At 44.7% G+C, this 123878-nt stretch overlaps 13 protein-coding genes, 2 non-coding genes and 1 pseudogene across 27 annotated transcripts in view; 10 read left to right on the plus strand and 6 right to left on the minus strand.

The window, feature by feature from the left end:
• Positions 1 to 910, plus strand: part of LOC100827098 — a 1549-nt gene extending 639 nt beyond the window's left edge. Inside the window, exons 2-4 of the transcript XR_002960027.1 lie at positions 1 to 61; positions 151 to 376; positions 459 to 910. The exon at positions 1 to 61 is cut by the window's left edge and continues 439 nt beyond it. This is a non-coding gene — a transcript (protein ALP1-like). The remainder of the gene's footprint in view (positions 62 to 150; positions 377 to 458) is intronic.
• Positions 911 to 4693: 3783 nt separating this feature from the next.
• On the plus strand, positions 4694 to 6816 carry LOC100840569 (putative CBL-interacting protein kinase 27). The gene has a single exon (XM_003578080.4). It carries the CDS (start codon positions 5215 to 5217, stop codon positions 6568 to 6570), a length of 1356 nt encoding a protein of 451 aa, XP_003578128.1. The 5' UTR covers positions 4694 to 5214; the 3' UTR covers positions 6571 to 6816.
• A 4999-nt stretch (positions 6817 to 11815) lies between these two features.
• Positions 11816 to 11969, plus strand: MIR156I (microRNA MIR156i). The gene has a single exon (NR_126963.1). It is a non-coding gene; the product is annotated as a microRNA MIR156i (primary transcript).
• Positions 11970 to 12158: 189 nt separating this feature from the next.
• Positions 12159 to 24122, plus strand: LOC112268729 (annotated as a pseudogene).
• Positions 24123 to 24700: 578 nt separating this feature from the next.
• Positions 24701 to 28360, plus strand: LOC100840867 (potential E3 ubiquitin-protein ligase ariadne-1). The gene is made up of 3 exons (XM_024454769.1): positions 24701 to 26751; positions 27033 to 27711; positions 27821 to 28360. Exons 1-3 carry the CDS (start codon positions 26184 to 26186, stop codon positions 27903 to 27905), a joined length of 1332 nt encoding a protein of 443 aa, XP_024310537.1. The 5' UTR covers positions 24701 to 26183; the 3' UTR covers positions 27906 to 28360.
• Positions 28361 to 29263: 903 nt separating this feature from the next.
• LOC100827708 (uncharacterized protein DDB_G0292642) lies at positions 29264 to 32934 on the plus strand. Its single transcript, XM_010239870.3, has 2 exons — positions 29264 to 30807; positions 32563 to 32934. Exons 1-2 carry the CDS (start codon positions 29645 to 29647, stop codon positions 32645 to 32647), a joined length of 1248 nt encoding a protein of 415 aa, XP_010238172.1. The 5' UTR covers positions 29264 to 29644; the 3' UTR covers positions 32648 to 32934.
• A 3534-nt stretch (positions 32935 to 36468) lies between these two features.
• LOC100841173 (E3 ubiquitin-protein ligase RNF144A) lies at positions 36469 to 39844 on the plus strand. 2 transcript variants are annotated; one of them, XM_003578082.4, is made up of 3 exons: positions 36469 to 36921; positions 37020 to 37611; positions 39488 to 39844. In XM_003578082.4, the coding sequence occupies exons 1-3, from the start codon at positions 36651 to 36653 to the stop codon at positions 39564 to 39566; spliced, it is 942 nt and encodes a 313-aa protein (XP_003578130.1). In that variant the 5' UTR covers positions 36469 to 36650; the 3' UTR covers positions 39567 to 39844. The 2 variants fall into 2 exon arrangements, with proteins under 2 accessions (XP_003578130.1, XP_010238173.1); XM_010239871.3 differs by having other exon boundaries at positions 36472 to 36921; positions 37017 to 37611.
• Positions 39845 to 40154: 310 nt separating this feature from the next.
• Positions 40155 to 44268, minus strand: LOC100828020 (probable GMP synthase [glutamine-hydrolyzing]). Its single transcript, XM_003576484.4, has 5 exons — positions 43521 to 44268; positions 41451 to 41508; positions 41269 to 41352; positions 41036 to 41177; positions 40155 to 40880 (listed from the first exon to the last, which is right to left on the minus strand). The coding sequence occupies exons 1-5, from the start codon at positions 44065 to 44067 to the stop codon at positions 40491 to 40493; spliced, it is 1221 nt and encodes a 406-aa protein (XP_003576532.1). The 5' UTR covers positions 44068 to 44268; the 3' UTR covers positions 40155 to 40490.
• Positions 44269 to 47081: 2813 nt separating this feature from the next.
• Positions 47082 to 50757, minus strand: LOC100841478 (26S proteasome non-ATPase regulatory subunit 9). The gene is made up of 5 exons (XM_003578083.4): positions 50557 to 50757; positions 50341 to 50401; positions 49815 to 49922; positions 48499 to 48808; positions 47082 to 47430 (listed from the first exon to the last, which is right to left on the minus strand). The coding sequence occupies exons 1-5, from the start codon at positions 50695 to 50697 to the stop codon at positions 47409 to 47411; spliced, it is 642 nt and encodes a 213-aa protein (XP_003578131.1). The 5' UTR covers positions 50698 to 50757; the 3' UTR covers positions 47082 to 47408.
• Positions 50758 to 55982: 5225 nt separating this feature from the next.
• LOC100842080 (ubiquitin-NEDD8-like protein RUB1) lies at positions 55983 to 58804 on the plus strand. Its single transcript, XM_003578085.2, has 3 exons — positions 55983 to 56266; positions 58017 to 58276; positions 58459 to 58804. Exons 1-3 carry the CDS (start codon positions 56174 to 56176, stop codon positions 58565 to 58567), a joined length of 462 nt encoding a protein of 153 aa, XP_003578133.1. The 5' UTR covers positions 55983 to 56173; the 3' UTR covers positions 58568 to 58804.
• Positions 58805 to 59122: 318 nt separating this feature from the next.
• Positions 59123 to 64983, minus strand: LOC100842389 (BTB/POZ domain-containing protein NPY1). Of its 3 annotated transcripts, none has more exons than XM_003578086.4 (4): positions 64538 to 64983; positions 62446 to 62515; positions 60366 to 61532; positions 59123 to 60080 (listed from the first exon to the last, which is right to left on the minus strand). In XM_003578086.4, the coding sequence occupies exons 1-4, from the start codon at positions 64597 to 64599 to the stop codon at positions 59526 to 59528; spliced, it is 1854 nt and encodes a 617-aa protein (XP_003578134.1). In that variant the 5' UTR covers positions 64600 to 64983; the 3' UTR covers positions 59123 to 59525. The 3 variants fall into 3 exon arrangements, with proteins under 3 accessions (XP_003578134.1, XP_024319333.1, XP_010238175.1); XM_024463565.1 differs by lacking the exon at positions 64538 to 64983 and adding an exon at positions 62888 to 64501; XM_010239873.3 differs by lacking the exon at positions 64538 to 64983 and adding an exon at positions 62608 to 62868.
• A 7960-nt stretch (positions 64984 to 72943) lies between these two features.
• On the plus strand, positions 72944 to 74110 carry LOC100828322 (putative F-box protein At3g25750). The gene is given in 2 exon segments (XM_010241068.2): positions 72944 to 73081; positions 73084 to 74110. Coding segments are annotated over 2 exon segments (1125 nt in total). The 3' UTR covers positions 74071 to 74110.
• A 926-nt stretch (positions 74111 to 75036) lies between these two features.
• LOC100828626 (kinesin-like protein KIN-7I) lies at positions 75037 to 88425 on the minus strand. 10 transcript variants are annotated; one of them, XM_024455115.1, is made up of 31 exons: positions 88145 to 88421; positions 87971 to 88060; positions 87517 to 87635; positions 86877 to 86990; positions 86698 to 86779; positions 86556 to 86623; positions 86404 to 86478; positions 85849 to 85994; positions 85663 to 85765; positions 85006 to 85086; positions 84837 to 84905; positions 84708 to 84767; positions 84462 to 84623; positions 84174 to 84230; positions 82151 to 82375; positions 81875 to 82027; positions 81695 to 81802; positions 81225 to 81314; positions 80904 to 81053; positions 80574 to 80687; positions 80407 to 80493; positions 80126 to 80329; positions 79850 to 80017; positions 79039 to 79245; positions 78843 to 78932; positions 78634 to 78771; positions 77879 to 77976; positions 77362 to 77440; positions 76795 to 76917; positions 76648 to 76710; positions 75037 to 75629 (listed from the first exon to the last, which is right to left on the minus strand). In XM_024455115.1, the coding sequence occupies exons 1-31, from the start codon at positions 88269 to 88271 to the stop codon at positions 75396 to 75398; spliced, it is 3684 nt and encodes a 1227-aa protein (XP_024310883.1). In that variant the 5' UTR covers positions 88272 to 88421; the 3' UTR covers positions 75037 to 75395. The 10 variants fall into 10 exon arrangements, 9 of the variants coding, with proteins under 9 accessions (XP_024310883.1, XP_024310881.1, XP_024310882.1 ...); XM_024455113.1 differs by having other exon boundaries at positions 76648 to 76719; positions 81875 to 82024; positions 88145 to 88420; XM_024455114.1 differs by having other exon boundaries at positions 76648 to 76719; positions 77362 to 77437; positions 88145 to 88420.
• A 2307-nt stretch (positions 88426 to 90732) lies between these two features.
• Positions 90733 to 94309, minus strand: LOC100828927 (phospholipase D alpha 1). Its single transcript, XM_003576485.4, has 4 exons — positions 94110 to 94309; positions 92516 to 93522; positions 91532 to 92427; positions 90733 to 91464 (listed from the first exon to the last, which is right to left on the minus strand). Exons 1-4 carry the CDS (start codon positions 94242 to 94244, stop codon positions 91019 to 91021), a joined length of 2484 nt encoding a protein of 827 aa, XP_003576533.1. The 5' UTR covers positions 94245 to 94309; the 3' UTR covers positions 90733 to 91018.
• Positions 94310 to 97515: 3206 nt separating this feature from the next.
• Positions 97516 to 99395, plus strand: LOC100842695. Its single transcript, XM_010239875.3, has 4 exons — positions 97516 to 98141; positions 98515 to 98585; positions 98700 to 98901; positions 98994 to 99395. Exons 1-4 carry the CDS (start codon positions 97989 to 97991, stop codon positions 99147 to 99149), a joined length of 582 nt encoding a protein of 193 aa, XP_010238177.2. The 5' UTR covers positions 97516 to 97988; the 3' UTR covers positions 99150 to 99395.
• Positions 99396 to 99670: 275 nt separating this feature from the next.
• LOC100829225 lies at positions 99671 to 109672 on the minus strand. Its single transcript, XM_024454639.1, has 6 exons — positions 109489 to 109672; positions 107508 to 108694; positions 106486 to 106967; positions 102890 to 103170; positions 101776 to 102152; positions 99671 to 101308 (listed from the first exon to the last, which is right to left on the minus strand). Exons 1-6 carry the CDS (start codon positions 109574 to 109576, stop codon positions 99755 to 99757), a joined length of 3969 nt encoding a protein of 1322 aa, XP_024310407.1. The 5' UTR covers positions 109577 to 109672; the 3' UTR covers positions 99671 to 99754.
• Positions 109673 to 123878: the final 14206 nt, after the last annotated feature.

A 123878-nucleotide genomic window follows, 5' to 3' on the forward strand; every position in this document is an offset into this window, starting at 1 on the left:
GCCTTCGATGGAGACACCAACGAAAATACAAGGAAATTACAGGTGGGATCCATACTTTCAGGTATGAGAATGAGTGGCAATTGTATTAAAAAAATGTAGACATGAAACTGTAAGGTTCTAATGAATTTTGGCTTTTATTTTACCAAATAGGATTGTGTTGGAGCTATCGATGGTACACATATTCGAGCTTCTGTTACTAAGGCCATGGAGCCAGCCTTTTGTGGTAGAAAGTCCCATGCTAGTCAAAATGTAATGGCCACTGTCGATTTTGATCTACGCTTCACATATGTGCTGGCTGGTTGGGAGGGGACAGCCCATGATGATCTAGTTTTAAGAGATGCTTTAGAACGCTCAAATGGATTACGTGTCCCACAAGGTAATAAATCAATTATGTAGCTTCATTTCTTAGTATAATTAATTCAAATGTACCAAAGTAACCAACTTGTCCCTCATGTTAGGAAAATATTACCTAGTTGATGCTGGGTATGGAGCCAAGCCGGGATTTTTGCCTCCTTTTCGTGGTGTGAGATACCATTTGAATGAGTGGGGGAACAATCCTGTGCAAAATGAGAAGGAGTTGTTCAACCTTAGGCATTCTTCTCTTCGAGTGACCGTAGAGCGCGCATTTGGGTCACTCAAGAGGAGATTCAAAATACTTGATGATGCCACTCCATTCTTTCGCTTCCCAACTCAAGTGGACATTGTTGTAGCCTACTGCATTATTCATAATTGGTTACTAGGTGATGAGATTGATGATTGTATCATACCCGAAGATGAATGGCCACCTAATATTAATTATGCTTCATCTTCAAGTGGCCAAGCTCAAGAGCATGCTTATATGGTTAATTTTAGGCAGGGAGGCAAGCCCGAGAGAACTACATTGCCAATAATGTGTAATTGTTCATTGTGAACCTATTTGAATTGTGAACCTATTTGTATTTGTGAACCCAATGTACAATGGTACTATTGTAATGTTATTTGTTGGAGTTTATTGTGAGATCGAGATAGGCAATCAGAGGGGGGGTGAATGATTGCGCGGAAGCAAATTAAACTTTTTCCCGAAAGTTCAAACCCTAAATCACCTTTCTGTCCGTGATAGTAAAACAGCCGTAACTTTTGATTGGATGAACCAAAGAATACGTATGAGTATGGAAACGAAAGGTATTAAAATTATCTAACCAACCCAACAAGAATCAGCTCAATCGGACTTACCAATCAAAAGATATGATCAAAATAGTAACAGCTGACAGAAAGTTACAAGGATTAATCTAAAACCAATTTCGAGGAATAACAAGAAAGATGAATTAATCGCAATCTTCTCTTGATCTCGTGATAAACCTGCAGCAAAGTATTATGAACTTGTGATAAACCTGCACCAAAGTATTAGAAAGATCTAGCACGAAGATTTCACGAAGATCCGAGAAGAACAGAGATGACACCGCCAACGAATCTCTTTATTGCAACGATATCGATCGATTACAAAAGATGCAACCATGCATCCAAAAACTCTCCAAGAATTAATCTAGATCCAAAGCTTTGAGTTCCCTCACGTCCTTGCTAAAACCCTAGCTAGGATGCCCTCTATTTATAAGGGAAAATTCGCAACCCTAAACCGAATCCGAATCCAACACGGACTCCTCTGTCCCGGTCAGTATTTTGCCCGTGGGGCCCGCATACGACCTCGGATTGAGATGACTCCAAAATCAAAGTTGTTCGTATCGACGACGCGCACAACTTTCATGTGGATCACTTTTCCATCCGACGTCATCTTAATGACGCTACTGTTTAATCTTTAAACAGCTCTCATCCAACCACGGCTGGACCTACATATCTTCACCTCGATGTCACTTCATGCCATCAACTCTTCTTGTGATGTCTTCAAAACTCGACCATCACGTATCGAATATCTCCAATACCGTACATCTCCGGTATAAACAACATACGACAAACCGGTGCCCTCCCGGATCATCGTAGCCTTCACTTCCATTGTTCCTTCGCACGAACGTCCCGCATGACCTTGATCCTCGACCTCAGCTTCCCAAGCTTCGTCTCTCGATCCCGTCATCGACCACGTTCTTCTAGCTCCGGCAACACCTGAAAGCGAACACACAAATAACCAGTACGAGCACAAGTCCACGACTTGACTCAGGGTAAGTTTCACACAACTCACGCCATGTTTTCACATAAGAAACTAATGGATCAGCACACCACTAGCAAAGCACTAAGTCCAAACAAGATACATGTCATCACTTAAATATCCATATTATCCAAAGTATCCACATCAATGTTTCATCTAAAACACTTGCCAATGTTACACATCACATATGATTTCACATTTATGGACTGAATTGAGTTTGCAAGTGTATGTGTTTGACCTGTCTAACTTTGTAGGAAATGAATGTTTGAAGGATCCAAAGGGGGTGGTCAAGTGTGCTGGACACCTCCAATGTCTTCATTCATGCTTAATCACTTATTTAATTTGGTGGCTGGTGGTGTGAGAACATCTCATGGTTTCAAGACCGTGCACCTCAATGCTTGTGCTAAAGCTTTGAATGATCATTTCAAGACCGCTGTGACTGGAGCTCAGGTGTATAATCACAATAGGACATGGAAGAGGAAGTGGCAGCGAATAGCAAAACTCAAGAAACTGAGTGCCGCATTGTGGGATGAAGACAAGTGTATGATTGTTCTTGATCATGAGCATTACACGGGTCATATTAAGGAATGTACATGCTGGAATTACTTTGCTATTGTCCAACTAGTTGCTGGAATCAGTTTTGAATGTCACAAACTTGCAGGAATTTACTTTGCTATTGTCCAAATAGTTGCTGGAATCAGTTTTAAATGTCACAAACTTGCTGGAATTACATTGCTATTGTCCAAATAGTTGCTGGAATCAGTTTTAAATGCCACAAACTTGCTGGAATTAATATGCTATTGTCTACTAGGATAACAAAGAAGATGAGCCGTACCTAAACAAAACTCTTGAGCATTATAATGAGATGGTTACAATCTATGGCAATGGTATGGCTGCTGGAGATTATGCAAAGGGCTCAAGTGAACCACTAGCCACTGATTTCGTGGATGTTGAAGATGATGAACCTGCCAATGTTAATGCTACACCACCTCCTAATGAAGAAGTTACTCATTCATACAATGTTGGTGAGTCATCTGCCTCTAGGCCCTCAAAAAGGACAAAGACAACACAATATGAGGAACAAGGCTTAGGACCCACACTTGTAGCTGTGGGTGAAAGGCTAGTTGTGGCCATAGAGAAGAATGTTAGCAACGACAACACCCCCGAGGGTCTTTGGGATAACATGAAGACACTTCCAACATTTGGTAGGGATTTTCTTGCTCATTATTACGCCTATTTGGTTGAAAATCCACGAATTGCTAGGGCATTCCACACCTTGGATCATGATGAGAAGATGGTTTGGGTTGCTAGGTATGTTAGAAATAACATTCCTTCTCACCCCGAGGCTAACCCTCATGAATGAAGGCATATGGATCGGTTGCATGCCATATTTTGTTGTTGACCCAAAACAATGAACTTGGGGTATTATGACTTATGCTTTTGTTGTGAACCAATGGATGTATGATTTAAAACTTGTTGGTATGTAATGATGATGGTGGTATCTTGTTGGTATGTAATGTTCACGGTGATACCTTGTATATGTTTGTGCGTGTGCTTGATGGTATCTTGCCGAAAATATCTTGTGTGTACAAAGTCAGTATTGTTGAATCCAAGTTAGTATTTTATAACTTATTCATATCTAGTGTGTTCATACCTTGTTCATATCCACAACCTCATATCCACTCTATCCACTCAACCAAATAGAAACTGGACTCGTCCTATCCATATGTCATCCATCTCACCAAACAAGAATCCGGCTCATCCAACTTAGACAACCAAACACTGAAACTGGATATCCCTAACCAGCCCTTCCATGGCTATCCCTGTCCAGCTTACCTCGCCCGTGAAACAAACGCACCCCTGAAGGCTGAAGGCATCGTGCATTCATGCACGTTCGCACGCCATCATCGACACACGACACTACTTCAGGCCCCTCGAAAGATCGGAAATTTGAAGACTAGTAAGTTAGTCCATACTCGGTCAATCAATCGGTCATGCAATTGAACAATTGTTTGATTGTTTGCGTAACCGCCCATGTAGTTCATCGAGCTATTATCGACAATGTTGAGTAGACCAGTTGCAGAAAGTCTAATGTTTTAGTTGTGTTAGCCATATGGATTTTACAGATTTTAAGACTTCATTTACATTTCATCCCAGGAACCCAAATTCCTAGAGATGGCCCCTATCGATGAGGATGTGGCTTGTTTTTTCTTTTTAGGGGAATATGAGGATGTGGCTTGTTAGCTGAGCTGCGTTAAGGGTTGTGCTTAGTTGGACCATTAGTTGATTATGGTTGAACTATTGGTTGTTGTACTTGGTTCTGCTTCTAGACACCATCAGATTTTTTAATTTTTTTTGAGTCAAATGCCCCATATAAATCTCTCGTAGCGACGAGGTCGACCCCCGCTAATAATGGACCGGGACATGATGGCCCAGCAATAATTCCGGCCCGCGCCCATGCCGGACCACCGTCATGATATCACCGGTAACGCACTGACAAGCGGGCCCATTATGTAGTCGTCATGCCAATGCTACCCGACAAATCCCGTCCACTGAAGAAAAACGAAACAAATCCCGTCCCACGTTTCCTTCCCACCGCATACGGACGGTTTCCACACCCATGACGCTGACGCTCGGGTCGTGCTCCTGCGTCACAGCCATCCAGGCCCCATCCCCAGGATATCTGGGCCTTCCTCCGTCCGATCCAACCAGCCCAACGGCCGGATGCGCTTCCCAGATCCGCAAGCGCGCCGCGGTATTTTATCCCCCCTCGTGGGAGAGCTAGCTCCAGAGAAAACTGGTCCTGGACTCCTGTCGGATACCGCCGTGGAAGAGAAACCACGCCGTCGACGTGAGAGGTTCTCGTCTCCCTTCTCCTCAGCACTTGCCGGCCGTTGCGAATGCGGAGCAATGTGGAGGAGCACGCGCACTGACCTCGCCGGCAAGCATAGCCTGCGCGGCGGCCGCAATTGCCACCGCAAGCACGTCGAGGACGGGTAGACGACCGCTCCGTCGAATTTCGCCGGCCGGTTTCAGCGGAGGACCCGAGATTCGGGTGCCCAAGAATTGAGTCAGCAATGGAGGATTCGGCTTCGGCGGCGGCGGCGGAGGAGAAGAAGAAGAATTACGTGCTGCAGGGGAGGTACGAGCTGGGCCGCGTGCTTGGCTACGGCAACTTCGGGCGGGTGCACGCGGCGCGCGACCTGCGCACGGGCCGCGGCGTGGCGGTCAAAGTGGTGGCCAAGGACAAGGTGGAGCGCGCCGGCATGTCGGAGCAGATGAAGCGTGAGATCGCGGTGATGAAGATGGTGTCCCACCCCAACATCGTGGAGCTCCACGAGGTGATGGCCACGCGGTCCAAGATCTACCTGGCCCTGGAGCTGGTCCGCGGCGGCGAGCTCTTCGCCAGGGTCTCCCGCGCGGGCCGGCTCCGGGAGGACGTCGCCCGGCGCTACTTCCGCCAGCTCGTCTCCGCCGTCGACTTCTGCCACGGCCGCGGGGTGTACCACCGCGACCTCAAGCCCGAGAACCTGCTCCTCGACGAGGCCGGGAACCTCAAGGTGGCTGATTTTGGGCTCAGCGCGCTCGCCGGCCACGCCCGCCCCGACGGGCTCCTCCACACCGCGTGCGGCACGCCGGCGTACGTGGCGCCCGAGGTCCTCGGCGGGGGCGGCTACGACGGCGCCAAGGCCGACCTCTGGTCCTGCGGCGTCATCCTCTACGTGCTCCTCGTCGGCGCCCTGCCGTTCCAGGACGAGAACCTCATGTCCATGTACCGCAAGATGCAGCGCGGCGACTTCCTCTGCCCGTCGTGGATATCCAGGGACGCCCGGAAGCTGATCGGCAGATTGCTCGACCCGAAGCCCAGCAGCCGCATCACAGTGGCGGGCCTGATCGAGTCGCCGTGGTTCAAGAAGACGTCCATTCCGAGCCCCCCCTTGGAGCCCGCGCCACCAGCGGCCGCGCGCGGGAACGGCAACGGCAACGGAGACGACAAGGACGAGCCGCCCGAGGCGCTGAACGCGTTCCACCTGATATCCCTTTCCGCGGGCTTCGACCTGTCGCCGCTGTTCGAGCAGGAGCCGTCGTCGGGGCGGGAGGCGCGCGGGGGCGCCATGCGGTTCGCGACGCGGGAGCCCGCCAGCGGCGTGATCTCGCGGCTGGAAGGGCTGGCGACCGGCGGGGCCATGCGCGTGACCAAGAGCGGCGCGCGCGGGGTGAGGCTGGAGGGCGCCGAGCGCGGGCGCAAGGGGCGGCTCGCGGTGGCGGCGGAGATCTTCAGCGTGGCGCCGTCCGTGCTCGTGGTCGACGTCAAGAAGGACGGCGGCGACACCATGGAGTACCGCTCCTTCTGCAGCGAGGAGCTCCGCCCGGCTCTCAAGGACATCGTCTGGGCCGCCGCCGCCGCCGCCGACCCCCCTGGCGCCACCTGATGTCGCTGTCGCTCGCGCCACCATTATTGCCCGTCGCTGTTGCTATCCGATTGTAGGGGCGCATTATTGTTTGGTGTCGAAGTTGATGGTTTGCTGCTGGTATGGTTGTAGCGAGTAGTTGGCTGGTATTTGCGCGCGGGAGCCAAGACCGAATTGGCTGTATCTGCCAATATTGTTTTGACTTGTTTATGTAAGAACAGTTATCTTGTTTTACCATCTGCGTCCATGTCTGATGGCTCCATGGCACTTGATGCTCTTCACCTGTCTTTAGAGCTGCAAAATGACAGGCAATCAAATGAATTAAAATTTTAAAATAACACAACTTTTTAGAAAATTAGTTTATTTGTTTGAACTAAGAAGTGTCAAAGGGTGTTAGACTTCTGCCTGCCTTCTCTTCTCCTGCGCAGTGGTTTATGTACGATGCAAGTCTGCAACTAGATGAGCTCTGGCTGGTAACCACAGCTATCCATTCGCCCGGATCTGAGCGGCAAATTAAGGACTAACCACGGCTAATCCAACTAAGTATATACTGCCATCCTATACTGAACAGCAGTACTGTATCGTTCAAATGGAAAACTGTATGTTCTTCAACACTGAACGAAGCAACCCGCCGAGTGCAGCCGCAGCTGCAGTGGTGCTTTCTTGTCAAGGTATTACTCCGAGGGAGAAGCTTCACGGGCAGCATTACTGCATTATTTGTCTCCCCTCCTCAATCATCCAGCTAATCTAGCGAGGAAAAAAGAAGTCAATTATTGTACCCAAGCCGGGGTCCATGCATGAATGCATTTGGATTTGGTGGTGTGCTCCTTGAACAGTCTCGCGCGATCGATAGGTTGCAAAATTGCGGTACTCGCCACCTACCATATGAAGATGCCTGCTCCAAAATCTCATTCGATGCCTGACACGTCGTGTCCATCGAACACCCCCTTCGGTTTGGATAAACAGTGGGTATAAGGACGGTAGGTGCTGCTTCGATTGGCCTGCGACGCGAGGGATTCCAGGTAGCTGGAAGAATCGGAATCGACTCAATCGAGGGAGGCGCAGAGCACGGGACAACGACGCCACGGCAATGGCCGGATGGATGGAGTCTGCAAATGTGACAACCGCGCCGTGGGCATGTTTGCACCTATCTCTACATACACCCACTTGACCGAAGCCAGCCCCTCTATTTATCAACTTTGAGTGAGAGAGCTAGTTAAGCCGTGACAGCAGCCATCGAAGAAATAGACATAGGCCCCGTTTGGAAGGCAGTACAGGAAAAACACAGGAATAGAAAATAGGTCCTGTTTGGAACGCAGTACAGAAAAAACATAGGAATAAAAAAAGTATAGAAATTGACATGACATGCATGTGAAATTCTACAGGGATTGAAAACACAGGTTTGAAGTAGAAGAGCCGTTTGGAACGCAGAAACAAAAACTATAAGAATTGACAACATCGTCTGGAGTAAAAACTAGTAATAGACAAATACTAGCCAAATGACCCGCGCATTTGCGTGGCTATACAGACTATAGAATTTATTCCAAGGATTAATCCATCAAGATCAATATGTATGAACATTCTCTTGTTTTAGTAATTGTGTGTATACTTGGTTCGTCGCTGGCGACAACATGTACTCGCATCATGGTGGCATGTGCGACGCGGCAAATTGTACAAAGGTGCTGTTTTGCTAAGAAAGATCACGTGAATTGTTTTAATTGGGCTTAGTGTTTTTAGCCTGATTGATTAGTTGAGTAACCATATTATCAGCTGGCCACACCCACAAATACATCGAGCCAAAAAAAAAGTCCCGATCCGAATCCAAGTCAGCGCTGGAGCAGCCAAAGAGGCTTTGCTTTGCCTGTGCAAAAAAATGAGGTCCAGACGGATGTTTCTTTTCCTGTGAAATCAAGTTGTAGTAACAGTGTTACATAGGAATGCATACTTTTCTATCCTGTGTTCCAAATGGTTTCCTAGGAAATTCCTTTCCTACAAAAATCCTATACAAATTCTTGGTTCCAAACGACCCCTAGAGGGCGAGAATTTCTACTGGTAGCATGGTCCAAAAATAGCAGGACTGCAGGAGTAGCAGGGTATAGCGCCTCGTCGGCCGGAGTATCATCTCGATAGTTACGGGGAGATGCGATCCTGGCGTGCATAAGCTACCGCGCAGATTAAACAAAACGGTGGACCTCCGTAGATTCCGTTTTGCTCTCCACCGATCGCATGACAATATGACACTATGTTTGCTTTCCAGTATAGGAGTATAGTATAGCTAGCTCTTCTGATTTGTTTATTGATTGATACGTCGCGCACGCAGATGTGTCCCAATCTTGTGGGCGGCAGTGTGCTTAATACGGAAAGGCGATGTTCTTTTCATTTTGGATGCACGGGCATCGTCATCCTCGCAATTTGTTTCCTTCAGAAATGAAACATCTCCGTGCATCAATCGGTGCACATGCTCATTTTTTTATTGCAATAATTGTATGATACAATAACCGTATGATATGCAGCAAAATACAATATTTAGATACACATTTTTTTAGTGGAGTAGGTATCATAGTTTTTGAAAGGATATGTTTGTTTAGGAGAACCAAGTGAAATGGAATAGAGCAAATTAAATACCAATGTTTGGTTAGTGGAATATAGTAAAGTAGAATGGACATAGTGGTTCGAACTATATAAGAAATGTTCCACAAAATTTGTGGAATCGACTCATATACTTCCAAAATTATGGTATGACTTGGTTTTACACTTATTCTTCAAGCAGTTCCCTCAACCAAACGAAATTTCGCACAGTTCCGTTCTCTAGCCAGACACCATAGGCCTAGAACCATTCCGCTATATTCCACTTAGTCCTCCCAACCAAACACACTAAGAAAATGATTCAACTTTATTCATCAAGTAAGCAAATTTCATTAGATGAAATGAACTGAAATATGTATGAACAACAGAGGTCTGACACGGCTAAAAGTGAAGTCAAAACGTTCTTCAAACTTGTTGCCTTTAGCTCCATCCTAATCTGACGTTAATAACAAAGATATCTCTTACTGATGATGAGAGTTTTTATTTCGTCCAATGCCCCTTTGCCGAGGGTCTTTGTGTTCCACAGAAGACCTCGGCAAACCAACTGCCTTGTCGAGTGTTCCCCAAAAGTCACTCGTCAAATAATATTTTTCTTTTGTTTCGTCATGTATGCATGTATTTACTTGGAAAGGTAGTGTCCTGTTTTAAATTTGTTATTGAATTTTAGTTTTTACTCCAAGATTATATACCATAATATGGCACCATGCCAAATTATTTTTTACATGTTAAATATCATTTCAATTTGCTCATATTAAACAGCTATAGGGAACGGTAAATAATTACTTTTACATATATCTTGGTGGTTTTAAATAACATTACACATCGCTAACGCTAATGAAGGTCCTCAACTGAAAAATTGGCCAAACTATTACAAAATTTGCTTCATGTTGAAAATTTGGAGGTTTACTTATGAGCTTATTGTGCATTTTTTGAAGCATGTGCCATTTTATTTTTTCTATTGAATTGTATCTTTTACCGAAGCTTATGAACCAATAATATGGCACCAAGAAAAATATTAATGTTTGACAATTTTTAGGTATTATTTATTTTTCCGGTTACACACTTCTAGAAAATGGTATAAAGTTACTTTTACATAAATATGGTTTACATAAAATGGTCAGTCTAATTCACATTACTCAACACTAATGCTAAACGAAATCCTAGTAAAAGTTTCAACTCAAAAAGTCCAAATTATGAAGTAGAAAACATGGTCTAGACTTCAAAATTGGATGTTCGTATAGTATGTCCAGAAATTTCTTCTGAGATTGTGCATTTTTGAAGCATGTATCATTTTAATTTTTTATCGACTTTTGCTTTTCATCCCAATTTTATATAATTTTAAAATACAGTTTCATTTTTCCTATTTGAACAACTGAGGGAAATGGTCAGATATTATTTATATATAAAAAAAGTTGTGATCTGAATTCACATTACTCATCGTTAATGTGACCCTAGTAAATATTTGAAATAAAAAAATGCGTGGTTTACTTCATGATTTGAACCAAGAGGGGAAAAAAAGATAACACGTACATTGGCTTTGTCTCTTACTATCAATTTTCGGCATAGAAAGTTAATCTGTCACATGGCCATTAACCATGATGGGTTGTGACACATGGTCACCTATGTTTGTCGAGTGTCAAAGTGTATTTTTATTTTATATTTATCGAGTGCTTTTTTTTTTGCCAAGGACCTTCGGCCAAGTTTACAGCGTGGCTTTGCCGAGTGTTTTCTCCCCAGGCACGCAGCAAAATACGACTTGACCTGCCGATGAAAAACATTCAGCAAAGTATCCATAGTACTCACTTGTAACTTTGTACTTAATCCAAAACACTTATTTTGGATCGAATATTGGAGTAATATAGATACAAAGCTGTGCCCATATATAGGAGTAGAGACAGAAGAAGTTGAGTAACGTCAGCACATAATCAATAATGAATAGGAGGGATCGATGCATGGGCAAAATCAGTTCGAGGAATAATCTGTGTCGATCAGGGATTGGATTGTGGTAGTATAACGAATACTAGCACCAATGCACGATCACGTTAATTGATACTTTCTTCCACACACAAAACCCGTCAATAGATAACGGACGGAAACCTCATGTGTCGAGCGCCTACTGGTACAAGAATTTTTGTTTACGGTAAACAATGTTGTGAACTGAAGAATAAAACGTGGATCAGTGATCCCAACGAATTCGCTTTAAACTGAAAATGGTGCCGGCCCAAGAACACCGAAGATCGCCATGTTAATTAATTACACAGCGGCAGCCTGCATCCATCGGGCCCATTTGTCACGGAGGAAACCCTCCGCGGAGTATCATCAGTGGAGTATTTTATTCTAGCGGCAGAAAAATTCCAAAAATACAGAAATCTCCAACCCTAATTAACAACCATGGCTGCGGCCTACGGCACGACCGATCGAGCAGCAACAAGGACGACGGACCGGGCCCCGGGGGCCATCAGGTCTATATAAGATCGGCGGTGCATGCCTCCCTGATGGGGCAATACCACCAGCAGAGCCAATAGGATAGCTAGCCCTCCCGGCCAGATCTGGCCGACCTGCCGCCAAGGCTTCTTCCCCGACGAAGGCAACATGCACATGGGTTTGATCTTCCTATCTTTCTCCGCGTCGATGGGATGCGTCCGTCGTGGGGTACGTTTACGGTGGCGTCGATGGCGGTGTCAGAACGGCTGACAGAAGAGAGTGAGCACACAGCGGCAGCCTGCATCTGGAGCTAAAGACGATGATGTGTCGATGCATGTGAAGAAGGGGAAAAGAGATAGGCGCAGCTGCTGTTGCGTGCTCACCCTCTCTCTGTCAGCTCTCCTCTCCCCCCTCGGGACTTGTTCCGCCATCAATCCATCAATCGATCCATGCGTCGCTCGCTGCTAGCTTTCGCATCTCGACTGCCGAGACCCGACGCCTTTGTTCGCAACTTGGGTGGGTAGCTAGCTAGTGTCCCCACCCGAACCCTATCTTGTTGGGATTCCGCCGGGTGGCCTGCGCTTTGGAATAAGGTACTCTTTCATGGCTGCTGCGCGCGCGCATGCACGCCATGGATTCTTGCGCCGCCTGCCAGCGCGGTTGTTAATTTCTTTTCTGGGAAACTTTGTCTCTCCTTCTCCCAAGGATTGAGGATTAGCAGATGTCGCTTCGGGGCAAGCGGGGCAAGGGACGCGTGTTGATTTGATTTACGCAGGTGTTAGTTGTTGTTTTGCTCCACTCCCCATGCGTGCTTAACGGAAAGCACTGTTTGACTAGTCCTTGCTATGCTTTCTTTCTTCTCGATCCTTCATCTTCTGCCCCCTATAGCGCTTGACTAGTCCTTGCTATGTCTTCTCCCTCCTCCATCTTCTGCCTCCCATAGCTCTCTCGCTCGCTTTTACTAGCTCTTTTCAGGATTTTATTCACCATAATCACCATTTGTTGATGATTTTTCTGCGCCTTTAATTTGCATCCCTCATCTCATGTGGTGCTGTGAGATAGGTGGGAAGGAGGTAGGCAACCATGGTGGCTGGGGAAGGCAGATCTATGATGCTTGGCTGCGATTGGAAAGAGGGCGCACCTAGCGGCCGCTTTCCAGATCTGTCGGAACGTTCGAATCTCCGGTAAGTACGTGCTTTCTCTACTGCTTAATTTGGTTTTCAATAAAGTGGGCATGCCTCCTTGTACATGGTCTGTTAGTGGTATATACGGTGGTGTTCATTGTTTTCTTTTGAATATTTCTGATGGTCTTGCCTCTAGCATGGGGATTATACATCTCATACTTTTTGATATGAACTAGGAACGTACTTAATTGTCATAGTAGGCCGCTGTTTTCTTTATGCAATCGGTTTAAGCTTGGTGCTGCTATTAAGGCTTTGCATGTATATATTTTTTGTTTTTGTTTTTAAAATGAGTGAAATCACTGTATGGGTCGGCGATATCTTTAGGGTTTAATTAACTGGCCTTCGGTTCAGCCATGTACATCTAGTTGTTTTCCCTAACTGGACGGCCCGATTTCTAATGTCCTAACTATATAATCTCCATGTAAGAAACTATGAGACTGATCAACAGAAGGTCGTTTCATTGTATGTATAGAGCTTGGTTAACAGGTTGTTCGTTTCCTTTCTTGGAGATTCATAGGTGTTTGATTTCTGATAGTCTTCCCGTTCTCTTTAACTCCACATAAAATTGCTATTTCCCTGGACATCATGTCTGTTAACGTTGTTCGGTTTGTTATACCAAATAAAAAAAGTTTACAAATCCTGCCCAAGAACACAGGCCATATGTAATTGCTTCTCACAAGCACGCATTTTTGTTTTTGTTGTCATTATATCATCAGTTTAAATTCCCCAAGTGCAGAACTGCAGTGGTGATACTTCATATGCATGTTCTTGCTGCATGGCACATCAAGTTGTTTTCTTGCTAGCAACAGGATTGGATCTTTATTTAGTTATACTAGATCACGTTATTGCTATATAAACTCCAGCTTACATACTATATGGATCTCGCCAGCCTCTTCTTTATTTTAATTGTGTGTGAATTTTGCATACCATACACTCATACAGGCAGAGAGCTTAAAATTTTCAATCTACAACTGATGGACTAAAAGATCAAGATCATAGTACTCCACATCCCAAAGCTCACACAGAACCAAAGAATGCTTCGCATTCAATCAAAAAGGAGGGTTGAATAAAATATGCAATAATTTAAAAGGGAAGAATACATGTTGGATAAATTATTTGAAAGCTGGATTTTAACATGTTGTCATCGTTAACTAACCATTTGAAGGACGTTGTAGTGGCACAAGATATTAGCCATCTGGTTAATTCCTTGGTAGGGAGTGCTGCTATCTAATACCAAATGCTGTCATAGAATCATGAAAGCTAGGTTGATCTCACGAGCATCCACTGAGGAAAGTATTTTGACCACATTCTTGAGAAAGTTGCGCACGCACATGTAAATTTCTTCCCAACAAATTGCCTAGTTGCATCCAAAGAGCGATACACTTAAGATGCAAATGCTAGCTTAGACCTCTCCCAATGCTCCTATGTGGCATCTTTTCTTAATCATCCATGTCATCGTTTTGTCTACATTACTGAGTAAAGAGGAGAATGCATTGGGAGAGGACTTATATATGTACTTGGTATTTTATACTTGTAGATCATACTTAGTTTGGGAAGACGACATAATATTTATTGCATTTGTTACTAGAAGTGCTGACAAATCCATATAACCTGCCGATTTTTTTACGATGGGTGATATTCTAGATTGAACTTTTGCTAATCATGTCATGAAATAAGAAACAATAGTTTTTTTACTTCATTATTCAAGTACTTTTTGCCTTGGACATTGAATCGAAGATCGGAGGAGAATATTTCTATGGAAATCTTTATAAAAGAGTGATAAGAGGTTTGGAGGGATGCTATGATACATTTATCTATTCTACGTAACCTCTTTTGGACTCTTAAGACAACCAGTGTGTTAATGGGTAAAAATTGCCGTAATAAATTGAGTTTGTTTTACATTTGTATTACTGTATAGTAGTATTAGATCTTTCTTGTGTAAACCTAAGGCTTTCTCTAACATTTGGCTTCCACTATGGAGTATAGAATCTATAGATCCAACTAGTTAAGAAATCGCATAGCCTCTACCCTTTTTTTTTTAGAGGTCGCATAGCCTCTACCTTGTCAATGGATATGAAGTGAATAAAATCTAGATAAACATTAATGCCAATTTTACTCGGCGTATTTTTTTTTCCAAACTTACTCTAAAAAGTCTCATGATACACAATTTGCAAAATGAGTTTCTACTTTTATGCTTAAAGTGCATAAAATAAATAAATAAATGTATTAAGTTAGCTAATGTGTCTATCGCTCCACACATTTCGTAGTTAATTTCTTTCATTTACTTGTGGTTCAGTTCAAACATGTTTTATATACAATTACTCATATACTCCGCCATTTCACAAAAGTTGGCGTATTTGGTTTCGTTAAGACAAGACTGACCAATCGTAACTTATGAATACGTAATTCATATGATAGTAAATCACTATTATCAGTAAGAACTTTTGAAGAAAAATCTGTTGTTATAAATTTCATAAATTAAAAAACACATTAAATAAATAATTTTTGGTCAGAAGACTTTTGTTAACAAAACCAAATACACCAACCTTTCTGAAAAAGAGAAAGCATGTTTTAGCTGCATAACTCAATTTCTATCATATACTTGTGGTTCAAACATGTTTCATATATGATTACTAATATACTCCCTCCATTTCACCAAAGTTTGCGTATTTGGTTTCGCTAAGACAAGACTTTGACCAATAATAACTTTATGAATATGTAGCTATTGAACCACAATTATCAGCAAGAACTTTTGACAAAGAATCTATCGATATAAATTCCATGTCTTAAAAAACACTTCTTTCTTATGATGTTTTCACTTGGTGGTCGTCAATTCAACTCCAAAGCATCTCCTCCCTGAGCACTGGCACACGACAAATGGGCCCGTCCGAATCACAGTGAGGTCACGTTCTTCTCTCGCTTCAAACTCCAATCTCCTCCAGTATCTTCCTTTTGCGACGACCTCCCCCAATCAACCCGCAGCTGTCGCCTCCATGCTCCAATCCCCAATTCCCCATCAATTGGACTATTAAAGCAAAATAAATAGTAGTGACAAAAATCAAACAACACACAGTGTTATCTGTCGCAATGTAAGGTATTCCGTAGCAGCGCACGAGCACCTTGCTAGTTAATAAAATAATTCTTGGTCAAAGTCTTCTTAACTCCCGGCAAAAAAAAGAATCTCTTAACAAACCAAATACACCAACCTTTGTGAAAAGGAGGAAGCATGGTTTAGCTAGATCAACTTCATGTTGTGTTGCATATGACTCTTTTTCTTAGCGTGTATATTGAATGTGTTTGGTAATTGTGCACTGACTTCTAATAATATTTAGATCACCTCAAAAGTGAACTCCATTTAGTGTAAATCACCCTAACCCCAATTTCTCATGATCTCAGTAGTGAACGTTGTTTGGTAGAAACCACCTCAATGCCACTTGCTGACACCCATTAATTTCAAAGAGTAAAGGGAAGTTTGAGTCGATAACAATATGTTAATGAATGTTCGATCACCTTAGTAGTGAATTCTTTTTGACACAAATCACGTTGATGCCACTTTCTTACACCCAAAGCCTAAGCGAACGTTTGTGTTTTTATTTGGTCCTCTATAACAATATTTCTAGCATTATTCAAACTTTTGCGCACTGTTGTAGTAAAATAAAACCCTTATATGTGCCGGGCCGTAAATCCTACGTGGCGACGACTAAGTCAACATTTCTCAGCACGAGTCAAGGCGCCAATGTGGCGTGGTCAATCCTACATGGCAAAGGAAGACAAGTCAACGAGTCAAGCCTCTCATGCCATGGTCAAAGGGAAAATTGTTCTTTAGTAGTGGGCAAGAAAGGTGTGAGGAGGGGACCATTCGTCCATGGTGGATCATGGACCAACCCCCACTTTTCCCACTTGGTGCACAAAAGCTATGGACCAAGAAGCTGCTTTTACCATTTTGCCCCACTTTTCTCTCTCCCTCAAGAGTAGCCATGGTCTTTTGTCATGGACCCCTAGGCTATAAATACCCCCCATGGGGGCATGTATCATTCACTCTGAACTTGAATAAACTCAAGGGGAGAGAGCTAGAGAGCCTCTTTGAGAGCTCTAGTTTCGAGATCTCCGGAAGCCTCGTTCGGCCCGAGCCCGAAGGAGAGGGAATCGGGTTAGAGTCCTAAGGGGATCTCAACCTCGCTACTTGGGAAGCCTCGCTTGGCCCAAGTACGAGGCGGCCCTTTTGACCTCTCGCTAAGCGATTTGGGGAGCCGCGTTCGACCTGAAGCACTTTGGCTAACGATTTCCTCGAAGCCTCCTACATAGGACTAGGTAGCACCCGCAGGGTCGGCCGAACCTATTCAAAAAATATCGACGTGTCAACTTGTCCAAGTGTAAGGCAACCTTCTCTATAAGGCCGGCGTACACGTCCTACTTTCATGCACTTGTGCCATGGAGCATTGGCACTCCTTACTCTAATTGTTGTCGAGAACAACAACACGCACAAATCAAACTATATAGAATTTGGAATTCAGATCTATTATGTGAATTTTAGTTGATATAAATAACCTTAATTAATGCCACTTTGTTACTCCTAGTTTGTTACCTATATTCAAACTTTTGCGCACAACTCAACGCACGCCAAATTATTTGGGTTTCTATTAATTTAGATCTATTAAACCTAGTGCGTTAAGTTCACTTAGTTGACTTAAGCACTCGAAATGGGCTGCCAATGGTAGCCCGTGACTAGTCCTCGTGGTAGCAACAAAGTCCGCGACGCGGCCACCTCATATACTCAGTGGCAGAGGAGAATTGGAGGGGGGGGGGGGGGGGGACGGCGAAAGCCAAAAATTGTGTCTTCCTTGGATGAAAATGGGTCTAATATTGGCTCTTCTTGTGCCAGGTACTAAACCGCCTTTTTTTTGGCGTTTGCCTGTCATGAGTTGGGGTTCTAGGAGGGTTGTTGACCTCCAAGTAGCTTTGCCAATGCAGGTACTAAACTGCCTTTTCTCTGGCGTGTGGCCGTCTTGACCAACGAATTACGGCTTGGGATTCTAGGACTTATATAGAGGATCACGAGGTGGTTCCTTTGGTGTTGCTCAAATATGAAAAGCTTCGATGTATTGCGGTAGTTAAGGAGTCACAATGGCAGTGTCATACTTTTCAAGCTAGTGGTGTGATAGGGAAGATTAATGTGGCCAACTGGATGCAGCTCGGACAGTTGTAGTGATGCGGATTGGGAGAGCGAGGGAAATATGTGGCTACAAGGGGAGTGGTCTAGCGTGAAAGATTGAAGGCATACTAGGTTGAGAGACTTGGCACATTGGTCATGGAATGATTGTCAAGTTAAATCAGATGGAAGAAATAAGAACAAAATTAGATTTGAATAATTTTAATTCTTAAATTGTGAGAAAAAAAATCAACTAAACAATTTTAATATGATGAATCCATATAAAAATATGTGTAGGTATAAATTACCAAGAGAAAATGCTATTCAAATCATTATAGTCCTGTCATGTGCTAATTCAATTCAGATAGTTTTAGATTAACGTTGGAAAAACCCAAATATGTTGCATTGTGTAATATCGTGATAAAAGTATTAGAAGCATTAATATGTTAGACTAGCCTCCTGCGGAATGATGTGTAATTTATATCCTTGAGGTATTTATAGCCATAACTAGTAAATTTAACCTCTTTACTATGGGCTAAATGTTACTCCCTCCGATTCATAGTAAGACTTTGTACTAAATCAGCGACACTTATTATCGATAGGAGGGAGTACAACGTAGATTAAGACATGCAAAGTGCTGTAATCAGAGAGTGGGAACAGGGAGAAACACATCAATGCTTATCACAGCCCATTAGAAAACCACCATCTAATCAACGCATCTTAGTGTTATTTCGTAACAACAACACACACGCACCCTTGCTAGTACGTGTATATTTTGAATAGGATTACAGCTGGATACTGTGAGCTGAGTTGGATATTCTAGGGTCTTAGAAAAGATATGGTCTTTCTGCACCTCTCAGAGTAATGGAAAGAGAGAGGGGTACTCGTAGAAAATGCATGTGGATGAATTTGGAACGTAAATATTATCAATTTGTATCAACGATGATACAAATGCATGTGCAATATGCCTATATGTATGTAAATGATGTTGAATATATACGACTGTATTGTTTATGAAATGAAATATGTGATGATATAGTGTGTTTCCTCGGCAGCTAGGGCTGCTGAGAGGCTGAGCTAGCTGGGGGTTTATGTCACAACATTTGGCTAGGATAACATGCTACCAGTGATAGGCATAGGCTAACCAACATTCACTGGCAGCGTATTGAAGTTTTGTAATGCAAGTCAACCATTGACGGGCAAGATCACTGTCCCTGTGGTGACTTTTCTCATTTATCGGTAACAAGCCACCACTGACGGGTGACTGTTCTAGCCTGTGAAGGGTGACTATCACGGGTGGCTATCTAGTTTGTTCTGGACGGGTCTTCACTAATGGTTTGCCACTGCCCGTCATTGCTATTCTATCTCCGCTGACGGGCTAGCTTGCCGTCGTCAATGGTGATGGATGCACGACTAATGGTAAATTGCCATTTCTGATGCACATGCTATCTGTAAGTGGAGGGCTTAGGCCTTAGGCACCTATCAGTCTTGGGATTGGTCTATTTGTTAGCATGAGTGAGTCTTTGAAACTTTTATTTTTGTAACTGGTGATATGTCAAATATGAGAATGTTAAATTGGATATTTAAACTTCTTTAAATATCAAGTGTATATTGTACAATAATGTCAAATATGCCTATATGAGACCAGAGTCTTTATTTATCAAGTGTATAATGTACAATATTATACATCATGTCCAACTGGGGTCAACTCTTCTAGAAGAGAAAATTATGCAGATCTGCTTTGTTCTAGGTGTTGCGCCTTCCGCTTGATTTTGAATTTTGATGGGTCTATCGACAAACATAGACATATTGCTATGTTATGTTGTATTGTACTCCGGTACCTTTCCAGATTGACCGCTACAAATTCTTGCTCTTATTTACTTTATTTTTTTCTGATGTTTGGGACTCAGTAGACCAGGTTCCTTTCTCTGTACTCTTCTGCTTTACTGAACAGCTAGCTCCTATCCGAAAGAATTCCTAACTTACCAAGTGCACTTTGTACTACCCTTTCCTTTTAAAGTGCTATATCATCTGAATATTTTCTCCCTAATGAATGGCTAACGCCATCATCTGTCAATATGCCCAGTAATAAGAGATCTTGTATCATGACAAATTTCAGTTAAAGTTGGTGGGATGACAGTGGCGACCACAAGGATGCTGTACATTGTGAATCGAGTAAAGTTTTCAACTCTACTTTCATCTTTTGCTTCCTCTTTGATGATGTATTGAATATTTGATGTCACAGAATTGACCAGATTTGATTGTTGTAATCTAGGACCCTTGGCCTTGCAAACAAGCATGGACAGCTGGAATATAAATACATAACACCATATGGATATCAAAACTTTGTCTTAAGATCATCACTTTCCTATTTTTCTAGCTTGAGCATCTGCAAACCTTAAATATAGGTAGACCATTCCTTAAGAATTCTCTACTCTACATAAAATGCTTATGGGAAAGGAAATGTAGCCAGTGTACAAAGTTGAAACGTGAAAGTTACACTAAAACACGTTTTCTGTTAGTATTGTTGTCATTTCCCTCCTCTGCCCTTGCCTGAGATAGCTTTCAGATGTCTTCCAGGAAGATGATCACCGACGAAGCCATTGATGCACAGCTGCATGAAGCTCACACACCAAGCCCACACAGCCTGTGTCAAACAGCCGATCAACATGTCGAGAACACATTGGTTTTGATAACAAGCTTCGATGGGGCAAGAGGCAAGCTTTGCACTGGAGATCTCCTACACCGAAGCTACCTTTTGGGATGCATTGTAGCTGCCATGGCTATTTATTTTTAAAATAATACGATTTTTTTAATCATTTTTAAAAATAATACGTGTTTTTCAAAAATTTCAAAAATAATACGGCCTCGGCCTCGGCCTTGCCCAGGCCGAATGGGACCAGTTGGCTTGGCCGAAGCCGATTAGGCCCAGTCGGCCTGGCCAGGCCCACTGGAGGCAGGTTGTGCATAGCGTGGGTCCCGCAAGAGGCAGTCGGCCTGGCCCAGGCTGACTGAAGCCCAGTTGGTTTCGGTCAGGCCGACTGGAGCAGTCGGTTTCGGTTAGGCCGACTGGATGCAGTTCGTTTCGCCGAAGCTGATTGGAACTAATTAGGCTAATCAGATTCGTCAAAGCTAGTTGGTTGCTCAATGCATACACGGCCGAGGCCCAATTTTCGTCTTGAATCCTTGCGGTTTTTTGAACTAAAAGACTTGACAATTTGGATAAAGTAACATACATCGATAATGTGCTGGACAATTTTTGTGTCGATTCCTTGTGGGTTTTTTGAACTAAAAGACTTAGACAACTTGGATAAATTAACATACATCGATAATGTCCTAATTACGGAACAATTAACATACTTCGATAATACCGTAATTGGATAGAATTAAAGATAGCAAATATAATTGAAACACAGTACAAGCAGTACTGAGTCCGCTTAGGCTATTTTCCAGACGTATCGCCACGTTCTTCTGCAGCTTTTGCCACGTCGACCCTTTCTCTTTTCCTCTCCCTTTCTGCCTCACGAGCATCCTTGCGTCTTCGTTAATTCTCTTGCTTGTGAAGCGCTTTCTCCCTGTTTTTCCTCAATTGAAGGCAATGGAAAAAGGGGAGATTATTATTGGAAGCAAGTAGCGGAGGAGTACAACAAGAATAGTCCTGCAAATGAAATAAGATCTCTTGCCCAATGCAAGGGCCACTGGAGCAAGACTACCCCTTTGGTTTCTCTCTTCCATGCATGCTACATCAAGACCAAAAATGTGTATGCTAGTGGTCAATCAGAGGAGGGACTAATGGAGAAAACACGTGCCATGTATTTAAATGCAGCAAAAGGGAAGAGATCCTTTGCTTTGGAGTATTGGTGGAGGGTAGTGAAGGAAGAGCCCAAATGGCGTAATCTCTACTTGGAAGAGGATTTGGGAGGGAAGAGACACAAATTGGAAGCAAGTGGTGCTTACACGTCATCCTCAGCGGCCGACAGCGAAGGAACAGACAGAGTTCGTGAACCACGTCCTCAAGGAACAAAAGCTGCAAATGAGGCGAGAAAATTGAAAAGAAAAGTTAAAGCAAAAGCAAAAGACATTCCAGATTTTGTGCCATTTCATATATCAGAAGAGAGCTCTGAGTTATTGCATGAAGGGCATGGTCGTAAAGCAGCTGCACTAGTAAAATGGGTTGAAGCAACAACAGCGAAGGCAGGGGCAAACAAAGAAATGGCTGAAGCAAAAAAGAAATGGCTAAAGCAAGAAAGAAAGAACAAAGGTTGATATATTCAACACATATATGGAGCTGCTGAAAGTTGACACTTTAGGATTCAACGATGCGCAAATGCAGCGACATGGAAAGATGGTGGAGAATTTGTGCAACAAGTTAGATTGATTTCCAAGGATAGATTCAGATTTAGCAATATTGTGTTATTTTAGCTCAATATGTAATCCTTCATCATGTAGCAACTAGTTGAGTTCTTACCTACTGATGTAATCCTTCATCATGTATCTTCAATCCGTCAATGAATCCTTATGTCATCTTTCCTGTTATTCCGAGTCTCAGAACTCAGAAGATAGCACCATTGCAGCATATGTCGATGAGATTGTTTGGGACTTCATCAATGACCCAGTTGAGGCTGAGATAGAGGCTCAGATTTTAGCTCAGGCCGAGGCACAACAAAATGAAGCTGCAGCCCAATCTCGACGGCACATAGAAAGAAACCGTGAAGCTGGACACTTCCGCTTGATGGCTGACTACTTCGACGACAACCCAATTAATTTACACGGACAAGCAATTCCACCGAAGGTATCGTATGAGGAAGCATGTATTTCTTCGCATTTTACAAACACTTAGTGAGTGGTCCCCTTATTTTTGCCAAAGGTTTGATGCCTTTGGAAAGCCTGGTCATTCGCCACACCAAAAATGCACTGCAGCCATGCGCCTGCTAGCCTATGGCTGCCCTGCTGTAGTCTAGATGAAAATCTGAGAATTGCTGCAAGCACAGCCATTGAAGTCTTGACCAAGTTTGCGAGAGGTGTGAGGAAGAATTTTGGTGAAGAATATCTAAGAAGGCCCACTAGTGAAGACACCAGACACTTACTTCATGTTGGTGAGAATCGAGGTTTCCCTGGCATGTTAGGAAGTATAGATTGTATGCATTGGGAGTGGGAAAGGTGCCCAACTGCTTGGAAGGGACAATTTACTCGTGGTGATATTGGAGCATCCACCATTATGCTAGAAGCTGTTGCCTCACATGATCTTTGGATTTGGCATGCATATTTTGGTGTGGCAGGGTCTAACACTGACATAAATGTGTTAAATCAGTCAACTTTGTTCACACAATTACTGCAAGGGAGAGCTCTTGAAGTAGAGTTTACGGTCAATGCAAATGTGTACAAGAAGGGCTACTATCTTGCAGATGGTATTTATCCAGAGTGGGCTACATTAATGAAAACAATGCCCCTGCCGCAGTGTGAGAAAGATAAGAGATTTTCACAACATCAAGAATCAGTAAGAAAAGATGTGGAAAGAGCATTTGGAGTTTTGCAGCGAAGATTTGCCATTATACGTAACCCAGCACGATTGTGGGATAGAAGTGCACTAGCAGATATCATGTATGCATGTGTGATATTGCACAACATGATAGTTGAGGATGAGAGAGATGACTATCAAGTTCGGTATGACTTGGATTACGACGAGGGCATCGACCCAGTGCCATTAACAGGATACGGTCATGGTCCAATTCAAGAATTTGCTAGGGTACTTCAAACAGACACTGAAATACGTGATCGGACGATGCATCGTCGACTAAAAGATGACTTGGTGGAGCACATATGGCAAAAGTTGGAGCCGATGATGCCTAGAATTTATGTTTTATTAGTGAAAATTGTTGTACGGTATTAATTTCTCGTGAAATCTGATGTACCCTTTATTAACCCATAATGTTTTCATCTGGCATGAAATCCAACATTGTGTTAACATGTTCAGGCTCAAAGACTATTACATGTTCATGCTCGTACATGTTTATAACCAACGATTTCATGGCACAGAAAATAAATCACCATCCAACAACATCTAGATGCAACATATTAAGGAGTTCAATCGTATAACTGCAGTACCTCGCCGCATTTCCGGCCGCCGCGCGCCTTGCCTCGTCCTCGTCTGGCCACCACACGCCTTGCCTCCTCCTCGTTCGGCCCGTGAGTCCGTCCAGTGAGCACCTCGCCGCATGTCCGGCCGCCGCTCGCCTTGCCTCCTCCTCGTCCGGCGGCTGAGTCCGTCCAATGAGCACCTCGCCGCGCGCCTTGCCTCCTCTTCATCCGTGCGCGCGACTTCAGCCGCCTACCGGAGCATCTTCTCCCCATCCCTCATCTCCGTCGGCCGTCGGGAGCATCAAATCGAGCTGGCCCGGCAAGCCGCCCACGAATTTGTTGAAGGGGAGATCGGAGCTGGCATTTTGGAAGAGATTCGGGGCTGTGAATTTGGTTGATTCGGAGGCTGAGGAAGAAAGGATTGAGGCAGATTGGGGATTTCGCGGGAGAGAAAGGAGACGGAGACAGAGGAGGTTGGGAGAACTACATTGTTTTATTCTGACAGGTGGGTCCATAAGAAGAGTTTAGCAGGAGCCCACGTTGGAGCAGTTTTTTCTTTCTAGAACCCGTGACCTGAAATTTTTCTAACTATCCTCGCATTGCTCTTGCTCTTAGCGAGGAAGACTGAAAAGGACACCTGTCAGACGCGTCTTTGACTCGGTCGTGTACTCCGTACGAGTCAAGGGGGTCGGACTTCTCCTTGTTCACTGGGTTCGCCGAACAGTCGCCCAACCCAACCAGGTAGATAGCCCGAATTCCGATGAGGCGATTGCGTCCTCTTCGTGCCGCTTCGGCAATCGGCACCCTGCTCCTACTCGATCTGTATAGGCCTATAGCACTCCCTCCTCCCGCCGCCGGCCCTAGCTGCATTCCCCTGCCCTTCCCCTTCAAATTTCAATCCAAGTCACTACTCGGGGCTCCGCGGCGCGTGCAGATGGAGCCAGGCGTCGCACGGCGGGGAAGCTAGGCTCCCGAACGAACGGCGCCGGCGAGGCTGCTGCGATCTTCGGCGGTTCGGTTCGGTTCGATTTGATCCCATTCTTCGCTCCGGCCAAAAGCTCTCGCAGGTAGAATCGCTGCGATGTTAACGATCCTTGGTGATTTGGTTGCTGGTTTGTCAAAATCTAGTAGCGTGCAGTTAGCGATAGTATGAACCTAACTAGCCAGCCATGGCACACCAAGTGTTGGACGATTTGCGTGAGGGTAATTAGCCTGCCCATTCGAGTCGCTTAATTCCGCTTACTGTCCATTTCTGTCAGTACTCAGCAGTGGTAGCGAGAATTATTACTCCTATTATTTTTGGTTCTTACTTAATGTTTCTTCTTGAATTATTGCGTTGCACTAGTAGTTGTAACTATGGGTGGCTTAGTGCTGAAAAGGGTTTTGTGCCCAATATTGCTTTCAGCTCCCACGTTCGTTTTGTGCCGAATTAATGTGGCAGGGGTACCACCACTCACTATATATGGTTGCACATTTAGAGAAGGAATTACTATAAAACAATTTGTATGTGTACAACTGTACATATAGTGGGGTATGAAGAAGCTACGAGCCAAAATTTAGCCAGAAGTGCGACCATTTGTGTAAAATTTTTGGGAAAAAGAGAGCTCAACATCATCGGTTTTAGCATCATACATAATGCAAATATGAGTATTTTGTTAAACATTTGGGGAAAAGATAAAAAACAAATTATATGTGTACATCGTGGTATGAAGAAGATACATGCCAAATTTTAGCCAAAAGTGCAACCATTTGTTTGATTAAAAAATAAAACATTGGTCTAGAACATCATAGCATCATACAGCATGCAAATATGTGTATTTCTGCTGATAATTTGCAGGTTCATGATTCCTGCCGCAAGTTTAAATATTGAACATTTCGAGAGAAAACATAAAACGATTTATATGCGTATATTGTGGTATAAATTAAGAAGTTACATGCCATCAGTTAGCCAAAAGTTTGACCCTTTTGTTAACTAGTTTTTTTAGGTCTAAACATTATCCTTCAGAAATCATGGAAAAAATGTAGGTTAATGATGCCCCTGACAATTTGTTTCTGAAATTTGGTGTGTGCAACATACAATTTCAAAGGGTGGTCTATAGGGCACCAGTGCCATATAATTTTTCATGCAAATCTGCTTTTGCAAAGAGAATCACATTTATTTGATCAAGAGTATTCTTCATGCCTCGCGTTAGATCTGCATGAGATTTTGAAGCATGGATGATGATTTTGTAAGAGCTGAAGCTCTGCAGCTTGAAGAGGTCATCCGACTCTCTGCAACACCTGGAACACCATGTGCGGTTTGCAGACTGATGATTGTATCGATGGAAGCATCATGGAAGGCTGAAAACTGTGATCATGTCATCTGTATCGGTTGCTTCGCCAAATACACAACTGAGATGGTGGCCACAGAGATGCCCATTTGCCCGGTTGCTTCTTGCAAAAATCTGTCCAGGTTAAAGATACATGAAGTTATTGATGTAGATGATGATGGCAGCTTGACCGCCATCAAAGAGATACACACCAACAGAGGGAAGAAATCAGAGTATGGCGAGATTGGGCAGTGTTCCCGCGGCACTATGATCTGTTCGGTTTGCAAGCTGATGATAGGATCACCGGAAGCATCATGGAAACCTGAAAACTGTAATCATGTCATCTGTATTGGTTGCTTCGCCAAATACACAACTGAGATGGTGGCCACCGAGATGTCAATTTGCCCGGTTGTTTCTTGCAAAAATCGGTTCAAGTCAGAGATACAAGAAGTTATCGATGTAGACGATGATGGCAGCTTGATCGCCATGAAAGAGATACGCACCGGCAGAGGAAAGAAATCAGACTATGACGAGATTGGCCAGTGTGCCCGCGGCATGATGATCTGCTCGGTTTGCAGGCTGGTGATAGTATCACTGGAAGCATCATGGAAACCTGAAAACTGTGATCATATCATCTGCATTGCCTGCTTCGCCAAATACACATATGAGACGGTGGCCACCGTGATGCCCAAGTGCCCTGTTCCCTTATGCGCTCTGTTATAAGAGTGATGAATGCAGATCATGAGAGTAAAGATGATGTTCATGATAGCAGCTTTATCGCAATCAAAGAGATAGATAATGGCAAAGGGAAAAAACAATGCTACGACGTGCTTGAAGAGGTTGCCCAAAGTTCCCGTGGTGCGATGATCATTGACAACTTCTACTGCACCATCTGCATGGAGGCATTGCCGATCATAGAATGTTTCCCCATTGGCGGGTGCACGCACGCCTTCTGCATGAGTTGCGTGAGGCAGTACATCACTGCAAAGGTCGAAGAGAACGTGCTCTCCATCGGCTGCCCTGACCCGGGCTGCAAGGACGGCGCGTTGCACCCAGAGGCGTGCCGTAACTTTATTGCGCCTCAGCTGTTTCAGAGGTGGGGCGCAGCGCTCTGCGACATGGCAATCGGAGCGCTCAAGTTCTACTGCCCCTTCAAGGACTGCTCGGTGATGCTGGTTGATGACCATGTCGACGGGGACGAGGCCATAACGAACGTGGAGTGCCCTCACTGCAGTCGGATGTTCTGCGCGCAGTGCAAGGTGCCGTGCCATGACGGCATCGACTGCGCCCAGTTCCAGCGGCTTGGCAAGGACGAGCGCGGGCGGGAGGATCTGCAGCTGAGGAAAGTCGCGCACGAGAGCAAGTGGCAGCGGTGCCCCAAGTGCAAGATCTACGTCGAGAGGGTAGAAGGTTGTGTGTACATCGTCTGCAGGTACTGCTATCTTATATTTTGCACACCAACATATTTTTCATGTCCACCGGATACAAACTACTCCAGTATAATCGACGAGGCTCTTTGTTTCCTGCTGTATGATTTTCAGGTGCGTGCACTGCTTCTGTTACCTGTGCGGCTCCACAATGGTGAAAGGCAACCACCATTGCAGTAAGTGCAAGCGTACATGGTGATTGGTGAATGATCTGAAGATACAAAACCGCTGTTTGCTGGAAGGATGAAATCATGTCTATAAAAGCTGGAGACTACTATTAGTCTGATTTAGTTAGCATTAATTAACTAGCTCGTGCAGCTCTGATGCCGAATTGGCAATCGACCTCAGAAGAGTAGCACCTATTTGAGCTCCATTAGTAAAAGGTCACAAGCGTGTTCTCTTGGAAATTGACGTCACAGGAGTAGGATTAATTCTCATTCTCAGGCTTGTGGACGTGTGTTTTGGGGGTACAGATGAATGAGCTGATGAAAACTTTGTTCTTTAAGGAACTATTAGAGCATGAGCAATGTGGCCTTCGCTAGAAAATTTTCAAGCAAGGGATGCTAAGAAAGAAAAGATGTTCCGACGTAGTAGACTCACTTGTGGAGCCCACCGATCAAATGAAAAAATAGAATCACATGACTTTTATCCAAACTTCTGTGTGTCTCTCTCGCTGGGCCCCATCAAAGTCAAGACAAGTTAGAAGCAGAACAAGTACTGGAATCGATTCCTCAAAACATTTCTTAGCTAGCACCAGTGCAGTGTATAAAAGCATTTGCTAGTACTACTTTTCTTCTCTTAGCTATTCTTGTTGATCCACGTTGCACTTGCTTTTAGGTTCTAGCTTAGTAGTCAGCTAGTTGTGTTGCCGTTATGCAAACAACTTGCACGTGGGATGACTGAAATTTCATGGTACTTTCTGGTAGGTTTAATTTGCCATTCTGTGTGTGAGTCATCTATCAACATATATTTAAAAATCCACTACAAGAATTTATAATTGAAAATCCAGTCATGCATATAAAATTAGCAGCTGGTATTCTGCAAATCAACTGAGTTGCATGTTACGCAATTTCATGGGTACCCCATATGACTTTTATAATGAAGCTATAGTTGTGTTAGGTCAACATTGGAAACCGGTGGGAATTAGTAATCAGTCGAATATGGTGTGAGATTAGCTTCATGGATGCTCCGCATATTAACATCTCTTTCTGTGGTTAAAAAAATCGCATCTCCTTAGTGCGTTTCCAGTCACCGCCACCTTACAGTAGACTGTAGTGGTGGGAGCAAAAGGCGGGAATAAAGGTTAAAAAGGTCACGTTTCTAACTATCTCTAAATCAAGAGCTAGTAACATTTTAACCATCCTCATTTGGAGTCCATACACATATAATTGACAAACGAAAATAGGCTTAGGAGTAACATGCTGTAAAAAAAAGGCATAGTACGTGACATTTTGGTAATTTAGATTCTTTAAAAATAGAAAATTCAAAGAATTAACAAAAGCGTAAATTTTAATCTTGGGGCCCATTTTTTTTAGAGGATCTTGGGGCCCAATTAGGTTAGCCCGCCAGGTGCTAGCAGCCTCACCGTAATCGCCTAGGCCCATGGGCCTAATTCCGCGGGACCCACGACGCCGGGACGCCAGGAACGACTCCTGTCTTGGGACTTTGGGAGAAGTCTTCCCCATCTGAGCGTCTACGCGTGGCTTGTTGATCTGCTGCTCCGCCTTTATCTCAAAGGAAGGATTTGATTTTCTGACAATTCAATTCTTGTAACCACTGTCCAGTCTCCTCCCCTCAGGCATCAAGAGATCTCCCCCGTCCACGCGTCCCACAATTTCCGCCAAGCTGAAACGGTCTCGCTCCACAGCACCGCACACAGATTCTCGGGAAGCCAACAAAGCGCCGCCGCCACTGGCCGAACATCACTCGTCGCCGGCCATGGCTGCCTCCGCCGCCGCCCGCGATCGATTTCTCACCGTCTACATCTCCTCCGATGACGAGGACGACGACGTAGCGGTCATCGGCGCCTCCAGCAGCCCCGAGGAGGTCCAGATCCAGCAGGCCATCCTCCTCTCCATCGACTCCTCTGCCTCCCCAATCACCATCCCCTCCTCCTCCCCTGGAACTTCCGCCGCAGGGAGCTCCAGAGGATCCATTCCACTCCGCAAGGGCAAGCGCAAATTACCACTGGAGTTGCCCTTGTTCCCTGTTACTCCCCGCGGGTCTCTGTTAAAGGCAGCAGAGACGCATCAGGTCATCGATGTTGATGATGACAGATTAAATCAAGTTATTGATTTAGATGGCGATGGAAGCTTACATCAACCGATTGGCTTACATCAACCGATTGGCTTACATCAACCGATCGATCTAGATGCTGGTGGCAGCGGCTCGATCCCAATCAAAGAGGCAGGCGACGGCGCAAGGGGATCACGCCACGATGTGCCGCGAGAGCTCGGCGGATGTTCCTACATCCTGGATGGAGATGACCGACGGGAAGAAAGGGGAGAAGAAATAATCGACGGCGAGTTCGACTGCACAATCTGCACGGAGACAGTGCCCGGCATCGAGCGGTTCCCCATCGCCGGGTGCGCGCACGCGTTCTGCGTCGGCTGCGTGCGGCAGTACATCGCCGCCAAGGTCGAGGAGAACCTACTGTCCATCGGCTGCCCCGACCCGGGCTGCAAGGACGGCGTGCTCCTCCCTGAGGAGTGCCGGCACGTGATCCCGCCGCCGCTGTTCCAGCGCTGGGGCGCCGCGCTCTGCGACATGGCGCTCGGGGACCTCAAGTTCTACTGCCCGTTCAAGGACTGCTCCGCGTTGCTGGCCAACGACGATCCCGGGGACGGGGACGCCGCGGCGGCGGGGGCGGCGGTGGTGACGAACGTGGAGTGCCCCCATTGCAACCGGGTGTTCTGCGCCCAGTGCAAGGTGCCGTGGCACGACGGCGTGGACTGCGCCGAGTTCCAGCGGCTCGGCGACGACGAGCGCGGGCGGGAAGACCTGTTGCTGAAGAAGGTCGCGCAGGAGAAGAAATGGCAGAGGTGCCCCAAGTGCAAGGTGTACGTCGAGAGGGTGGCCGGCTGCCAGTTCATGGTCTGCAGGTAATCGCTGCTTCACTCAATCTTGTGTACACCACCAGCAGTTGCCTTCGAACTCGTGCAAACACCTAAAATTACACATCACTTAGCTTAAAGCTGCATTGTGGAGCTCGTGCAAAAACAAATCAGCCGATTTTATCGATTAACTAAATAAATTACACCAGGCCCAAGAAACTTTAACAAACAGTAGCAAAGACTGAAACCAAATGTTTACATCAGGCTACCTGTACTGTAAGTCGTTGTCTATCTTTCGCATCGTTGATTCCAATGTGGCTGCGGCGAAGAAACTGCGGGAAGCCGAGCTACTGCAATTTCTCGGCTGTCGCTAGGCTCTATGTGCAGTGAGGTTGAAAGTTGAAACGAGACTTGTTGAATATTGATCCGAAAATATTAGAGTGACTGAAATATAATAAAATGATAAAATCCAGGCAACTTAAAGATAGACCGCCAGTTCATAAACTCGATGCAAATGAATAGTTTAGTACACAAACTCAGAAAACGCACACGTAAAACCATAAGGATTAGTGATACAATTTAGTTGAAAAAACTGTTCAGGAAGGCTAAAAGTGACACGTGACAGGCACATTGGACAAAGCTGGACTTTGGTTGTAGCTAGGTTTTCTTAGGGTCTTTTTTTGCTGAATGGTCATTGAGCAGGAAGAACCGCACCAAACCCTTCGGCCGATGTCCCTCTCGCTCCTGGGCCACCTCCACCTGATTAAGAAGTTGTCGCGCCGCTCGCCGCCTCCTCCTCGGCGAACAGCGGGGCTGGCCAGACGCTGCCCCTTTCGCTGTGGCCGCCTCCTTGCCCTGCGCTCCTCGTGTTGATGCACGATGCGCCCGAGGAGTGCTTCACGATGCGCAACGAAGCTGGGACGGCCGCGACAGCTCATGGGAAAGTAACTCGGGTCCGGCTAGACGACCCTCACCTGGGACCCAACAGCGCCCGTTCAAGCGCCTAAGCCGGCTCCTTCTTGCGCCTCGAGAAGAGCGCTAGCGACCGTCGTGTCATGGTCACGTCACTTATGGAGAGCCTTCTCAACTTCTCAACGTCGCCACCGGGGACGATGGCCCCTGAAGATCATCACCATCCATATCTGATGCTCTTTCGGCTGGTACTGGACGTGATGCTCTGTGCAGTGGCACATAGGCACGCCAGACGACGCAGGAAGGTTCCAGGAGCTAGTAGAGGAGTCGTTTGTGGTGGTCGGCGTGCCCGGCCGTCGAGGACTGCACGGTGGCCGGCTTTGCGTCCGACGCGGCAACACGATCCTTGTGAATTCCTGGGTGATAAACTGTGACGCGACAGCCTTCGGGGACACATTGTCGGAGCGGTTCTCAAGGACGATTTACGGCGGCGCCACCACCGCATGTTGTCATTCGGGCTTGGTCGGAGGCGGTGCCACCACCGCGTGTTATTGACATGGTTGAAGGTGGCGGTCTGAGTATGTCTATGGCGACTAGTTGGCGGCTGTTTGCCGGCCCCAAGAATTTGCGATTTTGCAAAAAGATCCTGAGAAAACCTAGTTACAACAAAAACCAGGCTTAGTCCGACGTGACGGCCACGTGTCTTCTTTAGCCTTACCGTGTTTGGACTAACTTCTATCACTAGTCCAAGTTTATGGTCTTATTTGTGCGTTTCCTGATTTCGTTAACTAACTGTTCATCCATTCTGAGTTTATGAAGTAGCGTTGTATTATACTCTGTTTTTTATGTGCAGAGTACAGCTATGAGTTTCTTGTTTCTTCTGATTTGTAGGTGTGGGAACTGGTTCTGCTACCTATGCGGCTGCACGACGCCGATGAACCATGTATGCCGGAACTGCAGGCCTAGAAGGACCTGAAGACTCCCCGAAAAAAAAAAAGGACCTGAAGACGCCCAAAACTGCTTTCGGGGAAGGAATTTATTTCATGTTCTGTATAGAAGCCGGAGAATACTATCTCACTATTATAAAGGTATCCATCCTAGCGGTGGTCCCTTCACCCTGGAACCAGCGTACCTCTTTTCAGATCTTACATGGTTGAGCAGGTTTAGTCTGATCTGGTATAAACGATGTCATTGGTTTCTTAAATGTGTATTATAATTTTTTAAATCGCATCGACCTTGTGCTAGTTTCTACTGATTTTATTAGCATTAGCTCATACAGCGCTGGTATCGATTGGCCATCATTGTCAGAAGTAGCCATGACATGATCATAGAAAGACGTTGGCTCCAGTCATCATCTGACCACGAAATATCTCTGTTTCGCTACGTTTGTTTTGGGCCACCACGCGAACGGACCAATGAATGAAATATGGAGTAGAATACGTTCATGGTTACTGAATTTGACGAAAACTCATTTAGATCGTTGTATTTTGAAAATTGCAAATGAGGGTCATTAAACTTGACGAAATGTCTCATTTCAATGACAACCCATCTTTTGACTGCGATTGAGCGGTCATGGCAACTATCGACGTGACACACAAAATTGAGCACAAAGCAGAAGCATGATTGGAGTTTCAGTTCTTAAGTTTGGTTCCATGTAGCCATGGGAACCGGAACCGTAGGGTCGAACTGAGGTAAAGTGCAAAATCACATGCCCATAAGTATTTTCGGTCCACGCTTATGCCACGTTCACGGCGTACATGACCAATTAACCATAGCCAATAAATGTCACGTCATGCAATGATTGTATGTGTGACAGTAGCTTGCTTTCCGAAATACAGTGAGTTTTTCTTCGTCAAATTCAATGACAGTGAAGACTACAAGTTAATGACGTCAAAAAAAATGTCGCTTTTAATAATGGCATTGACAGTTTAAAAGATGTACAGTAGAAAGTTGAGATTAATAGGAAACCTAGCAATCATGCGGGATTGACCATCGAATCGAATGTTCTCTGAACATGCTTCTCAACTTCATGTGTAAATGAGAGAAGTGTTTTTAGAGGACCAAAAGCACCAAAAGATAAGTAGAAGCACAAATAAACAGGTCCTAGGGTGCCTTTGTTTAGGTTGAGGTTTGTGCTTATTTAGCTTTTAGGGACAACAAACCAAAACAAACACTTCATCTGCAGCTAGCTGCAGAGAAGAAGTTCGAGCCGAATTTGCACCGGAGACCACAGGCACCTATTTCGGTGCGTCTCTTCTTGACTGGAGCTTGTGAAATATCCCACGCCCATTTACTCCTGTCACTTATTCCGCCTGAGCGCCCGAACCGTTCTCTTCCCGAGCCCGGCTCTTTCCCCGATTCCCTCCTCTTCCTCTTCCTCTTCCTCTTCCTCTTCCACGACCGCGGCCTCACCATCCTCCGCCTCCCCGTCGTCTGCCCAGAGCTAACCGAACGCGCCGCCGGGACGCCTGAGATCCGTGCCGCCCGACCGCCAGGATCCGCCTCCTCCACCGGCCCCCCTCCTTCTCTCGGCCCGCCTCAGCCCCGATCCAAACGAACACGGCGGTGACGCCCCTTGCCTGTCCTCTGCTCCAGCCACGCCCACCGTCTCTCCTCTCCCCATCGACGGTCGTGAAGCCCCACCACGCCCGGAGCCTCTCCCCGTCGAGGGCCACGACGCCCCGCGCCTCTCCTCTTCCCGAGTAGCGGCCCCCGCCTCTCCTCTCCCCGAGCGCCAGCCCACGTCCCTCCTCTTCCCGAGCGCCACCGGCCCGCCTCCCCATCGTCCGCCTCCAGTCCTCGGCCTACGCCCATGCCAGGCGCACGCGCCGCCAGGCCGTTTCGAATCTGCGCCGTTGGGCCGACTCAGATCCTTCCCGTCCTCGTCTTCATGGACTGGCGGCGACCACCTCTCCCCTTCTCATTCTAGACAGGGAGATCTTCAGTTATGCAACTGTTCATGAGGATTTTGAAAGAGATGTGATAGATCCTGGTCTCCATTCTGCATCCTCTGCTAGAGGAGATATGAAGGAAATAGCATAGTTTGCAGGCGATTTTATTAGTTTTTTTTTGTAGATGTCAACTGATATTGGTTCAATGTCCAGTGCAGACGTGTTTATATGTTTGTATCCATGTTCATTGTTTGCTCTTACATGCCATGACCACGGACATGACGTCATTAACTCATTGTCGAGCTTAAATAATATACGATTTTAGGTGTCGAAATTACGTATTTAACGCTCAAAATATTTCTTAAACTATTGCACTAGCAACATCGAACTTAGTGCTTGATCAAATTTCGCTGCAAACAGGGGCATTTCAGACATTCCATTCCCATCCAGCTGCATCCGCAATTTCACTGCTACACTAAACGGGAGCAGCTCCAGACTTTCAGCTCCAGCAAAAAATAGCTTTTTCTAGTTTCAGCTAGCTTGTTTTCAACTCCAGCTTAAGGTTGTGTTTGTTTGGGCTGGAGCTTCCCAACTGCTAGATTCCAGAATCGGCTATGGCTGCCAGCTGCAGCTGGAAGATTGGAGCTGTCTGATGCCTGTTTGTTTGGGCAGCTGGTCCGACTGCAGCTGCAACTGAAATGTGCTGAAATGACCTGAATGACACTGTAGTTCTGTAGATTTGGTATTAGTGCTAATTGTTCTGTTTTACAAGTAAATTAATTGTTTTTTTTGCTGCGGAGGATGATTTTTTTACTTCATCAGGCAATATGTACGCATTATAATAATTTTTAAGAACACATTAAACCATAGCACGCTAATAATATATTGTCCACACATCGTTTGCAAAATATAAGATTATGGGTTTTGCGCTACACTTCGGTCCACAAATGCGGGTTATGTGATAAAAAAAACCCAAAAGGTGTAGTTTTGCGATACAGTTCGTCAGAAACTAAGAGTTTTGTGATATTTACTATAAAAAAATAATACTAGTAGTACATCTCTTCCCGATGGCTTCTCTTTGTAGTTCTCCTGTACTACCATTCGCTCCATCTCCATCTCAATCTCAACTGCTTCTTCCACCCATCCTTCATTTCTTCCCAATGGCTCTCTCCGTAGCTCACGGAGCTTGCGCATGGAGCCGTGCGGTAGAGCCAATGGCAGCACCGCAGCAGCGCCCAGACCTGATGTCGTCTCCGGCAAGCTCCCGGACCACCCAAATCTGCCGATCCATCTACTTTAGCCGGGGCAATCAAGGGCGGGGCAGAGGGAAGGGGAAGAGGAGGGCGCGACAGCAGGACCTCGGGGAGGCTCCGTGCCGTTGGCCAGCGGAGCAGCTCGGCCGTCGAAGCAAGAGGGGGCTGCGCCGATGGGGAGCAGGAGGGGGCGGCGCAATGGGGAGCTGGAGGGGACCGCACCGATGGTGAAATTCAGGCGGCGTAGAGGGGACTCGTAGGGGGCCGTTATACCAGACGCCATCGGGCAGCAGCATCGGCGAGGGGAGATCGGGCGACGGCAACAGGAGATGGAGGCGGCGGAGACCTGTTCGGTTGTTCGGTACGGGGAGGAGAAACTGGCGTAGGTTGGGTGCGGAGGAAACAGATGACGAATCGTTTTGTGGCATTTTGTGCGTTTGGTGGGACGGTATTCTAGTAAAATGGTTGGTTTGGAGCCGCAGCGGCTGCAAGAAGCACCGATTTCGGTGATTTTCATTGCCAGTACATCTTCGAGAAGCTCTCCACCGCAGCCACTTCTGAAATCTGGTCTCACAACACATGTTTGTTTGGCCACGATCTACTGCAGCCGGAGCCCAAACAAACGGGACCTAAACAAACCCTAGTCTCGGCGGCCCTTCTGACCGCCCCCGTCAAATGTCTCGCGCACCGCGGAATCCCATCCGTCCACGCGTCCGACGACCCACGCCACACCAGATCGCAACCGCCTCGCCGGAACGGCCCCACTTCCCCATCTCGAACGGATCGGAAGCAACACGAACCGCCGATACTGGCTGAGCACCACCCGTCGCCGGCCATGGAGGCCCCCGCCATCGCCGAGGACCCATACTTCCCCATCTACATCTCCTCCGACGAGGATGACGGCATATCCTTCATTGGCCCCTCCTACAACCCCGAGGCGATCCAGATCCAGGAGGCCATCCTCCTCTCCATCGACTCCTCTCGCGCTCCATCCGCCATCGCTTCCTCCTCCTCTCCCTCCGGACCCTCTTCCGCCGGCACCTCCGGAGAATCTGCCCACGAATCCCCTCCCGACCGCAAGGGCAAGCGCAAACTATCATCGGAAGGTATTGTACTTGCAGATTCATTCTTCAGTCTAGATGCATAGATGCGTAAAATTCATTTGCTGGTTGCCTAATTGTTCCAATCTGACGCAATGTAGAAGATGACCCGAGCGACTCGAGGAAGCGGCGGAAGCGTAACCGCTTCAAGTGCACCATCTGCATGGAGAAGGTTCAGGTTTCAGAGCAGTTTCTCGTGAGCCACTGTGCACATGCCTTCTGCAAAAGCTGCGTCGGGCGGTATGTCGCCGCCAAGGTCAGCGAGAATGTTGAATTGATAGGGTGCCCTGACCCCGAATGCGCTGAGGGCTTTGTTGAGATTGGGCCGTGCCGAGATATCATCCCACAGGAGCTGTTCGATCGCTGGAGTGTTGCTCTGTGCGAATTGGCGCTAGGGAATCAGAAGTACTACTGCCCGTTCAAGGATTGCTCAGCGTTGCTGATCAAAGACAATGATGGGACGGTGAAAATCAGGGAGACTGAGTGCCCACACTGCCATCGGCTGTTCTGTGCCCGGTGTCGTGTGCCATGGCATGACGGAATCAAATGCAAGGAATTAAGGAAGCTTGGGGATGACGAGAAGGGGGAGGTTGATCTTATGTTTAAGAAGCTGGCTGACAAGAAGAAATGGCAGAGGTGCCCCAGTTGCAAGGTGTATGTCTCGAGGATTGCGGGGTGCTTGCTCATGAAATGCAGGTAGTTTATCTATCTAATCATTTTCCTCTTGCAACTCATGTCCCTTTCTTGAGCTAAGGTAATGGATGATAGAAACACAAAGGTAGAGTAGAGAGACAAAGCATTCCTCTTTCAGTTGTTCATATACAATGAAAAGTGATGAGGCAGACTAATCATTGTAGGGATTAGAGAGAAGTGGTAGTGACCACCACTCCGATGGAAGATTATTGCATCTGCGCTTCTGTTTACAAATGCCAAATCTATTTTCTTTAGAATATCTTCCTTTCTCCACCTTCAGCTATTTCTGTTGGCGACAGCGATGTTAGCAATCCGTCTTTGGTACTGTTGAAATATTCCCATGATAACACAGTTCAAACAATACATTCTACTGTTCGAGTGCTCTCATAATGTAGCTAACCAGTCTGTAGCTCTGCTTAGTGCTCACTATGTACTTCCAGTCCTGCCATTGGTTTGCCACCTCTTGGGTGAAGATTGGTTGATATCGGTAGTAATTGGTTTGGTTTATGAGTTTTTCCACAAACTTTGACTTATTGATATCAGTTCTCATAGGGTAATGGTCAATATACTCCCTCTAGTTACTTCGATAATTTATACTGATTAAGAATGTCATCAGTTCAAGGAAAAACATGGGGAAACGATTAACTACCCCCTTAAATGAGAGTGGGAATGTTAAATGAGGTTAAGCCGGGATCAATGTCATTATTTCTTAATCCACATACTTTATGTTGCAACAAGACTAGAAAACTTACTATTCTGTAAAATACGGAGTATTTGAGACTTTTCACTATTGATGTCCGAAGTGATAACCCTTACTGCACAGAAAATGCATCGATGCATGCATGCACCCCTAGTTGCTTTGAGACTTTTCACTTCTTAGTTCTGAAAAAATCTGAGATAAAATGGGCATGCCCATTGGTCTTTCTGAAGAGTAAATCTGCAACTTTTGGTCCAAAAGTATGTCAATTCGTGTGTTGTTGTACAAAAATGCAAATTGTGTGCACTTGTAGTTGTTTCAGAGCCAAGACTTTGCCTTTTCTTTGTACCAAGGAATTTATATTTTCTTTGTCCCGTAATCTAAAGGTTTGCACTTCATCGAACATGTACATCTAAAAATTTGTTTTCTATTTCTATATGTGCCTTCTGATTTTCTAAAGTCAACCGAGTGCGTGTGCCCTCACGTGCATAAAATCTACTCCTTAGTCTATCTTCGATAGACTGTAAGTTAAGAGGTATTTCGTAGAAATAAGAGCCATGAATAGGTCATTTAACCCAACTGCAGATCACTTTACCATGGAATCCAGTGTTAACTGCAGTGGCTTGTCGTGGTGACTGATAAGGACCTGGATTGGGTATAATAGCTGGAGAGTTTAGCTTTTCCTACCAAGTTATACAGTTGCAGGCATTTGTAGCATGTGGTTTTTTTATTTCTCAAAATTAGTTATTGCTAGTTCCTGTTTGGAGTTTGTTGCTGATTTTGTTTCTCTTGCATAGTTTCTAGTGAGTTTCTTGATTTAGGGTGTGCTTGAGACAGATCCACTAGGAGATCCAACAGTGAAGCAGGTGAAGCTGTGCCAAACACCCAATTGTCTTCCAGTAGATATCTACTGCCACAGTTTGACCCCACAATTTTGACCGAATAACAAACTCAAGACGACCTGCTGGCAGGAAAAAACTAGACCAATTGTGGTTGTTTTACTTTTTAATCGAACTTTAGGGAAAATGCTATTTTTACATAGGTCAGGTCTACATATGTACTAATATGTTATTATTATAAAATCTGGCAGTTACTGTAAACATGTATTAGTTTGTCATTGTTGATATGTTTTCAGACTTCACTACGTCACTAACAGTTTTTTTTGTTTGTTCTATTTTGAAGGTGTAAACAGTACTTCTGTTACCATTGTGCTGCTCCAATGAAAAAAGATCTTCACTATTGTAGGAATTGCAAGCGCTAGTGAAAGGTCAAAGAACTCAGACAGTGTACATATGTATAGTACTATAACATCTAAGAAATAAGTAGATTGTCATCTCCTCGAAGTGGGGTTTTGCACAACGTTTATGACAGTACTCCAGTGATAGAATGGATGCACTGATCCTTGTCTCTCTGCTTTACAATGTTTTCTTTTTGTCAAATTTCTAGCATGCTGTCATGGAATGTTCAGACTGTGAAGCTAGTTTTACTTCTGTTAATCTGTTATCATAGCAGAAAAGCACGACAACATATTGCCTGTGATTACGTGGAGCTAAGCATGTCCTCTATATATTGCTGGTTTGGTTCTCTCCAACACAGCAAAACTGTGGTTGTGGGCAGGTCGGCAGTTTTGCATTGGGTGTTGTTACACTTACTGTACAAGTTAATGCAAGTTAGTGTTCACTTTCCAGTCATCTGTATAACATAGATAAAAACATTTAAAAGATCAAAATAAATGAATTTGTATGAATATTTTTACTACCGGACCACCCTGAAAATTTTAGCCGTCTACGCCGCTGTATTGTAATGATGCAAATATGTTCCATTCCATATTCCCATTTGCCAAAAGCTATCAAGACCCATGACGTTGACAATGCAACGTCTCACTTTCTATTTCGCCTCAGTTTTCAGGTGAGATCAACATATCCAACAAAAAGCCCAAGAAAGAACCACACTTTCTGGTTTTGTGTTTCAATCAAATCGATCTCAACTTTACAATATCTGCAGCGGCTCCACCCTGCAGATTGTTAATGACACAGCGGAAAAAAATCTTCCCGCGGTTTCCTTCACTAGCTACATACCTATCTTTTCGCACGAACACAACTACTCAACCAATTCCACACAAATTTCTCATCAAACCCCAAATCATCAAACCATATACACAAAACCAGCAAAACGTTCTCAATCGCTACGAGATGCTGATCACGGTGGCGGCTCTCGAGGTCTCCAGGCCGGCGCACTCCACCATCCCACACATCTTGCTCATCTCCTGGTCTTGCCCTTGCACCGCCAAGGTGTTACTGTTTTTGCCATGGCCGTCGTCAGGAGCTTGGGTGCACTCGTCGAAACGGTAGCAGGTGACGAGGTGGTCGTTGGCCATGCCGGCGGCCTGCATGAAGGCGTAGATCACCGTCGGGCCGACGCCACGGAGGCCCCTCCTCATCAGGTCCTGGCTGATGGCCTCGGCCTTCGGCGTCCGCAGCGGCACCTCCCGCGGGGAACGGTGCCTGCCGACCATAGGCTTGTTGTTCAGAAAGCCCCAGTAGTATTCGTCAAGCGATCCGAACTCCTCTATGATCTACAAACATAAAAATTGTTCAGACATAAATATAATTGCAGTACTCGTCTGGGACTGAAGAAAAGATTTGTTTGGGCAAATGAATTGGCTGCCAATGCTGTTCAGGTTATCAAGACCTGGACAGATGGATGGAGTGACTGACATAGTGAATTTACCTTTAGTAACTCATGCGCGTTTTCGACGATTGCACGCAGCCTATGCTCTGATAACAGCGACCTGGCCGGGCTGCATGGCCCCAACAACTTCTTCTCGTTTAGCTTTGACACCAGCACAGGATCAAAATCCATGAAAACTTCCCTGTGGAATACATGCGTGGGTTTTGATGATGTTTAAGTGTTTCTTGACTTTTAGATTCTTCAGTACGTGAGGTAAAAACAGAAGTGCTTACCTGAAGGTGTCCCTCTTGCTGATAATATCAGGCCAAGTCATCTCAGCCAATGCACCAGACAGAACAAGCATCTCAAACAATTTCCTGAAGATTTAGAACTGAAAGTTGTAACTTTGTAATTAATTTGTTTCTGAATATTGTAACTTTTGATCATTTGATTAGGCATCAGGGTTAGAGCATACTTGTCATCATGTACCGGGACTCCCCACTCTTGGTCATGAAAGGCAGCATAGCATGGATCTGTTGCAATGTCAAATCAATGATTTCATTACAGTCAGGTGAAAGCAATGTGTGTTTCAAACAGAAAGGTGAAAATCTTGGGAATGTTGCAAGATGAGATAATTTTTGTTTAGACGAAAGATGAGATGATTCGACATCACAATTAAGCTCAGTGTTCTGAGTGCTCTAGACTTCATATTACAAGCAGGATGTTTTTGCCCATAAAGGAAGGGGTCCCATCTTAACAGTTATAATTAGGTGTATGATCACCAGACAGCAGGTAGGACTGGTCAGTATGAAAAGGCAGAATAGCTGTGCTGATGCTACAAAAGTATAAACTTATACAGTTAGATGCCTTAGACTCTTACTACAGTATGTAAAACTAAAAGGTGGCAGGAATCTACAAATAAGAAATTAAAGCTGAAACCGAATTAACACCAATAAAAACTGCAAATGGGGCATCTGAGGAATAAAATATATTTCATCTGCCTATTGCGCTGCTTAAAAGATGCAAAGTGCAACTGACACAAATTTAAAGGAAGGACAAAGATAAGCATATCACTACCAAGAAAAACAAAAGGAACAAAGAAGAAAAAGATATACTGATATAACCCGGACCACCATTGTCAGCATTGCAAGTTTGCAACAGAGTATGAAGATTCGGGTGAAGGTAAGCCTGTGTAACACTCAAATGGGCGCCTAAGTTTGTCACTAGACGGTTTTGTCAGAAACTTTTGCTCTGGTTAATGCACAATGCCACTAGGATTATTCAGCCCAGAGTTTAACATGTTGGAAATTTAAAATGTTTTTCATTAATATAGTGCCGACATGTTAGTGGGTAATGGAATCCTTTTGGGTGATAAAATTGACAAGTACTCGCTAGATAGCAGACACGCCACCAAACATCTGGGTGCATCTTTTCTAAATTGTGCACCACCAAACGTTTCCGATGCCATATGATCTAATCAATCATCGTAATCACCCCCTAGGATTGATGGCTGATAATACTACAAAGGCATACATATTTTCTCGTTATCCTGAGGAAGGTAAAACGTTTATGTCCGTGCAATAATACGCAGGCCCTGTGTATCACAGGATAGTATTTGGATTTGGAAGCTTGTGTTGATGCAGCAGTAGCATTATTTGAGACAGCTCTGTTACAAAAGCATTCTCTGTTTGGACATGAGTTCACAGATTGATGGAGACAAGGGTCTCTATACAGTGCAATATACGCATATTTCAGCAGATGGTACGATGTGCAATTCTGTAGAAAATGTAATACTCAACCTCAGGAAATAGGAATACTGTTAGCCTTAATTAGCAAAGATCACAAAGTCACGGCCACTCATAATCCTGATTCGAAAGCTATTGCTTAGGTCAGGGTAGGTTAGCCTTAATCAGGCAATTATATATAGGTATATGCTTCTTGTAGACTGTTTTAATAAAAAAACAGCCGTGTAGAGTTGTTTAGATTAAGCTACGTAGCTAGTAGTATGACACATCTTTTCTCTTTTGAGCTAATCAAGATCTCATGTATCATTACTAATTGTCACGCGGCATATAATTACGCACCTGTTGTGCACCATATAACACCTAATGTTTTGAAGAAATTCTCGTGTTGATTTAGCGCCTAGCAGGATATAAAGACTGTATGAGTACACAACAAGGACAAGAATTGTGTGCTATGCTCCGTCACTTTTTTTTTAAGACTTGTGAGTAGTAGTTTGCTAGGAAATGAGGCACTGAAGGCACGTAATGACTGTGCATAATTTATTGTACTAGCAAAAAAGAGAGGTTTCAAATCAGTCCTGACTACCTGACGAAGAAAGTCCAACGCGTACGTGTCAAAGAAAGAAAAGAAAAGAAAACGTACTACCCGGGTGCATGCTTTGTTTAGGAAAACATAATTAGCAACTTGGATCGTACATGCAACGGTATTAGCATCCTCTTTTGTCTTTGTCTTTAATGGAAAGAAAGCCATAAACACATGTTTAGTGTTGGAATCAATGAATGAATTCGGACCGTGCACCTACCGGTATTAGGGGTCACCCACGGGCACCTCGGCGGCCCCGCCGCCGCTCCTCCGTTGAGGCTGAGCGAACCCATAATCACCGCCGCCGCCGCCGCCTTCTGGGCAGGCGCTGGCCTGACCGACGCCGACGACGTCCCGGGCACCCTCCGCCGGCCGCCGGCGGATGATGATCCGCCGTGCGGGGTTCCAGCCGGCGGCGGTCGGCGGCCGATCCTGCCGGTGGTGGCCCGGCTGCAGAAGGAGTCGTCGGAGGCCTCGGACGCGCAGGAGGACACGCTGAGCGAGTGCGTGTGCGTGTTCATGCCGCCGCCGCCGCGGCGGAGCAGCTCGGACCGGCGTAAGAGCATGGACGGGAGCGCACGCTGAGCCGCTGATGAAGGCAGCTGTTGCCTGATCCTCTTGGCCCGGTCCTCGTCGACGCTCCGCTGCTGCATCGGCTGCTGCCTTGTCTGATGATCCCTACCACCGACCGCTGCCGCAGCCGGCTTCACGGCTGAGGACGGGCCACGCGTTGCACCGGCCGCGACCCTGGGCCCTGCCGCAGACATGTCCTCCAGCCCCTATAGGCTGCCTAGCTAGCTCGATCGGAGCTTGTTGGTCCTTGCTTTCCCTTGAAATTCGGAATTAGCCGTGCTACAAGGACGACGATCGAGGCCGACGCGGGGAGGTGCGAGATGTGAAGAGACGAGCTGTTCCCCTGGTTTGAGGCTGAGCTAGCGGAAGTGTATACAGTGCGGGAACTGCCAAGTGCGTTGGCGCGTGGTTATATAAGGGGTTCGTGGTGCCGTGGTGGTGGGTGGCGGGTGCTACGTAACGTACTTACAGCGCGCGTCCTGGGGGATCGATGGGACGGATATACGTACGGGTGAGGTCGACCGATGATGTGTGTACCTACGGTGAGCAGTTCGGGCAGACAATGTTGTGGCGCCAACCAACGCTTTGCCTGCCGTGCTACCCGAAATACACGTCTCTAGCTGCTTGGTGAAGGGCCGGACAGCTACGGAGTATATATGAAAAAGAAAAGGATCATTTGGAAAAATAAACTGGGATTCATAGCGCCCGAGCTCTGAAAGCAATTTCTTTGGGCGCCGCTCTATTGCTCTGAATCCTATATATGAAGTGACCGGGAGATGAGGATGATTTTAGAAATGCGACGGAAATTTGAGAAATTTCTAGGCAACCGAATAGACAACCCAAAATAAAGTCAACATTGACGTCACCAATAGTTTTGTCTTGGAGCGACCACTGGTTATTCTTTGTGTCCTTTTTTCTAGGCCATTATGGAAATTATGAAAAATATCATACTTGTATATATGGGCTAGAAACTTGTGCCTATAGTTTGTTGAAAAAAAAGAAGCAAAATGAGTTACAGTATAAAGGCACGTAGTTTGTACCCAAATTTGCCCTGTCAAAATTTTGTCAACCAATAGAAATTTGGTTATTTATTGCCTATGGAATCTTACCCATTTAATTCACAGTCTCTTCACAACTTTTGCAAATTTTGGCAAACTTGGAGTCAAGGCATCTCCAACCAAATTTTAATTTGGCTAACCAATTGTTGGTAAGAATTGGTAAAACATGAATTGGCATGAACCAAAACATACTCTAAAATGCTAAAGTACATGTTCATTGACGTAGCTGCAGGGTGAGCCTAATGGTATGGTATAGTGATTGTCATCGTCTTCTTTCGGTATCTTAAAAGAACACATGTATCTCTGAACGTCCCATTAATTTAGAGTCCTAGTGGATTTTAATTTGGTTAGGTACCTCATCGCTATCGCCATTTTACATGGCAGAGGCCCCACATTATGGAGTCGCTTCTCTAGGAACAATCTTCTCTCCCCCTTTAAGCTGCCGTCAAACATTTTGTAGTCTTACAGAAAAATAATCAAGCATTTTGTATCGTATCACGACAATATCTTTGCTGGGTCATACCTCTAATCATAAGCAGAGATTGTTCCATACCTCTTTGAAGGGGGGCCCTTTGTCTCTATGCCTCTAAAACAATTGCAAGGGACCTTTACCCGTAGAACGGCCAAACCCAAACACTTTTTAGCATATATCCAATTAAAGAAACACACACGACACATGTTGTCCTACTCCTCTCGGCTCTGACCTGCAGCAGCCCTCCTAATTTTAGAAGTTCTTTTTTCATTAAGATCCTAAGTACAGGTATAAACACACGCATAAATTGCTAAAGAGACTGGAAAGACATGTGTGAACTGAGCATATCTTACGTACTCTGGTTCCTTGTGATAAAATCAGCCCACCGGGTTCAACTTTTAAACTTAGGCATGGGTGCACATATAGGAGGATTTATTCTAAGATTTTTGTGGTAAGTAACGTACCCATCAACAAAGTAGAGTGTGCGTGTATGTGCCGGAAGAGCAGCCCAAAATCACTAGACCCGAAAAGAGGCATGTGTACTAGACCCGAAAACAGGCCCATAGCAAGAAGCAAGGCATGTGTCGCCATGATACGTTAGCCTAGAAACGTTCTAGTCCTCTCCTAGACCTGGTTCCACTTTCAAACCACCATCCTTGCTCCAAAGCCAGTTCCACCTTCAAACCACCATCCTTGTTTCAAAATCAATTCCCACCATTGGCACCTAGCGTAAAAGTCAGCAACTACCAGCCAGAGAACTTAATCTTGTTGTCTCGTGCACAACGAGCAGACGAGCCCATTGGCCTTTTGATGCCGCCGTTTATAATGTCACCATAGTACGAGACCGAGGCAAACTTATTCGACGTGGCATCTCCCTCACTGCTTTGATGTCATTGCTCGAGAACCTAACCCTACCTCTGAGAACACACGAGAAGAGAAACTGACTACAGGCCACGGCCTCTAACGTTCACCGAGGGAAAAACAGCTATACGCCTTTTCGCCTGTTTTCGTCCAGATTGGATCTGACTCCAGCCCTTCTTTAGAAATAGGATGCAAACGAGATTATGCATTTATCATGCTTCTATGCTAATATCTAAATATTCAAGTCAATTTTGAGCAAAAAAAAAATATAGAATTAAACTAGCAGGTCAATAAAGCGGGATAAGAAGGATTCGGTTTGCATCTCTATTTGGAAGTTTTGAATGTGCAATTATCGAACTAATCAGTGACGGCATAGATTAGCATCCGGATATACATTATCGTACGTAATGTCAACTAGATAATTGATTTGTAGGCATAACAAACTATGTGGGTTTATTAGAGAAGAACAAAGTTGGTGAAAACTCTTTCCATCGGCTGGTTCGCCGTACTTACACTGAGAGTCTTAATTAATCATGTACAAGTTGTTTATAAATAGCAGGTCTGCACACTATCATATCTTAAACAGCACGCCCGTACAAGCAAAAGAATTATTTTACGCAGTTTCTGGAAACCGGTTGTTGATTGTGGCGCAATTATATATCCTTGGATGACTTGGGTCTGAACGGCTCAATGAAGTGGTCCGAACAATTCTGGACGCGGTGCATTCTCACTAGCCGCTACGCGTACATAAGTAGAAAGTAACCGACATTTTTTCTTGCTATTGTTGGGCAGTCTGTGTTTTGTAAGACCAAGACCAGATGAGAACTTTCCCCAACTGCACAGAAAAAATGACAGTTTTTTTTTCCATGCCCACACGGTCCTACTTCAACTTGACTTCAGGTTTTCTACATCATTATCAAAAGCGACAGAATTTCTTCTCGGGTTTACATCACGGAAGTGCAAGGGGAAAACGTACTAAATAAAGCTTTCAACCTAATGCGTACTGTAAATGCAGCTACAGGTGACAAGTAGACCCATTCAGTCAGTTCAGTTTTTTATGGTGAAATGTCGCTGTTGCAAGAGCTTTCTTCTGCACAAGAAAACGTGAAAGCACCTTATTCTTTGGCAGATACAGACGGACCCTTCATAATATGTGGAAATGGCATCTGCAAGAACAAGAAACCAAGCTGCGGTTAACACCGTCAAAGGAATGGAACGAGAAGAATCTTATAGCTCCTTAAACGTTCATAATAAGCTTGGCAGCTAGAGATGACATGATTTCCATGTGCGGTAACAATACCACTAAAACAGAGGTAAAAAAAATACAGCGGTAGTCACAGAACTGACAAAGAACAGACATCAACATGTGTATGAGCGATCCATCTTCTCTCTCCCCTTACCATGTAATGAAGCATCCAAGTGCGGCAGGTAAGGTTACCAGCACTATGGTGGCTTGGGATAAGGACAAATTGCTAACTAGGTGGGAGTTATGTTTGCTAGAAAAGTGTCCAGAACCTGATTTGCATAAATAAGGTTAACAGAACGTGGGGTTCTTTGCAGTTGACTATAAGGAAACTTTCTCCAAAAAAAATACCCCCCCTCCCCGTCCCATAATTCTTGTCAAAATATTACATGTATCTAGACGCCTTTTAGGAATAGATACATCCACTTCTGGGCAAATTTGAGACGAATTATGGAACAGAGGGAGTACTATATTAGAAGACACCAAATCAGCAACCTGTGTTTGCTCAATAAGTGTCCATTTCCTCCAAAAAAAGTGTCCATGTCACAACTGAGGTAGTGTTGTGACACATCTAATTCATGGCAACTTGGTTACATTAAAGTTATTTATCAGTACTCCATTCCACAAAACAACTCATATAGATTTGTGCACTTGGACCAAGGTGGTTCTCACCTCTCATTTACAGTGTCTAGCCATTCTTATTGGTTTAAGATTAAATGGGTGAGAGCAGTTATTGGCCGGGTGCGGTAGACAAGAGAAAAACGATGTGTATTGTGGAACAAATGAGAAAAAAAAATTATATGAGGTGTTTTGTGGAACGGAGGGAGTAATAGTTGTAATAACGTGTGGATACGAGTAACTGGAGGATATGCTGTGACAAAAAAAGGCAACAGAAATATCTGCATCCAAAATTATTGAAGGAAGACTCAATACTTCTCGATTGCCTAAAAGCAAGATAGAACGATAGATAAAAAGGTCTAGTAAAACTTACCCCATAAGTCCTCTTCCATGCCACTTTCTTGGAGTAACTGTCACGTTCATTGGTGATCCTTGACGATTGATGACAAGAGATACTTGATTGCCCTCATTGGAAATGGCTTCGGAAACAAGCCTTTCTTGCAATCTGTCACCAGCTTCTACGCTCCCGAACTTCACTATCTCATCTCCAAGCATCAAACCATCCACAGCAGCAGGAGAACCCTCAGTGATTTCATCAATCATGGCAAATGGAAGTCTGGTCACCAGATCTTCCTCCATAGGATCATTTTCAGATAGCCCACTATGCAATGGAGCTGATATACCTGCATGCGATCAAAATATGATGGAGGTCAGCAAACTCTAATTTACTTAAATCATGCTCAACTGTGCTCCTCATTTCAAGATAACTAGACATTTAACCATTTTACAAATAATGCTATTTACTAGTAGAAGTCTGGAAAATCCCAAGGTACTTCAGATGACTGACATCAACTGATCATCAGTCTCTGTTTCTGTTGTTTAAAGTGAATTGTGGTATGCCAATTGCCAAATCACTTTGTAATGCATGGTGCTTCAAGTGTCAGCACAAGTGAGCATGTGTAAAATACAAAAGTTGAAGGGTGATAGTTCAGGTTATAAGGATCAAATAGCTTCTGCTAAATTTAGTGGTCTCCAAGACTGTAATGTCACAGATGTACTGTCTCTATGTAAAGATATGTGAACTTCAGATTCATGTAGTTAACTCTTTGAAACTCTTATGTGAACTTCAGATTCATGTAGTTAACTCTTTGAAACTCCCCCCCCCCTCCCCCCAAAAAAAAAACTCTTTGAAACTTTGACCATTAAATATAGTAATATATGCAAAACTACATACCCCCTCCTATCCATAAGATCTAGTACAACTTTGTACTGGCTTTCTACTAAATCTGAGACACTTATTATGGATCGGAGGGAGTACTGCATAGATGTACTAAAACAACATAATTCGTCTTACCAAGTATACTTCATACTTATATTATTTGCTAGTATACTATGATAAAAGAAACTAGTTAAAACCACATTCAAGAATATGAATTTAAAAGATGGCTTATATTTGTTGAAAATATGATAGATTTATTTCATGTCACCAATGCAGACGTCTAAAAGATACAATTATCTAAAGTTCTACTCCCTCCGGTCCATAATAAGTGTCTTATACTTGGTACAGCTTTGTACTAAGTTAGTACAAAATCTGAGACACTTATTATGGATCGGAGGGAGTATAACTTTGGCTGCACATTTCCCATCGTGAAAAAATATTGTGAGCAAAGAGTGTTCGAGTACACTTACCAGAACTTCTCGGGGTTGATTGCTCATTTCTTGACAATTTTGTAGAGTGTAAAACTTCCAAGTTCTTTTCAATTTTGTTTGTGATATCCTTGTGGTCATTCCTCAACTCTGCAATGAACATTGTGCGATGTAAATACAATTACAATTTAAGGCATGTTGAGAAGATGACGCTCATGCACAACCATATATTGTTAAGTCAGCCAGGCCTAAGCCCACAAGCCAGATTTGTAAAATGTACTCAGCAAGGAAGATAACACGGTGAGTAAGGCTCAGCTCGCCTGTAATCTAAGTTCAGGATCCTGACCTTCTAGCCTACAAAAATGCCGACCCCTTATTTCCCATATTTGTTCAAGACCGTAGGACTATCAGTTAAGCAAGTCCCAATGAGCAATATAGAACACTTGGCACAACATCAATGCCAATCTTAGCGGCCCTCTGCTTGCGCACGATGTCAATCTCTCATACTGTAGCCGTATAGTGGAAGCAAGTGCATCGATACGATAAGCATGATCGAGTGAGAGCATACCACCGAGCTTGCGGCGCTGGGCGATGACTGCCGGGATGTCGATGTCGGCCCTGGGAAAACCCTAAGCCGAACCAAAAACAACAGCGATTATAGCAACTAAACCTTCTCAAAGGAAAAGAAAAACAAGGAACGCACGGAAAAGAGAAAGTTTCGGGCTTAGGCTAGGGTTTTGGGTTTGGGGAAAGCGAGCAAGCGCCTGGAGGAATCCCACGGTACCTCCGCATCCACGAGACCGCCGGTGATGCCAGGCCCGCCCGGCGCAGATAGGGAGGCGATGATGGCGTTCATCTCCGCCTCCAGCGCCGTCCGCCGGTCCATCAGCCTCATCGTCTCCGCCTTCACGTTCGGCGCCACCATGGTCTCGATCTCCCTCTCTCTGTCTGTCTCAGCTGTTGCGATGTTGTGTGCGGCGGCCAAAGGAAGAAGGGGCTAATTTGTCTACTCGCGTCCGGGGCACAGTCTAGTCAAAGGGTCCTCCACAGTTCGATTAGAAATCAACGATCAGGATCGGACGGGGACCGAAACGGGACAGAGTAGGCTGATTCGCTCCAGACGGAGCAACTGCTTCTTCCTTCCTCTAGAACCCTCTCTTCTCCTCGTGTGCGGCGCGGTTTCTCTTCCAGAGTCGAGGTTGGATCCGCCGCCCTGCTGTTCCCGCATCCGCAGAATCCAGGAGCGCTCCGTTGATCGGTAAAATCCTAACCCTTTCCCTTGCTCTTTCTGAGATGTGCAAGTTTGTAGCTCGACGGTGAGATGTACTGCTTGTTCCTGGTTAAAGAATCGGGGATGTTTTCTTTGCCTTGCACGTCTTGATGCTGGTGGGCGATTTGAGTGGCGAGGTATAGGGTTCTATCGATTCCGTCCCCGTCATTGCGTGGATCTTACTTGAAAAGTTAGGATTGGTTTGGTCTGAGTCTCCAAGGATTTCTTGGGGAGAAGAATAGGATGAGTTTGTGCGGCGTGAGATTGCAAATTAAATGTCTTATGCAAGGTTGGGTTTAGGAATTTTGACGCAGTACCCTTGCCGGATCTCTACATGACAGACGTGTGTGCCTGGATTTAGCATGCGTGAATTGAATAAAGGCTGAAGCAGTATTCTGCAGTTCCTTCATGAGAGATTGAGAGTAGAGTAGGGAGGTTTGTCAGCATTGTCAAGTAGCTATTCAGAGTCAATTTGTCTAGAAATTGATAAATTAGCCTGGAAAGTTGCTCAATACCATCTGCTCCCCTCCAACAGTCCAACTCCCAAGGTGATGCTAAATTCCAGAAGCGAAGATGTCCCACAATGTACTGCCTGAACTAGACATTTACTTTAAATCCTTTAACATTTGATGATGTATGTGGAGTTACAAGGTCTTAAAATATCACTGTTTTTTACATGAGTATTCTTGTTGCCAATCATGAAACGGAAGGGTTCGAAGACTAGGTGTCTGTTTGGATTAAGGGGCTGTTTGGATTACGCCTGAGCGAGCCCTGCCAAAATTTGGCACGCCAACGATTTGGCGGAGAAATCTGCCGCCACCATTTCGCCAGCACGCGGGTGCAAAAACAGAACGCGGTGACCAAATAATTGGCGTGGTTGCAAATTCTGGCCCTGATCCAAACGGAGGCCCTGCCAAAAAATTGGTCGGGCGAGCCAGCGTTGCAATCCAAATACACCCTAAGCTCCAAGTAGCTCTGCCAATTTTTTTTTGTGAGGAATAGGGGTGTTTGGCATGTGTGGTTTGTTTGGATTGTAGCCACAAATTGACAAAATGATTGGCTTGTATTTGGTAAGTAGCCAAATGACTTGCCAAACATTTGGAAAATTACATTGACTAGTGTTTGGCTTGGTTAAAAAATTCATGGTTTCCATGACCAGCCCATAAAACAACAGTCTTACACCGAGATATAGCAGAGGAAACAAACTGCAATAAATCGAACACCTTTATCCATGACTCAAAATTACATCAAAGAGCTTCCGATCAACATAGTTCACATGTCTTGTTAAATACATCATATCCATACACATCCATAAGACAAATGAAGTTGAGGTACTAATCAACCCACCATCAGACACATTCAGGATACTATGAATTTCACATACTAATTTATCTTAATTGTGTGCTTATGCTTTCCCATGACCTGCAATGTGTCACCATTGGGAACAATACAAATAAGAATAATTTATCTTGGAATGATTAAGAAACAAAGATAATTTAAGAAATTTAAATGAGTGTGAATGAAATTTAGCCTACCTAGTCTCCATGCATAGTTGTCCTGATCTTGAGGCTCTCTGGTTTGTCCCGAGAACTAGCTTAATTTATCTGTGTTTTCTTTCATTTCTGTGGGAATTTAAGGGGACATTAAGCCCATTCCTGTATAAAATAGTCTGTGCTAAGTAACCATCTGCTGTCGATCTTGGCTTTTGACCAAAATTGCTGGATGCAATTCTCAAATTAATTTGCATGCGCGTGTATGTAGGAAAATATGCCATGTAACAAGGATCGATACGCAGCTATCTAGCTAAATTGACAAAGGTGTATGTAATCAGCCAAAAAAGACAAAGAGTAAGAAAATCAATCAGCTTCTGAATTATCTCCTTGATGGATTCATGGTGTATGATCCAGACACACAAAGAGTCGAGAATCGGAGGATTTGGTTAGCAATACTTTGGATCTACTCCCTTCGATCCATAATAAGTGTCCGCTGATTTATTGCAAAGATTCTAAATCAGCGGACACTTATTATGGATCGGAGGGAGTAGGAAATAGCGCTTGCGTTCAAGTACAATCCAAAGATAACAGAGCCAGACGGAAAGCTAATCACGCCATAGGAAATTGGATCGATGGCGGGCTCAGGGGAACTGGAGCTACTGACCTGTGCGACTTGCGACGGCGGCGGCCGCCAGAGAAGTGTTTGTTGACGCCGTCACGTTGCCGGCTGCTGATAGCTGCGGATCCGTTGGCTCTTCTTGTTCTTGTTGGAGGGAGCTGAGATGAGAAGGGAAAGTGGTCACATCGGCAAGGGAGGGACGGAGTTTGGTCGCCAATTTTTTGGCGGGCGAATTCTGATCCGCGGCTGCGCCTACGCGTTGCCAGAAATTAGATGTGAGAGCCCGTGTCTACCCGAACCATCCAAAATTGGTCTCTATCCAAACAATGGCGAAAAAACAAGGGCATGACCAATATATTGTTAAGGCTCGCTTTGGTACCTATCCAAACAGACCCTTAAGCTACTGTAAGAATTCATTACACTTGTTTGGTATCTTTGGTTTGGGACCAAATCAATGCTAACTATTTTTCAGTCATGACCAAAATTTTGGTGCTAGCTTGGATTGTTGTGAATTTTTTTGCATGGCCATGCTCCTTAAACCCACTGTAGTCCGTTTTTCTTGCCAACATTGACCAAAACAGACGTCTTTAATCAAATTTCATCATTTGCCTTGATTTTCCTGGTTTAAAATATATAATTATTTGCCACTAATTGTATATCCCAGTACACTTGGCCACTATATCACTACTAGATTACCTCCAACAGCTCAAATTGTGTTAATGATACTGTCAAGTACATAGCCATTTTAGATCTGATAGAATATCTTTTTTCGCGGGTGACTCTGTTTCTTGCAACTAATGTAGCTTTGGGTGCTTCTGAAAGTTCTGTTATTGCCAAAAGGAGCTATCTTACTGTTGGGTTCTGTCATCTGAATAATATGTACGGAGTACACTGAAACCAATCATACAAAACTGCACTGGCAGGTGCTATTGTGGTACTACATAGCTCTCGAATTGGGTCTGTTTTGAACATTTGAAACTGGTGATCCCAGTATTGGAATCTGGGGCTTTGTTTGCTTTCCAGAAGACGGGCATTGAAAATTGTCTTTTGCCTAACAAAATGCACTAGCATCAGGTTTTGTCTTAACACCTTCACAATGCAAATTTCCTACTAGCAAAGTTGTTGGTCTTCCTGCCCGGTGTTGGTACTGACAAATGATGTTTCAATTTATTTCAGAGATGGGGAACGCTGCATCTGTAACAAGTGATGCTCCAGATTCAGCAGAGGAAGCCGGACAAGCTCCCGCGGCTGACACAAAGCCGAAAAAGAAGATCTGTTGTGCCTGCCCAGACACAAAGAAGCTGAGAGACGAGTGCATTGTCCAGCATGGCGAGGACGCTTGCGGGAAGTGGATCGAGGCCCACCGGCAGTGCTTAAGAGCCGAAGGGTTCAAGGTCTGATACCACCCAGCTGTAAATTGTAACGATACTCCATATCTGTTTTTGCCATGGTGTACCTTTGATTCTGGACACCAGCACGTCGGATAAAAGCTTCTGGTAGAATAAGTACTCGAGATATCATTTCAGAGCATGTCAACGGACAAGCATGCCGGTTCGCAAGAGGGCAGATGTCTTTTTCCCTCTAGCCTCTAGGCATTCATCACCAGAGACGTGCAATTTTCTCAGTGATCCTGCGTGGAACTTCCTTGGAAATGGTTTCTTGTTGCATGGGGAAAATGCCTCTTGTGTGTCCAGTAGTTGGACCGGGAGATTAGTATTTCAACTCCCTTGGAATGGTTGCATGCTTCCAGTCACTAGTGCTGTGGCGCCGGTGTTGTCTGGAAGCCGATGGTTCTGCCGCACGCTATGAGCCCATGAGAGCTTTTCTGGGGCCAGGGCTGCGTGGAATGTAAGCACTCGCTTTGATGCGATTCTGTAACCTGCCGTCCTTTTCTCCCTTTTACCCCCGAATGATTTGCTGGGTGTAGCCAGGTTCAGATTACAGGGTACTACGTTCTGCACACGTGAACACGTCAATTTTATGAGATTGGATTTATCTCGAGTCGCCGTGAAGTTTAAGGAATAAAAAAAAGGAGGAGGCGCTACAGATGAGAAAAATGTGTAATGATATGCATTCTCCCGAAGTTTCTCTATTCGATGTCCATCAGAAAGACATATCAAGCCGTTCCTCTATTCCATCGTACGGTTGGAAGAACAATTGGACGAACATCGGACAGAAAAACATCTTTTGTGCAACAATTTCAGAGAGAAAAATAGCTAGCACCCAGCCAAAGGATAGGAGAGGATAGTAGGTCGTAACATCAAACTAGTGCTTAGCATTGTCGCTAAACTTAATTCCTAGTGCTAAGCACAATAGATTGAATGTAACAAAGTTGTGGCACCGCACAACATTTAGTTTAAATGATAGTACCACTAAAAGTTAATTCCTCCGTTCCATAATTCTTGTCGACATATTGCATGTATTTAGACACTTTTTAGGAATAGATACATTCATTTTTAGACAAATTTGAGAATTATGAAACGGATGGAGTATTTGCAAATGCTCTTACGCAATATGCATCTAAAGACCAGTTGTACGCACTGCCTTTCGACGCTTCTTTTCACATTTGCACCCATTTTTACAATATTAATGGATTGGAAACCTTCCTGTCGACTTGAAAAACTTAAATGCTCATTTTTAAGTTGACTAATAAATTTCTATCCTAAATCAGCGATTGGTAGTGTCACTTTTTATCTAACAAGAATGAATTATAAAAAAGAATTATATTTATGTGCCGCAGCTTTGGTCCCATTTATAAAAATAGTTTCCAAGTGGCCGTTTTTCACTTGAGATCGTAAAACCTGGCTGGAAGTGTGGAACGGTGGCTCACGGCTTTCTCAGCGCCGCCAGGCGCCAGCCTTCAATAAAAAGGATCCACCGGACCCGGACCCGGCCCACGGAGAAAACCAAGAAAACAAAGATCTTCGTTTGGTTTCTCGCCTCCGCTTCGTTCTCACGCAGGTCGACGCTCTCGACTTCCTACCGGGTCTCGCCCCCCACACAAGCAGCAGGAGAGAAGATGCAGATCTTCGTGAAGACCCTGACGGGGAAGACCATCACCCTCGAGGTCGAGAGCAGCGACACCATCGACAACGTCAAGGCCAAAATCCAGGTGCGCCGCCGCGTCTTCTCTCCGCCCGCCCGCCCATGTTCCGATTAATCCCTCATGCTAGTCGCGGTCCGGCTAGCCATGGTGGGTATGGCTAGATGGGGGGTCTGTTCCCTTAGATCGTTGCTATCCTAACCCGTCCACGGGGATTTGATTAATCCGTCCGTGCTGCTAGTTTGCCCTAGTTTAGTTCTTCTGCTGTTTACGCGCATGTATCTGATGGAGCTTGCGTTTATTAGAGTAAGGTCGTGCAGGTTTGCTTCAAGGAAATCATTAGGTGGAGTTTGGATTGATCAAGTGACGGGAAGCATAATTGGGATAATTGTTTGATTGAGTTTTTTTTTTTGAAAATTTGCATGTAACTTCAAAAAATTGAGGTAGACCCTCCTTTTGAATTTGTGACCACTTTTATAATTGAGGTAGTTCTATACAGTTCTTAAAAAAAAAAGTAGTTCTCTAATGACCACTCCACTTTTCTTGCACTTACAGATTGATTATCTAAGTCAATATAAATACCAAATTAAATGCAGACCCTGCTTTATTTTTGCTTGGATTTCTCACTTAGTCACTTAATTTTCTTGGAAGAAGTTCACTAAGTTATGTACTCCCTCCGATCCATATTAATTGTCAAAATATTACATGTATCTAGATGCTTTTTAGGCATAGATACATCGATATTTGGGCAAGTTTGAGACAATTAATATGGATCGGAGGGAATAATTCTTTTCTTGTATCCTGTGCCAGATAGAGTGCTTATCTTGAAGTGATTTTGCGGTTTTGCCTGAGATAGTTTAGAATATATCCAAGAGTACCCTTTATTTGATTCCCCTAGAAAATGCTAAGGTCATTGTCTTTATGCATTTCATTTTTCTTGTATCCTGTGCTAGATAGAGTGCTCATCTTGAAGTGCTTTTGTGGTTTTGCCTGAGACAATGTAGAATATATCCAAGAGTACCCTTTATTTGATTCCCATAGAAAATGCTAAGGCCATTATCTTTATGCATTTCATTCATTGTAGTGTAGTATATTCTTTTTCTAATCATACATCCATTCAGCAGCTCGAGAAATAGATCAATTGCATATCATGTTGATTTTTACCTCTGTTCTCCTCATTCAACTGGTCTTCGAATGCATATTGCTTAAGACAAGTCTTCTAGACCGGTAGTATATTCTTTACATGATGCTCGCCTGCCGAGTGCTTGAAGTACTGCTGGCTAGAAGACTGCTCTGCCGGGTGCTTTTGTGAACTTAGTTGGTCATTGGCCTCAAACTTTTTTTCGGACATGTAATAAGCTGTACTTTCTGTTGTGATAGGACTTTAGTTTAGGGGCAGGTTTTTGCCTCGTAGTCAGTACCCGATTGGGGGTACTGGACTACTGGTCAGCGAGTTTCCTGCCCACTGCAGTAACCCTGGTGTTTCTCTTCCCCTGTTTTCCCTCGTTCTCAGCTCTGTCTGATGGTCTGATGAACTGTGTATATCCGTTATGCTCATAACGGAAAGGGGAGAGATCCCGGGTTGAAAAAAAATGTTGATTTTTACCATTGTGATCAGAACATCATCCATAATTCTGTGAAACTAGCTCTTGTCCCACTTACCATTGTGATCAGAATATCATCTATAATTCTATGATACTAACTTGTTCTTGTCTCACTTAGCATTTTAAAAATAGCTGTTACATCTATTAATGGCAGGCTATCAGCTACTTCGAGCAGTGGAAACTGAACTAATGAGGTATTTTGTTCACTATCACAGGACAAGGAAGGGATTCCTCCGGATCAACAGCGGCTGATATTTGCTGGCAAGCAGTTGGAAGATGGACGCACTCTTGCTGACTACAACATCCAAAAGGAATCAACTCTTCACTTGGTCCTCAGGCTCAGGGGTGGTACTATGATCAAGGTTAAGACTCTCACAGGAAAGGAGATCGAAATTGACATTGAGCCCACTGACACGATCGACAGGATCAAAGAGCGTGTTGAGGAGAAGGAAGGCATTCCTCCCGTGCAGCAAAGGTAAACATAGCCGAAGCATACTTAGTCCCTTTTATCCTTCTAAATCATTCTATGTTGTGGTCAAGTAAACCATTCTGCTTACACATCTGCGTAATGTTGTGGAGCGATAATTTATACTAAGTGCTACTCTCCTTAAGAATTTGATTACCCAGACTAACGATGTACTTATTGTATCTGTGCAGGCTCATTTATGCTGGCAAGCAGCTTGCAGATGACAAGACTGCGAAGGACTACAACATCGAAGGTGGATCTGTCCTCCATCTTGTCCTTGCTCTCAGGGGTGGGTACTAGTAATAAAGCCATTTCGCTTTAATTGGCACTACTTGGTTCGATCTGTTCTGATGTTCGAGAGAAGTGACTATGGCATGAAACTTGTAAAGAGATAATGACAAACTAGCTTTGCCTAGTGGGAGGGGATGTCTTCCATGTTATTATCTTACATGATTCGGCAAAATGACTCGAGTTTTATCCACATCTACTTTTAGCTCTGCTCTGCTGTGCAGTAAAGCTCTATTGTTATCGCCTGAATACTTGGCGCCGTTTGTCAATTCTTCTTTCTTAAATTTAAGATTTGAATTTTAATGTGATGCCGTTAGGGCTGAATGCCGATGGTAGAGTATTAGAAATGGACTAGTTGAATTTCAAGAGCTAACAGCTTACCAGTTTATTCATCCCTCTGAAGAGAATTACATGTCTACTAGAGATTTAGGGGAGATTTAGTGTTGTCAAAACTGCCAGTTTGCTGGTTCGGTAAGATCGTACAAGACTTCCAAAGACATTCTGATTTCAGATGACAAAATCAGTTATCTAGAGAGGCCCTGGTGCACATCAGACATCAAAATGAAATACGTACATAATTCTGCAAACATTGCATTCATCTTTCTTTCAAAGCACAGTGTCTTGCAATCTGGCAGTATTCTGATTACACCAGAACGAGTGTTTACACAGATCTCATGAACCCTTTTAACCATGTTCTGGAACATTTCCAAGAACCCTAGCAGATCGTTCCTCTAGTTTTTTTAGGGAATCTTTCCTCTAGTTAAGATTACACTATGGTAAGCAACAACTTGGATAACCATACAGAAAGCAGCAGATTGAACTGCTTGCACTCCTCCCCTATACTTTCTCTTCATTGACAGAGCAAGGAGAAAACAAAAATGATGTGATGAGCATCAGCTGATAACTTCTCTTTTCTGTACAACCTAACCCAAAGCTAAACTAAAACAAGAGAAGAAAAGGTAAGAGAACGCTATGAAACAGAATATCTTCTGTTCCTAAGAGGGGGGAGAGGAGATGGCTTCACTTCCGTGGGCTTTGCGGTCAATGGCGGGCTCTGCGAGCTACCTGACGTCTCTGAACCTTTGCCATGTTCCCCATGCCCCTTGCTGCTCCACAGCTTGTCAAATATCCTCCTGGACCGCGACTGCAGCAGGAGGCCTCCAAGCTGATCTTTGAAGCTGTGTCTGCCTCCCCTGAGCTCACTGTTCCGGTGTTCACCCTCTCCTCTTGTGCTTAAGCTTGTTATTTGCTTATTCAGCTTGTTCGGATGCCTGGGTATCCTCCTTTCGCACTGCTCGCTTTGTTCCTGCATAGGCTTTGTGCAAGCATGCTCTCCACTGTCAGCTAGAGTTAGTGCGCTGCTTGAGCCTGCCCTCAGCTGCTGGAAGAACAGGACTTGCACCACCACCCGGAGTGGCAATCGATCATTTTGTGTGGCGTGTACGCATGCATCAGCAGAAAGCTTCTTGACATCAATCAGACCACAAATCTTCTTCTTGTCAGCTTTGCTTATGTTTGGATGTTCCTGGTCAGAAAGAAGTAAATGATCAGGTACAGTATGGTAGCTACAGGTGATTTGCGAAATCTCCTTCCATGCTTAAACCAAAGAAAAACTATGTTTATGACTTGTAAGTTTATTATCAGGTAGGAGAAATATCAGGTGAAAACCATCGTTGTCATTATCATGCAAACTGTGAGAAAGCAGCCCATGAGCCCATCAGATATGCATTCATGGTACAGTAGAATGACTATGAATACTGAGAGCAATCATTGAGCATTAATTTAGGTGTATCAAGTGCTTTGAATGTACCTTGAGATACGCATCAACCGCGGAGTACAAGCTGTCATGAACAGGTCTAGCTGCTTCTGGCACCGATGTAGCTAGTTCTACGAAGGAAGACAATTCAAGGTCTGGATCTGAAGCTACTTCAGATAGGTAGCCATCAACCAACTCGCCTAAAGCCAAACTGGATTCTTGCTCAAAGTTGAGTTCAATCATTTTTTCATCAGATTTCTCAACAAAATCACCATTGTGAGACAAAGCGGTTCTCGCAACAAATCTCTGGACAAGATTATGGACCAACCGAACATCATGTGTACCATCACTGGGTGAAGCAGCAGGTAGCAAGAGATCTTTAACCGAAGCTTTGTGCAGCTGGAAACTTATCCTTCTCATGAGCTCCTCCTTCACATGATCCCCAGCTCCAACTAATATAGAAACTTTCAACAGTTTCAGGAGAAACCTGCAAGAGCAACCTGAGGTCTTATCTGACGGAAGCAACCATATTATGGTCTCAACCAAGCATTGATTCCTTCTCATGTAATCATCAGCGATGAGAGCATCGTAAGAGTCTGGCAACCATCTAACTGCGTAGACTTTAAGGGCTTCTCCTATCAATTCAGGTGACATTCTGCCCTTGGATTTGATAGCAACCATAACTCTCTTGTAGAGATCAACATCCAATTCACATAAGTCCTCAACCCACCAGTCTTTGGGAGCTACTGATGTTTTTCCTGCCGACTCAACTATTTCAGTGCAAGCTACTCCTTTCTTGTTATAACTGTATGACCAGGATACATTGGCAGGATCAACAGATGTCTTTGAAGCAATGGCATCGATACATCTACCGATAACCTTTAGCTCCTCGGACCAAGGTAACAGTGCCTTTGCGCTCTGAAGAACAATGATTGAGTCTTTCCAGCTCCGGAGGATGCTGGAATTTATAAAGACCTCAATTTTGAATATCAAGTTCCCCTTATCCATATCTTCAGTCATTCCAAGGTACTCCGCTGCACATCTTGCTGCTACAACATTGTGAGGACTGAGGGTGACAATCATCCCATAGCAGAATTTTGAGCATATTTCAAACGCTTTTGCTCCACCAGGAAAGTCAGCTATGTGGACCTCATCGGTCCCCTCTTCAGTAGCGTTAAGAATTAACCTTTGAAGCTTGCTGCTCTTGGACAGAAGGGGAAACTGCAAATGCAAATCAACACAATCATAAACTTTCAGTCGTGTATGACAATCACATACTGCTATGAAATGAGTTTAAATAAGAACATTTATAAAATGCAGCGAGTAAACTTTTTAAAAGAAGATCCAGCATTGATTACTGACACGTTATGTGACAGAATGACAAGCACATCCTAAAAATGATAAAGCTTGTATTACGCTGATACTGTCAAGATATTCTTTCCTCCAGCAGTGTTTGAGGTTCAATGATTGACACTGGAAGTCTAAAACAATCCTATAATTTCACCAAAACCTAAAAATCTAACTCGTGGCCTGGTTAATTAATCGTAAAAAATTACTGGCACTGATATTAAGTACATAAGTGTTCCATACAGATTGATATTTACCAAATTCGGCACCTTTTCGTAACACATATCACTGTATCCAAGCTATAAATTGTCCTTGAAAAGAAATAAAAGTCACAAGGTCACTCTAAGGTGGTGTTTCGTTGAAACATGGTAAGGTAACATGAATAAAATTGCGATGGGATTACTGGGGACTTGGTAAAGCATTGGGCTATTTCTTGATTTGTTTGGTCGGAGGAATAGTTATGGCAGTCGATTAGAACATCAAAAAGACAGTGGAGGATGGTATTAATCGCAAATGCATATTAATCGCACCAAACATTATCAGTATGGAAAGAGATGGCCCAACAACAATCAGACGTAAAGCATGAATGTTGATACTGCTCTACACTTAACGGTAAGACAAGGAACCCCGACAGTTGAACATTCTGTGTCCCAAGATACAATGTAGCGCATGTCTAGCAACACTGCCTATACTTCCAGCACCACTGTCATTATTTCTAGAAGAAAATATAATGCTTAGATTTAACTTTTAGTACAATTGTGGAATACTACTAGTACTAAACACTGACCTTGTGTAAGTAGAATCTGACTTCACTGACATGCACAATAACATCTGTTGGCAGGTCAGAGGCCACATGTCTGCGTGCACCAGCAAAAGCTTGTAAGCATATCATATTCAGAACAGAACAGAACAGAATAGAAAAATAGTTTGTAACTGTTTGTCCAGATACCAGAAATACTAAGATATGTCAGCAAGAAAATAACATTTCGCACACAGACAATTTCTACCAGTAGTTCTTCTACCCGCTAACACTCACGAGGTTAAACCTGCAAAATCGCAAATACCAACTGTTTTTTTTACGCAACACATACAATCTGTGGACAGACTCAGAACAATGTCAAAACTAGTCTGAATCGAAAGGCTGCCCAAGATTAAGACTGCGCAGGCAAGGGTATCCAAACACATGACAAGAAAAATACACACGGAAGCTTATCTTGAGCTGTAAAGACCTCTCAAAAGACCTGCACAGCCCACCAATAATGCAGGAAAACATGCGGTGGCTGTTAAACTAGACCGCGCCGCTCGCTTTCCGGTTATTCCAGTTCAGCAAAGGGAAGAGACAGACCACTAGAGTGTAGAGTTGGTGAACAGGACACGTATACATGCAATCTTCTAGTCTCTGTTTCATCCAGTTGACTGGCTACAAAAGCATTCTGCCACAGGATTCATATGTCTTTTTATCACTGGCACTTTGCATTCAGAAAAATATACTGGATTGGTTCCAAAGACAAGTCGTGATGAAGCAACTCGCAATGGATTCTTTAACTGGAGGGAAAGGCGAACTCTGATCAATGATTAGAAAGATGGGGAGATGGCAATCGCTTTCTTCCTTCCTTGGTAATAAATTAACCCTGCTAGCTTTAACCAAGTTGTCCAAAACAAACAGCAAGACATAGTGGAATCTACCATATAATAATAGCACAGTGAAGCGCAATGCTCTCCTAACACTCAGATCTAGTATTATGCACTAGACTTATGCTGTAAAGATGTGAGAAAACAAGTACAAATTCAGGTTTAAAAGGCATGAAAGAAAGTCATACCCTTTAGCCAGCAAATGATGTAGAACAATCAAGTTCAAACACACCCACAACACTAACGGGTACCAAGAAAATCAAGATCAAAGAAAAAAAATAACAATGAAATACATTTGGCTCAGTTTAATGACCCACATGATGAACCACATTACAACAAGAGTGGTTAAAAAAAATTATTCAGAGCATTCCCCATCACTGTAAACAAAATCGTATAACAGCTAGCATAGAAGTAAGATCACGACAAGGAGAGATACAAACAAGCAACTAATCCCAAGAGAAACAAGGAATGCCAGCGCAAGATATCAGTACGAAAAACTCGGTTCAACCACGGATCCAGTTCAGAAAACAGCAGAGAAACCACACATCCCCGATACATAAAAAAAATTACACAGAAGACTCAAGGGACAGAAAATGGAGGGCATGTGCGCCTTCCATGCCGTAGCCCTAGAAAAAGAAAAAGGAAAATGGAGGGCATAAACTGATAGACAAAAACAAAACACGTCGTAGCTCTTCCCAAGAAGGCAAGAACCGATAGTCAACTCCCAGGCAGCTTGAAATTAAAGAGACATACTATCGATCGAACAGGGAACTTAACCAAAATCCAAGTGTAATGCGAGGAGCAAATGCAGGAGCAAGGCACAAGAAGACAAAAGAGATTGGTTATTCAGTAATCACGAGTCCAAGTAAGAAGAACATGCTGCAAGAACACCACATATGCCAAACAACCACCATTCTGAGAGCTGTAGCGTTCAGTATCTCACAAAACTCCCCAAACACAGAGAACATCCCCTGAATGAGGCTACCCAACGGAACACACAGGTTTCATTTTGTTTTGCTTTTCTTGCAAAAGATCTCTCCAGAAGCTAAAGAAGATGAGATATTTGGCGTAATCTAACCGGGAAAAGCTTGGTACACCGAACAGGCAAAGGAAGGAAGAAGAACTTCCGGCATGAACCGAAGAAGCAGCAGCTACATCCTCGCAACGTCGAGGAACCAAGCAACAAGCGGAATGGGAAAAGATCACGGTTTGAGGCTAAAGAATGAGGGAGAGGACGAACGGCTCACCTGGCGTCGGCGGCGCTGGACTGAAAGGCGTCCGGCTTGGAGCCGAGCTTCATGAACTTCATCTTCTCTTGCTCTCGCTCAGTGGAGCCTTGTTCTCCTTCCCATGCACGCCCCGACACGGTTCGAGAAGCAGCGGGAAGCAGAAGCGCGGACGAAAGGAAACGAACAGTACAGGAGGAGGAGCAAGAGAGACGGGGGACGCGGTTGGTGTGGGGGGGAATTAAACGCGGCAATTAAGAAGAAGGGGATATGGAAGGAGACGGAGGAGGAGGAGGAGGCGCCAATGATGCCGTGGCGTGTGAATCATGGGTTATTATTAACTCCTCCTCTCTCTGCTCTGCGAGCTGCGACTCTGCCTGCCAAAGCCGCCCTCCCTCTGCTTGCAATGTCAATGTGGAGTGGAGGATGGTCTCTCTCGGTAGACTATGGCTCAGCCTTTCTCTCTCTGCTTCCGTCCGTGCATCCCCTTTTCTTCACTTCAACGCACTAACAATGATAAAAATACTCACTTACCAGCTGCTGCTACTGGCAGCGCACCATACCGCGAACCCTTTTGTCGCAGCGCAGCAGGCGTAAAACGACTTTTTTGTAAGAGAAAAGGCGTAATGTTTTCCCAAGTGATGGTATTTGTATACTGTTCTTTACTCACACGATTAGCTGGGTTTTTAGTCTTTTGATGCCTCAGGGTGCGCCTGCCCTTTTTACATCGGGTGGGGGTGGCACGGTCCTGCCGACTGCCGTGCAACAGAGGGAGAGTCTGCAGGCAGCGTTTAGAATAGCACAGGTCGTTTTCTGTGTGCGGCGCGCTTCAGAGCTCAAAGGAGGATTAGGAGCGCCGAGGAGAGGGAAACGAGCGTACAGATTATGCACAGTGATGTGACAGTACTATATCCGTTCTTCTCTGCAGTGACGATGTACAGGTATCAGTATATATATAAAAAGTCCTTTATCTGTTATCTTCTCTCTCTCTGATCTTCCGAATATGTTTTTGAGCTCTTTGTAGTTCAGATACCCATAGCCCCTTCAAACTAGCAAGTCGACGCCCTTGGGATTTTTAATCGGCTTCATCACCCGCGCGCCACGCTCGATGGCCACCTTTTCCCATCCTTCTCTCGGCTCCTCATCTACCCGTGCCGTCGATCGGCCACGTTCTTGCGCGTACCGATCGACGCAGAAAAAGAAACACCCGCTCTCTGCCGCTAGCTAGCTACGGAGTACTGCCACGCCGCGCGCATGGCCGTTGGCATGATCCGTCCATGTGTCCGACTCCCGCGCCGCAAGCTCACAAAGAGAAAGAAGCTAGTAGAATTTCGTTGGTCCAAACGGCTGGCCGGTGTGTCAGGATCACCGCCTCGCTCTGCTGATCCTGCGTGCATCGTTACGTAATCATGCACCCATCGTTAGTCAAACCACGGAGGCGGTTAGCTTTTGTGGCTTTGCCTAAGCCAGGATTAGATATGCTAATACTTTGTGCATCAACTGGCCGTGTGGAAATAGGTACATCTCTCTCTCACCTTGTATTTTTGAATTTAAGGTACAGCACATGTTGAATGAATTGGTGGTTTCTACTTATATTTAACCTCAGAAGATGGCGTCAGAGCCGACGTCTTTCAGGTTTGAGATCGTTGCCCTTTGGGGTGACGGTATTAACAACAAATCTTTAGTTGTAGCATCAAGGGCATGTACAATGGTCGGTAAGACTGTCTTATTTTAGGCATTCCACGTCAATCAGAAAAGACAACAAAACATGTTGTACAATTGGTTATCTCTTAATTTCTATCTTAGAATTAATGTTTAGATGAATAAAATTAACTAAATAAATGCTAAGAAAAGGTGAAATCTAATAAAATGGTAAATTTGTCTTATCTTTGCCTTATCATTCTTGTGAAGAGATATAAGAGAAGGCTTGTGGTTTTTTTTCGTTTCTCTCTCTTCCACATCAGATTTTATCCTATGTGGCATCGCTAAGAGAAGGCTGACGTCACCCCATTGTACACGCCCTAACCATACGATCTTTCCAAAGTTAACTACCGCTTGAGAGCTTCGCACCAAACCAATTGACCCTTCTTCAACATCGTTGATCAAAGTGAAATGCGATGTTTGAGCAAAACCGTTATAGTACTAAAAAAAATTCAGGCCATATGGTATAATTTGTCCCTCCAGCCAAAAAAAGATATACTCCCTCCGTCCCGAAACAAGTGAGATGCCAATGTTTGTCCGAGCTAGACGATTTCTCATCTCCTTATGGGATGCGTCACTGCTAGCTACGTGTGGCACTGCATGCTAATCAATTCCTTGTAGAAGAGCGGCAACTGTTGTGACCCTGACCTTTTTAGTGCATTTGGAAGCACAGAAACAAGGTGTTCTTTGAGGAGGGATTTGGCTAGCGTCAATAAGTTCTTCATGGCGATCAAGACGGAAGGCAACCGCTGGTTCCAGGCAAAGCTATTTTGATAATACTATCTTTGGTCAATTTAGCGAGGACAGGACAGAGTGGAGAGAGTCTGGCTAGTGCAATATTTACGAGTTTTCTTTGGGCATTTCTCTGCCCCGTAGCCTTCTTTCTCTAATCGGTTATCCTCTAAAAAATACTAGCATGCAAACTTGCTTAAGTGAGGTCCCAAGTCGCAACGGCCAACATTACACCGGTGGTACAACAATTTCGCGTTCCACGCATGCCAAAATGATTCTTTTTTTGAGGGAATGCCAAAATGATTCTTGAGGACCCTGAATATATAGGCCAAAGTTTGCTTTCAAGGAGTTAATCAGCATGCGCATCATTAACCGCTAATGATTGGCTTATTGTAGAAAGGTAACATCTCACTGTTGTTGCAAACCAAAGATAGGTATGGTGCATCTCTCGGTCAGCTAGCAGCGGCTAGAAAGGACGTCGCGAAACGTAAATGCGTATGTAGCCATCCTAACAAAATAGAAAGCCCAACTCCTTGATTCCTTTTTGCACTTAACATGATGATACGTTAGCCATTGAGTAATAATGTTAAGCTATAAGTTGCGGCTCAAATGATTACAAAGTACTAGAATTAATGTACTAGTATCACTATGCATGCACAGGTGTTTGTCACGAGCTCGTAGAGCACACTAACGTGAAGCAAAGCAAACATTATTAGAGAGGAGTAGAGCACACTCACGAGCTCGACACGGGAAGAAAAAAAACTGCGGTGCGAGATGTTGCCATTATTAGAGAGGAGTAGAGAAGCAAGCACGACGGCAGTTCATTGACCAGGATCAAGGGTTTTCAAACCACCGATCGAGCCCCGTGACACGTTATTATTATGATTCTCTCTGGTCAGGGCCAGGTTAAACTCCCCTTTTTTTTACAGGATAGAGCCGAGTCTGTTAAACTAATTTAATCCCAGAGCGTATGTACTGACGGTGATTTTCTTCTACGTGGTACTAGTAAGTGGTTTGTTGTCCACGGAAATACCCTATTTGTTTTTTCATCACAGAAGTAAAACAGAAACTGATTCCCACTTGTAACCGCCGCCCAGGCCGACAAGCGGAGGACACAACACACCGGTTGGTCCCTTCCACATTCACTTTGCCCAAACCGGACTAGGAGTAGTCGTCGAGCTGACTAGACACGCTCCGCACAGTCAACCAACACGCGAACGTGCGTGTCAACCCTTGTCTAACCAATTTGGAATCCCAGGCAGTGCAACTTGCGGCGTCCTGTAATTCCATGACCTGTTTAATCCAACCAACCAAATCCGCAATTAACTTCCTGGCCCGGTGATGCCGATGATAAATCCTTTTAGCCAGGGACACACAAAGACAACACAAGTGGAGCAGGAGTGGATCGTGTGGTGATATGCCTCGGATTCGCTGGGTGCGCTCTGCTCGGCTTTCCCGGCCCCTGCTGCTGTACCTGCGTGCCTCGGAGAGCTGAACGGATGAATTGTTTTTCGTGTGTCCAGTACCGGGCCGGGCCTCGGAGGGCGTGCGCAGAGTTGCTTTCTTCACGTAGAAGCCAGAGCATTGATGGCCGTCGCGTGGTGCTCTCTGCGGTACGCGCGCTACTAGCTGAGATGAGATCACCCCTCCCTCCCCCCACTACAGGGCCTGTCTCCTTTTCCTGTGTCCAGACTCCAAAACAGAGGCGAGCCAACGCTGAAAAGTTCTGCTCGGCGCCATGGTGCCGACGTGCCGTGCCGTGGTTTACTTGGTCGACCGTACGTGCGTCTCTCCCGTGTATCTCCGGGAGAGGAGGTGCTAGCTGCTCCGGTTCCAAGTTTTCGGGTCGCTGTGGCCGTGTGGGGTTCGAGAGGCGGTGATTTTACGTCACTGGAACGTGGACCCGGTCCCAGTTGTCAGTGACCATAAACTTTTAAGTCAGAATCTAGGATGTGTCTGATGCTAGCCAAAAGGTTCAAAACACACCTTACCAATTTTTTGCTCATGACCAAAATTTTGGTTTTTGCTTCGATTGCATGCAGTAATTTGGCATGCCAGTGTCTTTAGTTCATTTCTGTTGGCAATTTTGGCCAACTCATGAGCCATCAAAAGCTTCACCAATCTTTTGACTAGCCAAATGTTGACGAGAATTGGCAGAGAGCAAGAGATGGAATAAACCAAACACATCCCTATTTTCATTTGCAAGGCCCCGTATGGGGTTCGAAGGTTTTGCTGCTGTGGAGTTTGACAGTACACTAGTTCTTTGCAATGAATTGAGATTAGTCCTTAGTTTCTTGCTTCTCACGAGTTCATGAAGCAAGGATTACAATTGAGTGAGTTCAGTTTGGCATTGTGGTGGATTATCATAATTCTGTTTTTTTTCACCTGTTTTTCACTATTTTCATGTTTGGTTTTCTACTTTTGTGTGTATTTTTTTACATCAAATTATAAAATAAGTTCATCGCAGCACAGTTCAGTAATGCCAAACTGAGCCTAAGTCTGTTGCAAACTTTGTGCTTGAGGGCTCGTCGAAATTGAACATGCACCTTTAAATCTTTAAAATTGACACCTTGTACTCTCCAATTTGGGTCATTGGAAGCTAAAATGTGATTTCTAAATAGGGATTGCAAACGTGGCATACTAAAATCCCACGACTTACCTTCAAATTCTGACGAGCTCTACAAACACAAGATTTAAAACAGACTTTACCCTCGATTGTGACGAGCTCTACAAACACAAACACAAGATTCAAAACAGACTTTACACGTCATAATTGAAGGTCCATCTTCTTCTCCCTCTACCTGCTTCCAATCTAGTGTAAGACGGCAAGCTAGTCTCGATGTGCCCATCAAGCCAGCGCGCGCAGAAAGGTGCGTTGTCTCGAACGTGGCGACCTATCTCACGAGGCCGAGGCCGATCCATCTGAGTATCTGACCATCTACGGAGAGCGACCTTAGCTGGGGGCCAGGCCTGCCCTTGGATATAGACAACCTAAAGCATCTAGCTGGCTGGCGCCCTAGCGGGAACAGCAGAAGCCGCTGTAGAGAGTTTTCGACCCGATCGAGAATTCGAGACAAGCGGCAGCCCACACGATCGGTTCGTGCGGCGGTCACTCTTGCAGCTTGGGAGTTGGGACGGGCTAAACCGGTCGATCGGCGCCGTGTGTTGGATGGGGCGCCATGCCATGCATGTGATCCCCCAGCGCCCCCACAACCACAACGACCGAAACCCCCGTCCCGTCCCGCGTGAGGTGACATGGATCGATCTGCGTAGATTGTCGCGGAACAGCAAAACGCTAAAAGGGTGTCACGAAGGCAGGTTCAGCGCTCCGCTGATTCGCGGCAGAACCCGGCGGGGGACCCCTGATCGACATCCCAACGTTCTGGCCGGAGCTAGCATATCATGCATGGTGCGGTTCAATCCACAGCTTCCCTGTGCGTGTCCAGTCCAGCCAAACCAGTACCTAGGCAACCCTTGTTAGCTTCCCTTGCCGTTTTGCATCGGAGAAAGTGCAAAGGCAACTGAGACCAAGCCAAACCGAACCGAACCGAACCGAATCATCCCCTGGCGAGACACATGCACTTGGGCTTTGGGCAATGATTGCCGGGTTAAAGTGCAGTAACCCACCCGGGCCGGTCAAGCTCGGGGGCGGCGTTGGGACTCGATGGCCTGGGAGAGGCGCGCACACACACACACTCGATGATCCTCTGTTTCTCCTCCACTCTTCCATGATCGTCTCCACCAGGTTTGGCTGCTGGGTTTTCAGATAATAAGGATGCCATCGCCGTCCGGCATCATGAGCAATCATGCACACGCACCCAACACCCATGCCCATGGAATCTCGCAGGTCTCGTCATCGGTCACGACTAGCTAGCTCGCCTCCTGTCATTGCTCGTCACTGCCGCCTCGGCCTCCATATATCCTTTGTTCGTCGAGAACATCTCGTACAAATAGCATTTCTTTTCTGATGTGTGCTGGTCCATGATTGCGTAGGAGGATCTAGGTAGGGAGCGGATCCGGCGGGCAAGCGTGCGTGATTGATTGATTGCACGAATCATATCCGTCCGTCCGTCCGTCGCATCGCATCATCTCGCGAGTATATCGACGGCAGACAGCTTCCTCGTCCTGTCCACCCTGTCACGTGACTGACGAGACCATTGAGAGCACTAGTAGCCGGGCCGGCCATGATAGGCACACGGTGACGGTCACCAAGTAATGTCGCAAAAGGCTCGGCGAGTATATGACATGAATGGAGAGATTACACATATGGTGTAATGTGCATGATGCCATGATAGTTCTACTACTAGCATACTTTAAATGCAACAATAGTGCAGCTAAGCATTTTTTTTTAGTAGGAATCGAATCTGATTTTGATCATGTCAACTGAACTTGTCTAGCCGGCCGTCATCTCTTCTTACCAAGTCATTTGTGGATTATTTGTTGATTCCTGTGTAAAAGACCTTTTTTTCTATGTTTATACGTTTCTTCGTGCGGCTCTCCAATGTCTATCTTTAGCTTGTTTCTACTTTCTCGGCGGGTAACGATTGATTTGCTACTTCTGATGTTTGTATGCAATTTGCTACTACTGGGCCAAAGTGGGCTCGTGGACGCCGAAGCTGTGCACGCGTGACATGCTGCGTTAAGCAATGGCTGCCATGCATTAAAAGGCCGTCGGACTGCTTTTTCCACGGACTTCTTTTAATGCCCACCGGGCTTTCCGTGCCGGGCAGGTCCGATCTGTGCCCGGCGCCGTGCTTGGACCGAGAGGCTGCTGTTTGGGGCCGGGCCGGCCCGGCACCTTTAAATCGGGGTTCACCGGGCCAGGCTCGTTTAACCTGAGCTGGGCTGGCCCAATGGCCATCTATAATCTGGATCGGTAGGAGGCATCGGCAGGGCCAAAAGAAAGAGAAAGGAAAGATGGGCCAAAAGGGTTAGAAGATGGGCCAACAAGAATCTAGGAGGGGCTGGCCCGACCCTCGACCGTAACCCATACCCGTACCCACGGTTGGTATGAAAGTTTACCATACCCGCCACCCGCCACGTGTACGGGTTACCCCTTGGTATTTTTTCCCGACCCGATGAAACCTTAAAACACCATTATTTCAGCAATCAAGGGCAGTTTACCAACGAACGTTTAACAGCTGCATTCAACAATAGGAACAACAATGGAGCGATGGCATTGAGCCGGCGCGGGAGGCCGCGGCCCGGAGATGCAGAGAGCGCACGTGCGACGGGGAGCGACCAGCCGCCGTGGGACTCCTGCAGGGGCGAGCGCCTTGAGCACGAGGTTCAGGGCCTTCTGGCGGTTGGCCGCACACTCCTAGAGCTCGGCCGCCTCGAGGGAGGTGAGGCCGGCGGGTCGTGCTTGGGCGGTCCCTTGTGCCCCGATGTCAATCTCCAGGATGCGCGCCCCGGCGAGCGGCGCGGGGACGTTGTCGGTCGCGATGCGCTGCCGAGGCCCGCGGCGATGTCCGTCTTGCCAACGCCCGGGACGCCGACGAGCACCGCGGTGGGAGGGGACAGGTGGACTACGTACTCGCGTGCGGGGGTAGGGAACAGGAGCCAGCAGGCGACGGATGGGTGGAGAAGGTGGGGGCACGGGGTGGCAGGATGGTGGAGGAGGCAGTGCGCTGGGCGGCGGCAGGCTGGTGGAGGAGATGGGGGCGGGGCGATGGGCTGGTGGAGGAGGCGGCGCGTGAATATGTCACATGGCTAGGGACGGGCTGGGTAGAATTAGGGTTAGGTTTTTGGACCGAAGCCCGCACACACACATATGTATGTATGTACATACGTACGTATGTATGTATGTATATGTATGTATGTATGTATCTATATGTGTGTGTGATAAATGTTGGGTTGGACTTAAGGAGGCGGATTTTAGGATCCCGATCTACAGTTAAACGGGCCGTGCCGGCCTGCGGGCTCGAGACCAAGGCCCGGTCACGGCCCAAGGCTGGTCACGGGCCTTACCTCTCGAATCTCGATCCTGCGTGCATGAGCCTACGCAAACTTGGGAAGTACAAACAGCGCCAGACACCGTGCCTGCTGTTCACTTATCTGCTGGTGAGAGTGGCATGCATCTACAGCCTCCCGGAGAAGAGGGTTTACAAGTTAACTCTCCCAGAGCCACCTATATACGCAGTAGGTTTGTTGTCGGGTCTTCGCTTGGCTGGTTGGTTACTGTTGATAAGAGATCAGAAATGCACATAGTGAATCCAATCACTGGCGAGCAGATAGCTCTCCCTTCAGTCATCACCATGGAACAGGTGAAGCCCATCTATAATGACTTGGGTGCTGTCCACAGGTATGGATACTCAAGATACACGGCTAAACATGTTCTCCCCACACTAGAGGTTGACCTTGGTTTGCTGCAGGAATACTTACACCATAAGGCTTTTATATTTTCTGATGCATCCACAGGATGCTTCATAGTGGTGCTCATCTTCCAGCCATTCGGTCAGCTCTCGTTTGCAAGAGTAGGGGATGATAAGTGGACCTGGCTGCCACCACACACTGAATATGAGGACTGCACCTACAAGGATGGACTATTGTATGCGGTAACTTTACTTGGAGAAATTCATGCCTTTGATCTAACTGGCCCTACTGTGACAATAAAGATTATTATGGGAACAGTACATGATTTTGATTGTGAGGTCACGTATATTGTGCAAGCTCCATGGGGTGATCTTTTACTTGTTTGGAGATCAAAAGATTTTGAGAATCGTGATTATGATGCTGATCCTGCAACACAAGTGCGGATTACTGAAGAAGTTAAAGTATATAAGGTTGACACTGATGCAAAAAGGTTTGTGCAAATCAATTGCTTACATGACCACGTGTTGTTTCTTGGGATTGGCCAGTCACTTTGTCTCAACACTGAAGAATATCCATGTCTCAATGCGAATCATGCATATTTTACTGATGATGATGAGTACCTATCAAACAGGAAGAATAATCGTCGTGATACAGGAGTTCTGGACTTGGATAATAATAGCAGGGATAATCTTGTTTCTCCTCAGCTTTGGTCCAACTGTACTACGCCTGTATGGTTTACACCCGATCTTAGAATGATGAAACTGGCATTGAATAAGGTTGTCGAGGGTTCGAGTAGTAGTAACTAGGCACTTGCCTCTGTGCTGATAGTCGCAATGCGGAGGCGGAGTTCGCAATGTAGGCGCTTAGTGATGGAGCACTATGAGCAAGAAGTGGAGATTTCTTTCACGGTGCATCAAAGACCTATCAGGATTTAGGAGGTTTCATGATAGCATGATGCTACCAAACTGTCCAAGTTATCATTTATGAAGTATCCAAGTTTTATGAACCGTCTCTTTTGCTATATGTGGAACTGTCGTACTTTATCATATGTCTTTGTGACTCTGTGGGTGGTCTGTGTGTTTTTGTGACTTGTGAGAGAAGTCAAAGAACTAAGAATTGTGTTACCACTCCACCGCTAATAATACTAGTTATTTATTGCTTTCATGTTTACCATTTTGAATTGATTTTTTGCACACTGGGGTTAAGCATTTATATATATTGCAAAAAAGCACCGGTGGCTGCTTCCATGCCACGCTTTCTCACCTGACTTCTGTAGCTGGGTGCCGCGTTCTAGTTCCAAGATCCTGGTGGATGGATTGTGACACCGTCTTTTCCAGTGGGAGGAAAATAAGTCGTGCTAGCCAGGGCTCAGGGAGGCACTTGGTTTTTTTGGTAGTACCAGACTGTAGAACATGGCGTTGCTATTATACAAGAATGGAGATAAGGAACAGAACAAAAAACAGCTACCACCAACGGGGTCCTTTCAGACAAACTTAATCATATGCATGAGCTCAAGTCAGTCAGATGCTTACTGATCGTGGATATGAGCTCTGATTTTTTTTTTCCTTTGTTGCTTGCCGCTCATATTTTATATGTCCAGGATCAGTTAAAAAAAGAGATAAATCCAAGATCAGTCAGTTAACGTAGAAAGAATCAGTGAGCGCGACAGCAGTACTTGCTGACCTGCTTGGCAGAACAACAAAGCAACCATAGAGATGAGGGCCAGGGTCTCATGGTCCTCAATCTTCCAGGCCAGCGAAGGCCCAGAAATGTGAGGTCTTTGAAATTCTGGATTCAATCTAGATAGCTGACAACAGGTCTACAGCAATACGGTCTGCAGAAGTTGCGCTCCATAACCAGGACCTCCATGCACAACGCAATGTCATTAGGCTGCAGGTCCACTGCAAGATTTACAAGTTCACACTAGTATGATAGCACGGCTGGTAGGGTAAGGTACCAGACGGTGCAGACAGGGTAATACGATGATATGCAGCAGCTATAGCACCTGCTAAACTTACTGAAGCAGATACTCAGGCACAAGTCTGGAAGAGCTGGACCAGCATTGAGGCAATGCTCACTGTTCTAAACATTAGCTTCACTATGTTAGTTGCAAAGAAGAAAGGCTGCTGTATCAATTTGATGCACCTTTTAAGTTTTTAAGCTCTTCTCTCAACTTCAGAACTTCACGGCACATTTCTGCAAGCTTCTGCTTGAGCATGGCGGTTGCTTCATGATACTTCTTATCCATCAACGCCCTTTCTTCCACAGCTTCTTTAAGACTTCCACGATTTGCATCAAGTTCTGGTTGCAACCACCGAATTTGCATGCGGAGCTTTGTTTTCTCTTTGTTGTAAGTCAAAGCATCCTGTAAAAGAAAGCATGTCATGGAACTGTTACCATGGAGATTATGTTGGTTAGTGATCTTTTGGCATGCAGTACTGTCTTCTGTATCACTACAGTTACTGATCGCACAATCAATCACGTTCTGAATAGAAAATTTTAGCAAACTGTTTTGGACAACAGACCCTTTTGCTTTTGGTTTTGGACATGTTTATGGAATAGTGGAACCCAGCATAATGTTGCCATATGGAAGTTTTCCAGCAAGATACAACTTTCTGAAAAGGGCAACTAGAATCACCGATTTGAGTTGCTTCGTGAATTTAAATGGCATGCCATGATACACTAAATAAAGATGCATGATATGATATATCTTTCATTATTAAGGAGGGAAAAAAGATATGTTTCTTGGTATAAAGATATATTTTGGATAAATGAAAAAAGGCTAGGAGGCATTAGTCAACAATTTTTAGGGAAACATTAGTAAACCTTACTTATTGCATATGAGAATAGCAGCACCAGTTAAAGTAGACGTCTACATAAAATAAGACTGGGAGCTAACCTTCGCGATACAATAATAGCATTGTTTATGCCTGCATTCGACCCCTACAGGAATGTATAAAGTTGCGATGCAGACAGTTTGCAGAAAAATTCTAGACCTAAGCAGTTCACTGCAAATTGCTGGTTTCCAGTTCTCTTGCAGCCATTTTGTTCTTTGTTGTGCTAACTGTCAAGTTTCAATTTATTCTCACTTTCAGGGTTCTAGCACTATGTTCACTGAAAGATTTGTGATATTCCATATCCAAAAATAAATAAATGGGAAAATAAAAAAAGAACAGAACAAATAAAACATGCAGATATTCTATCGCAGACAGGCTGCAATTGGATATCTATTCGCCTGCTGTGAATTTATTTCCAGAGCTCAATAATGATACACAGTACAGTAAGCATGCACTTCCTTCGGAAAGATTTAACAATTCAAAACTCAAAATACAATAAAACCTACCTTAATCAACACTAGGAAGTAATAGGTTCGCAATGCTTACATTTTTCATCTTGACTTCCATGGTAGATATCCGACAGTTCAACTCTTCTATATTAGCTTTAGCCTGTATTAGCTGCGTAAATAGCACGTAAAAACAACATAAATTTACTGAGGTAACTTGTAACTTCTAACAAATTAGCTAACTTGCCTTCTTATCAGAAACCTCCTTTAAAACTTCTGATTCATTGATAACTAAACTCATCTGTTCCGTCCTAGAAATTAAGGTATCTCGTTCTTCTGTGATAAGCAGTAGTTGCTTGTAAAGTTCCTGCTAAAACATGGAGTCAACACAAGGCTGGGAAACATATGTCCTGAAGTTGTACTCGCTACAAAATAAACTGGCAAATTTAAGTGTCGCTGATTTAGTACATAGTTGTACTACGCCTAGTTCAAAACCGCGGCATTTATTTTGGATCGGAGGGAGTAACTATAAGAGACCCAATGGTTAACAATCCCATGGGGTCTATAGAGGTACAAAATGGGCGACACTTTTTATGGATCGGAGGGAGTAGCAATAAATCTAGCCAATTATTTCTCACTAGGAAAAGAAAATATCTCCAAGGCAAAACAACATAGCTGCTCTGGTAATGGTTTCTTATTCATGTACTAGTATTTAGTCCTAAAAATACAAATACATATTCTTAATTTAATTTCTTGACGTTATAAATTAAACACATGGAAGAAGGGCAAAAATGAGCAGAGGCTAAAGACTTACATTTTTAAGTACAGCATTGTCGTTATCAATGTCTCTTCCTTTCTCCACAAGTTGTTCTGATTCTTCACAATTCTCCCTGCTGCATGAGATAATGTAACTAGGTAAATTGAATACATGAGTTTATTCAAACAACACAATACTCTTTTCGTATTACTCAGAACCAGTTAATATTTACTCTGTACACTTTTTATGTTTATTATCACTGGAGACTGCCTTATATAATTTCTTCGAACATTAATGCTCAAACGATCCAAAGGAAGTTATGACAATTTTGAGCACATGAATCATAGATATGTACACTCAATTTAAGGCATAACCATTCCAGTTTGTTCTCTCTTTTATTTTCAAATTCGTTTAAAATATAGGACACCTTTTAGCTTCATGCAAAAAGGATTGCACAAAAACTAAATTAGCAATAGAAGATATGCATGCCATTACATACCACGTCCATAGAGAATTGAAGCACAAAAGAGAGGCACCATTGCATTGATAAAAGAGGTCCTAAGAGAAGACTGACCAGAACTTTTTATCATGTCTGTCATGCTCCATGGAAAGAACCATTTTGCCCTCTAGAGTTCCCAACAGTTCTCTACATTGGGCCAGCTCTTGTCTCACCTAGTAGTGTATTGCAATATATCAGTAATAGGAAACACACCATTCTTTGAAATATTGATGAAAAAATAACATGGAACTAAATCCAGAGCCCCTCAGGAAGACAACTGGGCAATAAAGTCACGATGATAAACTAAAAAAATTCAAACAATAAATACACCGAGAATCAAAATTAGGCATCACACAGTACCCAATACCTGTTCCTGTAAATCAAGACATACCGATGAATGTCTAAATAAATAAATGGAAAATAGAATGACAAAATGAGTAAGTGTAGGAAGATCCTTCTATACTATAAGTAGTACTAACTACTTAGTAAAGTACTACAATATGAATCAAATAAAGAAGAAAAGGAAACTGAAAAGTTAGTTGTTCTGAGACCAAATGGCAAAGCATATCAATTCATGATACGAGGTTTTTAACAGCTTCTGCTCCTTAGTGATCAGTTGATTGCCAGTCCAATAATTCTCAACTGCATATGGCATGCACGCACAGTTTTGAATTATTCACAAAAAATCAGGGAAAAGATATCCGCATAGAATCTGCAAGGTAATTGTCGCACTTGTGTAATGGTAATGAAATAGACCTGGCAACAGTGGCAGGTATGTAAATTGTACTGTACACTAGGAACTGAAACATACAGAACTTTATTGAATGCACCTTAATCAAATCTTCTGATAATTTGCTATTCTCATCATTGCATTTATTCACTTGTTGCTTAGCTTCTAGATATGCTTTCTCCTTGGCTATCCACATTGATCTTTCAGACTCCATTTCCAGAAGGACATCCGTAAGTTGCTGCATTTCAGAGAACAAAAAAATGAAATAATTACAGATAATGCATCGGATAAAACTGTAAAGCTATTTACCATTCCCAAGTCTTCTTTTTCACTTGATACAGAACTGAGGGAAGCCTCCATTTTTCTACCAAAAGACTCAGATGCCTCTAGCTTTTTGGTCTGTATCACAGGCAACAAAATTTCATGGTGACAAAATAGAGGGTTAGAAAAAAGACGTGGGGTGGGGATCTGGCCTAAGATATTTGCAAAGCCATTTTAAGTATACCAGAAGAGTAACCTCCTCGCTCAAGGACATCATCTTCGATTCTGTGGCACTAAACCTATTTTCGAGATCTTCCTGTTCCAACGCAATAAGATCTAGTTTAGATAGTGCTTCTTCCTTTTCTCCAGTTGAAGTCATTAAAGTTTCTTGCAAAGAAGCAATTTCAGCCTCCATATCAGAAGCAAGGAGCTCAAGCCTTTGATAGTCCTCCTGAATATGAAGAAACAAGATGCATGGTCATTGATAGATGATAACCTCAAGGGGAAAAAGGACAAACTGCATGTTGAACATTGATATCATACTTCCTCCGGCCCAAAATAAGTGTCGCAACCTTTTTTTTAATGAGCGAATCTATACAATGAAACGTGTCTACATACATGCATACATAGACAAAATTGTGACACTTATTTTGGGACGGAGGGAGTAATACATATGCAACACATATATTGAAGTTAATGCTGATCATTTGCTGACTGTAAGTGATGGATCTTCTGGATACAAAGACAGGCGATCGGGGTTATTACATTATCCAAGCGATTAGAAGAAGAAAAAAATGCGGCGTAACTAAAAAGTATAAGAGCAATAAACCATCAGAATCCACAGGAATAAAGAATTAATTGGTTTTCACTAGCCAGTAGCCTGGGGCAAGTGAATATCCACATTGGTATACCCAGCTACCAAGGTGAATATCCACATTGGCTGTTCCTTAGCCGTAGTGGCGTATGAAAATTCTAGCTATAGCAATACCATACCAATACGCCAACATGTACCAGGTGCTTGTACAAATAGGGAGTCTGCACAGAGTGACTACAACCTGCATCTGACCAGCTTGATCAAAAAGTCCAGCAAGTTCTTCTGGCTTCACATTCAGCTCATGCCTTTTATCAACAACGAGTGAATCATGCTTCCGTAGATCACGTTCAAGAAGAGTCTTCTGGCTTTGCAACTTCTTTATTTCTCTGTGGGCCTCAGCTTTTTCACCCTGGCGAAAGGGTACGGACTGGTTATGCTTAACATTTTTTAAGAAGATACACCCCTGAATTTGAGTACCAATCGAAAGAGCCAGAATGAATGAGTGCAAGATAACAACCTCAAGCTTTATTTTTCCTTGAATATAGTTCTTAAGTTTGTTTTCAGTCTCTCGTAACTTTGTTTTTGTTCTGTCAAGTTCCTTTCGGATAGACTCCTTTTCTTTCATTAGGGAAGATGACGACAAGGTTAAGACTTCCTTTTGGAGGGTTAGAAGCTCTGAGAGAATGCTATCCTTCTCCATCTCATGTTGAAGGGTACAATCCTGAGTATAAGTAACAACTTTAGAGCAGAAATAAGAAGTTAGGAACTTGATTGGCGATAGCTTAGGTAATCACAGACATTCATAGACTTCTCGCAGCTTCCTAGACTGGACTTCGTCCTCTGAAGTTCATCTTGTTGCTCTAGGAACTGTTCATATAACAGTTTCTGCACGCAAGAGTTTGTTAGCAAATGAAAGCTGATTAGAGTTAAGTGTGTATGGGAAGAAAAGAACTTGATATATCCACCTTCTCCGATTCAAGACCAGTGATTTTCTCCATCAATTTTCTTGAAATTTTCTCATGATCCCTAATCACATAACTGGACTGTGTTATATGTACATACGAAGACTGCTTTAGTTCCTACAGAAAGAACAACGACAAACCCTTCAGACATATGATACTTATAGAAAAATAATATTCAGCCAGCAGCACTATGTTACTATCTGGGTCAGCATACATACATCTATATCCAAATTTATAATTGACATAATAAATGATTCCATAGGTCAGACTTTCACCAGATTTGCAAATATGATAATAGTTCGCAGCAATGCAAGTGGTTCAGGGCAATCATACAGCTATGTTTTCTGCCATCTTGGAGAGATTCTGAAAGAGTTCTTCAATGAAAGAAATAGCATTGTCAACTGAGTGTGTCGATTGATCCATCTGCACAGCGAGTCCTTGAGTCTCCATCAATACATTGCTGAAGAATTCATACAATAGTTCCTGGAGTTACATCAAAGGTATTATCCAAGTTTGCAGTCATGTCAATAAATCAGGCTACGACATCAAAATGGTGTAAAAGGGTTACAAGAAAGATTAGATAGTCTAAATGTGCACTATATTATAAGAAGTTAAAAACAGAACACTGCAAGTTCGAGGAGGATAAAAAAATACCTCTTTGGATTTTGCAGTAGTAGACAGTGCTGATAGCTTCTCATTAGCAATTTTTGCTTGTTCTTGTGCTGCTAGAGCATTCTGCTGAAGCTGAAAACAGGCAAAGAATATATATAAGAGCCATTTAGACAAGTGCCAGGAAAAGAGTAAAATCCATTTGAAAGAGCTATCATGTGACGCAAGCAGTATGGAAACATAATAACGTAATGCAAGGCAGGTAGATTAAAATGAAGAGACACCAATAATTGTAATGAAACTATGAAAGTCTTTCTGGCTATTGACTTGCTATTTGAAGAAAAGATAACTTTAAGAAAAGATGTCACCTATGATCCATACCAAACTGCACTTAATAGGCAGAGTAGTGGTAGTGGAACATGTTTAACAAGATAACCCAGCTACCTTGCAAATGGCAGTAACATGTTGGATATGTTTGAATTTTAACTATCATAATAGTATAAGATAATTCTTACCTCTTCATACTTCTCGCTAAAAGAAGCCTTCTGCTGGATTGCCAACTCAAGAACATCATCCAAGTTATTTTGAATAGAACTCTTCTCTAACTCCAGCAACTTGACCTGCTTTTGGTTTGTGGGAAATATTAATTGGAGACACATTTCAGAATAGGAAAATCATAGAAAAAGGACTAGCACCTGATCTTGAAGTTGTTTAATGACAAGAATTGCCTCAGATTCTCTAGCAGATAAGCCACCAGGCTTGGTGATTTCCTGACTTCGCATGGTGTCTTTCCACTCTTGGGGTAGTTCAGGTACTAACCCCCCAAATTGATCTTGATCTGATTTCTTCTGTCAAGACAGTGTATTTCAATAATTCAGAAGATATGAGCAATATTTTTTGGGAAAAAATCCTTTTAATCAAGCTTGAATAATGATAAGTTGCATTAGTTAAAGAAAAAGAGGATTATTCACCATTGTAGTTGGCTTTCTTCTGCTGGTAACATGCAGCAAAGCATGTGAATCAGGAAGAGAAACATCTTCATTGGATAAATCCCTTGATGAACAACCATGAGCAGGACGGCCACTGTTGTTTATGTAGCTTTCTTGCATTAGCTCTTCAAAATGCGGGGGCATCCCCATGTGACGCCCGTCCCCAACTGAGCTCCTCACAGAGCCTTGTTCTGCAGGTTCTAGAACCTGGGTATTTGTAAAGATGCTCAAAAGATATACTTAACGATATATGTTGGCTTCTATAAATAATAACTTTGTTGAACCCCCGTAATGGATTTTTATATGAAAGGGAAAATGTAACATGAACGTTTATAAAAGTATGGCAGCTGGAGATAAAAAAATCTCTCTTATGGGGGACACTTGGTGCTAATTAATTCTGTGTTGAGCAGTCTCCCAATATTTATGATGCCCTTTTTGGAAATCCCAAAGGGAGTGAGGAAGCGGTTGGATTTTTACTGGTCTTGCTTTTTTTTGCAATCTGATCATCATGAAAAAAAATATAGGTCGGCTATTCCCAAAGATCAAGGGAGGAGGGGGGGGGTGGTTAGGAATTTCCGACCTAGAAGTAAAAAATAAATGTCTTAATAAATGGCTTTTCAAGCTTCTTCCTGAGGAAGGTGTTTGACATTCGCTTTTGCTTAACAAATACCTCAGCCAAAAAACCCTCTCCCTTGTTAAGGTCTGGCCCACGGATTCCCACTTTTGGAAAGGACTGATGCGGGTCAAGGATCTTTTCCTCCAGTTTGGGGAGTTTCAAGTGGAGAATGGCGAATCAATTTGCTTTTGGAAAGACAGGTGGTGTGGGGATTTGCCGCTTTGTGATAAGTACCATCGGCTATTTCACATTGTTCGGAATAAGCATGTCACGGTGGCTTCAGTTCTCGTTGTCTCTCAACCACATGCTGAGTTCTGTCGAACGTTGCTCAGTCACCACCTTGAGGCATGGAACCAAATTATTGAATTGGTTGTTGCGGTTCATTTATCACCGAGCAAGACTCCTTCCGATGGAGACTCCGACCCTTGGGATCTTTTCCGTTAAGTCGATGTACTCAAGGCTTATGAACACACAGGTGCGCTTTAGATCGAAATTACTTTGGCGTTTAAAGTTACCGCTCAAAACTAAAGTTTTTCTTTGGTTTCTTGTCGAGGGGTTATTCTAACAAAGGACAACTTGATTAGATGGCAAGGGGACACCCGCTGTGTTTTCTGCTATGAACATGAGTCTATCCAACACCTCTTTTTTTATTGTGCGATGGCGAAGGTTGCTTTAGAGAGCAGTCCATTTGGCTTTTAACATTTTACCTCCAAACAATATGGCTCACATTTTTGGTCCTTGGTTGCAGGGGGTGGACAAGAATTTACGTTCCCTCATTTTAGTAGGGGCCTGCAGCAGTTTTTTGGTTTATTTGGTTATGCCGTAATGACATTGTTTTTGATAGGAAGGAAGTGCATTATTGCATGCAGGTGTTGCTCTTATGTACAAATTGGCTGCGATTATGAGCGTTGTTACAGAAGGTGCAGCACAAGGAACCGGTGGAGTTTGGCTCCAAGCGACTAGAGTGAATCACCAAGGAGTTACCTAGTATGTAGGTCGTTTCCATGTGTGGCATGTCACACTTTTTGATGGTGTCATGTGTTTTTAAGTTGTCGTGAATAATGTAAGACTTTAGGCCATATGCATCCAAGATGCAGAGGCCAGAGGTAATAAAGCTTCAATTTTCTAAAAAAAATGCCTCCATATATAGCACTAAAAGGTTGGAATATCACATGTGTAATCTATCCCAGTACGTAAAGAAGAGGAGATAAATAAAAGCAAATTGCTCACAAAGAAGTGTATCCACGTGAATATCTTTGAAACAGTGTTTTAAAATGATATGAAAACAATATATAAACTCATGATGTCATAGCAATTAGCAACCTCAAAAGAACAATGTGCCTTTAGATTTCCAGGATACTAATTTCAAAATGTTAAAATATATTATACCTCAACATCAAACTGCCTTGATTGTGGTTTGGGACACCATGTTTGCCTTCTTTTGTTCTGTTCAGGGGCCAAATATAAAGAAATCAGAAGTAGACATACATTGTTGTTCCTCTGTACAAAGGAGGTAGCTAATTATGGGTATTTGTCTAAGGAATCAGGCCAACAAGATGTCAGCAGAAAATAATGTAAAACGATGAACAGAAACTGATAGAAAGCATCGCTGAGCAAATTGTGCGGTTCATAGTCTTTGATGACTAGTACAGATGAGATAAAGGAAAATGTACTAACCTTACTAGAAACAACAGTCCTGTCATCTCTCTCTGAATTTAAAACCAGAGAACTAAGATTTTCAATTTTCTTTGCTTGCTGAAGCAACCTCTTCTCACGTTGCTCTTTAGCTTTCCTTTCCTCTTCCAACTCTAATGCAATTCTCTCCTTCTCCAGTTCACTCTGAATATACCAGCTAAATAATTTAAGGCACTATATAATGACCAGTAACTAAGATAAGGTGTGCTTAAGAAATATGAAGGGAACCTGTAGTAGCGTGTTTCTCAAATTCAGAATATCTTCATCGCAGTGTTCACTTTGAGAGTTCTATGGCAGCAAGTATAAGTTTCTCATTTCAACCTGCATTGACTTAAAAATAATTTCTCTAATTCATACCTTAAGTTTTGCGCGAAGCTCCTCTATTTCTTTCCTTTGGCGTTTTAATAGAGCGGCATCTGTCAAAATCTGTACTTGCATACACATGGAGTAAAGATTTATGCATTTTTAACAATTAACACCTTATATGTGAAAGTAATTTGTCTGACAACAAAGAATATGTCAGTACCTCATTAACTTCTGCACAATTTGTAACACGTAATGCCCTACTGGCAAATTGTAAGCTGCTTTTAGTCTCATCTGCATGGACCTGTATTACAAATAAAGGGGTTATCATACAGTAGCCAACAAACTTCACTTAAAGTTAGAACAATGATAATTATATATGCAGATTTTCTGCAATGCATGTGATGTGAAAATCTAGTTTCCCTATGTAAAGGGGTTATCATATACTAGCCTACAAGCTCTAAGCCTACCCCTAATTGCATATATATTCTTGTGCAATTGCACTCATGATTGTACATCCTATGTTAACCAAGCAGGCAACATGAATACATGACAAGGTAATAGTTGCAAGTACTGAATGATCTATGATGCAATACCTAAAATTGAAAAGGAATGTGTTTTCCTTTCATGAACAAGGAAGACTTCATGATAATCATTACATTATTTCTATCACCATATAATAAACAATAAGCCAAATAAAGAGCTGGAATTGCAGTACTAATGCAAAAAAAGAAAGTAGATTTCGTACTTCAGACTATTGTTGAAATATCCAATGAGTGAGAAATGACAAAACAGGCAGTATCTGTATACTACTTCGAATATAAACCAACATAGAAACCTAGTCGATAGGAGATAGAACTGTTTATGAAATATAGTATACCTGTGCAAGTGTTATATTACAAATGATGGCCGTGTTGGCATTTCCACCCAGAGCAGGTTGCAGTATCCTTGTCAACTTACTATCCCGGTAAGGAACATGTCCCCTGATTACGAAATTGACTACCAAATGAACCCAAAAAGGAAAAAAAATCAACTTTAGTCACTATTTCAAGAGTTCATAACTTACCCTTGACCTTTTATGCCTTCGCTTAGTTTCTTGATTACCGTACCGAGAGTCATTAAACTTTTGTTAATGTGGGAACCCTCCTTGAGTCTCACACCCTCTGCACCAGTCTTTGCAGCACGTTCTGAACCAGCTAAGTCTACCAGATTCTAGAAATGTCAAAATTAAGATTAATTGTGACATAACAAAGCAAATCTCAACCGCAAATAATTGAATAACAGAATAAGTACCACCTCCAGTCCAAAATGGATGATATTTTAGCGAGATAGTTTTGGTTTGCAGTTAGTTGTCATTTGGGTCCAGGTAACATTTTCAGTTAGTGCACGTGTCGATTCCTTGTCTAGATTAAAGAGAAGTGTTATGTGTATTCAACAAATAGGGGAAACCATGGAAAAGTTGAAGTAATAACTTTCTTGTGTTCTATGTGCATGAAACTAAAATGAGAAGTATTTTGTACTGTAGTAAAGTAATTACTCCCTCCGATACATAATAAGTGTCTTTGATCCAACTTATTATGGATAGGAGGGAGTACTATTTAAGACTGAGAATTGTCTGTACCAGGACAGATACTCGAACAGCATCACAGGAATCTCCGGAGTCACTGTCATCAACTTTTTCTCGACTCTCAACAACCTGAACAACTCGTGGAATAAAAACTCAAATCTTCATATTAATTGTTTATAAGACAACACGGTGGAATCTAAACATACCATGCGAAATATAGTATGAGAACGGCTGCTATAGACATTCATATTTGTCTCCCCAATATGACGACGGGCTGCAATTTTGCTAATGATTATTAAAAGGCTAATTATAAATTAACTAAAGCTACCAAATGGTATATACACTTACATTCCCCAAATGACACGAAATCCAGGACTTGTTCGGGATGGGTTACAATTTCCTCACTTAAGCCAGCAACATATATGCCTCTCTTCAAGCAAGAATATCAATGCATAACAGTAAATATAGATGCACGGAGTTTTAAAATAGTGTTAGTTCCCATTTTGATACCAATAATGAAATGTTACCTCAGAATTCTCATGAATCTGCAATTTTCGATGTTCTGGGACAAGAAGATCATTAATCTCTTCATTGTAAATCTCCATATAAGACATACGGACAAGGAATTCTCTATCCATATGCTAAAAACATAAAATAATAAGTCAGAAAAATATGCACAGTACGACATGGAAACTATATGCAAAGCCTGATAAAATAACATAATATAATACTCCCTCCAACCCATATTACTTGTCGCAGATTTAGTACAAAATTGTACTAAGTCAGTGACAAGTAATTCCGGCCGGAGGGAGTAGGAGACTTCCTATTAAAGCTGGTGGTTAAGACTTTTAAGAGTATTTTAGACATCCTTAAAAAATATCAAGCAAATCCTATTAACCATAAATAACAGTTGCAACTGATTTATTTACAGTATAAAAAACATAATATCAACATGAGACATCAAGTAAACAGCAGGTGACAACTGACAACCAACCACACCTTCCTTTTATCTCATTGCATATGACAAAAATATGACAGCCACAGACTTACAGATGGTACTTTGGCTCCCTGGTACTCTAATCCAAATAATTATCCATGTCATCTAAGCAATATGAAACAGTAAGCTGAATAAAGACTGCATGTTGAGTAATGAAATACATAAGTAACCTCTTGTATACTTCGAAATAAATCGTGAATCGCGAGCGGTATTATTCCAGGTTCATCATCAGAACCTCTCATTGTATAGGTCTTTCCACTGTTTGTTTGTCCATATGCAAAAACAGTACCTGTTATACAAGGAAAGGGACCAAATATTTGAATGCATATATTCTGCCCGAATGATTGGGAAAAACATTTTTGTGGATAGTTTACATTAATCTCAAAAATAAAGAAGTTACTTTTTAAATGCACAAACAAGAATGTTGTGGCGTTTCATGGAACTGCTAGCAATCGTGCGAATAAAAATTAGAGATACAGTGTTCAGGAAGTTCATCAGGTTACTACTTAAAGGTGAAACATTCTCCAGACCGCCAACTAAGAAGGGATAACAATATTAAGAGCCAGAGCCAAATTTCAACTTCAACAGGCTCAGAATTTCAAACAGTACAAACGAAATACTTACCGTTGAACCCTTGCACCGCAGAATCGACGATGTGCTTCGTGCGGGCCATGTAGACGTCAGCAGTTCGGCACTCCTCACCAAATATCCTGTCTGCGAAAACGAAATATAGGGCAACCTCTCAGTAAACTCAAAATCTCAAGCGGATCCAATAGAGGGTGGGGGCAGATTCCTCACCGAATTCGAAGCGCGTGGAGGGCTGGGCAGTGAGCGCGACGGCGTTGCCGGAGATCCGCCACGGGCTGCTCTGCGCATCCTCCGCCGAGAGCGGCCGCGCTCGCACGGTGACGTGGATCCGGTCCATCCCGGCCGCCGCAGGTCGGGAGGCGTTGCCGCCGGCCCGGAGTGGCCGTGGGGTTTGGGGTTCTGGCAAGCGAAATGGGGATTTCGATTTCGTGGGTGTCTGCAGCTAATTTTGGCTTCCCGCTCGCCAGGATTTCTCTTTTTGTTTTTTCTCCTTCTCTTTTTACAGGAAAGTGAGCGAAAGAGTGTTTTTTTTTTAGAGAGAGAGAAGTGAGCGAAAGAGTGTCGATTGGTCGGGAAGCGAGGCGTAGAGCGGCCCAGAATCGAGGCCCAAGATAGTCACTGCACTGGCTACTACGGACTGTGGGTGCTCGTGCGGCCGGTGGGGACGTGCTCCCGGCCATCGAGAACGGGCGGCTGCGAGGCCGAGGTCCACGGCGGCAGTGGGTATTCGCGGCGACAGTTCCGTGGTGGCGGCCGCCGGCGGCCGGCCGGCGCGAAGTCGTGAGTGCGGACTTGCTGTGGGCCTGTGGCGGAATTTCCCGTATGGTTCCGTTTCAGCACCCGTTATTTCATTTTGTATCGTTTCGTACGGTGGATAGGATTTCATTTAGTTGAATTTAAATTTCAGATAAAAAAAGTTTTGTACCACGTGAATTTGTAGAATGAAAGATAAATCCAAAAAAATGACAGCTTTTGGAGATAAATTGGATTTAGGTATACTATGATTCCAATGATTCAAATAAAATTCTTGTATTAAAACAGTGACAAGTAATTCCGACCGGACGGAGTACCAAAACCAAGTAAGTTGATTTTTTCAATACGAAATAAATTCCAGTAAGGGATCTCCTTGTTAGTTGGGATAGGTGCTAGAATTTTCGGATACTCTCATGAGAGCCTTCTTCTCTTCATCAAATGCTTTTAAGCAATCAATTCTCATTGTTCTCCCGCACCAATTTGAATGTTGCATTCCGACTTTAAAAATCCGCATATTCAACAACTGAGAAAGGAAATGCATGCAGCAGAATCATTTTAACTAGATCTCTCCTTGATACCTAGCATCAAAACTCCAAAATCAAAGTCCAAATTCATTAGCACTTTCTTGAAATTTAGTAATGTCAGGTTTGCTTTTCTTTTTATTATTTCTCCATTCTCGACTTAGACATGCACACACTCCCTCCATGATTTGGCCCTAAATTTCCCTTTTTTTTTCTTAGCACTTAGGTATATCAATCTCAGTTCCATCGTAATCCTCATTCTCATATTCATCTTTATCACCTACGTAATTATTATCGTCGTCTTTATTCTCTTCCATCTGAATATCACCGTGAGAGTTGCTAACACGTAAAGGCGTTGTTGGAGATCTTATCATGTACCTTATAGCCGGAGAGGCCGCTAATGAATACACCACTCTTTGATTCGAAAAAAATTATCTACTGTAGCAACTACTCCTGGAAGCCCAACAAATTGGCAAAAGGAGACGACTCAATTTACAATGTTGAACAAAACCGAAATCGAAAAATCTTATAAAAACACATCCGACTGAAAGATTTAAACTATCGATAAATTTGTGAGTAGTAGTACTCCATATTAAACAAGAAAATACCATAAACCGAAGTACAATAAAGTCACAATTTTTTGTCAATAAACATAGAAATTAAACTTTGAACCGAGACTAATAGTTGTGTTATAAGAGCTCAAACTAAAATTATTACCAATGCAAATTTGAGCAGTGCAGATTTGGATATTTAAATAAGTTGCGGCATGACAGTTTCGAACACATGACCTACCGAGGAGGAAGCCCGCACTGACCATCAGGCACCATTGGTTTTTGTTAAAATAAGAAACTTATTATAGTTGACTGGTTATTTTCTTTATTTCAATACTAAATTAAATTCTATTTCTTAATTTCCGGTTCAGCTATTGAACCGATGAACCAACGGTTGGACTAGTGAACTAGTGAACCGACGGTCTCACCGGTTCGGTTTTTAAAACTCTAGTCAGAAGGGTTCGATCTGGTAACCAATGGTTTGATTGGATTGGATTTCATTTTGCCAGAATTTTTTTATGGGCCGAACCTACGATCCACAATATCGTTTTTACTGAACCGGGACAACGATCTACTGGATCAAACCGTAACACCCCCACCCCTAGTAGAAGGGAAGTAACACTGTATTCACCATCAAAAAAATTGTACTACACTCCTTTTGGTGTCATCATTCTAAACATCCTATTATAAATATTCAAATGTTTTAAAAAAAATATTCTACACAAGTATCTTAGTTGAAGCTTGCCCTAGGACCTTCCATAATAAATATCTTTCTCTAGTTGCATATTTTCAAATCTTTTAAAGTGTTCTATTTTTCTTATGACAAGATACTTGTCACTCCATGTAGAAGACTCCTTAAAAATATATCTTCTTTGTAATATCTCAAAATACTCTTGAATATTCTCAACATCAATAATCAGATGCATCAACATCGATTTAGAAGTGGCTGTGTCTTTGCCTTGGGAAATGTAGCAAAGCGCGATACAAAATCGATTTAGAAGTGGCTGCGTCTTTGCCTCGGGAAATGTAGCAAAGCGCGATACAAAATCGATTTAGAAGTGGCTGCGTCTTTGCCTCGGGAAATGTAGCAAAGCGTGGTACAAGAGATAGAGTCTTCGGAATTCCAAACTGGATTATATTTTCGTCTTGTTTTTTTCTTTCATTTTTATGTGTGTGGCAAGCCAAGCGTACGGACTAGTAGGTTCTTAATTCTCACGGGAGATATTTGAAGGTATCGGGCAACTGACAGAGGAACAACCTCACGTGGTCAGGATGGCCGGAAGCTTGGCCGACTTCCTCCCCTTGATGGGCGCCCTGGTGTCCGGGAAGCACCCGTCGGCCGGCAGGTCGGTCACCTCCCCGAACTCCGACACGCTGACCGGGAACGGCAGCAGGTGCCCTCCCAGGTCCTCAACCGTGTCACGCGTGTACGCGTCCCACAGCGCCTCCGCCGCTCGCCGCACCGCGCGCACGCACTCGGCGCTCTCCGGCTCCAGGAACACGCCTGCGTCGACGTGGCCGCCCATGAAGTGCTCGTGCCACAGCGACATCCGGAACCCGTGCACGAGTCCCCTGGCGCGCCCGCCGCACTGCCCGTTCAGGTGCGCCGGCTGGTAGCTCCCCTGCGCGATCTCGCTGTCCCTGTTGCCCGCCAGCGACCGCTCGTTCAGGTTCGCCGACCCGACGATGACATACTCGTCGTCCACTGCACAACAGATACAATGAGAGCTCGCATAGTCGCATGAACATGAGCTTGGCGTGCGAGCGCGTACCGATCATGAGCTTGGCGTGCACGTAGATGGGGTGCCGGCGGCTGGCCTGGGCGCGCCAGTAATCCGTGCCCTTCTCGGGCCTCGACGGCGGCACGTACTCCCCTTGGCGCGGCGCCTCCCGGTTCCCGAGGCAGAAGAAGTTGAGGTAATCGCAGGGGTGCGCCAGGCCACGGAGCCCGGCGTCGTCGATCGCCTCCATCACGATGCCGTACATCATCTCAACCGTTAGCCGGTTCCACCGCAGGATGGCCTGGATGGAGTCGCTCCCAGGCTCCCCCTCGGGCCACATGGGCGTCACCACGTAGGCGGCGAACCGCTCGCCGCGCCGGATCTTGGCGGCGACCTTGAGCGCGATCTCGACTGGCACCAGGTTGAGGCAGCCGGAGTCCCTGTCCTCGGCCCACGACGCGCACCCGCCGAGGAAGTACTGGTTCTCGACGTAGACGAACCGCCGCGCCCGGCGGATGGCCTCCACGTAGCCGATCTGGATGCTGCGGTCGATCGTCAGGTCCTTGCCGCTCGTCAGGCCCACCGCGTCGGCCTCCGCCGGGTCCGTTGGGAACCCGGCCACCGACGCGTCGTCGATGGACCGGAACACCTGCACGTTCCACGGGTCGACGTCGTCGTGGAAGCTGCAGGGATCCGGGAACGTTGCCGGGCTCAGGTCGTCGAGCAGGCGGCCGGACAGCCTCTTGGGCGCCTGCTTCTTCCACCGCTGCTCGAAGTTGGCGAGCACGTCCCACGCCGCGGGGCCCTCCAGCCTGCAGTGCACGTCGTGCCACGGCTCCCTCGGCCCGCCGCGCCGCAGGGACGCGTGCTTGAAGTTGTTCTGCATGAAGTCGTGAGCGTACGTCGTGTCCAGGCCCTGGAACAGCGTGTGCTTCTCGTCGTCGTACCTGATCCAAACAATTCGAGCTCTCGTGAGCTGCTGAAAAGTCTAAAGTTTGAAAAAACAAATTTGACATGTCTGTAATGTCTGCGGACCTGCCGTCGCAGAGGTCAATCCCGCCGATGAAGCTGGCGACGTGGCGGCTGCCCCCGTCGGTGCCCGGCGTGGCGACGTCGAGGGTGACGGCCTTCTGGTGGTGCGTGAACTCCGTGGTGGTCTCGATGCTCTGCACCACGGTGAGCGTGGCGTCGGCGTCCCGCGGGCAGAGGAAGCACGCGACGCCGGTGCCCTGGAAGAACATCCGGGTCTCCTCGTCGTGCGTCTTCATCACCCCGGCGTTGCGGAGGAACGGGACGGACGTCTTGTCCTGCCACGGCATCACCAGCACGGCCACCCCTTCCTCGGCCTTCCGCTTCAGGAGCTCGCCCAGCGTCACGCCGCCACCCTCCGCGCTGCCGCCGGGGTCGTCGCGCACGAGCGTGATCCCCGTGTTCACCGACCACCCCGCGATGTACACGAAATGCCGCGCGTCGCGGATGGCCGCGTACATGTCCTCCCAAAGGCGTGCCGGCCGGTACTTCCGCCCGCCTTCGAGCTCGACCGGCGGGCGGAACCCGTCGGACAGATGGGCGTTCTGGTACAGCGTGACGTTGCAGTTTGTTCGCTCCGGGAAGAAGGCCGGCTTGACCCCGGAGAAAATGCCGGGCCGAACGCCGGCGTCCCAGCACGGGTCGCGTTCCACGTCGAGGAAGCGCAGCCGGACGCGGAGCCTCGGCGTGTGCGTGTGGTGGCGCGCGCGGTCGCCGCCTCGGAGGTCGAGCCAGAGGTCGAGCGGCTGGCCCGAGGCGACGCTGGCCGTGGGCACGGATGCGGAGCCCAGGACGCCGGCGCCGATGAGGTGCTGGCTCTTGACGGTGAAAGTGATGGACGCGGCCGGGTAAGCGCAGTGCAGGCGGAAGGACTGGTTCCAGGCCGGGTTGGTCGGGTGGAACTCCACCTCCCGGGTGCGCGCCACCCGCGCCGCGCCCACGTCCATGTCCACGTAGATCCTGTTGCGCTGGAGGCCGTGCACGCCCAGGGACTGCTCCAGCTTCCCCGTCGCCTGTTCGATCACCAACCAAACCACGTGGCACCAATCCATTACTACTCCGTATTTCATATATGCACAGCGCACGAAATATTTACTCAGAGATACTAGTTTGTTGTACTGCGCGATCTGTCATTAGGTTATGTTCAGGTCCACTTATTTAGCGCATATACCATCTGTCATGGCACTTCCTTTTCCAGTGTTCCATTTCATTTTTCTCAGATGAACAAGTAATTGTACATCAACCCGGGTACACTTGCAGACCAGCTATTGACGCGAGAACTTGTTAATTCAAGAAACGGTGCGGGCGCGACGATAGCACAGCTAGCTAGCTAGTGGTGGTAGGTGATCTGATCTCCGAGTGCAGAAAAAGGCGAAGCTAGCATCCTTGACGGCCAATCCATTAGCTCACAAGCAACCACGAGCGCGAAAGCAAACGACCAAGCTACGTACGCACCACTCGTTCTACGGGCATCAGAATCTTCTTCTACTGCTCGACGCGGAATGGTGAACGTAGTAGTGGGCAACAGGGGAACAGAGGAGGTACATTGATAGCAGGCACGCGCGTGTGCGTACCGATGAAACATAATGAGTTTAATTACCTCCATGATCCGGCCATGGATGGCGCTGTGGAGGTGGTGTGCCTCGAACACGGTCGCCTCCAGGACGCCGTGTAGGTACACCACGTCGGCGTCGTCCGCGATGCCGGTGGCGGCGTGTCCGTCCTTGGAGCCCATGCCCGCCGTGGCCTTAACGTCCTTGCTGCTGCTGCTGCGCGTGTGTCTTTTTCCCGCGCGCGGTCCAGCGGTTTTTATAGCCGGCGTCACATTGGCTTGCCAAAACCTCAAGACTGGAGAAGAAGAGCATCGGTGGCGCTCGCTTCACGTCCCTTTCCACCACATTCCCCGGTGTTTGCGTTCTCCCGGGACCGGGAGAGAGAGAGAGAGAGAGAGAGGAGAGAAGGGAGATCCAACACACCAAAGTTTCCACTTGTTTTGGTTATCCATGTGACTGGCATCCAGATTCGCCTAATCTCGTAACCATCCCACACGACCGTATAACGTCGAGGGAGAGGACATTCGCCTGAATTCCTAAGCATTGCGACTGGTCTAGAAAGCCCATGCTTAACTGTTCAAGTTCAAGCCATCCACACAACTAGAGCATTTTGTTTGTACGGAGTAACACGTAGCTAGGCATTTTTCTTGCATGGATCGTCTGGGTTCTTCAAGTCCGCCGATGCGCCGCAGCTCTTATCCTGTCAGAAAGGCACCACCACATGAATTGCAAATTCTACCGATAACTACAACCAATATGATTTCTCTCTCTTCTTCCTATGGCTAAAGCCGCAGCAATACTGTAGTTATTGGAGCACATGTATACGGACTAACAATCCATCTCCGTCTGAACGTAGCAACCATTCTGTGCTGGTAGTCGTCGTTGTTTTACTGAACATAAACCTATTGCAGTCTAAGGATTCTCTTTCATTAGATTACGTGCAGTAAAATTTACAATTGACACCAACCAACCGAAAAGATTAATGTTTTTCCCACTGTGTAATTCGACACTCTTAATTTAGTGCAAGAGAAGGAAAAGAAAGAAGTAAAATAAAAATAATCCAATAAACAAATAGGAGAGACCCTGTATTTTAAATAAAAAGGAACCTACATCTTGACCATTAAGCTGACAAGGAATAGTACCAAGTGAGAACCTGTTTGGTTCAAAATTTTGATTTGAAAATTGACCACTGAAATAGACAAATAATTATCACTATGACTTACTTTAAATAGTGATTCACCAGAAGCAGTGAAGGCCCGGGACATAGGGGCACGATCTCATGGACAAAGATTATGGATCAAAGACATATGGGCACGAATTGTTGAGGGCATTATTGTTCGGTAAGTAACATATTTGTTTCGTCTGCACATGATGCTACCTGATGCCGTTTAATATAAGCGTTTTTTTTTGGAGAAAAATGTTGAGGAATGTTTTTTTTGGAATGGTCAATGTACTTGAGTATAGCTAGAACAAGCATAGATTCCCCAACTTTTCTGTCATGTTTTCACATGATTTTTTTAGTTGATGGTTAGATCTTGTATGGAGATTCTCAAATTGTCCCAACTTATTCAAGGAATGGGGTTGCAGCGTACAACACACAAGAAGTATGTGGCATCATTGATTCTTTCCATGATGTCAAACACACCATGAAGAGAGCACAACAACTTCCACATTTGGATGCCACGCACCAAATTGATGAGCAAACATTACAAGCCACGACACTGCACTCGACAACATCTTTGCTTCATACCGAACTTCATAACGGTGACATCCAAAATGACACGCCTCATTAGGAAACTATTATGGAAACAAAAACATACCGAACTTAGGAAAGGTGTTTTTGAGTAAAAGTTCAGTTTTACCTCTTTACTGAAGTTTGCCTTTGGTCATGGAGTTTTGAAAATAGTCAACTTCAACCAATTCTATAGGTGTATGTCTTTTCTGCTATTTGTTTCTAAACTTAGTGTTTTTTTTTAATCTTGCTAAGTTCCAAAGAAAAAAAGGCTCATATGTACCCAGGTTTTGAATAGAATTTTCTTTCAAACCTGCCGCACCAGTGCCCTATTATAGAAAAACCGAACAACTCTGCTATTAGAAGGCAAGGAACAAACTGCATTTCTAGGATTCTGCCGAATAACAGAAGAACCTTCCCAAATGATCTATTGGTAATGTTTACAACAACATTGTTAGAGAACACATGGTTGTATTATTTTTTATAGTGATTTTATAGAAATATTTACAAGAAAATAAACCATGTTAAAAAGAATTAAAAAAGTGTACCGTCCTGAAACATACAAGGTTGCTGTAAGCGCCATGAGATGGAGAATCAAACAATCCTTTTCTTCTAAATAAAATGTTTGGACGTAATTTCGGTGAGCGATAATAAGTAATCAAAAGAACAAGACGAATATGATTATTTTTTTGAGGCCAAGACGAATATGATTTTCGGCAGTATTCAAAAGACATCAGGTAGACTCGTAACAGTAAGACACATAATCATTCGAAGGGAATTTAGATGTTTGTTCTGTGTCCATATCATGCTTTCTTCATGATTGTTCAAGCATTCGGTGCAAGTCAGCACCGGATAATACTGCCATGGACGCTTTCAGCCATGGAAGAAGATAGCAGATGGGACGAATCAGACGGGGGTTTAATAAAAGGGTTAATTGGATCTACGCCATTATAATTTTCACCGGTTGGAGATATGCCATTACAAAAACTTGACTTGGAGAAATGCCACTCTAACTTTTTTATACATCTATTCATGCCATTTTGTCCAATACCATCACGTATACTGTCTAAATACGTCTATACAAACAATTTTTTTTTCCATCCCAAGTCAAACAGTTCTATTCCTCTTATCCCCCACACGAGCCTCATATCCCGTCCCCAAATTGTCTCGAGAGCTCATAAAAGTAATAATGATTTTCTGTAATTTTTTCAGATTTTTCTGAGAAGTTCGAATTTTAGTCAAATTTGAATGTTCAAACTTAAAATAGCAGTTTAGGGGTTCATATGTGCCCAGAAATAGCCCATCTTTGGACAGTAGGCTCATCAAAGTAGTTATGATTTTCTGTAATTTTTATACATTTTTCTGAAAAGTTTGAATTTTGGGCCAAATTTGAATTTTTTGAACTTTTATGACGCCTGAAAGACTCGAAGGTAATGTTGAACGTTGTAAATAGGAGTGTTATGATAAATGCTGATGTACGCGTTAAAATACATGTATTTTATGAACATTTATTGGTCTTAAGTGGACAGAATGTCATAGTTAGAAGTATAAGAAAGTTAGAGTGGCATTTCTTAAAGTCTAAGATTTTGTAACGTGATTTCTCCAACCGATGTAATATACAGCGACATATATCCGATTAACCCCTGGTAAAACTCCCTGAGAGCAAACAAAAGTAAAGACGAGCCAACGAGGACGAGTGGACGACATCCATCTCTCCCAGCCCCGGAATATCCAAGGCAAGCGCCCAGAGTAGTCCGGAACTGGAACTTCCATGGAGCGGTGCGAGTTGCAACTCGCAAGGCACCCCCCCTCTCCCCCTCCCCGGGACATGCTTTGTCTCTCTCGGTCACGCTCACGCGGCCACGCACGCACGCACGCGCCGAGAGACGAGACGGTGCAGGGAGAAGCAAGCGATGGGCACCGCACCGCACCCGGATAGATGACGATGATGGACGTGGGGAGGCGTCTCCTCGACTCTCCTTCCCCCCTTCCAAATCCCCACCTCTCTCCCGTCCCGTGGCCTGAGTCCTGACACCGCGAGGTCTCGGTTTCGGGTTTCCTTCTTCTCCTCCTCCTCCTCCTCTCCGTCTGGATCTACCCTTCCTTCCTTCCTCCCCCACCCTCCGCCGCCCTCCTGGATCCTCCTCCTCCCCACGCCGGCCGGTCCTGCTGGGTTCTCGCCCTCGCCTGCGCCATGGATGACGGCGGGGATGTGCGGCTGGCCAGGAAGAAGGGCAAGAGGAAGATGGCCCCGTCGTCGGCGGCGGCGACGGAGGCCGAGGGCGGCCGGGGCAGGGGCAGGGACAGGTTCCAGTCGCTATGGCGGGACTACCACGATTTGCTTCAGGTGGAGTCCTCTGTCGACGAATCTCTTCTTACAACTGCAAAGTTAATACTCCGCAGTAGTACTATTGTAGTCATCATGGCAATGGCGTCATGGGGGTTAGCAATTCGCGGTGCAGACGCACGCTGTTTGATCTTTTGTAACTACCTTTAACTGTCTGATTGATGCCTTACAAGTACTCCAGTCTTAGAACTGGTAAATTTGGGGTTGAGGATTTGACTGTACAGCTGATGTTGGTACTTGGTAGCAATGGGGTGTCAAGAATTAAGGTCTTGTTCTAGTACGGACCAATGTCATGAATACTTGGCTAGTTACTGGCTTACTACTGTATATATACCCCCAATTCGATTCGAAGCTCATCTCATGATTGATGCAGGGAACCGAGGCTAAGAAGAGGAGGCTAGAGAGCATGAACCGGCAGAACCTTGGACTGCTCACTCAAGTCAAGTAAGTCAGTTCCCCGGATTAGTTCTTGTCACTCTGTGTTATCATCTGATGCGGCGGTGCTTAATATTGGCCGTCCCTTTAGCTCATTCTGGAACTGCGTTTTATGATTGCCAGATTCCTGCGGAAGAAGTACAGTGCATTTGTGAAGGATGATCCGCAGCAAACACATCACAGGCTAAAGCATAAGAAAGCTCGGCATATTCCATCTCCTCTAGGAAGTAATTCCGCGTCGGTGTTTGCCTACCCTGGAGAGACTGGTGAAGGGACATCCACAAGCAAGAACACAAATTTGGACTTGAATCAAGATTCCGCAATGGTGTGTATTCATAGATCATATGGTCATACTGTAGCTGTACTATGAAATTTTTGACACCATGTCTTTACTAACAGTGCCTATGTATATTGCAGGATGATGAGAGAGCTGATTGCCAGGGTTACCAGCACCATTCAGATGTTGATGAGCTTAATCAGACAGGGGTAAATGAAGACATGATGACAACAGATGTCAACTTACTAGCCTGTAGGGATACAGGAAACCAGCCAGTGATGTTAAGAGGGCAATAGCATGGCAAGACTAGTGTCGTTAAAATTCCTGTCCTGCCATAGGCATGGCTATTTCTCAAATGTTTTTCAGTGCCTTGTAAAGAAACAATTGATAAGGATACTCATTCTTCATGTTACACTTCATGCTCCATAAACTCAGATAGTTTGACACGCTTAGAAGACAAGTTCGATCTGATAATCTTGATGCTATGTAAGGTCCACCCAGATATTGCTTTTCCTTTTTATTGTCTAGTTTGCTTATCTTAAGTTCTCTCTATTCAGTAATCTTACGAAGTGAAGGAGATGATAACTTGTTAATTTCAGTCATTGTCATCTTTCTGCTTTTGTGCCAACTGCCAAGTCATTGCAGTCATGTTAATAAGCAGGCACTACAGTTGCTTGGTTAGCTGTATAATATCATTGTTTACGCGCAGAGCAAGTTCTACCTATTAGGTCTTCGGTTAGCATGTAATATCAATAACAGAAGCTGCTCAATTTGTCAGATGAACATTTTGTATCATGGGAAATGCGAACAACTGCAATTAGTCATGAAACGAAAGATTAGATTCTTGCATTGCCGTCAAAAGATTAGAATGTACAAACATCATGCGTTGAAACTTGCCCTATCAACTATACGATTGCATACACAAACACATTTCATTTGTTTGCCTTGAGCTTTCGACGTTGCTTCCTCCCAGACGGTGATGTTCCAACATTTTATCGCTATTGTATTGAAAATTGCAGACCTCACAGAAGTTCGATTCCTTCTGCACCACCTTCTCTGAAGGTAGTTCATGCTTGCTATTCGAGCCATCCAAAGGTACTTCATTCTTGCTGTTCAAGCCATCCGAAGGTAGTTCTTTTGCAGTTTCCAGACTGCCTGTTTTTGTGATATCACCTTCGCTGAGAATCAGCTTAATCTTCCGCTGATGCTTTTTGCTTGTACAATGATGCTCAAATTGAGCTTTGGAGTTACATTTAGCCTGGCACATCGCACAATCCCATTCCGAGGATGGTTTTTGGTCCTTGGAAATTTCTGGCGGGTTGTTTTTCTGTTGGTTCATTTTTTCGCAAAGGGCCTGAACATTAAGTTGGTGTCTTTCATTGACGAGGCAACTCTCCAAGTCTAATTCACAATTGATTTTCTCATCATGTTGCGGCAGACTGTCCGAGTTCAATTTTGCTTCATGTGACTCAGAAGTCATTGCCATGTCCTTGCTTTCTTCGAGTAGGGATCGAATCTTCTTCAAGTGCCTTTTACCATTCAGGTGGATCTCCAAATCTGATTCGTGGTTATAGATAACCTGGCAAATGCTGCAACCTGATAATGAAGGTGGCTTCTGTGCATGCTGTGGCACATTGCTGTCATGCAATTTTGCTTCCTGCGGTGGCACAATATTCTTCACCACACCGTTGTTGCTGCCTTCTTTGCATGAGGCTGTACTGTTCTGCTGGTGTCCTGTGCATCTGAAGTGCTCCTCAAAATCCATTAGGCATGTACCGTTGGTCTGACAGGCCCTGCAACTCCATATTATCGAGGATGTTTTTCTCTGATTTTTACAAGGATCAGAATTCATTGCCATTCTCTTGCTTTCTTCGAGCAGGGCTTGAATCTTCTTCAAGTGTTTTTTACCATTAAGGTGGGTCTCCAAATCTGATTCATGGTTATAGATAACCTGGCAAATGCTGCAACCCGATACTGAAGGTGGCTTCTGTGCATGCTGTGGCACATAGCTCTCGTGCAATTTTGCTTCCTGTGGCTGCGCAACATTGTTTGCCATACCATTGTTGCTGCCTCCTTGGCACGAGGCTGCAATGTTCTGCAGGTGTCCAGAGCCTTCGAAGTGCTCCTCCAAATCTGTTAGGCATGTCCCGTTGGCCTGGCAGGTGCTGCAACTCCATGTTACCAAGGATGTTTTTACCTGACTTGTACAAGGAGAAGGTTCTGCCGCGGTTTTTGCCTTCTGACCACCGATGGCCTTAATTCTTGATTCCAGTTTTGCTATATTTGACTGGTGCTTCTTCCCAGCACAATGCTTCTGTAGGCTCTTCTCGCTGGTTTCTTGCACCTCGCAGATGGCACAATTCCATTTCATGGGTGGCTTCTGCTTCTTAACTGGTATGGTTATTCCTGTCAGTTCCCACTTCAATGCAGGCGACGTTTTAGTTGTAGGAACAGTCTGTTCAGTTGCAGTTTGATTATACCATTAGTACGTGAAACTCTGAAAACTATGACAGACTTTCTACTGATTTCTACGCAGTTTGAATAAACTATTAGCAAGTGATTTGTGAAAACAATTCGAGTAAACATGTTAGTACTAAGTTCTATGAATGTTCTATAAAGTTTGACAAGAATTTTTTTTGTAAGTGATTGTGAAAAACAAGGCGAGTAGACTTGCTACTGCTAGTAAAGTGTGTCACTGGAGCCCTACCAAGGTCGAGCTGTTGTGAACCGTGATTACAAAATAATATTTCTAGTATATAAACAATAACACAAGATGTTTCTCTAATGACAATTTGACTTATAGTAGCAAAACTGGACCGATGAAAGCAGTTGCTGACCTCATTTGAATAAATAGCAAATGTAGTAATGTAGAGGCAAAATAGATGATACATGAAAAGAGAATATAATGGACAAGCTGCTCACCTCATTGGAGTCTTGCAGTTTTGGCTCATCAAATACTGTATGCTGTTGACCCACCTTACCCCTGCATTTGCATTGATTCCAACATTTATCCATGGCGGGCTTCCAGGATCTGGATTCTGCACACTGTCTTCCATCGTTGTTCGGCAGCTTCACATCATCTTCCTCACCCACATCGCTGTAGTGTTCCCAGCCGAAGACAGGTCCTTTGTGCTGCAGCATGCTTTGCCGGAGCATCGGTGTAGTATTATGACTGGATACGGCACGCAGGGCCATGGCGGACTCTATCTTGGCCAACTCAGCGACGATGATCTCCTGGCGAAGGCGGTCCATCTGGAGCTGCAAAAGCAGTGCTTCCCTCACCACCAGCATTGCATCTCCTGCAACCAGTGGTGGACCCAGGATTTTTCAGTTCAGTGCGCATGCTTACAGAAAGAAAATCGTAACATCAAATGTGGAACACTATGGATGATATTGGGCTTTTCCTTTAGATAAAGCCTGAAGTAGCGAGTTGGAACTGCTGATTTTCTACTGTGATGAAGTGCTCTAGAAAGTACTGCAAAAATCTTGGGGTCGCGAGACTACCTACTCGGTTCACCCATGCCTGCAACAGCATTGTGCAATTGAACAGAAGAATCAGAGTTCCACATCTTTTTTTTTCTTCTGAACAGTAATTCTAGATCTGATTAGCAACCAGGGTGCTCTTTGTGCTAGGATGAACCAAAGCCCCTCAATCAAACATGAAGATATTGCTTTTGCTTTTGATGAAAAGATGAACAAGTTGTGAATAATCTTTTTTTATCTTCTGTCCCATAATCAAATTAAACTACTGCTAATAATTGTGTCACACCCTGTACTGCTATCCCTTTGATAAGTGCAGATTACGTAGAACAGTCCCAGCACCATCATTTGTCCCCCACAAACAAATCAACGATGCTAGTGATGTTGTAGGGAAGAACCTTTCCCTGAACACGCAGGGACACAGAAGATAAACCGCAAGGTATAACCGAGAATCCAATCGCAAGCACAGATGGAAAAAAGGGGAAACCCATCTCTATCCGGTTGTCTCCTAAGACAGTAGGGCGGTGGTGAGAAGTCAGAGTGTGTCGGCACATACCGTGCGGCGGAGGGTTGAGGAAGCGGTGGCCGTCGGCGGCATCGTCGGTGGCTGGGCCGCGGCGGGAGAACTCCATGGGTTGGGTCCCGGGGGTAGTAGCAGAGCAGCGGTGCCAGCAAGAGGAATCCGGGTTGGTGGTTGCTTCGGTGACGCGAGCAGAGGGGACGCACGAGGAAGAGGAGCGTGCAAAGCAGCAAAGGGCAAAGGCAAGCAAGCTGATGTGGGGATTTCGCCTCGATCTCAATGACTCGGCGGCTGGAGAGGATTCTGTTGACTGTTGTATTTAGAGCAAGAACAAGAACAACAGTACGCTACAAGAATTTAAATACGGAGTATTATATTCGTGTTTAGTTGGAGTGGAGGAAGAGAAAACATGTTGCAAGCTAATACGGAGTAGCTAACTATTTTGCAGCTATTTTGCAGCTAACTATTATACATGATAGCTATTAGAGTGTTTATAGGAGGCTTATTGCTATTGTCCTTACTCTTATACCGTACTCTCTCTTCTCTAACGGTAAATCAAACCTTCTAAGTTTCACAACTGTTAAAAAAATAACCTAATTCAAAAGGAGCTAAAGTTTTTTATTTGGTTCCCTCACGTGCACGGTTTTTATTGTATCCGTAGACTCCAGCATGGAGTAGATTTTGCGGGCACGACACACGTTTGTCGTTCCGATCACACTACCAACCTTGGCTTGGATGCACTACTTGGAGAAATTAGTCATGATTGCATGCATGCATGCACATCATGTACTTATGAACTGATGAGATTTTGTTTTGGATGCATGCATGCATTTCACCAACAAGGGGCCGCACCATCATCACCCTCGTGTCATCGACCACTCGCCACTGGAAGGACGATAGAATCCCGGGGAGATCGGGGGAGAACACAAGAACATGAGAAGACTCCGGCTCATCAATCACGCACAATAGAAAAACATAAATTAGCCACCAACAGGACAAAGCCCGGAGGAATGGGGAGAAAAAGCGATGAAGAGGTGACATGATCAGAGAGTGCCACTGATGGAATCATCTCCCACACAAAGGGGAGTCTAAAAGAAAGGCAATAACAACAACAGATTGGTAGTAACAAGGGCAATCGAGCAGTGGGAAGGGTGGAAACTTTGGAGGATTGATGTAGGAGTGGAGGGGGGGGGGGGGCACAACCTCAATGACGAAACATGAGCCTAAAAGCAGTGCCTTCAACAAAGTAATGACGCATGATCGCCCCCGCTGCCGATCCGGCAAGCCAGGTCAAAGGTTTCCCTAAAATCATCAATGCATAGTGGGAATCCAACGCAACGCCTCCCAAGGAAGTTAGCGGCACCAGCAGGCGTTGCCGCGCCGTAGGCACAAGGCCTCAGATTTCTACGTGGATTCCAGAGGAGTTGAAGCGGAGGTCGCCAGATCCACTAAGCCGCTGACGAAGGGCCGAGGCTGCCTGCATTAGCCTGGGGAGAGAGCCCGCATGACGAGGGGAGGGTGAATCCCCTACGCCCCCAGCCCCTATTGGGTCGCCGAATCAGGGCGCCTCAAAGCAACAGAAGGGCTCGCGGCTTCAGATGTCCAGCTGCAAGCAGGACTTGTTCTTCGCGAAGAGGCGGCGGCAACCACCCAAAATCCGAGCGGCTTAGCCCTGAGACGCGCCGCAGAGAAAGAGAGAGAACAAGGGCGAGGGTGGCGGTGTGATCTGGTCAAGGCGGAGGAGCTCTCGCAGGATTTCATCGTGCGGGATCCAGGGAAGCTGGAGGCGGTATGGGAAGAAGCTGTGGCTTACGGCTAGAAGAAAACGAAGGGGAAAGCCCCGCCATCGCTGTCCTCCACGCGGGGCGGTCTCCTCCGGCGACGGTGAGGAGAGGGGGAGCGCCGGCAGGTTTTTTCTTTTGGTCGGCGGCTGCCTCCGGAGTCGCCCGACTGCGACCCGGGAGGCAGGCTATGGTTTTTTCTGTCTAAGACCTCATGTTTGTTTTCAAATTCCTATGTAATGCGCCATTCCACATAAATTTCAAAGGAATTCTGACGAGCAATTCCTTTTTTCCAAACTGCACCGTAGGTCCTGTAGTAACCCAATATTCAAAAATTCTAACTACGCTATTTTTTCCCTTTCCAAAGAGGGCCTTTCCGGACACAGAGATTTGTTTTTCCCTTTATTCCAAAGAGGGCCTTTCCGCACACAGAGATTTGTTTTTCCCAGGAAAAACAACGATCGCAGAGAAGAAAGACATGCGTGCAAGAAAAGTAAAGGCATCCATAAAAACAAAACAAAATAGGTACTCAGCAAATGGTAGTGAGAGAGGGGGAAGTCTCGTATCGCCCGATCGTTGAAGTTCAGGGAAGCGGGAGTCTTCGCCGACGATGAATCCGTCGACGGCGGCGGCTGATGGTTGATCGGCACGGGCGGCGAACTCCATCGTTGGTGGGAGTTGGCAACAGAAAGCGGGGAGAAGTTTAGGGTTTCGTTTGATTTGGAGGGAAAGCTCCGGTTTTGGGAAGGAGGCTAGGAGACAAGGAGGCCTCGGGGACGAGAGGGAGACTGGCTTCGTCGAGGATGCTCGACGGGATCACGGGAGACACGCGCCGTGAGCGTGCTGCAGACAACGATGGTGATGGATTATTGGGCGAGATTCTCGGGCCTGTGCCTGTCCAGCACATCCATCCCAAAGGCGGAGACTGAGTACCGGCCGTATTATTCTAAAAAAAAGCGCCTGGAATAATTTCAGGACTTGAACCTGGTTGGGCTGGTTCCTTGTGATGGAACTTGAGCGAGGCTTAGTTCATATGCTTCATATATTAAGATTTGTATTTGGATAAGAAGCACGGCACATGCTTCATTCTAGTATTGCGATAGATTATGATAACTAAGTCTGTTTATTGACTAATTTTTCCCTATCTTGCCGTTTGTTTAAAATCAAGCTTTTACTGCTTCTGTACCTCTATTTTCTCCACAACCGATCCTAAAATAGTTTGACGTAACACGGTTCACTGATCATGAATTGAGCCTAGTTGTTTAACGTATTGGAAGTTATCCGAAGCCAGATTGAGATCTTTCGAAGCTCGGAACCCAGCTGATTTGTTTGAGAGCCATAATGCACAGAACCAGCTTAATTAAAAAGACAATGAGTAAAAGAATGGCAGTAATGCTGATGGTCCTCCTGTGTTATACCACCTTTGTTCCTGAATATTGAATGTTTTGTTTTTGTCCTCAGTCAAATTTTGTAAAAATTGACCAAAATTATAGAAAATATCAAATTTTTAAAAATTGGACAGCTTAATTTTGACAACTTTAAAAAGTTTAATTTAAGACAAAGCTAGAACAACTTATATTCAGGAACAGAGGGAGTACTTTATAACTTCTTTGCGATGGGAAAAATGTAAATCTGGATTTTTTATGAAAGTAAAACAAATAAGTACAGAAAATATAATGAGCATACGTTCTCTTGGAAATCCTCCGGCGCTACAAAATCTGACCCACTGATTAGAGCATTTTTCCACGCATGCAGCATCGCGCAGCACGAGTGCACGACACCAAGCGGTATTGATACAGGAAGCAGCTGTGGCATCGCCATGAACGCTTCCAATCTGCAAGTGCATCTTACTGTTGTCCTTGAAGATTCGCCCTGTGTCTCTTCCCGCCGAGATGCGAGTCCAGATTCTTCTCACTAGTGCACTTTACTTTGCAGATATCACAGAAATACAATCTTCTCTTGCTCAGGTCTTCATACGTGCTGTCAGTGGCACGCTTGCCCCCCTCGTTGCTGCCATCTTCTATGTTCGCCTGGTGCCTCCTATCTGTCAGATGTTTCCGCAAGTCAAAGTCACTGGGAAACTTGGCCTTCTGCGATTCACTTTTCTCTATGACATTGCTGCCATTTCGGTATGCATCACGAGAAGATTCAGGTGTTAATTCTCCGACCAGCTCTGCGGCTTTTTGATCTGATCGGAACCATGTGAAGTTTGACCGGTGTTGCGCCCAGTCTTCGTCAGTCATGTTCGCTCTGCTGAGTGGCCTCAACCTCTTTAGTTGTGAAGGTATCGGACTGAGTGATCTCCTTTTCACCCCACAGTTTTCAGGTTTATGCTGTTCCACAGTAAGTTCGTTTAGACTACAGGGCATTAGTTAAGTATAAGGAGTAAAGATTAGTGAACAAGGTACATAAATTCTGGTATTATATAGTAGACTTCCTATCAAGTTTACAAATGAGATCTGAAGAGCAAGATGCCAACTATTAAGTTTCACATGTGGATAACTTGCCTAACTAATATAACCAAACCCTCGCTTGCACTCGCGTCAAAATTCTAAAGGGTTCCAAACCGTTGTTTGATCTTATTAGTAAACTAATTTTTTGTTAAAATGAGATTAGTAAACCTAGTACAGAGTACCAATTATCCTTCACATGTCCTATAAAGCTAACATATATGTTAATTAGCATGTTATTTTGAGGTGGCTGCAAGGATTATATGCCAATTTTTATCACGACCAAGGAAAAAAAGTTCTACAAGGTGTTAACCAGTTTTTTATTAGTCAACATGCTGACTGCTGAAAATATTGCTGAAGAGAACAAGTGTGATCACCCACAACTTAAAAGACGAGGATAGACTAAAATGTGAAGTCACTCACCTCGTTGAACACTAGTCTCTTCTGCTCATTAGTTGGGGACTTCTCCTTACCAGCCAGTGCATACTGACGAGGCAATAGGATTCGTTCATCGATACGATCTTTCATGGTGGGTTCTGCAGGCTTTGGATGTTCACTGTTTTGGATTCCTCTTTCCTCCATGAGTTGCATGGCATAAGTGTCCTTCTCTTCTGCTTTGTGTTCCTGACCAAAGGCTTCAGGCTTTGGCTGTCCACTTATTTCACCCTCCATCTGCTGCACGGCATGGCTGCACGTTGCTTCTGCTTCGCGTTCCTGACCAACGGCTGCATGCTGTGGCTGTTTACTTCTCTGGATTTCACTCTCCATCAGTTGCATGGCATGGCTGTCCATAGCTTCGCATTCCTGACCAACCGTTGCAGGCTTTGGATTTTCTCTTTTATGGATTTCATTCTGAGTTAGCTGCATGGCATTGCTATCCTTCGTTTCTAGTTCGCTCTCCTGACCAACGGCCCCATGCTTCGTCTGTTCACTTCTCCGTATGTCACTCTCCATGAGCAGCATGGCATGGCTGTCCTTCAATCCTGCTTTGTGTTCCTCACCAACAGTGGTTCTGCTCCCTGGTGTCACCTCCTTGCTGAACAAAGCTGGCTCAGTCGATTTAGCAACGGCATTGGTTGTGGCTGTTACCAAGGCTTCTTCCACCTTAGGCTCCTTGGTCAATGACAAGCACCGTTCGACATCAGGACACACTGAAGGAGCTAGTGCCAGTGGTCCAGACGAGATATTGTGTTTTTGCTGCTCAGCATCATCGACTGGACGTGGCCATGGCTGTAGCACCGGGGACCTCTCAACGTGCGGGTAAACAGGAGGCATCACCGGCCCTGACGGTCTCCTGCACCACCAAGAATTCTGCTCACTTGATGGCGGCGTGCGGTAAAGTGCCTCTTCCCATGTAGGCATCAACGGCCTGCCACGCCAAGCATCCCACCCTGCCGCAGGCATCGTGGGCATGTCTTTTGGAGGCCATGGGGGCATTGGCGTAGACTGGTGGCCAGTGGCTAAGCACGTGGTCATGGCGTGTTCCGTCTTGGCAAGCTCACACAAGATCATATCCTGGCGGATACGCTCCTTGTGGAGCTCCAGCACCAGCGTCTCCCTCCTGAAGGCCAGTGCAGCCATGTCTACCTGTGTCTGGTTAGCATCTCCGCCTACAATTGCGAGTGTCCAGAGAGCATCATCAGATGATCAGGATTCCAAAGGCCAAAGCATTCAAACCACCCATCAGATGTTGTAACATCAAAATAATCAACAATTGTTTATGATCATCGCATCATCCTATGGTCAATGCAATGTATGAAATTTAGAAACATAGAATCTTTCATTTAGAGGATTTGCACTCTTAAATCTTAGTCATGGTATCAAATGATGTGGTACTTATATCCTGAAAATAATAATTTGTTACTCCTGGATTTGGCATATTTACTGAAAAATAGGGGAAAGATATATATCCATACTCTCTCATCTCTCCTTTTGGCAGGCAGGATAAGTTTTCATCGCACAAAAAAGTGTTGGCATGCGCGAAATTTGTTGAATGGAATCATCTCAGATAATAGAGAAAATTATGTTAATAGAACAATTCTTATTTCTTCCATAGAAAAGCAATATCGTGGCGGTTTGGTTTTTATGATTGCACATCAGTCTACTATCCCTAGTATCTCTCAGAAAGGATATTTCTCCAATCCCAAATTTCTCGTGCAAATTTGAACAACTAGCAATGTCGTCTACAAAATTGAACTACCAATGTACGGGCGGGGACGAATCAACAAGAAACATTCACTCATATGGCCACAAAAGAGGGATTCTTCATACACAGAGGACTCATCAATTGTTATTCCTTGGAAATAAATAAAAGCTTGTGCAGAAGAACGACATCCACAAGATAGGGAGCCGGTAAACCCCGATGAGAGAGCGGGGCGCTGTGGCGGGGAGCGAGTCTCGTTACCGTGCGGCGGCGGAGGGTCGGGGAAGCGGCGGCCGTCGTTGGGGCCGTCGACCGCGGCGGCTGATCGGCTACTGGTGCCGGGCTCCATTGTAAGAGGGGATTGATTGGTAACCGCAAAGGGGGAGAGGTTTCTTAGGGTTTCGTTCGCAATGGAGGGAAGCTTTGGTTTTGGGGCGAGGCGTATGGGAGAAGGAGCGCGAGATGATACATAACGCGCAGTGCGGGGGCAGCGTCCCGATGGATCCGTTATCGAGATTCTTGGCAATTGCCTCCGGTAGATTTGGCCCATCCAGTTTCCATCTGCGGGAACTGCCTCTCGGCCCGTTATTAAATTCGGATCAGATTGTTTCTCTATGTGGAGTAACAATTTTTTTTAACCGCTTTAGTCCTTGTTGGGTTATGATATTCCATGCAGGAATTGAGAGGGATTTGAGGGAACCGAACTGAGCCTTGTGTGACAGTTGGCCCACGCAAAGCAAAAGCAATCCAGTTATTCTTTTAAAAAGAACAGCATGTCCTAGTGCAGCACAATGCATTCCATCTCAGAAATTTAAAAGTTTATTTATAAAAAAACAAAAGGACTGTTTCTAAATCTTTGAAAGTTAAAATAACATAACCTCGTCTAAAAAAGTTAAAGTTTCATCCTAGAAAATTTAAAAGTCTGTCCAAACAAAATATTTTGAATCCCATCCTAGAATTCTGGAAGTTTTGTAAAAAAATAGAATGGGTCCCTACAATTTTAAAAGTTTGTTAATATTTGTTGAAAGCTCATCCACATAAACGTTTTGAAGTTTCACTCTTCTTCTACAAAAAAAAAGGAAGTGCATCTCAAGTTTCAAATTTTTTAGCAAACGTAAACTTGTCTCTGAATTCTGGTTAGGTAGTTTTAGCTTTACTTATTCTAGAAGAATAAAAAAGGGGAAAAGATAAAAGCCCAAGAAGAAGGCCAATAAGGGGTAGGGCTGCGCTCGCTTGCTCCACCACGCGCTAGCTCGCTCGACCAAGTGTTGGATGGGAAAGAATCTCTCGGAGTGATTGGGAATGTGGTCGGAATTCGAACGCTCACAAGCAGCTATGCGTAGCTCCTTAAGTAGCTAGGTGTTTCCTGTTTTAAGTTTAAAAAAATTATCTTCTTTTTTAGTAAAAGATCTTTTGAGTTTTGAATTTCTATTTGGTGCTATTTGAACCATAAAATCCCTAAAAGCAAGATAAAATCACCCCCTTAAGGTAGCGCACACATGACAGGTTTTGAGGTGGTTTTTTAGCTGATTAGGACTTGTTGATTGCTTTTTTTAGCAGATGAGGTCGCGAGTTTGTAAAATATGCCCTTTCCCCATTTCCAAATTATTATTTCTTCTTTCTTTCGTTTATGATCGGATGACTGTCTTTTAGTCAGCCAATGTGGCGAGTTGCTTTGAACCACATGACTTGGCGAGTTGGTTAAAGTATTTACTTCTCTCACTTCCGGATTTGAGATTCCGTGACAAGGAGGAAATAAGATATTGGAATTAGGAAGGGAGAGAACTGTGGGATCTCTCTCTCTCCATCCCTCTCAAGTGATGATCATCATTGATGATGAATTTAGGGCCATCGTCATGGTCTTTTACTATCGCGGTTCCCCGTCGTCCATGGCTCCGCTTTGTTCGTGCAGGATGTACTATTACACTTCAACAACTCTCATGTACGACTAGTTTACGACATTGTGATTGCGGCTGTAGATACTTAGTCGGCAGCAAGACAGAGGAAAATGTAACCAATGTGAAGAACAGATGCCTATATGCCTAATATGTTTTTATTTCACAAGATATTTTGAGCCGACGTCGTGCAGTTTTTATAAAACAACAAAGTCATACCAATATAAAAAAAGTACCTTAGTCGTTTATAAGAACCAGGTTGTTTGTTTGCTAATGATTTTAGTTCTGTCTAAACTATTTTCATCTTTTGGTCATGCATTTGTCTTAGTTCATTTCACGAAAATCTTCCAATCTAATATCTAATTAAAGTAGTAGAAATTCTACGGTGTAGATCGTTCCAAAGTTATCGTACGGTTGAAAATAGATCAAACCCATCTTTTGAACACAATTTCATAAAACCCCTTACTCAAACCACGATTTGCAAGGATCACGGCAAGTAAATGATTCGCTAAAACAAACTCCTCTTCACGGCTTCACGCAGACACGCTGGCACCGGCCGCGCTGCGGCGCCTGCCGCTGGTCGTGCCTCCGCGCCCGCCGCTGCCGCTGTACCGCCGCCGCCTCCAGTACCCGGGGCCAGTGCGTGGGGGCATCCGCCTCCAGCCCGCGGGGCCGCGCCGCGCCATCGCGTGTGGCCAGCGCCACTGCGACAGGGACCGCGCCGCCGCATCCAGTGCTTGGGGGCGCTGCCCGCTTTGGTGGCCCGCGCCGCCGCCTCCATCGTCGGGGGCCGCCGCCAGTGCAACCACCAGATTGGGTTGGTGCTTGGTCGCGGTCGCGTTACCGTAGCCTAAGATTTAGTTTTTCTCGGTGTCTAATTGGTCAACCCTCATGACAGAGGTGGGGAACGATGATCACAACAGCGCAAGGGAACAAGAGAGCAGAGAATTTGGGAAGGAGCTTGCCACCGTCATCTATGGTGCGAGCGGACTCTCGGCCGGCGGCCTGATGCCGATGGGCGGAGTGGCGGCGTGGTTCTCGGGCAGCGGCCCGATGCTGACGGGCGGAGTGGCGGCATGGTCGGCCTGTTAGAAATATGCCCTAGAGGCAATAATAAATATTTTATTATCATATTTCCTTGTTATTGATAAATGTTTATTATCCATGCTATAATTGTATTAACAGGAAACTAAATACATGTGTGGATAAATAAACAAATACTGTGTCCCTAATACACCTCTACTAGATTAACTCGTTGATTAAAAGATGGTTAAGGTTTCCTAACCATAGACATATGTTGTCATTTAATAACGAGGTCATATCATTAGGAGAACGATGTGATGGACATACCCAAACCTAAGCATAACTTTTGATCGTGTCACTTAAGTTTAAATTGCTAATGCTTTTATTATGTCAAGTATCATTTCCTTAGACCATGAGATCATGCCACTCTCTACTACCAGAAGAATACTTTGTGGACATCAACCGTCATCTCGTAACTGGGTGATCATAAAGGTGTTCTTTAGATATCTCGGAAGGTGCTTGTTGGGTTGTATGGATCAAGACTGGGATTTGTCACTCCATGTGACGGAGAGATATCTCTGGGCCCTCTCGGTAATATAACATCCTAATGAGCTTGCAAGCATGTGACTAATGTGTTTAGTCACGGAGATATTATATTGCGGTACGAGTAAAGAGAACTTGCCGGTAACGAGATTGAACTAGGTATGGTGATACCGACGATCAAATCTCGGGAAAGTAATATATCGCGAAACAAAGGGAATTGGATACCAGATTAATTGAATCCTCGACATCGTGGTTCAACCGATGAGATATTCGTGGAATATGTGGCAACCATTATGGACATCCAGGTCCCGCTATTGGTTATTGATCGGAGAGGTGTCTCGGTCATATCCACATGTTCTCGAACCCGTAGGGTCACACACTTAACGCTTTATGTCGCTAGGGTTTGATGAGATAAATAGATGTTGATATCGAATATTTATTCGGAGTCTCGGATGGGATCCAGGACATCACGAGGAGCTTCGGAATGGTCCGGAGATAAAGATTTATATATGGAAAAGCTGTTTCAGGATTTCGGAAAAGTTCGGGATATTTTCTGGTATTGACCGGGAATATTCTAGAAGGTTCCGTAAGTTCTCAGAAGGTTCTGAAATATTCCGGAATATTACTGAGAATTTACTTGGGCCTCTATATGAATTAATTGGAGCAATCAAATTAATTATCCCTTAATGGGCCCCTAATGGGCCTAGGCCCATTACGGGAGAGGGAACCGTGGGGGACTCCACCACGAGGTGGAAACCACGTACGTGGGGAGATCACACGTGGGAAGGAGTCCCGAGACTCTTTTCCCTCCCCTGGCCGGCCCTAGACTCTCCTTGGAGGAGGGGCAAACCCTGGCCACCACCCTATATAAATAGAGGGGAGGGCCAGGGGGAGAGGACACACCAAGCCCTCAGCTGGATCTCTCTCCCCTGAGCCCCTCTCTTTCTCTCCTGTGCGCAGTGAAGCCTTACCCGCGGAGCTCTCCACCATATCCTACACCACGCCGTCGTGCTGCCGGGATCTCGTCAACCTCTCCCCCTCGTCTTGCTGGATCAAGAAGGAGGAGACGACATCAAGCCGTACGTGTGGATACCAAGGAGGTGCCGTACGTTCGGCATTGAGATCGATCTCATCGAAAGTACCACTACGCCAACAACGATCCCGTGATCCTAACGCTTTGTGGTCTACGAGGGCATGATGCTCATAATCCCTCTCGTTACTTACATCTACTAGATATGATCTTGGGTTTCTTCCGCACAACTCGTAGGAAATTTTTTGTTTTCCATGCAACGAACCCATTAGTGGTATCAGAGCTAGATCTATGCGTAGATGCTTTGTACGAGTAGAACACAACTTGGTTGTGGGCGTTGATGTTCATGTTGCTACCTCTTTTGTGCACTTCGGATTTTGCGAGATAGTGGGATGAAGCGGCTTGGACCAACCTTATTTGTTATCGCACAAGAGACCGGTTCCGCAATTGACATGCAACTTGTATTGCATATGCGGCTGGCGGGTGTCTGTCTCTCCCACTATAGTTGAAATCTGATTTGCAATGGAAGGCCTATATGGTTGTTAAGCAATTTGTATATCACCGTTGTGGCTTTTGCGTAAGTAAGAATGGTTCTTTGAGTGAAGCCCCTAAAGCCACGCAAAACATGCACCAACAAAGTAGAAGTGTCTAACTTGTTTTTGCAGGGGCATGTGATGTGGTATGGCCAAGATATGATATGATATATTTGATGTATGAGATGATCATGTTTTGTAATATTTCACGACTTGCATGTCGATGAATTTGGCAACCGGCAGGAGCCGTATGATTGTCTCATTAATTATTTTATGACCTTCGTGTCAACGTTTTAATCGCCATGTAATTGCTTTACTTTATCGCTGGTAGTAGCAATAGTTGGTGAAGGCAACTATACTTGACGCCTGAGGACCTAGGCGACAAGCTGGTGATGATGGAGATCGTGCCCGTGCTTTGGAGATGGAGATCAAAGGCACATGAAGAAAATGCCATATCATGTCACATTATTTATGCATGTGATGTTTATCCCTTTTATGCATCTTATTTTGCTTAGTTTACGACGGTAGCATTATAAGATGATCCCTCATTATTAATATCAAGATAATAATGTGTTCTACCTTAGTATGCACCGTTGCAAAAGTTCGTCGTTTTGAAGCACCACGTGATGATCGGGTGTTATAAACTCTACGTTCGCATAAAACGGGTGTAAGCCAGTTTTACACATGCAGAAATACTTTGGTTAATTTGACGAGCCTAGCATGTACAGACGTGGCCTCGGAAAACAAGGAACCGAAAGGTTAAACATGAGTCATATGAATGATATGATCAACATGATGATGTTCACCATTGAAGCTACTCCATCTCACGTGATGATCGGACTTGATGAGTGGATTTGGATCATGTGTCACTAAACAACCCGAGGGATGTTGATTTTAGTAGGAGTTCATTAGTAATTTGATTAGCTTGAACTAATTATCATGAACATAGTCGAATTGTCTTTGCAAATATGCCGTAGATCAATGAATCGTACTACGTTCAATATGAATACTCTCCTAGAGAAAGATAAACTGAAGTCCAATGGAAGCAACTTTACGGACTGGTTCCGTAATGTGAGGATTATCCTCGAAACTGCCAAAAAGGTCTATGTTTTTGATGCAGCGCTTGATGCAGAACCCGCAGCAACTGAGTCTGCTGACGTTAGGAACGTCTGGCTGACTCAATCTGTGGACCACAATGCAGTTAGGTGCGGCCTCTTGCTTGGTATGGAACCTGAGCTCCAAAAGCGTTTTGAGCACCACACGGCATTTGCTATGATTGGGGAACTGAATACTTTGTTTCAGACCCAAGCCCGTGCGGAGAGGTATGAAGCCTCCGAAAAGTTCTTTAACTGCAAGATGGAAGAGACAACTCCGTTAGCGAGCACGTGCTCAGAATGTCTGGGTACGCCGACCTCCTGAGACAACTGGGAATTGGGATTCCTAATGAGTTAGGCATTGACCGGGTTCTTTAGTCACTACCACCTAGCTATAAAAGCTTTGTGGTGAACTACAATATGCAAGGGATGGATATGACACTTCCTCAGCTCCTCGCGATGTTAAAAACCGCGGAGGTGGAAATCAAGAAGGAGTGTCAAGTGTTGATGGTCAATAAGACCACCAGTTTCAAGAAGGCAAAGGGAAAGAAGGGAAACTTCAAGAAGGGTGGCAAAACTGTTGCCACTCCTGCGAAGAAGCCCAAAGCTGGACCTAAGCCGGATACTGAGTGCTTATACTGCAAGGTGACTGGCCACTGGAAGCGTAACTGCCCCAAGTACTTGGCAGATAAGAAGGCTGGCAACGTCAAAGGTATATTTGATATACATGTTATTGATGTATACCTTACTAGTACTCGTAGTAGCACCTGGGTATTTGATATTGGTTCAGTTGCTCACATTTGTAACTCAAAACAGGAGCTGCAGAATAAACGAAGACTAGCAAGAGATGAGGTGACCATGCGCGTCGGGAATGGATCAAAAGTTGATGTGATCGCCGTCGGCACGTTCCCTCTACATTTACCTTCGGGATTAGTTTTAAACCTTAGTAATTGTTATTTGGTGCCTGCGTTGAGCATGAACATTATATCAGGATCTTGTTTAATGCAAGACGGTTATTCATTTAAATCAGAGAATAATGGTTTTTCGATTTATATGAGTAATATCTTTTATGGTCATGCACCACTTGTGAATGGTTTATTTCTATTAAGTCTCGATACTAGTAATACACATATTCATAATGTTAATGCCAAAAGGTGCAAAGTGGATAATGATAGTTCCACATATTTGTGTCACTGCCGTCTAGGTAATATTGGTATAAAACACATGAAGAAACTTCATTTTTGTTTCTACTAGATATGATAATTCCACATATTTGTGGCACTGCCATCTAGGTCATATTTATTTCTACTAGATATAATCTTGGGTTTCTTCCGCACATCTCGTAGGAAATTTTTTGTTTTCCATGCAATGAACCCATCACGGCCATCAGCGGGGCGGCGGCGGATCTTCTAGCGCGCGTCGGCGGTGGCGGAGGGGACGCTCTCTGGGATCTCTCGCTGACTCTCTCTCATCTCTCCGACCTCTCACCCCTGTACTCTCTCTAGGTCGATCTGTGTGGCTGTGGGAAGGAGATGAGACTCCTTGGCTCGAGGGAGAGCGACGGCAGGGAGGGAGAGCAGCGGCGGAGGGGGAGCGACGTCAGGGAGAGAGAGCAGCAACGGCAGTGGATTTGTTTTCCCCATCGATTTCTCTGGATGGGAAGCAGGAAGGTGAGGTGAGCGGTTTGGGAGAAGACATGAAAGTGAGGTGCGGTGGATTTTTTGGAATATAATTTATTTTTAGTGGGTTCCATAAATTTAGCAGAAAATTAAAATTTAGAAACTATGCCTGGATCTACATAGCCAATCTGGTTTTTGGCCCGCTGTGGAGGCCCTGACACTTCTTAAAAAATATTGATATGTGTGTGTCGAGTAACCAAAGGCCGTGTGGATTGAAAGCTTCAGATGTTAATCCAAATACTCCGTATCTGATGAGCACTGATGAGAGTGAAGTACTCTCATAATCTCTGATGAACACGGATTGGAGTACTCTCATGGATTACGCATGAAGTTTTTATGTCGCCTCCCCACTATATGCACGGCCATTAAACGAGTCAGAGATCAACTAAAGGTACTTTTCTTTTACGTTAGCAACTAAATCAGACATGCAAGCTTTACTCTAGCAAATATGCTCCACGAAGTATGTATTTAAAGGTGAAAATAAACATCTTTATCTTTATTTAGAAAAATCGAAGTATACCGGTTTTCGTATGTACTCCCTCCGTCCCTAATTAATTGGCGTCGGCTTTTTGCAAAACAAATCCTGTAAATTTCGGAAATAAACTTGAAGTCCACGTTCTATTGGAACTTTTGCGAAAACCTCCTGCAAATTTTCAAAATTAACGCGCAGTCCACGTTTATTTGAAGATGTGGACTGCAGGTTTATTTTGGAAATTTATAGGGTTTTTTTAAAAAAAGCCGGTGCCAATTAATTAGGAACAGAGGGAGCATGTACCTGCACTCATACAACATCATGTAATTTAGTTCCGCTAATGCAATACTATAGTAAGCAATTTCCCTTCACTTTCGTGAAGTAATTCGAACGAGACCAATTATATTAAGTTATCATTATCGGTTAAAACACTAGGATTATCCACGACTGTCGAGTGAGCCAATCAACCATCCAAAACCTGAATTTTGTGAAGTAAAAAACCTACTCCCTCTGTACCAAATTAAAATAAAACCGGGATGGAAGAATTATCTATTTTGGATATGTCAAAAACAAAACAAATATTTAAATAAAATTAAATAGAAAATAAAAACAAAGAATCATTTGTTATACAATTCTAGCTGCGCAATCTGAGCAGGGCTAGTTTAGTTTATTTTACAAAGATGGTTGACAAAACTCCATGGCGCAATGAAGGGCACTATTCCATCCAGTACCTTGGAACTGGAAGCATTGGCCCAGTACTAATCCCTTCTTTGTTTTTCTCTTACTACACTTCACAAAGTAAAGAGGAGCATTGCAACATCACAACACAAAATAAAATGAGTAAATTTCAAGGAACCACATTTCTTGAGGCAGACTTTTCACAGAACCATACTTTTCGATAATTTTCTCGCAGAACCACACTTCTTCAGACTAATTTTCTCAGTTCACCCAAAACCAGTGTTTAAGCGCATTTGACACTTTTCCTTACAGGTGGGGCCCACTATCAGGTCCACCTCATTTATGCATTTAGCCCCCGCATATTTTCATATTTATTTTCTCCCCCTTTTTCTTCCTCTTCTCCGGCAGCCCTCGCTCCCCTTCATCCCTCGTCCCCAGCCGGAGCGCCCACACGCACGCCAACGACACCGCCGTCTTCCCACCAAAAACTCTCCCGGTCTTCTCCCCAAGTTCCATTTTATGCAGCAGCTCCTGCTTAAAAAAAAGAGAGCAGAACCAATTGTATAGTTGCAGCCCGCGCGCTGCCAGCTTCGATGCCCCGGCGACCTTCGCAGCTCGTTCGCCCGCATATAACGCGCCACCTTCCTCGAACCGAAGAGGCGATCGATTCGGGGAAACAGAGCATGAAGCAGCATCTCATGTCTTCGAGGACGAAGACGACGCGGCGCGCGGCGGCGCTGGGAGTGCCGGCGAAGAGCGGCTGGGGGCTGCAGGGGAGGATGCTGCTGGGGGCGGTGCGGAGGGACGCGGCCGGGAGGGAGCTCCTCGCCTGGGCGCTTGCCTGGGCGCTCGCCGAGGCCGCCTCCCCCGGCGATGGCGTGGAGCTTGGCGTCGATTGAAGGATGGAGCGGCGGGCTGTGGTGCGCGCAGCCGCGCCTGAGCTCGGGAAAGTTGAGCCTGGCGGAGTCGAGCCGCTCGCGGGCCCCAACGCGGAGGTTCCCCGACCAGGCGCCGCTGGGTGCGTCGCGGACGAGAGGGCGAGCGCGTGCAGAGCGGTGCGTCACGGACGAGAGGGCGAGCGCGTGCCCCGAGCAGCTTGACCTCCTCTTACTCGAGCAGCTGGAAGCCCGGGTGGTCGCCCAGCACGTCGGCCGCGGCCGGCGGCTTGACGCGGAACAAGGTGCCGTTCAGCTGCATCACCTTGGCGCCCTTGCGCTTGGCCCCAATGTTGTTCCCCATCGGTCGACGACTCCGGCTTTCGGTCCTGGTCTTGCTGTGTGCGGTGCTTTGTGATTGTGTCTGCGCTTGTGCACTTCTTCTTCTTCTCTTGAGGTGTCGTGTTGGGGGAGCTGCGATGTGTGTGTGTGTGTGTGTGTGTGTGTGTGTGTGTGTGTGTGTGTGTGTGTGTGTGTGTGTGTGTGTGTGTGTGTGATCTGCGCGGCCGGAGCAGTAGGAGATGAGGGCAGCCCGAGAAGAGGAAGAAGGAGAAAAAAATAAATATGAAAATATGCGGGGGCTAAATGCATAAATGGGATGGACTTGATAGTGGGTCCCATCTGTAAGGAAAAGTGTCAAATATGCATAAACATCGGTTTTGGGTAAACTGAGAAGATTAGTCTGAAGAAGTGTGGTTCTGCGAGAAAATTATCGAAAATGTGGTTCTTTGAAAAGTTTGCCTCAAAAACTATGGTTCCTTGAAATTCACTCAAATAAAATAAATTCGTGACCATCATGAGACAGAGAGATGTTGGTTGATCTTGGCTTAGACCGAGTCCGAAGGAATTAGGATAAGGGTGAGGCCCACGAACCAACGTTCGTGCCCTTATCCCAACGAAACGCACCCTGATCGGGGGTGCCAAACCAATCGATGGTTCTGGTCCCCTGTCGTGCAGTGCTATATAAGAAAGGGGATCGGCAGCAGACGGAGGTGTGACTCTCGTTCTTGTTTTGCCCACGAAACCCCGAAACCGTAAACCCAAACCGATCCGGGAAGCACTGTCTACGACGGGAAGACCCGAGCCTTCTGCTCCGTTCCGGGGCAGTGCAGGTGGCGACTGAAAGGAAGGAGGAGCTTCACCAGAACCCTTCCGTCGACTACTTCCCCTACTTCCTCTACGGCATCGCCACTGCTTCATCTCTCCACCGACTCCACGACAATGGCATCGTCCTCCATCGCACGTATGAACTCTTTATTTCCCCTACTGTTAGTGTTCTATTAATGGCCAGTACATGATTAAGTTTAATCTAATGAATCTCAAGTTCTAACGTGATTAATTATTTTTTGTTAGTGCTAATCGTGCATGATTAATGATTAAATCAAGGCTAGATTAACACTGTTAATATTGTAATTTTTTTCTAATCGAAGCATGTATACCGTGGGTATTTATGGGCTTACTCACGCATGTCGGTTAGCAAGAGATTAGGAGGGGAGTTAAAGTAATTTTTTTCATGAACCCTAGAAATCAAATCCCCAAAATGTCAAAACCCTAGTTCCCGAACCCAAGAAAACCGACGAATCAAAAGGGGTTTTCGGGATAATGTTGACGAACTTACCTCGGCGGGATCTTCTAATGGACGGGGCTTGTGGGGTCTTGGACTCCACGGACCGTCGCAGGCACCAAATGTCCCGGCGGTGGCCGCCGCCTTGAACGGGCCGCGGCGACGCCTATCCTCTCTGCCGGGGAGGAGCCACACGGCAACCCCAGTGTGCGAGGGTGCCGCCGCCACCACCACCTGCCCCGGCGCGTGGGAATGATCCTTGGTCGGCCGGCTCGTCCCCTCCCGGAAATAACGCCGGCGTCGGCGGCTACGCTCGACGGAGGAGCGTGCAGGACGAAGTCCTACACACGCTGCTCCGGCGAGCGCCGCCACCGCGCCGGGATCCCTTCGCCGGTCACGCGCGTGGGCGCCATGGCGGCGCTCTCCGGTGCTCGATCTGGAAAAATCGGGGGAGGGGATGAGAATGAAGGGCGGCTAGGGTTTAGCCCCGGTATGATGAACTTATGAAAACTTATGAAATAAAGCTGGAGAAGTGGGACAATTCAAATCATGTCACCTTTCTTGTTATGAAAACTTCAATCTCCCCTGATATCATCGGGGCTCTCTCCGACAAGGGCACTTCTAAAGAATTTCTTAAAGCAGTTGAAGAGCAATTCAAAAGTTCGGAAAAAGTATATTCTCGAGAGCTTCTTGGCAAGCTTCTTGAGAAGTATGTGATTGCAGGAAATGTAAGAGGCCATATCTTGAGGATGGTGAATGCAACTTCGAAGCTTAAGGCTTTGGAGTTTGTCCTTAATGAAAATATCCTAATCCTCTTGATATTAGAGTCTCTCCCAACAGAATTTGATCAGTTCAAGATCAATTATAATTCCCTGAAAGAAAAATGGTCGCTCGCGGAGATGACTCTTCGAGTTGTTGAGGAAGAACAGAGGATCATGAAATAGGCAAAGGATCAGGCTTTTCATGTTGGCTCTTCCAAGAGAAAACATGACGGCCAGGCATCTTCCTCAAAGGCCCCAAAGAAGCAATTCATCCAAAATGATACTCAAGCTGCTCCAAAGGGCAAGGGCCAGGCTGCCAGCTCCTTTGCTGGAGATGTGAAGAATATTTGCCATTTTTGCAAGGAGGTAGCCCATTTCCGGAAGAATTGCCCTGGATTCCTCAAGTGGATGATGAAGAGAGGTAATGATGAAGTTACTTTCGTTGATGAATCATAGTATGTTGATTTTTCTCGAAATACATGGTGGATTGACTCAGGTGCAACCGTTCATGTTGCAAACTCCTTGCAGGGATTAAGTTTGATCCACACCATAAAACAAGAAGCATTAAAGTCGCCAATGGGAAGGAAGCCGATGTTGAAGCCATGGGGACTCTCACATTGGAGATGCACACCGGCTTTCATCTACATTTGAATAATGTCCTTTACGTACCTACATTGAGTAGGAATTTAATTTCAGTTTCTTGCTTAGACGATATTTCAATTGCATGTTTGTTTGGAAATCAACGATGCGTTATCAAACATTGTAATAATGACGTTGGCCTCAGTGTCAGACGAGGCAAATTATATATGTTAATGCTTAATTCTTTGGTTGACGTTTTAAATGTGAGTGATGTTAATGTTTTGAATGATGAATGTAATGCTGAGAAGAAATGGAAAAACACAAGTACTTCTTCGAAATTGTGGCATCGTCGCTTAGGCCACATTTCGAGGGGGAGAATGGAACGTCTTATTAAAAATGAAATACTTCTCCCATTAGACTTCTCAGATGCAGACAAGTGTATTGACTGTATTAAAGGAAAATATGCAAAAACGATTAAGAAGGAAGCTACAAGAGCCTCACGGGTCCTCGAATTAATTCATACTGACATATGCGGACCCTTAAATATTAAGTCTGTAGACGGGTTTGATTCATTCATCACGTTCACGGACGGTTTTTCCCGTTACGGATATATTTACCCCATACACGAACGATCTGAAGCTTTGGACAAATTTAAGATATTTAAAGCCGAAGTTGAAAATCAATTGAACGAAAAGATCAAAGTTGTACGTTCTGATCATGAGGGAGAATATTATGGAAGGCACGCTCCTTATGGGCAAATTCCAGGACCTTTTGCAAAATTTCTAGCTGAAAATGGGATTGTTGCCCAATATTCAATGCCTGGTGAACCTCAGCAAAATGGTGTGGCTGAGCGTCGCAATCGCACACTCATGGATATGGTGCGAAGTATGCTCAGTCATGCAAGTTTGCCAGTTGGCCTATGGATGGAGGCTCTAAAGACAGCTGCGCACATATTAAATCTCGCTCCAACAAAGTCAGCACCGAACACACCTTATGAGATGTTGACGGGAAAGAAGCCGAGTTTAAACTATTTGCGTGTATGGGGCTGCCCTGCAGAAGCAAGAATTTTCAATCACAACTTAAGAAATTAGATCCAAAAACGATATGTTGCCATTTTATTGGATACCCTTATAGGGAAAAGGGATACCATTCTTATTGTCCGGGTCACACCACTAAATTTGTGGAGACCCGACAAGCGGTATTTTTTGAGGATAATGCAGTCACGGAAATAAGGGAAATTAATCTTGAGGAGAAACGGGTATGTGTCCCGTCCCCGGCCATCCAAGAGATTTATCTCCCAATACGAAATATTAACGTGACACGGAATATTGAACCTGAGGTTCGTCGCTCAGGCGCTCAACCAAATGGAGATTCTGAAACAGAAGAAGGTCACCAGCCAACTGGAGACCAAGAAAATGAGGATCCTCCACCAGAAAATGATCCTCCACCATCACCTCCTGTGAGGAGATCACAACGTGAAAGAAAGAAGGCCATGCCAGATGATTATGTTACTTTTATGAGTGAGGATATAAATGATGTTGGAAAGGTGGAGGACCCATCCTCATATAAGGAAGCGATCAAAAGCGAAAACTCGTCTAAGTGGGTAACTGCCATGGCGGACGAATTGAAATCTATGGACACAAATAATGTTTGTGACTTAGTAGAAATTCCCAATGGAGCTAAAAGGGTAGGCTGCAAGTGGGTCTACAAAACTAAATATGACTCCAAAGGGAATGTCGAAAGATTTAAAGCAAGGCTTGTCGCAAAAGGGTTTACACAGCGAGAGGGAATCAATTACAACGAGACTTTTTCTCCTGTGTCATCCAAGGATTCTTTTATAATCGTTATGGCATTAGTGGCTCATT

This window comes from Brachypodium distachyon, chromosome 4, assembly GCF_000005505.3.
Source record: "Brachypodium distachyon strain Bd21 chromosome 4, Brachypodium_distachyon_v3.0, whole genome shotgun sequence".
NCBI classification, from domain to species: domain Eukaryota; kingdom Viridiplantae; phylum Streptophyta; class Magnoliopsida; order Poales; family Poaceae; genus Brachypodium; species Brachypodium distachyon.

Bases quoted from the DNA above. Each gene is read 5' to 3' on its own strand.
- LOC100842080 (XM_003578085.2), top strand. From the start codon at position 56,174: ATGCAGATCTTCGTGAAGACCCTGACGGGGAAGACCATCACCCTCGAG. The intron at 56,267-58,016 runs GTGCGCCGCCGC...TCACTATCACAG, and splicing joins ACGTCAAGGCCAAAATCCAG to GACAAGGAAGGGATTCCTCC. The intron at 58,277-58,458 runs GTAAACATAGCC...GTATCTGTGCAG, and splicing joins ATTCCTCCCGTGCAGCAAAG to GCTCATTTATGCTGGCAAGC.
- LOC100828626 (XM_024455111.1), bottom strand. From the start codon at position 88,271: ATGGACCGGATCCACGTCACCGTGCGAGCGCGGCCGCTCTCGGCGGAG. The intron at 85,995-86,403 runs GTACAGACAATT...TGACATTTCTAG, and splicing joins CTGTTCGAGTATCTGTCCTG to AATCTGGTAGACTTAGCTGG. The intron at 85,087-85,662 runs GTATACTATATT...TTTGTAATACAG, and splicing joins GTAATATAACACTTGCACAG to GTCCATGCAGATGAGACTAA.
- LOC100840867 (XM_024454769.1), top strand. From the start codon at position 26,184: ATGGATGATGATTTTGTAAGAGCTGAAGCTCTGCAGCTTGAAGAGGTC. The intron at 26,752-27,032 runs GCAGCTTGATCG...ATGAGAGTAAAG, and splicing joins TATCGATGTAGACGATGATG to ATGATGTTCATGATAGCAGC. The intron at 27,712-27,820 runs GTACTGCTATCT...TATGATTTTCAG, and splicing joins TGTGTGTACATCGTCTGCAG to GTGCGTGCACTGCTTCTGTT.
- LOC100827708 (XM_010239870.3), top strand. From the start codon at position 29,645: ATGGCTGCCTCCGCCGCCGCCCGCGATCGATTTCTCACCGTCTACATC. The intron at 30,808-32,562 runs GTAATCGCTGCT...TCTGATTTGTAG, and splicing joins TGCCAGTTCATGGTCTGCAG to GTGTGGGAACTGGTTCTGCT.
- LOC100841478 (XM_003578083.4), bottom strand. From the start codon at position 50,697: ATGGTGGCGCCGAACGTGAAGGCGGAGACGATGAGGCTGATGGACCGG. The intron at 50,402-50,556 runs GTACCGTGGGAT...GGTTCGGCTTAG, and splicing joins GCGGTCTCGTGGATGCGGAG to GGTTTTCCCAGGGCCGACAT. The intron at 48,809-49,814 runs GTAAGTGTACTC...GATCGCATGCAG, and splicing joins ATCAACCCCGAGAAGTTCTG to GTATATCAGCTCCATTGCAT.
- LOC100842389 (XM_003578086.4), bottom strand. From the start codon at position 64,599: ATGAAGTTCATGAAGCTCGGCTCCAAGCCGGACGCCTTTCAGTCCAGC. The intron at 62,516-64,537 runs GTGAGCCGTTCG...TGGTGCACGCAG, and splicing joins TCCAGCGCCGCCGACGCCAG to ACATGTGGCCTCTGACCTGC. The intron at 61,533-62,445 runs GTCAGTGTTTAG...TTGCATTTGCAG, and splicing joins TCAGATTCTACTTACACAAG to TTTCCCCTTCTGTCCAAGAG.
- LOC100828927 (XM_003576485.4), bottom strand. From the start codon at position 94,244: ATGGGCTCCAAGGACGGACACGCCGCCACCGGCATCGCGGACGACGCC. The intron at 92,428-92,515 runs GTCCGCAGACAT...TGTTTGGATCAG, and splicing joins ATTGACCTCTGCGACGGCAG to GTACGACGACGAGAAGCACA. The intron at 91,465-91,531 runs GTACGCGCTCGC...TCTGTTGTGCAG, and splicing joins GCACGCCAAGCTCATGATCG to TGGACGACGAGTATGTCATC.
- LOC100841173 (XM_010239871.3), top strand. From the start codon at position 36,651: ATGGAGGCCCCCGCCATCGCCGAGGACCCATACTTCCCCATCTACATC. The intron at 36,922-37,016 runs GTATTGTACTTG...GACGCAATGTAG, and splicing joins GCGCAAACTATCATCGGAAG to AAGATGACCCGAGCGACTCG. The intron at 37,612-39,487 runs GTAGTTTATCTA...TCTATTTTGAAG, and splicing joins TGCTTGCTCATGAAATGCAG to GTGTAAACAGTACTTCTGTT.
- LOC100840569 (XM_003578080.4), top strand. From the start codon at position 5,215: ATGGAGGATTCGGCTTCGGCGGCGGCGGCGGAGGAGAAGAAGAAGAAT.
- LOC100842695 (XM_010239875.3), top strand. From the start codon at position 97,989: ATGGATGACGGCGGGGATGTGCGGCTGGCCAGGAAGAAGGGCAAGAGG. The intron at 98,142-98,514 runs GTGGAGTCCTCT...TGATTGATGCAG, and splicing joins ACTACCACGATTTGCTTCAG to GGAACCGAGGCTAAGAAGAG. The intron at 98,902-98,993 runs GTGTGTATTCAT...TGTATATTGCAG, and splicing joins TGAATCAAGATTCCGCAATG to GATGATGAGAGAGCTGATTG.
- LOC100829225 (XM_024454639.1), bottom strand. From the start codon at position 109,576: ATGGAGCCCGGCACCAGTAGCCGATCAGCCGCCGCGGTCGACGGCCCC. The intron at 106,968-107,507 runs GTGAGTGACTTC...ACTGTGGAACAG, and splicing joins AGAGACTAGTGTTCAACGAG to CATAAACCTGAAAACTGTGG. The intron at 102,153-102,889 runs GTATGTGCCGAC...CACTGGTTGCAG, and splicing joins CCTCAACCCTCCGCCGCACG to GAGATGCAATGCTGGTGGTG.
- LOC100828020 (XM_003576484.4), bottom strand. From the start codon at position 44,067: ATGTCTGCGGCAGGGCCCAGGGTCGCGGCCGGTGCAACGCGTGGCCCG. The intron at 41,353-41,450 runs GTATGCTCTAAC...CTAAATCTTCAG, and splicing joins GTCCCGGTACATGATGACAA to GAAATTGTTTGAGATGCTTG. The intron at 41,178-41,268 runs GTAAGCACTTCT...TGTATTCCACAG, and splicing joins AGCAAGAGGGACACCTTCAG to GGAAGTTTTCATGGATTTTG.